The sequence below is a fragment of the Stenella coeruleoalba genome (genome assembly GCF_951394435.1).
Source record: "Stenella coeruleoalba genome assembly, chromosome: X".
NCBI classification, from domain to species: domain Eukaryota; kingdom Metazoa; phylum Chordata; class Mammalia; order Artiodactyla; family Delphinidae; genus Stenella; species Stenella coeruleoalba.
The window spans coordinates 35,071,672-35,215,850 of record NC_137152.1 but is presented as its reverse complement, the minus strand read 5'-3'; the positions used below and the strand labels follow the sequence as shown (position 1 = coordinate 35,215,850).

At 41.9% G+C, this 144,179-nt stretch overlaps 2 protein-coding genes across 5 annotated transcripts in view; one reads left to right on the top strand and one right to left on the bottom strand.

Moving 5' to 3' along the window:
• Positions 1-51,319: 51,319 nt before the first annotated feature.
• DIPK2B (divergent protein kinase domain 2B) lies at positions 51,320-100,744 on the top strand (the record flags this gene model as incomplete). The annotated part of the gene is made up of 5 exons (XM_079910579.1): positions 51,320-51,555; positions 59,624-59,888; positions 92,149-92,322; positions 95,370-95,658; positions 96,934-100,744. The coding sequence occupies 5 exons, from the start codon at positions 51,320-51,322 to the stop codon at positions 97,272-97,274; spliced, it is 1,305 nt and encodes a 434-aa protein (XP_079766705.1). The 3' UTR covers positions 97,275-100,744.
• Positions 100,745-138,676: 37,932 nt separating this feature from the next.
• KDM6A (lysine demethylase 6A) overlaps positions 138,677-144,179 on the bottom strand; it is a 209,086-nt gene continuing 203,583 nt past the window's right edge. For 3 of the 4 annotated variants that reach the window (XM_079911712.1, XM_079911713.1, XM_079911714.1), the window contains 3 exons: positions 144,126-144,179; positions 140,862-141,032; positions 138,677-139,731 (listed from right to left, as the gene is read on the bottom strand). The exon at positions 144,126-144,179 is cut by the window's right edge and continues 73 nt beyond it. In XM_079911712.1, the coding sequence (XP_079767838.1) occupies positions 139,702-139,731; positions 140,862-141,032; positions 144,126-144,179 (255 nt within the window). In that variant the 3' untranslated portion in view covers positions 138,677-139,701. The remainder of the gene's footprint in view (positions 139,732-140,861; positions 141,033-144,125) is intronic. The other variant, XM_079911715.1, reaches the window with a different exon arrangement.

Genomic DNA, 144,179 nt, shown 5'->3' with positions numbered 1-144,179 from the left:
TCAGGGATGTTAATATTTCATGTCAAATCAACAGGAAATTTAAATCTTTTCCCAATGTGTCCTTATAACTTCTCTCTCTTTGTTAACTGGATTATCATAATCCAAGAGCCTATTCGTTGCTTTTATTAGAAATTTATCTCTGCCTCTTAAGGAGGGACCCTGCATTTTTCTGTCACAACACCTGGTTGGTCATTGTTGTGGGTAGTAGGATTATTCCTAGAGGCCATTTTTATACTGGGATAGCTAGAAATAATCATTACATTCAGATTTCCCTGGTGGCGCAGTGGTTAAGAATCTGCCTGCCAATGCAGGGGACAAGGGTTTGAGCCCTGGTCCAGGAAGATCCCACATGCTGCGGGGTAACTAAGCCTATGTACCACAACTACTGAGCCTGCGTTCTAGAGCCCGAGAGCCACAACTATTGAGTCTGCATGCCACAACTACTGAAGCCCATGTGCCTAGAGCCCGTGCTCTGCATCAAGAGAAGCCACCACAATGAGAAGCCCACGCACTACAACCAAGAGTAGCCCCTGCTCGCCGCAACTAGAGAAAGCCCGCACACAGAAATGAAGACCCAACATAGCCAAAAATAAATAAAATAAATAAATTTATAAAAATAATAATAGTAATTACATTCAAAAGTGACAATGTTGAATTTTACTTGAGCCCTGTGTTCCTAGGAAAACAGTGATGGTTAGTAAATCTCACCACCCTTTTATGTTCTGGGAAATGGCTTACCACAAAGAACTCCCCTACCCCATATGACTTAACATAGGACTCATAGATGCCCCCTTGTTTATCTATGACAAGACCAGACACAGACCCTCCAAATTCCCGTTCTTTGTCTCATAAATGGGGCTGAACCACTTGTCCTCCCTGCTCAATCAAAACAAAATGCTTGCTAACTGAACTTTGGTTAAGCTTTTCTCCTTCCTCCAAGCTTCTGGACTTTGGCCCACATTCAGCCTGAGCCAGCATACTACTCCCCCTAAGAATAAGATGGCCTCCAGGTAGAATATCCTCTGATCTGCTATCTGTTCAAACCACCCATTCATCCCTCTTCCCCAGACCCAGTTCTTTCTAGCCTAGTTTACCCCTCTCTATAAAAGAAACCCTTTTTATGGCCAGTCCTTGAGAGGCCTTCATATCTACAGTCAGAGTATTCTCCCTATTGCAGTATCCCTTTCCCCCACCAGCAATAATCCTTTTGAGTAAAATTTCACCTTACCAAGTCTGGATTTGTTTTTTATTTGACAAAAGTGAATGAGGAACACATAATTATAGCCCACTATACCCAAATTAAATATGTCCCTAATTCAACTTCCCTTTGCTGAATTCCTAATATGACCTGTGACAAAGAGTCTCTCCTTGACCAAACTTTACTCAGGCTCCCCTGAACTTTTCAACTAGGTCTTGACTTTTGGACTTCCATGTTCATCTCTGCATTGTCCAGTTTTAGCAAGAATCCTGTTAAATTCAGTTTAGCCAGAATCCCCAACCCTTGATACCTGATCACCTTCAATATCTGATCATGTTCCTTAAACTCCACTATCCTCCAGGTGATGTTTGATCATGCTGGCCTACCTTCAGCAAGAATCCTGATAGGTTAGTTTAAGCAGAATCTCCTCTTCTACACTGATGTTTCTTCTTAGTAATTTTTTTATTCATCAACCCCCTCCCTGCTCCTTGGCTATAAATTCCCACTTGCCCATGCTATATTCTGAACTGAGCCTACTTCTACACTGAGGTCTCTTTTTCCCTATTGCAATAGTCTTGAATAACATCTGTTTTTATGGCTTTAGCTACTGTGAAGCTCTGGTTTTTCTTTGACACCTGTTGCTTGCAACTCCAAGGCTACTGGACACAAGGGGAAGTTGGACAGAGGAAATTTCAGAGTGGAAAGGGACAATGATCATAACCAATTCCAAATTTAAAAGCCTACATTTAAGAAAACAAAACACATGCCTTGGGTGGGGATGAGTATCCAAGTGTTGTAGAACCTAAAGCTTATACATTTAGAGGCCCTCTTTAAGAAATAGAACACATAACCTGTTTTTTTTTAATTCCATATATATGTGTTAGCATGTGGTATTTGTCTTTCTCTTTCTGACTTACTTCACTCTGTATGACAGACTCTAGGTCCATCCACCTCACTACAAACAACTCAATTTCATTTCTTTTTATGGCTGAGTAATATTCCATTATATATATGTGCCACATCTTCTTTATCCATTCATCTGTCGATGGACACTTAGGTTGCTTCCATGTCCTGGCTATTGTAAATAGAGCTGCAGTGAACATTGTGGTACATGACGCTTTTTGAATTATGGTTTTCTCACGGTATATGCCCAGTAGTGGGATTGCTGGGTCATATGGGATGAAGTGAGAGAGAGACATGGACATATATATACTACCAAATGTAAAATAGATAGCTAGTGGGAAGCAGCCGCATAGCACAGGGAGATCAGCCCGGTGCTTTTTGTCTACCTAGAGGGGTGGGATAGGGAGAGTGGGAGGGAGATGCAAGAGGGAAGAGATATGGGAACATATGTATATGTATAGCTGATTCACTTTGTTCTAAAGCAGCAACAAACACACCATTGTAAAGCAATTATACTCCAATAAAGATGTTAAAAAAAGAAGTTATTACAAAAATAAATAAGAAATAGAACACAATATTAGCAATGCAAGATTAGATTTAATAGTAAATAGCTATTTAGAATTAGGAAATATATCCCATCAAATTACAAATCTAAAAACATATGCTATATAAAGTTTAAAGCATGTAACACAAGCATCACAAACCTCCTCCCCAAAAACAGACAAATTTTATTAATTAACAACTTGATCCACTTCCAAAGCCCATTTATGGTTGTATTTGCTGCATCATTAAATACTTCCTAACAGGAAAAATCTGCTTTGACTAGGCATCCTGGAAAACCAAATCCCCCACTCAGAATGTTACACATCTGACTAGCTTCTAGGAGCCTTAGTACATTTCAAACTTTGTTTTTCCTCACTACCGTTAAAAGATAATACTCCAGAAAAGGTAAAAGCATAACTCTTATACTAATATAAAAAGGAATACATGTTAAAAATTTTACTTTAACTCAATCAATAAGGATCCAAGCAGATGTTATGAAGGTGAGGCCAAAAAGCATGAGTTTATATGGCGTAAAAGAATATTGAAATGAATCGGCAAATGGAGGCAGAATTGGTTTTATCCACAGTCAAGGAGGGAGATCAGTTGAACCTCTCCAGTACAGAACAGAATTTACACGTCTATGGCCAAGAGTTATTTTGTATCACTGTTACTGTATTTACAATTTATAGAGTTGTAAAATGGCTCCCAGAATCTGATAACCTGGTGGAATGTCCTTTAGACAAAGCATAGTTTTCCACTGAAGTACTTTTTCTGTTACAGTCTCCCCACTTGACATCAAAAGTAATCTCAAATAAAGATAATAAAGATTATTCATGATCATAAAATAAGGTTGTCTCATTAGGTGTGGCCTGATTACTTACATAGATGCAGCAAGAGGGTTAACCCACCACATATTAAGCCTTCTTTAAGTTTGCTGGAAATTTTCATAGGGAGTCTCAGATTTGACTTTTAAATGCCTCTTCTTATTTGCTGTGCTGAAGTTAGGAAGCCACGCCAAGAAACTCTTGCCACCAGGTTATGGGTTCTGGTCACCAGCCGAACCCATAAATTTGAGTAAATACCTTTTTTCTTGATGTTCCCTCAACTTATCCTAAGTTTCTGGAGACAGCCAGGAAATGGCTTCCTCACTGCTTCTAAGGCTGGGATCATGTGAGCCAGGTACTAGGCCAGTTTTTCCCAGAGGTCTTTGTCAGCACTGGCTCCATAAAGCCAACCTAATTCCTCATAATGGGCTGGTTGTACCTGATTAAATGAACATCATTCTCAAATATGACATTTCAAGGAAGGCCTTGGTTGCATGACCAATTTTTTTCCAATTATATTCTGGTTTAAAAAAAAAACAGGTACAATCTATGCAAATAATGATATTGCCATAAAAAGGAAGAAGACTCAATAAGAGTTTCTGAATTCTGAAGGGAGTCAAACAGAGAGGACAAAATATCTTTTACAAATGTTTCATTTCAGTTTTCAAAAGCAGAATCTGCCAAATCGTTATGGGTTACAGATATCTTAAGAAGAAAGAGAAAGGGCTTCCTTATAAATAGAAAATAGAACACTGCCTTAGTTGTTCAAGCTATTATAACAAAATATCATAGGCTGGGTAGCTTATAAACAACAGAAACTTCTCACAGTTCTGGAGGCTGGAAAGTCCAAGATCAAGACACCAGCAATTTGGAGTCTGATGAGGTCCCACGTGCTCATAGATGGGCTTCTTCTCACTGTGTCCTCACATGGTGGAAAGGGCAAACTACCTCTCTGGGGTCCCTTTTATGAAGGCACTGATTCCATTCTTGAGGCCTCCACCCTCATGAACTAATCACCTCCCAAAGGCCCCACCTCCTAATACCATCACATTGGGGGTTAAGTTTCAACACATGAATTTGGGGGGGAGGGGACATAAACATTCAGACTACAGCAAACATCACCTGAAACTAACACAACATTGTTAATCAACTATACTCCAATATAAGATAAAAATTTTTTTAAAAATAGCATCAGTAATAGTCCAAACAAAACTGTCATCTCTCTTCAGTGCATTTGGTTATGTGTAATTCTCGTTCCTCTGTATCTTGGGTTAGAGCCTACCTTGACTAATTCAGCCCACTGGTATGGTCTCAAAGTTTTCTAAGTGATGCCACTGGAAGCCTGTAGCCAAGAGTCTCTTCTCTGAAGTACCCAGTAGAGTCCTTGTCCATAAGACTCTGAGACATTCCTTCTTTGTTGAAGACAAGAAGTTTGGCCTGTGCTGATTGCAGTACCTTCTGAGAAACATCAGAATAAAATAACAACTGAAAAAAAATTATCTGTAGATGACAGAGACTCAAAATAGCTGCATTCAATTTACTACTGATAATTTTCAAAAGTGAAAGATCTGACAAGAGTTCATAGCAAGAATAATGCAACTGACAAGGAAATGTGTTTAGTTCTGTGGCATGAAAAACAGAATAATAAAGCCAATCCAAAAAATTCTAGACAAAATGTCTGTAAGTATTATGATTAAGACTATTTTCAAGGAAGACAATGAACATTGCATCTGATTTATAAAAATGGATAAACATTTTTACAGAGAAAAAATATTGAGGCATAATATATAATATAATACAATGTCGATATGGTGTAATATTATATCATATCATATAGTAATCCTAAAACAATATATCATGAATATACCAAGAATATATCAAGAATATCAAGTAAAGAGATTCCATGAGTCTGGAGTAGGTCCTAGACATCTGTATTAAACTCCATAGGTAAGTCCAATGGGCACCTTTAATTGAAAACCATTGGCCTAAATGTAAATGTAAAAAGAAGGACTGTAGCCAAAAAAGCATTTTAAATAACACCCAAAATTATGACTGGTGACACCATACTGTTATTGACTACTGTCATCTCGCAAAGCAACCTCAGGGCTCTAGGATACAGCATCGTATTCTAGAGAGTGAGGGCATTGACATATTTCTAGGAACTTCCCAAACAATGTCCAAATTCTAAAATACTTTTATTAAAAAATTTACCTATGCCAATTTAACCTAGAGAAAGCTAAGCATCTCTTCTGATTTGACAACTCTTCATGCAACTCATTAATAGTAACTTATCAAATAAACCTAATTATTTCCTTTTTTTTAAAACATCTTTACTGGAGTATAATTGCTTTACAATGGTGTGTTAGTTTCTGCTTTATAACAAAGTGAACCAGTTATACATATACATATAACCCCATATCTCTTCCCTCTTGCATCTCCCTCCCTCCCACCCCTAGGTGGTCACAAAGCACCGAGCTGATCTCCCTGTGCCATGCGGCTGCTTCCCACTAGCTATCGGTTTTACATTTGGTAGTGTATATATGTCCATGCCACTCTCTCACTTTGTCCCAGCTTACCCTTCCCCCTCCCCGTATCCTCAAGTCCATTCTCTAGTAGGTCTGCGTTTTTATTCCCATCTTGCCCCTAGGTTCTTCATGACCATTTTTTTTTTAGATTCCATATATATGTGTTAGCATACGTTAGTATCATTAGTTAGAACCCAGAAAAACAGCAACAACAAACAACCCCTTTGGTGTCCTCAACAAGGTTGAAGAGTATAAAGAGTTTTGCAGGACACCCCCCCCCCAAAAAAATACAAGCAAAACTCTGAGAACTGCTGTTTTTAAGGCAAAACTACTATTTTCCTTGAAATACAGAAGCATATCCACAAGTGTATTTCTCTGAAACTATTACTCCCAAGTGGAGTTTCAATCATCTATATTCATTATAACTATGGGGACCTATTAGGAAACCCAGAGTTGGTATAAAGATTATTTTAAGCTGAAGGCTTTTGAGATTCAACAGATGCAGGGGGAAAAAAACCACACTCTCTCAGAACTTCCCTTATTTGACTAAAAGCAGGAACTTCTATGAAATAAGGCTGTCATAAATTCCTCTTCGGGTTGGATCTACTCCCAGAAGGGCGAATGCTAATAAAACCTACCCCAAATTCCTTCTCCAGGAGAATTTTATGGCCCATGAAGGAGACCACTCATACCTGTATAGACAAATATCATCACAAACTTTATCTCCTGTTTGTTCTCCTGAAAATTGTTCTGAAAAGTGCCTTTTCTTGCTCTCCCCATCACTTACTAAGTTGGTATATAGCCTCAAATTCTAACCACCCGTTTGAGTTATTCATCAAGAGCTCTCCCACATGCGTGCATGTTGCACGCACAAATAAACTCTGTTTTTTCTTCTGTTAATCTGTCTTTTGTCAATTTAATTTACAGTCTCCAGTCAGATGATATAAGAGGGTAGAGGAACTTGTATGTGAGGATTTTAGAGCTCATGAATACACGTTAACGCAACTTTCTATAGTCACACACATTCTTCATACAAACTCTCAATGTGGCAAAAATCAACACATTACTTAACAGACCCAAAGATATAGCCTCTCTATAACACATAAAAATAAGAAACAAAGGGATATAAATTTAAAGTTATGCTTAATGACCACTGTTTCAGTATTCTAACTTATTTAGAAATGATCTAGGTATCCAATGAACATCTATTAATTATCAATGTAATAACAATCCAATTTTGGAGTATACTAAAAATCCTGGGAATTATCTCAAGTGGGCATACTACGAAGCATAATTTCTGTTGAAATAAAATTTATGAGAATAACAATTCAATTTAGTGAAACACAAATTTACATTTTTCATAACCTTAAACAATAATGCTAGTTTATCTGGTCACTAAATCTTCATAAGTCAAGAAGAACATACCTAAGTAGAATAAAATGTGTGCTTATATTATACTTTAACACTCATAGAGAAGATGTAACTGTTTTTATTTTACCAAAAACAGTAAATTAGTCTTATTTACCAAAGATTTACCTAGATTAAGAAATTGGATTCTTAAACATTTTTGAATTAGTTTCTGTAAGAATTTTTTTTCTTCTGGCACATTTAAAGTATCAGAAGTTCAATTTCCTTGTTTTTTGGTAATTTGGGGTCTATCCAATTTACATAAGTGCTTATTTGTCTTTGTAAGCTGATCAGAACAGAGGTTCTTCAAGAGACTTTATAATCTAATTTTTCTACAGGGGTTAGGGAAGTCAGTTGAATCTTTTACCAGATAGGACAGAATTTGCATGTCTTTAGAAAAGAATTATTTTTGCATTGCTGTAGTTTATTTTCAATTTATGCCATAGAATCAGAAACTGATAATTAAGAGCAGTGTCCCCTAGACAATGCATAGTTTTCCATCGGAACACAAATGTTTCTCTACGCTACCCATGTAATTCTGATGCTGGATACAAGCATATGTTCATATCATGACACAATCTCAGTGCCTGATCTTCCATATCACAATGCCAAGAGAATCTACACAGTGGATGGTAAAGGTACTCCTTGAAGCTATTCCTACACCAGGGTGGCTAGCAATAACTTAACTGTACACAGAAGTGACTTTATACAACTTGTCAATTTTTATCCCACTAAATCCAAACTAAATGTAACCCCATCTCAATTTCCTCTTAGTTAGATCCTCAGAATTAGACACCACTCCAATACTATCTGACACCACCTAACATGAGGGGAAGTGTCATGGAGTAAAAGTCAGAATGAAACAAGACAGAGGTTTGTGATGGTTAATTTTATGTGTCAATTTGACTGAGCTATGGAGTGCCCAAACATTTGGTCAAACATTATTTGGAGTGTGTCTGTGAGGGAGTTTTTGGTTGAGATTAACATTTGAATTGGTTAACATACACATACTACTATATATAAAATAGATAAGCAACAAGGACCTACTGTATAGCACAGGGAACTGTACTCAATATCTTGTAATAACCTATAATGGAAAAGAATCTGAAAAAAAAATATATATATACACATATATACATATATATATATCACTTTGCTGCACACCAAAAACTAACACAACATTGCAAATCAACTATACTTCAATAAAAATTTAAAAATTTTTTGAATTGGTAACTGAGTAAAGCAGATTGTCCTCCCTAATGTGTATGGGTCCTATCTAATCAGTTGAAGGTTTGTAGGACAAAAAGTTTGAGTAAGAGGAAACTATGTTTGCCTGACCTTTGAGCTGGGCCGGTGGTCTTCTCCTGCCCTTGGAGTGGAATTTATACCATTGGCTCTCCTGGCTCTCAGGCCTTTGGTCTCCGACTGAAACTATACTCCCAGTTCTCCTGGGTCTCCAGCTGGCAACTGCAGATCTTGGGACTTTTCAATCACATGAACCACTTCCTTATAACAAACAAAAATAAAACAAACAAATAAATAAATATTCTGTTTCTCTGGAGAACCTTAACTAATATAAGGTCTTCAGAAATTGCAGTTTAAAAATATCTTACTTTTTAAATTTTTGCAAAAATATAGAACTGTATGTGTATATTACTATGGCCCATCCTAGGGCCTTGGAAAGAGCCCATGCATGTAAGGGGCCCTATAGCTTAAAATTCATTAGCTTCACAGTAAATCTACCTCTACTTCTATTCATTCCTCAAAACTATGACCTTGAAGAAGCCTTCCCTGACTCCCTGGTATCCCTGTACCCTTCCCAGATAAAAATGATTTTTCATTTCCTATGCTACTTCTATATAATGTACATCTCGGATGATTGTGTCTGTTTCCCTAGTTTACCTTACTAGATTATAAGCTTCTTAAGGGAAGATACTGGATCTTGTGTCTCTCTCTATACTCAGTGTCTAGCAAAGTAGGGCCTCAATAAACTTGAGCAAATGAATGAATAACAAATATGGCTAATTTCACTGGCCAACTAGAGCTCTCCACCTGCAATGTCCTCAACCACTACAGCCCATCACACCTCCACTATCCCATTCATTTTCCTTCTCCTTCCACCTCCCCCCAAGTCACCATCCAAATACACTCTTCTGTTCCAGTTATCTGCTGCTGGATAACAAACTACCCCAAACTTAGTGGCGTACAATGACAACAATCATTTGTTATTTTCTCTCCCGGACTGGGGGTTGACTGAGTTCAGCTTGGTGGTTTCTCACTCAGGGTGTCTCATGTAGTTGCAGCCAGATGGTGGCCAGAGATGAGGGCATCTCAAAGGCCTCTTCACTCACAGTTCTGCATGGGCTGCAAGAACTCAAATGGCTAGAGCCTGGAACAGCTGGGGCTCCTTAAACATCTCTATCTCCACATGGTCTCTCCAACATGGTGACTTCAGTAGCCAGACTTCTTACATGATGGCTCAGAGATCCAAAGGTGTGTGTCCTGAGAGAGAGAGAACCACACAGAAGGGGTATTGAATTTTCTGACATAGACTGGGAAACAACACTGCATCCTGTTCCTTAGAAGCAAGTCACTAAAGCCGGCCTATGTTCAAGGGGGAGGCAGTTAAATTCCACCTCTTAATGGGAGGAGGCTTCATGAATTTGTGGACATGTTTTCAAACCACCACCCTAGCCCCTTGCCAGGTCTCATGAAGACCTTGCTCCCTGAGAGGTAGCAAAGTGCCAACCAAATCATCTGGTTCCTGACAGCACTTTATCTGACAACTTTCTCTCCCATTCTGCCAAATGAATGTACAACAGTCTTCAGAAAGCTTTTAAGGAAGGAAATGTCAGTGCTTTTTAAGATTTTGCAGTTTGGCATATAGCACAAGGAGACTCTCCCCGCTCACCTCAAATCACAGCCACTCCTGCGCACACACAACGGGGGTTCCGATATCCTGCAGGTAACACTCTTACTTTTTTCTTGCTTGTCATGTAAATGCACACTAATTTGCTTAAGCTAAGAAGAAGTAATTAATTGTACTAACATATCATTAATATGTATTCCAATAAGAATAAGTTTAAAGTGACCAGATAGGGTTTCCCTGGTGGTACAGTGGATGAGAGTCTGCCTGCCAATGCAGGGGACATGGGTTCGAGCCCTGGTCTGGGAAGATCCCACATGCCGCAGAGCAACTGGGCCCGTGAGCCACAATTACTGAGCCTGCGCGTCTGGAGCCTATGCTCCGCAACAAGAGAGGACGCCGCAGTGAGAGGCCCGCACACCGCGATGAAGAGTGGCCCCCACTCGCTGCAACTAGAGAAAGCCCTCACACAGAAACGAAGACCCAACACAGCCAAAAATAAATTAATTAATTTAAAAAAATAAAAAAATAAAGTGACCAGATAATAGTCTAAGACTTAATTGGCTTCTAAGAATACTTCATCTGATAATAATTCCGCTCAATTTTCGCTTCCTTCTGAGGACACCTGCTTCATCCTAAGCCTAATTGTGACAGGGCGGTGTCCCAAGCCGGTGGCCAGCTGGCTCTGTCCTTCAGCCCTACAGACATTTCAAAACATTATTTAATTTAATCTTCCCCAGAGCCCGGCAAGGACTATGTTATTCCCCTGCAAAGTAGAGATGAGAAAAAGGGAGTTCGGAGAGTTTCGATAATCTCCAGTTTCCCCAGCTCATATGTCTTCTCTTCTGTCTCTTATAAGGACACTTGTCATTGGATTTCAGGTGCACCCAAGATAATCTCCCCATTTAAAGTCCTTAACTTAATTACATCTGCAAAGACCCTTTTTCCAAATAAGGTCACACCACAGGTTCTGGGAGTTAGGGTGTGGACATGACTTTTTGAGGGCCACCATCCAGCCCACTACAGACTCTTTCCTACCTACAGGCCACATTGCCAGCCCACAGCCAAGCAGCGTGACAGCAAAGAGGATGTTGAACTTTTACCACGGTTGTTAAGACCTCGGTGCCAGTGCTGGACAGACTTAGGTGCCAGGCCTCATTCTACCTCATACTAGCAGCTGAGTGACTCTGGGCAAGCTTATTAAGCTTTCTGATTAAAACAGGCCTAGGGCTCTTTCAGTAGTGGGAGACACCAGCAATACTAAGTTTACAAATATTTGGTAAAAGAGGGAGTCTGGTATAAAAGAAAATGGGTGAGGAGACCATGCAGACAGAGGTGATATGATAGGCTTCTCCCCCTGGTCAAGTGACCTGTGGTTGAGAATAGACATCCAACTTTTTGATATCTCTTCATGCTTCAGATCATACACAACTGAGAGACTAAAACTTTGAGTTAATCATTCAAATATCCAAATATGGAGCAACTTCGTTGATTATTTTCCACATTGACATTCTGAGCAGATCACCCCTTACTTAATTTCTCTTCTGCTTCTAAGACTCAAACAGCCCTTCTGACTTGTCATATGACTTACATCTTGGAACCAAGAATGATAAAAAGAAACTAAAGCAAATAAATAAAATAAAATAAAACAAGCCTTGGTTTACTTGTTTGTAAAATGGGGATAATAAGTGCTTACCTCACTATGTTGCTGAGAGGGTAAATGAGCAGTTACTGTGCTGGGCTCTACCTTCCAAATATGCCTAAAATTCAGCCACTTGCCACCTTCCAGGCTACAACTCTGGTCCAAGTCAGTATCACCTCTCACCCAGGTTTTCACCACAGCCTCCTCTCTGGACAATCTGTTTCCCCCATCCCTTCCCTTTAGTCTATTCTCCACACATCAGCCTGAGGGATCTTTGAAAATCATAAGTCAGATCACATCCCTCCTCTGCTCACGACCCTTCGGTGGCTCCCATCTTTCTCAGGGTCAAAGCCAAAGTCCTCTCCATGCTGTGTATCAGACTCTACACAATCTAGCCCTCTGCTACCTTTCTGACCTTGTCTCCTACCACCTCGCTCCCTCCTTGCTCACTCTACTCTAGAAACACCGGCCTCTTTGATGCTCCTGGAGTCTACCAAGCCTGCTTCTGCCTCAGGGCCTTTTCATTTACTGTTCTTCTTAATAACAACATAGCTCACTCTGGCTGACCCTTTCACTCTATCCAGGTCTTTGCTCAAATGTCATCTTATCAGAGAGGACAAACGTATACAAAGATAGCACTGCGATGTGAGTTCAGTTGTGTCTTCCCAAAACATTTGGTGAAATCTTAACCCTCAGCATCTGTGAGTATGACCTTATTTGGAAGTAGGGTCTTGCAGATGTAATCAAATTACATCTATACAGATGAAGTGAGTCTTGTGCCCTGGGACAAGCCTCTGAAGGTCACGGGTTCCAGTCATGAGCAGCAAAGCCTGAAGATGCTGGGGGATGGGCACACAGCATTTGTAAAAGGAATGGAAGGGGTCTGGGTGGGGTGCCAGTGGTGCTCACTACACTGGCACTAATCTACTCTGCCTCAATATGGACTCACCCTGAGTTATTTCTTCCCCAAGGAAACAACCAGCCAAACAGCTAAGTCTCGATGTCAAGCCAGGGAGCACCTCCATCACTGAGTCTGCTGGCTGAACTTAGTGGTTAGGGGGACTGGATCAACTCTGCCCCCCTCCCCCATCTCAGTCCCTGATGCATTTATTCCAGGGCTTGGTGGCAAAGAGGAAGAAGAGGGCCTTTCTTCTGAAAGCCCGTGCATTCTCCTCTCCTTGGCCCCAGTCATGACTCAGTGTCTGATCTGGGGCTTTACAATGACAGTACCTTGTCACTGACAAAGAGGACAAATAGAAATCAAGGTGTTTTCCTTCCACGAAGAAGAGAACAAAGAACAATATACAACCATTGCAGCCATTGACTTACTGGCTGGTGACTAGCTCCATTTCCATGGAAACAGAGAGTAGAACAGGAAAGAGAAAGGCTTTTTAGAATAATAGAGGGCTTTTGTGTTGTGAGTTGCTTTTTTAAAATAAAGCCAGCAAGGTGTCTCCATTCTCTCAGCCCTGACCCCTGCACTGCACTTCTCTCCTGAGAAACCAGTAGGCAGCAGGACAGAATGGCAAGAGGGCACCTGCCAGTCTGCTAGCCCTCCTCATCAGCCAAGGCAGCCTGAGCTAGCAGGAGACCACACACAGTGTCAGCCCTGAAGAGAGAGACCCGTTCAGGAAAAAGCAAAAACAGTTTACCATCAAGAGAACAAAGCCTTATACGAAGAGCTAGCTGCTTTTCATAGGTCCTTTTGACTTAAAAATACATTACATAGGTACCAACATCCTTCACTGAAACATCAATTTGAAATTATGGTAAAGCTTCATATATTGAGGTGCTACAATTGCACCCCCCCGCCCTCAGCCACCCCCTTCCCTGGGTACTTCAGGGGAGAGTCTGGCAGAGTGGAGTGGCTATAGAACACTGGGCTGTTTTATGTCTTGACCTCACTCTGTGGACCAACCACATCTGTGGGTGCCCTGCACCCTGGCGTCTAGCTGGGGTCATGGCACTCTCAAGGGGCAACCAAGCAGTGGTCTCTCCAGTCACATGCCTGATCGTGCAAGTTTCATTAAAAGGAACCATTTTAAGAGAAGCAAAGAACCCTACAGCCCACACACAACTCCCATGGAGAGAAAAAGTAGAATTGAGGGGGAAAAAAATACCAAGATAAGCGACGAGTGCCGATCTCTCTTTTCAGAAAGTCGAGTTTCCCTTGGTAACCATGACTCACAGTTGCCATAGTGATGAATCTCGTTGCTAAGGAAACCTTACTTCATAGGCAGAACCTGAAAAAAACAAGAGTTCTACGGGCTCTTAAGTTTGGGCTCTTAAGTTTTACTGAGTGGTGGGATTCTTCCAGAAGCAGCCTCTGGGATGAGAACTCAGGCAGACGTGATTTATGCAGAAGGTGCTTCTGAGAGAAACTGGGAAGGGATCAGGCGACAGTGCCAAGCAAGGATGGGAGTTTAGGTGATGCTCCAGCCTCAGCTGCTACTGCACAGAGCTCCGAGGCAAAAACTGCTCTTCAGAGTTTAAGAGGGCCGGAGGCAAGCGAGCTGAGCTTTTGTACTTCTGTATCTGTCAGACATTGGCTAAAGGTCAACCCAAGGACAAAAATCTTCAGGCACTTCTGGCCTCAGCAGTCCAAGGATGGGCCTCTGCAGAAGGTCAAAAGCGCAGGCCATTAGGAGCAAAGCCCACAGAAGGTGGGAGAGAGGCGTACCACACCAGCAAAGGGGGTCTAAGACCTTCAAGAGGGTGGCCAACAGCTTCTGGCTACTGTTAGGAGGTGGGGTTTTCCAAATAAGGTGGGAGAACTGAAGCCGAATCTGGCCTCTGTACCCCAACACTGAATTAAATCTCGGAGACAGAGTTTTGGGTGAAGTAGAAAAAAAAATAGCATTATTGCTTTGCCAGGCAAAGGGGGCCACAGTGGGCTAATGCCCTCAAAAACTGTGTGTTCCAACCTGGAGGGGGTAGTGAGAAGTTTTATAATAATGCTTCAAAGAGGGCATGGTCAGCTGGTGGACATTCTTCTGATTGGTTGGTGGTGAGGTAAGTGGGAGTTGGCATCATCAACCTTCTGGTTCCAACCGGTACGGGGTCTACGTGCTTGTAGGCAGCATAGAGTTAACTTCTCCCACCTGGTGGGGGCTTCAGTGTCTGCAAAACAGCTCAAAGATATTGTTTGTGTATCCCTTGAGGGGGAACCAGGACCCTGCCCCAAGGCTGCACTATTTTTGACTGTTCCTCCTTGTCTCTGCATCCCCTTCCTTCCCTAATTAGCATCTGTTTGAACCTGCCCATTGGAACTCAGGGAATGTCATGGAGGCTGAATGAAGCCTATTTCCTATAATCAAGAAATGGGGAACACAGAAAGGCCTTTGTGCCCAGGAGTCCCACAGGGTCCTGCTTGGTATCAGAACTAGGGTGAAGCAAGTGAGGCTCTCACTAGAGCACAACATTTAGGGTAGTGCCAAAATCTCAGAAATTAAGATAAATAACAGCTTAATGAAATATTTTTTACACCCCCAAACATTCCCAAAGTCTATACTACCACAGGGGTAACCACTAGTCTTTTATTTATTATTATTATAAATTATTCAATTTATTTACACTAAAAAAAAAAAAAGGCAGTTCACCCATTTTTCCCACCCCCTACCCCTGCCTCTAGAAACCTCCACCAATCCATTCTCTGTATCTATGAGTTTGGTGGGGGTTTTTTAAATTTTATATTGGAGTATAATTGATTAACAATGTTGTATTAGTTTCAAGTGTACAGCAAAGTGATTCAGTTATACATATACATGTATCTATTCTTTTTCAAATTCTTTTCCCACTTAGGTTATTACAGAATATTGAGCAGAGTTCCTTGTGCTATACAGTAGGTTCTTGTTGGTTATCTATTTTAAATATAGCAGTGTGTACATGTCAATCCCAAACTCCTGGTCTATCCCTCCCTCCCATCCTTTCCCCCTGGTAACCATAAGTTCTTTCTCAAGTCTGTGAGTTTGCTTCTGTTTTGTAAGTAAGTTTATTTGTATCATTTTTTTAGATTCCACATATAAGCGGTATCATATATCTTTCCCTGTCTGACTTACTTCACTTAGTACAATAATCTCCAGGTCCATCCATGTTGCTGAAAATGGCATTATTTCATTCTTTTTAATGGCTGAGTAATATTCCATTCTATATATGTACCACATCTTCTTTATCCATTCATCTGTTGATGGTTGCTTCCATGTCTTGGCTATGAACACTGGGATGCATGCATCCTTTCAAACCATGTTTTTCTCCAGATATATGCCCAGGAGTGGGATTGCTGGATCATATGGTAGCTCTATTTATAGTTTTCTTAAGGAACCTCCATACTGTTCTCCATAGTGGCTTCACCAATTTACATTCCCACCAACAGTGCAGGAGGGTTCCCTTCTCTCCACATCCTCTCCAGCATTTATTGTTTGCAGATTTTTTGATGATGGCCATTCTGACTGGTGTGAGGTGATATCTCATTGTAACAAAACGAAAAGACAACCCACAGAATGGGAGAAAATATTTGCAAACAATGCAACCAACAAGGGATTAGTCTTCAAAATTTACAAAGAGCTCATGTGGCTCAATATCAAAAAAACAAACAACCCAGTAAAAAAAAGGGCAGGAGACCTAAATAGACATTTCTGCAAAGAAGACATACAGATGGCCAAGAGGCACATGAAAAGATGTTCAACATCGCTAAATGTTTTTTTAGATTCCCCACATAAGAGATATCATACAGTATTTTTCTTTCTCTGTATGACTTATCTCACTGAGCATAATGCCCTCAAGGGCCATCTACGTCGTCAAAAATGGCAAGATTTTATTCTTTTTATGTGGAATAATATTCCATTGTATAAATATACCACATCTTCTTTATCCTTTCATTCATCAGTGGACACTTAGGTTGCTTCCATAGCCTGGCTATTGTAAATAATGGTGTAATGAGCATAGGGGTGCATATTTCTTTTAGAGATAGTGTTTTTGTTTTCTTTGGATAAATGCCCAGAAGTGGAATTGCTGGGTGATATCGTAGTTCTGTTTTTAATTTTTTGAGGAGCCTTCATACTGTTTTCCATAGTGGCTGCACCAATTTACATTCCTACCAATGGTGCAGGAGGGTTCCCTTTTCTCCACATCCTTGTCAACACTTGTTATCTCTTTGTCATCTTGATGATAGCCATTCTAACAGGTGAGAGGTGATATCTCATTGTGGTTTTGATTTACATTCCCTGATGATTAATAATGCTGAGCATTTTTTCATGTACCTGTTGACCATCTGTATGTCTTCTGTGGAAAAATGTCCATGATGAAGAAAATAGCAATATTTTGCATAAAGACAGGATCCAATTCTGCCTCACTCTCTCACCCTAATACTGGCCTTGGTTCTTTATTTATCATAACAGGCGGCTGCCCTGTGGGCTATAGATTGCCAATTTGGTTTTTTAAAATATTGCATTAAAATACTATACATCTTGATTGCTGACTGTTTTGGCACCTTCTCGAATTCTGCACCTGAGGCAAGTACCTCACCTGCCTCACCATAGTCCCGCCCCTGCTCAGGCAAGTAACAGCTTCCTGAGAAGTGAGCAGCATGGAAGCTTTCCTCTCCTATGACAACTACCTTCCTCAACACACACACACACACACACACACACACACACACACACACAAATGCACCCTTAAATTCCTCCCTTTTCCCACTCTCCAACCCAGATTCTTAATCCCTAAGGGTTAAGAAGTTTTTATTTTTTTAATGTTTTCTATTAAGCAAATAAGGCTCCAAATGCTCTTTATGTGCATCTTTAAGTCCTCCAGGATGGGTGGAAATGAGGAGATGTCTGTTGGTCAAAGGGTACAAGCTTCCAGTTATAAAAGAAATAAGTTCCAGTGATATAATGTATAGCACAGTGATTATACTTAACAATATTGTATTGTATACTTGAAAGTTTCTATGAGAGTAGATTTTAAATTATCTCACCATAACAACAAAAAAAGTGGTAATTATGTGAGGTGAAACATGTGTTTACTAACCTTATTGTGCTAAACATTTTGCTATATATATGTGTATCACATCATCATGTTGTACACCTTAACCTTATACAAATATCTTAATAAAGCTGGAAAAAATCCTCCACCCCTGGAAAGACCCATCTCTTGCACTGATTATTCCTTCCTAGAGGGGCTTAACCCTCATTTAAGATAATCAGCTCACCCCAGTTTTCCCCAGGACCTCCTGGGATTTAGCACTGAAAGTCCTGCGTTCCAGAAAACTGCTCAGTCGCAGGCAACCAGGATAGGTGGTCACTTACTTGTTTGTTTTGTTTTGGTTTGGTTTGGTTTGGTTTTTGGTTTTTGGTTTTTATTGGGGTATAGTTGTTTTACAATGTAGTGTTACATTCTACTGTACAGCAAAGTGAAGTAGAGTTCCTGGTGCTATACAGCAGGTTCTCATTAGTTATCTATTTTATATATATTAATGTATATATGCCAATCCCAATCTCCCAATTCATCCCACCCCTCACCTTTCCCCACTTGGTGTCCATACATTTGTTCTTTATATCTGTGTCTCTATTTCTGCCTTGCAAACCAGTTCATCTGTAACATTTTTCTAGATTCCTCATATATGCGTTAATATATGATATTTGTTTTTCTCTTTCTGACTTACTTCACTCTGTATGACAGTCTCTAGGTCCATCCACATCTCTACAAATGACCCAATTTCATTCCTTTTTATGGCTGAGTAATATTCCATTGTATATATGTACCACACCTTCTTCATTTTTTTTCCTTAAATATATTTATTGCAGTATAATTGCTTTACAATGGAGTGCTGGTTTCTGCTTTATAACAAAGTGAATCAGTTATACATATACATATGTCCCCATATCTCTTCCCTCTTGCATCTCCCTCACTCCACCCCTGCCTAACCCACCCCTCTAGGTGGTCACAAAGAACCGAGCTGATCTCCCTGTGCTATGTGGTTGCTGCTCACTAGCTATCTATTTTACGTTTGGTAGTGTATAGATGTCCATGCCACTCTCTCACTTTGTCCCAGCTTACACTTCCCCGTCCCCATATCCTCAAGGCCATTCTCTAGTAGGCCTGTGTCTTTATTCCTGCCTTGCCACTAAGATGACCTTTTCTTTTTTTTAGATTCCATATATATGTGTTAGCATACAGTATTTGCTTTTCTCTTTCTGACTTACTTCACTCTGTATGACAGACTCTAGGTCTATCCACCTCACTACAAATAACTCAATTTCGTTTCTTTTTATGGCTGAGTAATATTCCATTGTATATATGTGCCACATCTTCTTTTACCATTCATCTGTTGATGGACACTTAGGTTGCTTCCATATCCTGGCTATTGTAAATAGAGCTGCAATGAACATTGTGGTACATGACGCTTTTTGAATTATGGTTTTCTCAGGGTATATGCCCAGTAGTGGGATTGCTGGGTCGTATGGTAGTTCTATTTTTAGTTTTTTAAGGGACCTTCATACTGTTCTCCATAGTGGCTGTATCAATTTACATTCCCAGCAACAGTGCAAGAGGGTTCCCTTTTCTCCACACCTTCTCCAGCATTTATTGTTTGTAGATCTTTTGATGATGGCCATTCTGACTGGTGTGAGATGATATCTCATTGTAGTTTTGATTTGCATTTCTCTAATGATTAATGAGTTGAGCATTCTTTCACTTGTTTGTTGGCAATCTGTATATCTTCTTTGGAGAAATGTCTATTTAGGTCTTCTGCCCATTTTTGGATTGGGTTGTTTGTTTTTTTGATACTGAGCTGCATGAGCTGCTTGTAAATTTTGGAGATTAATCCTTGGTCTGTTGCTTCATTTGCAAATATTTTCTCCTATTTGACGGTTGTCTTTTCACTTTGTTTATGGTTTCCTAAGCTGTGCAAAAGCTTTTAAGTTTCATTAGGCCTCATTTGTTTATTTTTGTTTTTATTTCCATTTCTCTAGGAGGTGGGTCAGAAAGGTTCTTGCTGTGATTTATCTCATAGAGGGTTCTGCCTATGTTTTCCACTAAGAGTTTTATACTGTCTAGCCTTACATTCAGGTCTTTAATCCATTTTGAGTTTATTTTTGTGTATGATGTTACAGAGTGTTCTAATTTCATTCTTTTACATGTAGCTGTCCAGTTTTCCCAGCACCACTTATTGAAGAGGCTCTCTTTTCTCCATTCTACATTCTTGCCTCCTTTATCGAGGATAATGTGATCATATACGTGTGGGTTTATCTCTGGGCTTTCTATCCTGTTCCATGGATCTATATTTCTGTTCTTCTGCCAGTACCATACTGCCTTGATTACAGTAGCTTTGTAGTATAGTCTGAAGACAGGGAGCCTGATTCCTCCAGCTCTGTTTTTCATTTCCAAGATTGCTTTGGCTATTCAGGGTCTTTTGTGTTTCCATACAAATTTTGAAATTTTTTGTTCTAGTTCAGTGAAAAATGCCAGTGGTAGTTTGATGGAGATTGCATTGAATCTGTAAACTGCTTTGGGTACTATAGTCATTTTCACAATGTTGATTCTTCCAATCCAAGAAGAACATGGTATATCTCTCCGTTTGTATCACCTTTAATTTCTTTCATAAGTGCCTTATAGTTTTCTGCATACAGGTCTTTTTTCTCCTTAGGTAGGTTTATTCTTAGATATTTTATTCTTTTTGTTGCAATGGTAAATGGCAGTGTTTTCTCAATTTCTCTTTTAGATTTTTCATCATTAGTCTATAGGAATGCAAAAGATTTCTGTGCATTCATTTTGTATCCTGCTACTTTACCAAATTCATTGGTTAGTTCTAGTAGTTTTCTGGTAGCATCTTTGGGATTCTCTAGGTATAGGATCATGTCATCTGCAAACAGTGACAGTTTTACGTCTTCTTTCACGATGTGGATTCCTCTTTTTTCTGTTTCTTCTCTGATTACTGTGGCTACAACTTCCAAAACTGTGTTGAATAATAGTGGTGAGAGTGGGCAACCTTGTCTTGTTCCTGATCTTAGTGGAAATGGTTTCAGTTTTTCACCATTGAGGACTATGTTGGCTGTGGGTTTGTCATATATGGCCTTTATTATGTTGAGGAAAGTTTCCTCTTTGCCTACTTTCTGCAGGGTTTTTATCATAAATGGGTGTTGAATTGTGTCAAAAGCTTTCTCTGCATCTATTTAGATTATCATATGGTTTTTCTCCTACAGTTTGTTAATATGGTGTATCACATTGATTGATTTGCCTATACTGAAGAATCCTTGCATTCCTGGAATAAACCCCACTTGATCATGGTGTATGATCCATTTAATGTGCTGTTGGATTCTGTTTGCTAGTATTTTGTTCAGGATTTTTGCATCTATGTTCACCAGTGATATTGGCCTGTAGTTTTCTTTCTTTGTGATATCTTTTCTGGTATTGGTATGAGGGTGATGGTGGCCTCATAGAATGAGTTTGGGAGTATTCCTCCCTCTGCTATATTTTGGAAGAGTTTGAGAATGATAGGTGTTATCTCTTCCCTAAACGTTTGATAGAATTCTCCTGTGAAGCCATCTGGTCCTGGGCTTTTGTTTGTTGGAAGATTTTTAATCATAGTTTCAATTTCAGTGCTTGGAATTGATCTGTTCATATTTTCTATTTCTTCCTGGCTCAGCCTCGAAAGGTTGTGCATTTCTAAGAATTTGTCCATTACTTCCAGGTTGTCCATTTTATTGGCATATCGTTGCCTGTAGTAATCTCTCATGATCCTTTGTATTTCTGCAGTGTCAGTTGTTACTTCTCCTTTTTCATTTCTACTTCTATTGATTTGAGTCTTCTCCCTTTCTTTCTTGAGGAGTCCGGCTAATGGTTTATCAGTTTCGTTTATCTTCTCAAAGAACCAGCTTTTAGTTTTATTGATCTTTGCTCTCATTTCCTTCATTTCTTTTTCATTTATTTCTGACCTGACCTTTATGATTTCTTTCCTTCTGCTAACTTTGGGGATTTTTTTGTCTTCTTTCTCTAATAGCTTTAGGTGTAAGGTTAGGTTGTTTATTTGAGATGTTTCTTGTTTCTTAAGGTAGGATTGTATTGTTATAAACTTCCCTCTTAGAACTGCTTTTGCTGCATCCCATAGGTTTTGGGTCATCGTGTTTTCATTGTCATTTGTTTCTAGGTATTTTTTGATTTCCTCTTTGACTTCTTCAATGATGTCTTGGTTTTTGAGTAGTGTATTGTTCAGCCTCCATGTGTTTGTATTTCTTACAGATTTTTTCCTGTAATTGATATCTCGTCTCATAACACTGTCAGAAAAGATACCTGATACGATTTCAATTTTCTTAAATTTACCAAGGCTTGATTTGTGACCCAAGATATGATCTATCCTGGAGAATATTCCATGAGCACTTGAGAAGAATGTATATTCTGTTGTTTTTGGATGGATTGTCCTATAAATATCAATTAAGTCCATCTTGTTTAATGTATCATTTAAAGCTTGTGTTTCCTTATTTATTTTCATTTTGGATGATCTGTCCATTGGTGAAAGTGGAGTGTTAAAGTTCCCTACTATGATTGTGTTACTGTCAATTTCCCTTTTTATGGCTGTTAGTATTTGCCTTATGTATTGGGGTGCTCCTGTGTTGGGTGCATAATCCCCTCTCCTCACTCACCAGGAAACAAAGAGGCAAGAAAAAGTCTCTTGCCTTTCTGGCAGGTCCAGACATTTTCCCGGACTCCCTCCCAGCTAGCTATGGTGCACTAACCCATTCAGGCTGTGTTCACACAGCCAACCCCAGTCCTCTCCCTGCGCTCTGACTAAAGCCCGAGCCTCAGCTCCCAGCCCCGGCGGGTGAGCAGACAAGCCTCTCGGGCTGGTGAGTGCTGGGCGGCACCGATCCTCTGGTGCGGGAATCTCTCCACTTTGCCCTCCGCACCCCTGTTGCTGTGCTCTCCTCCGCGACTCCAAAGCTTACCCCCTCCGCCACCTGCAGTCTCCGCCGCGAAGGGGCTTCCTAGTGTGTGGAAACCTTTTCTCCTTCACAGCTCCCTCCCACTGGTGCACGTCCCTTCCCTATCCTTTTGTCTCTGTTTATTCTTTTTTCTTTTGCCGTACGCAGGTACGTGGGGAGTTTCTTGCCTTTGGGGAGGTCTGAGGTCTTCTGACAGCGTTCAGTGGGTGTTCTGTAGGAGTTGTTCCACGTGTAGATGTATTTCTGATGTATCTGTGGGGAGGAAGGTGATCTCTGCGTCTTACTCTTCCGCCATCTTGAAGCTCCCCCACCACATCTTCTTTACCCATTTGTCTGTCGATGGGCATTTAGGTTGCTTCCATGACCTGGCTATTGTAAATAGTGCTGCAATGAATATTGGGGTGCATGTGTCTTTTTGAATTATGGTTTTCTCTGGGTATACACCCAGCAGTGTGATTTCTGGGTCATATGATAATTCTATTTTTAGTTTTCTAAGAAACCTCCATACTGTTCTCCATAGTGGCTGTATCAATTTACATTCCCACCAACAGTGTAAGAGGGTTCCCTTTTCTCCACACCCTCTCCAGCATTTATTGTTTGTAGATTTTTTGATGATGGCCATTCTACCCGATATGAGGTGATACCTCATTGTAGTTTTGATTTGCATTTTTCTAATTATTAGTGATGTGGAGCATCTTTTCATGTGCCTCTTGGCCATCTGTATGTCTTCTTTGTTGGTCACCCTACTTGTAATGCTGCTTCCCTAGGATAGGATTGTGCGTTTTCTTCTGATTGTGGATCCCAAGTAGGAATCCCTGGTCCAGTCACTATTTCAACATAACTAACCTCTCTAAACATGGTGATGTAAACCAAGAAACATTTTGTTCTGCTCATGGAGTCTATGGATCAGGAATTTGGGCAGAAGACAGTAGAGACAGCTTGGCTTACCTCTGCTCTTCAATTTCTGGAGGCTTCACTGGAAAGATTCAAAGGCTGGGGGTGACTTGGCTATCGGCTGGAACCTCAGCTTGGGTATCATCCAGAACTCTCCATGGCTCTCATGTGATTTCTCTGTATGGGCTCGCTTGAGTTTCCTAGGAACATGATGGCCAATTCCACAAATGAGCAAACCAAGAGACTAAGATGGAAGTGCAGAGCATTTTCATGATCACACCTCCAAAGTCACATAGATTTAGTCTTGTCATTTTGTTTATACATTGGAGAAAAAAGAATTCAGTTTATTAAATCTTTCATATAACTGCACCCAAGTTTTGCCAAGCTGGGAACTTGGACATCTTCTGTGTAGTGACTTTTGTGTGTGTGTGTGTGTGGTACGTGGGCCTCTCACTGTTGTGGCCTCTCCCGTTGTGGAGCACAGGCTCTGGACGCTCAGGCTCAGCAGCCATGGCTCACGGGCCCAGCTGCTCCGCGGCATGTGGAATCCTCCCAGACCGGGACACGAACCCGTGTCCCCTGCATCGGCAGGCAGACTCTCAACCACTGCACCACCAGGGAAGCCCTGTAGTGACTTTTTAATTCTAGTTTTCATAACCTGAATATCAGACTGTTGCTTTCGCATGTTGTACGTAGTGTCTCATGACTGGAGTTAGCTTTATTTTATAGTATCTATACTCCTCGTATTTTTCAAGAGTTATTTTGTAAACAGATGATATATTTCTCCATTGAAAACACAATAAAAAAAAAGCACAACCCCCCCCAAAAGTCACACAACATCACTTTCTTCACATTCTATTGGTTGAGGCAGTCAAAAAGTCCATCAGTTTCAAGTAGATGGGACAGAGACTCTACCTCTTAATATGGGAGTGGCACTGGTATAGAAGAGCACGTGGGATGGAAGATATTGTTTAAACCATCTTTAGAAAATGCAGTCTATTGGTGTTACATGAGTAACAGGGTATATCCAGAGGAAGTAAGAGGGAATATGGAGAGCTTCCTGTGCTCAGCGTGGCTTCCAGCCTTCCAGAGGGTCCTGGCTAGCTGCCCTGTGCTGCTGTGAAAGCTCAGCAATAGTAGTTCTGGGCAGGAGGAGGAGCCTGCAGTTCAAGAGCTCTTAGGCTGGCCCTGGGTACCTGCACTGGGAGGGGGGTACCAGAAGCAAATTATTGTTCTGTAGAGTGAGGTTTTCTAGCCCCCCAGGAGCTCTGATCCCTCCCTACCCCATCAACAGATCAATACTTCTGTTACAGACTGAATTTTGCCCCTCGCCCAAATTCCTATGTTGAAGCCTTAACCCCCAATTTGATGATATTTAGAGGTGGGACTTTTGGGACGTAATCAGATTATATGAGGTCATAAGGATGGAGCCCCCATGAGTGGAATTAGTGCCTTTATAAGAAGAGGAAGAGATATGAAAGAGATACAAAAATGCTCTCTCTCCACGTGCATGCATCAAGGAAAGGCAATGTTTGGACACAGTGAGAATGCACCCTCTGCAAGCCAGGAAGATGGCCCTCACCAGAACCCGACCATGTTGGCACCCTGCCCTAGGACTTTCAGCCTCCAGAACTGTGAAAAAACAAAAGTCTGTTATTTCAGCCACCCATTCTATGATATTTTGTTATGGCAGCCTGAGCAGACTAAAACAATTTCTTCTACAGGGCTCGTGCTCAAAGGAGTAAAGTAAAAGCATTTGTGAGTCCCCTCATAACGTGCCTACAGCAGTGTGTATACCAAGAGGTGGTGCCCTCCCTCTGACCTCCAACTCAACATGGGCACCAACCCCTGGGAATGACCCCAGTGCCACCAGCTACTGGCCACAGGAAATGCAGGCCTGGTTGTCCAGGCTCCTGGGTGAAGAGACGCCTCCTAGGGTACTTTCTGCCTTGGAGAGGGCAGAGGCTAGGGGTCTTCACTCCCCAGAGTGTTCTCCCTGGCCTTCTGTGCCAAAGCCTAGTCTGTGCCTGACTGCTAAACGTTTCTAAGAGCTAGCTCTCGTGCCTTTGAATACATATAATTTGCAGGAAGAAGGAAAAGCAATCAGAGGCTGTATTTGAATTAGAAGACATATTTTTAAAGTTTATTGACAGTAAAAGCATCAAAATCCCATTGTGTGAGTGTTGTCAAGTCCAAATTAAGATTCCTGAGGGCAATTTTAGAGATGTAAAGTTCTGCTTTTTTAAAAACTTAAATACTCAGGGGACAGCACACATTCTGTGTGACTTTAATTCTTCTGTTAAAGCTGTAAAAAAAAAAAAGAAGAAAGCTACTTTCTTGCTCTACATTTCAAGTCTGAGTAATGAGGAGAGAGAACAACCCACAGTATGGTATAATAATAGCAAACTAAAAGAAAAGAACACAAAACAGATAAACAGGCTTTATTAATGGCTTCTGGCTAGGCAGAAAGAGTTAAAAGAGAGTTCCAGTGTGTTCTGCTGATATGTCTATTAATTTTCAGACAGAGTTTATAGTTTTACGTTTTTTCCTATAATGAAAAGTAAATCAATGCTTGTGTGTGTGCATTTTGTTGTTGTTGTCAAACTGTTTCGGCCCCCTAAAAATGAGCTGTTTGCTCTTCTTTATATTTGATTCAGACTTCTTTAAAATGACTCAATTTTCATAAAAGAATAAATGAGCACCCAATCCTAGAGTGGTTTTGAATCCAATTTAAAGATTATACCAGTTGTAACTGATTTCTCTGTTTCCTAAAATAGGGTTCTAGTGAATCAATAGCATAGTGTGTAGATTAGAAAGAAGGCTATGAATTTTTCCACTCCCAGCATCCATGCCCCTGAAAGGCACATTATAGATTGCCGCATCAAAAGATGGAATCTATTTTTCCACCTGTTGCATCTGGGTTGGCCACATGACTTGCTTTGGCCAATGGGGTATTGGCATATGTGACACAAGGAGAGACTTCAAAAGAACTTGTGCATTGGAGCTTGTCATCGCCTGTTTCTCCTGAAAACCTACCTGCCTCTATGTAAACATGTCCTGGCCTGAGAGCCTCATGACCCAGTCAGCCCTGTTGCCACAGCTACTGCCATCCAAACTCTAGAAACACAGCCACTAGCTGATGGGGAGCCAACTGCAGAGGTACGAGGGAGCCCAGCTGAGACCAACAGAAGAACCTGCCCAGCTGAACCCAGACCAAGTTACAGACTTGTGAGCCATGTAAGTGGTTGGTGTGTTAAGTCACTCACTATGTTTTGGAGTGGTTTGTTATGCAGCAGTGGTTAACTAACACACATAGACTCTCAAGTTTTTATTCTCTTTAAATTCTAGAAGGTGCACTTCTTAGTCAGAGAAGTAACAAAGGGCACATGTATCAAGAAATAGTAGTGTCTGCTTAATCTCCTGATACAAGTAATTGCTATCACTTTTGATTTTTTTAATCATATTTTCCTCTTGTCTCTTCCCATGCTGACACTGCGTTCGTAGGGGTTAGGTTAAGCAGAGGGCGTGACTGGCAGTGGTAAAGAAAAAGTTATTCATGACATTTGTTAGAGAACAGTAAGGCAAACTTTATTCAGTACCATTGCTAGAGGTGTAGAGCCCACTGCTATGGGGTTTTGCAGTGGGGGAGGGAGATTGGGCTCAACTCTGAATACAGCAAAGAAGGTGGGAATTTATAGTCAAGGAGCAGGGACAGGTTAGTAGCAGGGTGGGGGGTGGGGGAAGAGGGGTAGTCAGAGGATGGAAAATTACTAAGAATCCTCACAGGTCAGGCCAGAGTGATCAGACATCACCTGGGGGATGGTGGGGTATGAGGAACCCTATCAGACATGGAGGGTAATCAGATATGAAGGATGGAGGATTCTGGCTAAACTGACTTAGGATTCTTGCTAAAATTAGACAATGCAGAGATGAACACAGAAGCCCAAAAGTCAAGGCTGAGTTGAGGAGAGGGTTCAGAAGAGCCTGCCTGACTAAAGTTTGGTCAAGGAGAGACTCTCTGTCAGTGGTTAAGGGACAGAACGTGAAAATGGGCACTTTCAGCCTCTGTTTTCCACCCTACACTAGAGGGCACAGAGCCAAATAGCCAAAACTCCCTGCCCTCACAGCCACTGACCCTGAAGTCTTCAAAGACTCCTCTCTGTGCCCACCATCTTCAGAGAGCAGCCTGCACTCCTCAATCTCCTGTGTCTTTTCCTGGGACAAGGGTTCCTTACAGCAGCAGAAGGAGAGCATCCAGGGCCAGCTTCTCTGTGGTTGCACAGGGCCCACATTCAGAAGGCTCCCTGTGCTGAAAAGAGTTAACACAGCAGGCCAACTGCTTATCCTTGGAAAGGGCTGCTAGCAAGTTTGGCTCTTGGCTGGAGTCCTGGAACTTGGATTTCGGAAGGATTCTCACCATTCCCAGAACTGATAAGGGCGGCTCACTGTGCCTAGACTGTTTGTGCAAACATTAAGGTTTATGCTGAACACCTGCTTGCCTTCTGGGAGTCTGGAATTCGGGGATGTGTGAAGCAAGGGGTGCCTATGTGACCAGCCCCCGGTAAAAACCCTGGGCACTGTATCTATAAGGACCACCTGTAGTTGGCAACATTTCACATGTGTTGTCACAAGTCGTTTGTGATTCCACTGGGAGCAAACTCCTGGAAAATTGCCCCTGGTCTCCCCTGGACTTCTCCCCATGCACCTTTTCCCTGGGCTGATTGTGCTTTGTCTCCTTTCGCTGTGATAAATCTTAGTTGTGAGTACAACCATATGCTGAGTGCTGTGCACCCTCCCTGTGAATCATCGAACCTGGGGATGAGCTTGGGGACCCCTGATCCAGCCTCACACTTGGAGATTAATGCTCTGTGGTCACCATCTTGACATTCTTAATAATTTTACCTTTGCATTGGTGTTTCCTAAGTGAAGTCAGATGGGACAATGGAGCATGCTCCAGAGGCTTAGGGCCTCCCATCTCCCTGGGATGGTTTCCACTGCCCCCCTGCCCCCGGCCACCCAGGATCACTGCTGCACCCTGCCCCCAGCAAGGACCTAGGCACAGGCATGCGAACCTGCACATGTGCCCTGTGGCGTCTCAATGTGGGGCAAGGTGGCTGGGGTCATTGCCAGGGCTAACAGCTCCTCAGCACGTTTAGTGGATGACTCAGGGGGTGTTGGGAAGCCAAGCCTCTCACCCACCACCAATCCAGATACTGAGCAGGTCTAGGCACAGAAGTTGCAGTCCTTTGGGAGTCATTCCTTTTCATCTGCTGTGGATTGTAGCAGTGAGCCCTTTGGAAGGGGAGCTGCCTGGAGAGACTTCACCGCCACACAGTATTGCTTGTCAATCTGGCAGCTGGAGGGGGGAGGGAACCCAGAAGCTGGAGAGCCACATGGACCCAGTCTCAGGGCAAAGCCCCAGGGTCCCTGTTCACAGACCCTTCAGGTCTGCATTTAACCCACAAGATGCATGCCCAAGGGAACAGGACTTTAAATAGCAAATAGGGACTTCCCTGATGGTCCAGTGGGTAAGACTCCACGCTCCCAATGCAGGGGGCCAGGGTTCAATCCCTGGTCAGAGAACTAGATCCCACATGCCTGCCACTACTAAAGATCCTACATGCCGCAATGAAAAGACCCGGTGCAGCGAAGGTAAATAAGTAAATTTTTAAAAATAGCAAATAAAAGGAACATGACAAGTGTAAAGAGAGACTATGGAAGAGAAGAAAAGGCCTTATATTTTGTACCTTTAATAGCACATTTTTCCTGCTTTTTGAAAAAGATGTCTCATATTTTCATTTTGCATTGGGCCACACAAATTCTGTAACCCATCCTGACAACAGCTGAATATGTTGAGCTCTTGGCACTTTGCCTGAATCATCTTCTTTCATCCTCACAAGTGTCCCCCATGCTTTTGGACTGATATCCTAGAACTGTGTTTTTCAATTTTTTCAACCATGACTCTGAGTAAGAAATATTTTACATCATGACCCATACATATAAATGAATCAAATGTTTCACTAAATAACACTTACTGTTGGGGGATTGATCAAGATGGTGGAGAAGGAGGACATGGAACTCACCTCCCCCCATGAACACATCAAAAATTCATCAACGTGTGGAAAAATTCTCACTGGAAACTAACTGGAAACTGGCAGAAAGAGTCCTGTACAACCAAGGCTTTAAGACATATGTAATCAAGCAGGAAGGGAATAAAAACGATTGAGTCAGGACCTGTGTCCCTGGGAGGAGACTCAGAAGAAAAGGGGGATTACACAGGTGGAGATTCCCCACCCTGGAGAGTGGGCGGTTGGAGTCACATATTGGGTATCCCAGTCCTGGGGTCCAACACAGGGGAGACAAGCCCCTTGGCTAGTTGGAGGGTCACTGAGACTAACAGGAAGGCTGTGGGAAGCCTGGACTCCACTTGTGAGGACCACACAAGTGCTGGCTTGCTCATGAGGCAGGGGAAGAGGGCGGATTGAGGACTGCTCCAGTGACTGCCCAGTTTCCTGTGACTACCCTGGGGCGTGCCCCAGCCTGAGGCAAGCAAACACTCCAGCCCACTTACATCACCTCCCAGCTCTGCACTGAAGCGAGGGCTGCCACAACCAGGGAGAGAGCTCAGCTATGGGACATTGAAGAGACTCTAACACAGGACAGTGTCTGAGTGGGGCAGGGGTGGCCAGTGCTGGTGCTTACACAGGCAGTGCATCAGGATTGTCCTTATCTCTAACAGTGGTGGACTGCCACAGCCCCTCCAGCTCTGTAGGGCAACAGGGCAACAGGGCAATGGAGGCTGGGGACAGTGATTGGCTGTGAGGGACAAATTCCTAGAAAAGTACAATCTCTCCTAAGACTGAACAAGGAAGAAATAGAAAATATGAACAGACAAATTACCACTAAATATCAGCAAAAACAAACAAACAATAAAACCTCCTGACAAACAAAAGTCCAGGACCAGATGGCTCCACAGGTGATTTCTACCAAACGTTTAGAGAAAAGTTAACACCTATCCTTCTCAAATCATTCCCAAAAAATTGCACAGGAGGGAACGTTTCTGAACTCATTCTAGGAGACCAGCAACACCCTGATACTAAAACTGGACAAAGATATCACAGAAAAAGAAAATTACAAGCCAACATCACTGATGAACATAGCTTCAAAAGTCCTCAACAAAATATTAGCAAACCAAATTCAACAATACATTAAAAGGGTCATACACCATGATCAAATGAAATTTATTCCAGGGATGCAATGATGGTTCAGTATCTGCAAGTCAAACAATGTGATACACACATTAACACACTGAAGAATAAAAATCATATGGTCATCTCAATAGATGTAAAAAAAACTTTTGACAGAATTCAACATACATTTAAGATCAAAACTCTCAACAAAGTGGGTATAGAGAAAACATACCTCAATGTAATAAAGGCCATATATGACAAGCCCACAGCTGACATCGTACTCAATGGTGAGAAGCTGAAAGCATTTCCTCTAAGATAAGGAACAAGACAAGGATGCCCACTCTCACCACTTTTATTCAGCATAGTATTGGAAGTCCTAGCCACAGCAATCAGATGAGAAAAAGAAATAAGACATTTGAATCGGAAAAGAAGAAGTAAACTGTCAGTATTTGCAGATGACGATACTATACATAGAAAATCCTAAAGACACAGCCAAAAAACTACTAGAACTCAATGAATTTAGTAATGTTGCAAGATACAAAATTAATATGTAGAAATCTATTGTGTTTCTATACACCAACAACAAACTATCAGAAATAGAAGTTAAAAATCAATCCCGTTCACAATCATCAAAAAGAAAAAAATACCTGGGAAAAAATCTAACTAAGGAGGTAAAAGACCTGTACTTGGAAAACTATAAGACACTGATGAAAGAAATTGAAGATGACACAAACAGATGGAAAGATATACCATGCTCATGGATTGGAAGAATTAATACTGTTACTATGACAATACTACCCAAGGCAATCTACAGATTCAATACAATCCCTATCAAAATACCACTGGCATTTTTCACAGGACTAGAACAAATAATTCTAAAATCTGTATGGAAACACAAAACACCCTGAATAGCCAAAGTAATCATGGGAAAAAATAACAAAGTTGGAGGTATCATGCTCCCTGGCTTCAAACTATACTACAAAGCTACAGTAATCAAAACAGTATAGTACTGGCACAAAAACAGACACATAGATCAATGGAACAGAATAGAGAGCCCAGAATTGAACCCAAACTTACATGGGCAATTAAACTACAACAAAAGAGGCAAAAATATACAATGGGGAAAAGACAGTCTTTTCAATAAATAGTAGAACAGCTGCATGAACCAAACTGGACTACTTTTTCACACAATATACAAAAATAAACTCAAAATGGATTAAATACTTAAATGTAACACCTGAAACCCTAGAAATTCTAGAAGGAAACATAGACATATGCTTTTTGACATTGGTCTTAGCAATATTTTTTTTTGAATATGTCTCCTCAGGCAACAGAAACAAAAGCAAAAATAAACAAATGGGACTACATCAAACTAAAAAGCTTTTACACAGTGAAGGAAACTATCAACAAAATGAAAATGCTGCCTACCAAATGGGAGAAGATATTTTCAAATGACATATCCAATAAGGGTTACTATCAAAAAATATACAAAGAACTCATACAACTCAACATCAAAAAAGCAACCTGATTTTTAAAAATGGACAGAGGGTCTGAATAGACAGTTTTCCAAAGAAGACGTAGAGATGGCCAACAGACACATGAACGATACTCAACATCACTAATTATCAGGAAAATGCAAATCAAAACCACAATGACATATCACCTCACACCTGTCAGAACAGCTTGTATCAAAAATACAAGAAATATGGGCTTCCCTGGTGGTGCAGTGGTTGAGAGTCCGCCTGCCGATACAGGGGACACGGGTTCATGCCCTGGTCCGGAAGGATCCCACATGCCGCAGAGCGGCTAGGCCCGTGAGCCATGGCCACTGAGCCTGCACGTCCAGAGCCTGTGCTCCGCAACGGGAGAGACCACAACAGTGAAAGGCCCGCGTATGGCAAAAAAAAAAAAAAAAAAAGAAGAAAAAATACGAGAAATAACAAGTGTTGGCAAGGATGTGGAGAAAAGAAAAGCCCTTGTTCACTGTTGGTGGGAATGTAAATTGGTGCAGCCACTATGGAAAACAGTATGGACATTTTTCAAAAAGTTAAAAGTAAAACTACCATATGATCCAACAATTCCACTTCTTGGTATTTCTCTGAAGAAAGGGAAAACATTATTTTGAAAAGATATATGCACCCCTATGTTCATTACAGCATTATTTACAATAGCCAAGATATGGAAGCAACCTAAATGTCCATCAATAGACGAATGGATAAAGAAGTTGTGTATATACACAACTGAATATTACTCAGCCATAAAAAATAATGAATCTTGTCATTTTTGACAACATGGATGGCCCTCAAGGGCATTGTGCTAAGTGAAATAAGTCAGACACAGAAAGACAAATACTGTCTGATTTCACTTATATATGGAATCTAGAAACAAAACAAATGAACAAACATAACCAAACAGAAACAGAATCATAGATATAGAGAACAAACAGGTGTTTGCCAGAGGACAGGAGTAAAATAAGTGAGGGAGATTAAGAGGTACAAACTCAGTTACAAAATAAATGTTCATTGAAATGAACAATGTGGGAAATATAGTCAATAATTATGTAATATCTTTGTGTGGTGACAGATGACAACTAGACTTATCATGGTGAACATTTTGAAATGTGTAGAAATATTGAATCAGTATATGTGTACCAGGAACTAACATAGTGTTGTAGGCCAATTATACTTCAAAAGCAAACTCATAGAAAAAGAAATTAGATTTGTGGCTATCAGAGGCAGAAGGCAGTAGGGAGAGGGAATTAGAGGGAGGTAGTCAAAAGGTACAAACTTTCAGTAATAAGACAAATAAGTACTAGGGATGTCATGTACAACATGATAAAGGTAATTAACAGTGTGGTATGTTATATAGGAAAGTTCTTAAGAGAGGAAATCCTAAGAGTTCTCATCACAAGGAAAAAAGGGGTTTTTTCTCTATTTCTTTAAACTTGTATGTATATGAGATGATGGATGTTCACTAAACCTATTGTGGTAACCATTTCATGACATATGTAAGTCAAATCATTATGTTGCACATCAAAAAAAAAACAAAAACAAAAACAAAGCTACCACATGAAATGCCACATCTCCCTTCTCTCATGTTGTAGAATCTTTTTGCCAATTTTAATGCCCGTGACTAACAGAAGTGCCGCAGGGTACAAAGATTTTTCCAGCTATAGTATTGGCTAAATCTATAGATGATAATAAGCCACTTTGGGAGCATGTACTTGTGATCATTAGCCAGGGGACCCCCACACAGTTTGTGTATCTGTTAGTTCAGGCCTATGAGGAGCTGGTTGGGGGAGCCCAATTCACCCCAACTCTTTCTCTTTCAATAAGCAGTCAAGGCACAGAACTCAGATTTGCTCCTCCACAACAAAAAGCTGCCTCTTTTGAGTGTTTCACAAGAAAGGAAAGGAAACTGCAGTTTGAAAATGGTTTGGGAATGAGAAGACTTCTGAAGAAAAGCACTGAGGGCCCATCCTAACCTGCTGGTCTGCTGTTAAGGATCATATTTCAACCATCCTTGGCAACTGTGCAAAGAGTTTGCCTGTTGGCTCTCATCTCTTTGCTGAGCAAAAGACCTTGCAAATAGAAGACACTAACTGATTGATCTCATGCAGACCACAGAAGCCTTTTCCAAGAGAAGACAGTAAGGAAACACAATTAAAAAGAAACCGGAAGGATTGTCCCCAGTCCCAGGTCCTCAGGGGCCATTGAAGTTTGTTCCACTGGTTGGAACATAACTGCTGTGGCTCATCTGATTTCACATTTTGTCTGGTGCAAGTCATCTGGTTTCGATCACAAGACAGGCAGAGTAAGCAACTACAGCTGGATTGACACAAACCCTCAACCACTCCTGGAAAACTAAGCACAAATATACTTTATGACAACATCAATAATACCATGTCCCGCTAGGAAAGAAAACATAGCCCAGGCCTCAATTCCCCATCCAGAGCTTTCCATACTATAAGAGGAATCAGGCAACCTAAGACTTTCACAGGAAGACTGGTTAGGTAGAGATCATCTTAGCATTTCTGAGGGGATGTGAGGAACACTAGCTTGTGAAAGTCTCTGCTAGAAAGTGTTCCTTGTTCAAAAACTTGTAGGAAACATTGAGTACTATTCCCTTCTCTTGGAATTTCATAGAACATTTTGACGTTTTAAGAGCTCTAAAAAGCCCTGCAGTTAAACACAACAGCAGCAAAACCACATTTATACAACCAGAGAAGCCTTTATTCTTGTAAAACCTATGAGCATTCTTAGATTTGTTTTCTCATGGAACACAATTCAAGAAACACCAAGGCTCATCCACATGTATCTTCCCACTCAGCAGCTCCATTCTTTTTTTTTATAATTTATTTTATTGAAGTATAGTTGATTTATAATGTTGTATTAATTTCTGCCACACAGCAAAGTGATTATATATACATTCTTTTTCATATTCTTTTTCATTATGTTTTATCATAGGATATTGAATATAGTTCCCTGTGCTGTACCGTAGTACCTTGTTGCTTATCCATTCTATATATAATAGTTTGCATCTGCTAATCCCAAACTCCCAGTCCATCCCTCCCCCACCCCCCTCCCCCTTGGCAACCACAAGTCTTTTCTCTATGTATCTGATTCTGTTTCTGTTTTGTAGATAAGTTCACTTGTGTCATATTTTAGATTCCACGTATCATATGGTATTTGTCTTTCTCTTTCTGACTTACTTCACTTAATATGATAATCTCTGGTCCATCCATGTTGCTGCAAATGGCATTATTTTGTTCTTTTTTTGTGGAACAGCTCAATTCTTGATGCTGAGTCAATCTGGAGGACAATACTCTCAGAAGATCAAGGTGGCCCCAGGCCCATTTGAGCCTGATGTTGACATCAACCCCAGGGCAGAGCAGTGAAAGTCCTTCCCTTGGGAGGAGCAGCCTGGTGTATGTAGGGCGGTGCTCACTAAACTGAACCCAGACCCCTGGGTTTAAGTCTAGATCAGGAACTTCAGAAGAAGCCCTAAAAATATTATATGCCCCACCCCGTATATACTATAATTCAAAATAAACTCAAATAGTAAAATAAATATAAGGAAGCATAACAGAATTCTGAATGCTTCCATAATAACAACTTCAATATTTGAAATAAATTCTTGCCAAAAAATTAATACTCCTGCTCTGCCATTGCCCTAAACACTAGTCCTGCCAGCATTCCTACCCCAGGATCTGCCATCGTTGACCCCAAGCTCATCAATTGAACTCTTTTGGCCCCAGTTAAAATGGCATAGGAGGTTAAACTAGTCTAGATAATTGTTACAATTACTTCCAGCTCTAAAGTTCTGTGATTCTTCCTGATGTATTAACTAGTCCCAACATTGGAGGATGAAAGTTTTTCCCGAAGTAATTCCCTAGGTGCCTATGGTAGGACACACTGCTGGCTTCTCACCTTGGTGGAAACTGTGGATGTTCAGCCCACCTGCCCTTGGTACTTCCTTCATTCCCATCCTGACTGATGGCTTCCAACTTCAAACAGTGCAACACTTTGACTGAGATCTTCCTCTGACTATTGACAGCCTATGTGGGGCAGGCTGGAACTACCATGGAATTAATATCCCCTAGAGCAGCCTTCAACCAATGGCGGATGAGAGTTGATCTGTAATACCCCAGCTCCCTGCCCCTCAGTTGGAATAACTCCAATGTGTGTGCTCTCCACTATCTCCCAGAATTCCCCAGTAGGACTGAATCCCAGTTGCCCACAGTGGCAGCTAGCTTGGCAATGTACTCTTTCTTGGCTTCTTTCATTTCCCTCTCTTAGCTCCCTCCTCCCCTACCAGTATTTCCTGAGATCACCTCTCAATCCTCAAATCCTTGTTTCAGAGTTCGTTTCTGGGGAACCCAAACCAAGACACTACTAGCCAGCATTCATTTCCCTACTTTTTTCCTCCCTAACCACACCTTGTTTTGGTTTAGCTGTCCACCCTGCAAGAAAATGTACTCCTACATGGTAATCTCAGTCCTCTTCACAGTGATGGGGTAGGATTTTATCCAATTCTAGCCAATGAGATCTGAAGAGAGACTTCTGGGAAACAGTTTCTTGCTCCAAGAAAAGAGATGTCTCCTATTCTTCTACTAGGAGTTGACATGTCTGAATGTGAGGCCCCAAAGTGCAGCCACCAATTTATGAACAGGGGAGCCAGCCTGGAGGGAAAACGGACTGACTTAACATGCAAAGTGGAGAGATGGCAAGATCCTGTCTCTTTTATTATTATTATTATTATTATTATTATTATTATTTTGGCCACATGGCACGGCTTGTGGATCTTAGTTCCCTGACCAGGGATTGAACCCGTGCCCTAGGCAGTGAAAGCACGGAGTCCTAACCACTGAAGATCCTGTCTCTTTGATGACGTATTTGAGCTGCTGGAGCCCACTAAATCTCTGGACTTCATACATGAGATAATAGATTTTGTAGTATTTAGACAAATATCAGTAGGAATATTCTGTTATTTGCAGTTACAGATATCCTATCTGATATACCTTCCAAGATTTCAGGAATAAAACCAAAATGTTTGTTTTGAAACTTTGCCACTTGAGAAATTAAATCCTGCATAATTTTTAGCAGATGTCTTAATAATAGGGACTGGTTCAATTAATTACGGCACATATTATACATCCATGAAAAATTCCGCTTTAGGAAAAATAATGACACAGAAAATTATTTCAGTGTATTTTTAAGTTAAAAAGCAAGTATGGGGCTTCCCTGGTGGCGCAGTGGTTGAGAGTCCGTCTGCTGATGCAGGGGACACAGGTTCGTGCCCCGGTCCGGGAAGATCCCCCATGCCATGGAGTGGCTGGGCCCGTGAGCCATGGCTGCTGAGCCTGCGTGTCCGGAGCCTGTGCTCCACAACAGGAGAGACCACAGCAGTGAGAGGCCCGCGTACCACAAAAAAAAAAAAAAAAAAAAAAAAAGCAAGTGTGGTGTAAATGCATTAAAAAAAATTACAGTTCACACCCAGAACCATTAATGTTCACTTTAATTTTTTTTCATCTACCAAGTTTTCTATTAAGAAGATGTACTGCTTTTATTATTTAAAAAATAAAAGGACACAATATTTGAAAAAGTAACATAGGCTCCTTCAAGTGTTCCTTCTCTTTCCTCTCTGTCAGGGGAGGAACCAAATGTCCAGCATCAAAGGACACACTGAGGGGCAGAAAGTGTCCAGAGTTCTGCAGCAGCCTAAGTTTCAAAAGGTCAGCTTCATGAGGTGTTCAGGGCAGAGCTTTCACAGAAGCCATAAAAGATAACCATTTCTTTTGCTACTCAAGGGTTATGGGCAATGTAAGAAGGCGTCCGATAGCCTGATGGACATATCTACATTTGCCTTCCTGCCTGAGCCACTGACCATTGGGATAACAGAAGATGCAAAAAAACTAGTCTCCTGGTTTCAGGAGAGGTGGCAGGGTTTGAGGACCATCTTCTAGGAGCTAAGTTACTGGAGAGGAGGTAGGGTTTTTTCTTCTGGTTTTGTTTGTTTGTTTGTTTGGGGTTTTTTTCTGGCAAGATGGAAGAAAAATATCCAAAAGCGAAGCCAGAATAAGAAAGCAGAGAGGAGGGACCTTCAAGACGGTGGAAGAGTAAGACATGGAGATCACCTTCCGCCCCACAAATACATCAGAAATACATCTACACGTGGAACAACTCCTACAGAACACCTACTGAACGCTGGCAGAAGACCTCAGACCTCCCAAAAGGCAAGAAACCCCCCACGTACCTGGGTAGGGCAAAAGAAAAAAGAATAAACAGAGACAAAAGAATAGGGACGGTACCTGCACCAGTGGGAGGGAGCCGTGAAGGAGGAAATGTTTCCACACACTAGGAAGCCCCTTCGCGGGCGGAGACTGCGCGTGGCGGAGGGGGGAGCTTCGGAGCCGCAGAGGAGAGCGCAGCCACAGGGGTGTGGAGGGCAAAGCGGAGAGATTCCCGCACAGAGGATCGGTGCCGACCAGCACTCACCAGCCCGAGAGACTTGTCTGCTCACCCGCTGGGGTGGGCGGGGCTGGGAGCTGAGGCTCGGGCTTCTGTCGGAGCCCCGGAAGAGGACTGGGGTTGGCGGCGTGAACACAGCCTGCAGGGGTTAGTGCACCACAGCTAGCCAGGAGGGAGTCCGGGGAAAAGTCTGGACCTGCCGAAGAGGCAAGAGACCATTGTTTCCGGGTGCCCGAGGACAGGGGATTCAAAGCACCACCTAAACGAGCTCCAGAGATGGGTGCGAGCCGCGGCTACCAGCGCAGACCCCAGAGACGGGCAGGAGACGCTAAGGCTGCTGCTGCCTCCACCAAGAAGCCTGTGTGCGAGCACAGGTCACTCTCCACACCTCCCTTCCAGGAGCCTGTGCCGCCCGCCACTGCCAGGTTCCCGGGATCCAGGGACAACTTCCCAGGGAGAAAGCTCGGTGCGCCTCAGGCTGGTGCAACATCACGCCAGCCTCTGCTGCCGCAGGCTTGCCCCGCATCCGTACCCCTCCCTCCCCACGGCCTGAGTGAGCCAGAGCCCCCGAATCAGCGGCTCCTTTAACCCCCGTCCTCTCTGAGCAAAGAACAGACGCTCTCCGGCGACCTACACGCAGAGGCGGGTCCAAATCCAAAGCTGAACCCCGGGAGCTGTGAGAACAAAGAAGAGAAAGGGAAATCTCTCCCAGCAGCCTCAGGAGCAACGGATTAAATCTCCACAATCAACTTGATGTACCCTGCATCTCTGGAATACCTGAATAGACAACAAATCATCCCAAAATTGAGGCGGTGGACTTTGGGAGCAATGATATATATGTATTTTTCCTTTTTCTCTTTTTGTGAGTGTGTATGTGTATGCTTCTTTTGTGATTTTGTCTGTATAGCTTTGCTTTTACCATTTGTCCCAGGATCCTCTCTGTCCGTTTTTTTTGTTTTGTTTTGTTTTGTTTTGGCCAGTTTTCTTTTGAATAGTTTTTAACACTTGTTTTCATTGGTGGATTTGTCTTTTGGGTTGGTTGCTCTCTTCTTTATTTCCTTTTTTTTTCCCTTTTCTTATTATTTTTTAATTTTTAATTTTTAATAATTATTTTTTATTTTAATAACTTTATTTTATTTTTTTCTTTCTTTCTTTGTTCCTCCCTTTTCTTCTGAGCCGTGTGGCTGACAGGGTCTTGGTGCTCCAGCCAGGTGTGAAGCCTGTGCCTCTGAGGTGGGACAGCTGAGATCAGGACATTGGTCCACCAGAGACCTCCCAGCTCCACATAATATCAAACAGTGAAAGCTGTCCCAGAGATCTCCATCTCAATGCTAAGATCCAGCTGCACTCAACAACCAGCAATCTACAGTGCTGGACACCCTATGCCAAACAACTAGCAAGACAGGAACACAACCCCACCCATTAGCAGAGAGGCTGCCTAAAATCATAATAAGGCCACAAATCCCCCCCAAAACACACCACCAGACATGGACCAGTCCACCAGAAAGCCAAGATCCAGACTTATACACCAGAACACAGGCACTAGTCCCCTCCACCAGGAAACCTACGCAACACACTGAACCAACCTTACCACTGGGGACACACACCAAAAACAATGGGAACTACGAGCCTGCAGCCTGCGAAAAGGAGACCGCAAACACAGTAACGTAAGCAAAATGAGAAGACAGAAAAACATACAACAAGTGAAGGAGCAAGGTAAAAACCCACCAGACCAAACAAATGAAGAGGAAATAGGCAGTCTACCTGAAAAAGAATTCAGAGTAATGATAGTAAAGATGATCCAAAATCCTGGAAATAGAATGGAGAAAATACAAGAAATCTTTAACAAGGACCTAGAAGAAATAAACAGCAAACAAACAATGATGAACAACACAATAAATGAAATTAAAAATTCATTAGAAGGAATCAATAGCAGAATAACTGAGGCAGAAGAACGGATAAGTGTCCTAGAAAAAAATATAGTGGAAATAACTACTGCAGAGCAGAATAAAGAAAAAAGAATGAGAACAATTGAGTACAGTCTCAGAGACCTCTGGGACAATATTAAACACATCAACATTCAAATTATAGGGATCCCAAAAGAAGAAGAGAAAAAGAAAGGGACTGAGAAAATATTTGAAGAGATTATAGTTGGAAAGTTCCCTAATATGGGAAAGGAAATAGTTAATCAAGTCCAGGAAGCGCAGAGAGTCCCATACAGGATAAATCCAAGGAGAAACATGCCAAGAAACATATTAATTAAACAAAATTAAAAACAAAGAAAAAATATTAAAAGCAGCAAGGGAAAAACAACAAATAACATACAAGGGACTCTCCATAAGGTTAACAGCTGATCTTTCAGCAGAAACTCTGCAAGCCAGAAGGGACTGGCAGGACATATTTAAAGTGATGAAAGGGAAAAACCTGCAACCAAGATGACTCTACCCAGCAAGGATCTCATTAAGATTTGACAGAGAAATTAAAACATTTACAGACAAGCAAAAGCTGAGAGAATTCAGCACCACCAATCCAGCTTTACAACAAATGCTAAAGGAACTTCTCTAGTCAGGAAACACAAGAGAAGGAAAAGACATAGAAAAACAAGCCCAAAACAATTAAGAAAATGGTAAAAGGAACATACATATTGGTAATTAATTTATATTTAAATGGATTAAATGCTCCATTCAAAAGGCATAGACTGGCTGAATGGATCCAAAAACAAGAGCCGTATATATGCTGTCTACAAGAGACCCACTTCAGACCTAGGGACACATACAGACTGAAAATAAGGGGATGGAAAAAGATATTCCATGCAAATGGAAATCAAAAGAAAGCTGGAGTAGCAATTCTCATACCAGACAAAATAGACTTTAAAACAAAGACTATTACAAGGGACAAAGAAGGACACTACATAATGATCAAGGGATCAATCCAAGAAGAAGATATAAAAATTATAAATATTTATGCACCCAACATAGGAGCGCCTCAATACATAAGGCAAATGCTAACAGCCATAAAAGGAGAAATCGACAGTAACAAAATCATAGTGGGGGACGTAACACCCCAGTTGCACCAATGGACAGATCATCCAAAATGAAAATAAATAAGGAAACACAAGCTGTAAATGATACATTAAACAAGATGGACTTAATTGATATTTATAGGACATTCCATCCAAAAACAATAGAATACTCTTTCTTCTCAAGTGCTCATGGAACATTCTTCAGGATAGATCATATCTTGGGTCACAAATCAAGCCTTGGAAAATTTAAGAAAATTGAAATTGCATCAAGTATCTTTTCCAATGACACCACTATGAGACTAGATATGAATTACAGGAAAAAGTCTGTAAAAAATACAAACACATGGAAGCTAAACATACACTACTTAATAGCCACGAGATCACTGAAGCAATCAAAGAGGAAATCAAAAAATACCTAGAAACAAATGACAATGAAAACACAACAACCCAAAACCTATGGGAAGCTACAAAAGCAGTTCTAAGAGGGAAGTTTATACCAATACAATCCTACCTCAAGAAAGAAGAAACATCTCAAATAAACATCCTAACCTTACACCGAAAGCAATTAGAGAAAGAGGAACAAGAAACCCCCAAAGTTAGAAGAGGAAAGAAATCATAAAATCAGAACAGAAATAAATGAAAAAGAAATGAAGGAAACAATAGCAAAGATCAATAAAACTAAAAGCTGGTTCTTTGAGAAGATAAACAATATTGATAAACCATTAGACAGACTCATCAAGAAAAAAAGGGAGAAGACTCAAATCAATAGAATTAGAAATGGAAAAGGAGACGTAGCAACTGACACTGCACAAATACAAAGGATCATGAGAGATTACTACAAGCAACTATATGCCAATAAAATGGACAACCTGGAAGTAATGGACAAATTCTTAGAAAAGCACAACCTTCGGAGACTGAACTAGGAAGAAATAGAAAATATAAACAGAACAATCCCAAACACTGAAATTGAAACTGTGATTAAAAATCTTCCAACAAAAAAAGCCCAGGACCAGATGGCTTCAAAGGCAAATTCTATGAAACATTTAGAGAAGAAGCTAATGTCTATCCTTCTCAAACTCTTCCAAAATATAGCAGAGGGAGGAACACTCCCAAACTCATTCTATGAGGCCACCATCACCCTCATACCAAAACCACACAAAGATGTCACAAAGAAAGGAAACTATAGGCCAATATCACTGATGAACATAGATGCAAAATCATCAAAAAAAATACTAGTGAACAGAATCCAACAACCCATTAAAAGGATCATACACCATGATCAAGTGGGGTTTACCCCAGGAATGCAAGGATTCTTCAATATACGCAAATCAATCAATGTGATAAACCATATTAAAAAATTGAAGGAGAAAAACTATATGATCATCTCAATAGATGTAGAAAAAGCTTTCAACAAAATTCAACACCCAATTATGATAAAAACCCTGCAGAAAGTAGGCATAGAGGGAACTTTCCTCAACATAATAAAGGCCATATATGACAAACCCACAGCCAACATAGTCCTCAATAGTGGAAAACTGACACCATTTCCACTAAGATCAGGAGCAAGACAAGGTTGCCAACTCTCACCACTATTATTCAACATAGTTTTGGAAGTTTTAGGCACAGCAATCAGAGAAGAAAAAGAAATAAGAGGAATCCAAATTGGAAAAGAAGACGCAAAACTGTCACTCTTTGCAGATGACATGATACTATCCCTAGAGAATCCTAAAGACACTAACAGAAAACTACTAGAACTAATCAATGAATTTGGTAAAATAGCAGGATACAAAATAATGCACAGCAATGTCTTGCATTCCTATACACTAATGATGAAAAATCTGAAAGAGAAATTATCAAAACACTGCCATTTACCATTGCAACAAAAAGAATAAAATACCTAGGAATAAACCTACCTAAGGAGACAAAAGACTTGTATGCAGAAAAGTATAAGACACTGATGAAAGAAATTAAAGATGACACCAACAGATGGAGAAATATACCATGTTCTTGGATTGGAAGAATCAACATTGTGAAAATGACTATACTACCCAAAGCAATCTACAGATTCCCTATCAAACTACCACTGGCATTTTTCACAGAACTAGAAAAAAAAGTTGCACAATTTGTATGGAGACACAAAAGACCCTGAATAGCCAAAGCAATCCTGAGAAAGAAAAACGGAGATGGAGGAATCAGGCTCCCAGACTTCAGACTATACTACAAAGCTACAGTAATCAAGACAGTATGGTACTGGCACAAAAACAGGAATATAGATCTATGGCACAGGATAGAAAGCCCAGCGATAAACCCACACACATATGATCACCTTATTTCTGATAAAGGAGGCAAGAATATACAATGGAGAAAAGAGAGCCTCTTCGATATGTGGTGCTGGGAAATCTGGACTGCTACATGTAAAAAGAATGATATTAGAACACTCCCTAACACCATACACAAAAATAAACTCAAAATGGATTAACGATCTAAATGTAAGTCAGACACTCTTAACCTCTTAGAGGAAAACATAGGCAGAACACTCTATGACATACATCACAGCAAGATCTTTTTTGACCCACCTCCTAGAGAAAGGGAAGTAAAAACAAAAATAAACAAATGGGACCTAATGAAACTTCAAAGCTTTTGCACAGCAAAGGAAACCATAAACAAGACGAACAGACAGCCCTCAGAATGGGAGAATATATTTGCAAATGAAGCAACGGACAAGGGATTAATCTCCAAAATTTACAAGCAGCTCATGCAGCTCAATAACAAAAAAACAAACAACCCAATCCAAAAATGGGCAGAAGACCTAAATAGACACTTCTCCAAAGAAGGTATACCGATTGCCAACAAACACATGAAAGGATGCTCGACATCACTAATCATTAGAGAAATGCAAATCAAAGCTACAATGAGGTATCACCTCACACCAGTCAGAATGGCCATCATCAAAAAATCTACAAACAATAAATGCTAGAGAGGGTGTGGAGAAAAGGGAACCCTCTTGCACTGCTGGTGGGAATGTAAATGGATTCAGCCACTATGGAGCACAATATGCAGGTTCCTTAAAAAACTAAAAATAAAGCTACCATACGACTCAGCAATCCCACTACTGGGCATATACCCTGAGAAAACCATAATTCAAAAAGAGTCATGTACCTCAATGTTCTTTGCAGCTCTATTTACAATAGCCAGGACATGGAAGCAACCTAAGTGTCCATCAACAGATGAATGGATAAAGAAGATGTGGCACATATACACAATGGAATATTATTCAGCCACAAAAAGAAATGAAATTGAGTTTTTTGTAGTGAGGTGGATGGATCTAGAGTCTGTCATACAGGGTGAAGTAAGTCAGAAAGTGAAAAACAAATATCGTATGATAACAGATATATGTGGAATCTAAAAAAAAAGAAAAAAAATGGTTCTGAGGAACCTAGGGGCAGGACAGGAATAAAGACTCAGACGTAGAGAATGGAGTTGAGGACACAGGGAGGGAAAAGTGTAAGCTGGGACGAAGTGAGAGAGTAGCATGGACATATATACACTACCAAATGTAAAATAGATAGCTAGTGGGAAGCAGCCGCATAGCACAGGGAGATCAGCTCGGTGCTTTGTGACCACCTAGGGGGGTGGGATAGCGAGGGTGGGAGGGAGGTGCAAAAGGGAGGAGATATGGGGATATAGGTATATATACAGCTGATTCACTTTGTTATATAGCAGAAACTAACACACCATTGTAAAGCAATTATACTCCTAAAGATGTTTAAAAAAAGAAAGAAAGAAAGAAAGCAGAGAAAAATCAAACCCAGCATCACAAGGGTGATGGTGAATAGAGAAAAATAACACAGGGTTATGGAGGAAGAGAAACAGTACCAAGAAGCCCAATGGCTGGCAACCTCTCCTAGGTGAGTCCTGGACATCTGAAGTTGCTGGCACTTCATGACAACATACAGATCTTCACAGGCACCAGCAATTCATGCATTGGTCCCTGATGAGCAGAGCAAAGAGGGCACAGGTTAGTCCCATGTGACTGATTCAGAAGGATGCCATGTTCCTTGGGTATGTTCCCAAAATATGTGGAAAGCCTTCTGAGAACCCAGAGCCACTTCTGCACATCTGGGGATGCAAATTAGACTCCCTGAAACCACCAGTACAAACTCACGCCACATCTCGAGAGGCATTGTGGTAGAGTAGATGGTGCCCTGTGTTATGCTTTCAGAGGAGCTGAGTTCAAGCCTCAGGTCTGGTACGTACTAGCTGTGTGACATTTGTTGTCCATTAAACATCTCTAAACCTCAGTTTCCTCATCTATAATAATAATTATTAGCTTTGCATCCTCCTCCTTCACAAGTTTCTTATAAGAATCTAGGGGAATAATAAATATGAAAGTGCTTTATAAAACTACAGAAGTCTCCACATTGTAAGGTATTATTAGAGATTTTAAAGTCCTGGTCAGGAAAATTGTAAAGTGAGGAACTAGGGATGGTAAACATGCTAAGGGCAAAATTTTTTAACCATGCTCATCTAAAGAAGAACCACAAAAGAATAGATCTACCCCCTTGAATAAGATGGTGCAGACAGAGAGAAAGCTGAACCCTATCAGGTTGCCACCTTTTACATCAAGGGGAACAATTTTTAAATATTAAAGAGTAGGGTTAATATTTTTTGAGAAAGAATCAAAGCCCAAGAGAGCTGAGGGAATTATGAGATCTCTTCCTTGGGACTTCATGTTAAACAAATTATTTCTCAGCCCCCCTCCAAAAATAAACTTAGACATTTGATCCTAGGACTAATGTCAGGAGAGCATAGAAGAATCATTTTTGTGTCATTTGGGCCCTCCAAGAATCAGACTCTTGAGATGCAGTTAGGAGTGCAAGAGGTTTAGAGATTTGCAGATGCCTGGGGAGAGGAAGCCGTTTGGGGCAGGGAGTACCTAAAACCACGATGCAGATCTGACAAAGCCTCAGCCAACCTAGCAGGGAGCTCTGGACCACAGATTCCTCATTAAAGGAATTCTGACCGGCAGAGATGGCCAGACCTTACTACTTCCACTATGCTCAGTCATTGGCTAGGGGCTGCCCAGGAAGAGTCTGGCCTCAGCTCAAAAGCTGAGCTGGATCCTGAAGGGCTAACAGTTGGGGAGCATCAGCTAACTGCACTCTTCACGGTTGATCCACACCTTCTTTCATGAAAGGAGATAGAGCAGCGCACCTCCACAGCTGCTACAATATTGAATAAGGGAGATGCCAGAAGACTGAAGATGTTCAGGGGTTTTTTTAAGGTGACCTCTAGAAAGTCTAGGCTGGATACTGAGCAAAACTACTGTTTGTGAGCACTTACAACGGGCAGTGGAGATCAGTAAGGGTCAGTAGGGGTTCACCAAGAAAATCCCGTGATAGCTCATCTCACTGTTTTTTACATTACTAGTCTGGCATACTCACGTCAGGAGAACGCTGGTGATATAGTACCAGATTTCAGTAAGATATTTATCAAAATCTAAGGCTATATCCTTATCATCAAGATGGAAATATGAGAACTGGGTAATAGTTTCGTTGGGCACATTCTGATATTCTAAAGCAATCATATCCATGGAGATCAATTAATAAGACCTATGTTAGCAGTTAATGTTTTAAATTCAAAGATCCAAAACCAGGATTTGTGTCTTCCTCCAACGCCAGCTCATCTTCCTCATTCTCGGCACCTATCAATGGTATTATATTTTCCTAGACAGCCAGATTTGAAAACTCTGAGTTTCCGTGAATTTTTGCTTCTCCCTTATTCTCTTCATTGACTCAGTTTCCAAGTCATGGAGACCATGCTTCTTATTACCCCTCACATTTATCCCTTTGCTTTCATTCCTACTGCCATGTCCTTGGTCTCGGGCACCATTTCTTCAAACCGACTCCATGTCATGCCCAGTGTCCTTCACACATTAATCCATCCCACATCATTCACATTGACCTTCCCTGCCACTCCAAACCACTGGCCTCCTAGCCAAGGCCCCTTCAGTGGGGTCCTTCATTTATGCCTCACCATTTGCCCATGTGTCCCACCCCTGGGATCAAACAAATCAAAATACTTCTTTTATTGTTTCTCCTCCTGGCAGTCGGCTGCCTTGCAGATTTCTTCAGTGCTGAGCCACAGATTTTTTTAATCTTCAGTGTTTCTGAAATTAGGAAGCCCCTTATACTCAAAGTCACAAGAAAACTGTCAGCCTCGGAATTAAAGAAGAAGTTATAAAAGGCTCCTTGCTGCCTGTGACTGAGAATTTTGCAATGTGTAGAAGGGATTAGTTCATCTAATTGTCATTGCAGCTGTATATTAACTTGGATCCCTAATTTTTACTTAAAATGAGGCAGCATATGCTATAAACTGCTCTGGAGGCTTGAGGCAAAAGAGATAAAAAATCTCTGCCCTGGTGGAGTATACATCATGAAGAATTGTTGCTAGGTTCTGAAAAATCTGTCCCAGGGGCTGGTTGACTCTTAAGGAAGCTCTTTAACTTCTAGTGACAAATAACTCAATTATGGGAAAAAGTGAAACTATGGTTCCAACCAAATAAGTCATGCAAGCAAAACCTGATATATTTTGTGTGGCAGAAAAGCATTTGAAGACAGTAACCTGTGTTTTTTTACCCTTGTATTTTCCTCTTTCTGCCCCTCCCATCCCCTACCAATTCAAGCAGACAGTCCCTTTCTCATTCCGTCAGGGGGAGAATGTGGCAAGTTAGAAAGTAAATATGGCCTCTTGGTGGACTAGGAATGCAAGAGTAAGGGAGTGGCAAACCCCAGAAAGGAAGTGACACTCAAGGTTCATCTAAAGGCGTGGTGGGCGGTCTTGCAGGCTGAAGCATGAGCCCCAAGTAGAGTTTGAAGGGATTAAGAAGCAACTTGGACTAATCATAACAGGCCCCATGGCGGGCAGTGGTACCAAACATCTCCACCCAGTGGCTGAATGTTGAGTAAATCTCACCGAACCACAATGAAATTCCAGAAGAGAAGGGAAGAACTCAAGAAATAACCATGCTAAGACTTCCCACCAATCCAGAATGGAAGGCTCAAAATAAAAATTAGGTTGAATTGTAAAATGTAACGTTGTAGGTCTTCACATCTGAACGTATAGACTGAAAATCTTACCTGCTATACTTGCCATATCACTAAAGGTACCAAAGAGACTAAGGATCATGAGAACATTATGAAAAGCAGCAAGTCCCCTGAAATGAGCAACTCAGTATACGTTCAGACTCTGAATGTGAAAAACACAACCAAAATTTGGTCATGATTCAAAAATGGGAAGTAGCATATATTTAAAGTTATAGGGATAATTTAGAGCACTTTTTAATGGATACTTGATATAGTGTTTCTTATATTTTTCCTCTAAAACGCTGCTATTTAAATTGATGGTAGATCTTACAATTCATGGCATTTTGGAAGTGAGGAAAAAAACCTGGTTTCCATCATTTTCAGGAGTTTCAGCTGTCAAAATCCTACCCGTCAGCAACCAAAGTGTCAAAAATAAGGGATTTGTTAAATAAATTGTATGACATCTATATAATGGAATGCAGTACTTATAAATGGTCTCATGGAAGAATATTTAATGACATGAGAAAAAGTTAAAGTTAACTAAGTTTTTAAAAAAACCTCGTGTGTGTGTGTGTGTGTGTGTGTGTGTGTGTGTGTGTGTGTGTGTGTGTGATCTACAGGTCTGCCTCCAAGGTGCCTCTCAAGCCCTCCAACCTTTAATGTTGTCCTTCAACCTAATAGCCAAATGGCACACCTGAGATCTCATCTCATACAACTCTTATGGGAGGTCTATCAGGTCCTCATATGGGCGACCAATCATTCGAGTTTTCCCAAGATTAAGGGGTTACCTGAGATTCCAGGACTAACACCAACAGCCCTGGGCAAACTGGAACAGTTAGTAACTTTAGTCAGTGCCCTTCCTACAACGTGTTGCTGTACTGTCCATGAGCAACTTGCCTGGGCTCTTAGCTCCCCTGCTGCTGAGATCACCTGCAGGACCTAAATTAAAACCTTGAGGTAACAGTAAGTACAATATATATTTTGTTAAATCACATTGAATCTGGAACACCATTTGCAGCACTTTCCCCAGGGATCTGTACTTAGCCCTGTACCTTTTTTTCAGTATTTCTGTACTTTTCATCAATGCAAAAGACCCCGTTAAGAAGACGAAAGACAAGTTACCACCTGGGAGAAAATATTTGCAAGCCACATAACCAACACAGAACTAGTATCTAGAATACATAAAGAATTCTCACAACTCCACGATAAAAAAAAAAAAAAGCATGACGTTTGACTGAGGAGCATATACAGCTAGCTAATAAGCACATGCTTAACCATCAGAGAACTGCCCGTACCCTGCTCTTCCCATCAATCTTTAGCAAAACTCCCCAATTCTCCTGAGGCCATGCCCAGTTTTTTTTCCTTCTCCCAACCCAAGCCTGCCTTCCCTGATTTGGTCCTCTCTACATATTCCTAAATTAACACTGCCATCTGCTCCATGCTATGGACCTTTTCTTGGTGTCATGAGGAAGGCCATCCTGGGGCAGTCATATCCCACCAAGTCAGGCCGGCCACTGAGAAGGGAGGTCAGGCAGTAAAGGAAGAGGGACTTTCAGGCAAGGAGGAGAGGGACAGACACAGCTGGGTGCAGGCAGAAGGATCTTTCTGGTCCTCCCCTTATCATGCCAGAGGCCACCGGGTCCTTTCCCCTCCTTTCTTCTCAGATTGCGTTTGTCTGTTCCCTAAGGAGTAAAAAGCCTTCACCTTTCAAATCAGTATCAAATGTGTCCCTTAATGGCCGGCAAAATGACTTCTAGTTATTTCACAGCCAAATATGGCTGGTTAAGGGACAGGCCAAATTATCTACTGCAGGGGGCCGGGGAGGGGTTGGTGTGCGTGTGTTTGTGTGTGTGTGTGTGTGATCCATAGGGACAGATACACCCAGAATTAAAACAGTGGAGGGCGGAGACCTTCAAGATCCTTTGACACTCCCAGGTGGAAACCAGGTCGGACATACATCCTGCATGGACCTTTCCTGCCCAGCCAGGATATCCTGTGTTTGTCAAAAAGACTGCACAGGGAGGCCCTGGCCATTGTCCTTCCCGAAATCTGCTAGTCAGCCCCTCCCCAGGCTGCAGCAGCCGCCCCAGGGCAGAGGAAGAGTAACTCTGGAAACGGTGTTATCAGCATCCTCCATGGACTTCCTCACCTCCTCCCCAGCCTCGTTAGCCCCAAGCTCCTTAGCATCCTCAAACAGAAACCTGGGAAGCTGGGATGGGGTCAGCGCCCTGAAGCCAGCCCTCTCTCTTTTGCCAAGACCTGCCTCTGCACAGCCCTAAGTGGGCAGCCGAGGGCTGCAGCTGGAGTCCTGAGCCCATGATGGAGCCGCGGCTGGGGCCTGAAGCTGCAGCCCTCCACCCGGGCTGGCCAGCCCTGCTGCTGTGGGTCTCAGGCCTGAGCTACTCTGTCTCCTCGCCGGCTTCTCCCTCTCCTACTCTGGTGCCCCAAGTCAGAACCAGCTACAATTTTGGAAGGACTTTCCTCGGTCTTGATAAATGTAATGCCTGCATCGGGACATCTATTTGCAAGAAGTTCTTTAAAGAAGAAATAAGGTCAGAATCTCAATCAGATAACTCTGAGGGGCAAAATTCTGTTCCCTTCATGTGATGATGTCCAGGAGTTTCTTGAAATCAAGTCAGGATGTAATTTATGAATTTATGGGTGGGAGCTGAAGCAAAGCCATTTAATCATAGTGGGAATGAGTTAAAGTTGGGATGGGAAGGGGGTAAGGCGTAAAGCCAAATTCCAGCTCTAAATGCTAAATCCAAAGTTTCCTTTGGAAATGGGAGCTTAAAGTTTTAAAGTTTTCTATGAATGGAGTAGCCTGGGACTATTGAGTTTACCAAGTTCATTTCTCATAGTGGGAAGGAAATAAAATTTATAGACAGCTTACTATGTGACAGACAATTTAAAGCTGTTTTTATTTTCTCCTCACAACAATCCTGGCAGTTAGTGTTTTGCACTCATGATTCAGATAGTGAACTGAGACCTAGCAAGGTTCAGTGACTTGCCCAAGGTCACCACCTCATAAGTGGCAGATCTGGAATTCAAACCGAGGCAGTTTGCTCCAAAGTTTCTGAACAAGTTTTCTGCTATGAGATGTTGCCTTGATCAGAGGAAAACCTAAGTTCAGTAAATCTCAATGCACCTGGCTCTCACCAAAGAATAGTACCACACTCTGGAATTCAGGCCTGCCAACACACAGTCGATGTGTTGGCCTTTACTTGGCCTTTACTATGGCCAAGACCCAGCACGTGCTGTAATGGAATTGCTATAACTCTGGTCATTGCCCTCCGGGATATCAGGGAAGGGGAACGGTGTTACAAATAACAATAAGGCTTGATCTGATGCAGGCCAGAAGTGAAGTGTAAGGGACCTCGGGGAGGTCCAGGGAGAGGATATTAATTCCAAATGGGGACTGGAGAAAGGCTTCTCCAGGGGAAGGTGTTCTGAGCAAGACCTTGAAGGATGAGCTGAAATTTAGTGGGAGGAGAGGGGCTTAAGTTAGAAGGATCAGCTTGAGCAAAGGCCCAGCGGTGTGGGAAGAGGTGAGAAGTCTTAGTGGCTGGAGCATGGGGCACATGTGGAGGCATGGCAGCAGGAGGAGGTTGGAAGGGTCAGATGGGGCCAGGGGCCTTGAATGCCATACCAAGGAATTGGGACTTAACCTGTGAGCCAGTGGTCTCCAGCCTTTTCAATAGACCCTTTGTAATAGGCCTCTTCTCTTATGCCTTCCCCCAAGGCCCTGCCTCTGGCTTGTAAGATTTGATGACTAAGCAGAAGGCATTCATTTACGATAATTTTATTTCCAATCTGTATTAACCAAAGACATATTTGAGTATTCTACTAAGTTACTAAACAGAAATAACAAATAGAAAATACCAACAAAAAGAACTTCTTTTGTGAGATGGTAGATGTTATAGGGAGTGGATGTGAACTTTTCCTATTAGACATTTTTAAAAAATTTTTATTGGAGTATAGTTGATTTACAATGTTGTGTTAGTTTCAGGTGTACAGCAAAGTGAATCAGTTATACATATACATATATCCACTCTTTTTTAGATTCTTTTCCCATATAGGTCATTACAGAGTATTGAGTTCCCTGTGGTATACAATAGGTCCTTATTAGTTATCTATTTTATATATAGTAGTGTGTACATGTCCTATTAGACCATTTTTTAAGGCATTTTGAATGTTAAAAAGTTGAAAGACCTCCAACTGAGGAAGCTGTACAGCAGGCAATGGTGAGGATGTTAAGTAGGGTGGGGACAAGATGAGGCCTGTATTTTGGAAAGATCTTCTGGAAAGCAGTGTGCAGAACAGCCTGGTGATGCTGGCAGGGGCTGTCAGACCAGTTCTCCTAGTCCAAGAGAAAGATCATTGGGAACAAAGCAGGGCAGGAAGGATGCAAGTCAGTTCAGCTAGAGAATCATTTTGTTGATCAACTCGATGTGACAGGAAATGAAGATGTTGGAAATGAACTCAAGATTTCCCACCTAAGAAATGGGATGGAGAGGACCAAAAACACAGGGGAAGTGGCACTGATTCCTTGGAGAAAGAAGGCAGTAAGAATATGGACATATTTTAAGATAAGAGGGAGGGAAATTAAGGGATTCAACTGAGGAAGAGCTCCAGATTCATATCCTCCTCCAGATAAGTAAGCAAGAGTGTATGAATATTACAGTCGGCTCTTCAAGTGGAAAGAAATGAGGTTTTTCTCATCAGTCAGGTAATGACCATATTCAGGAAGCATTTCCCCAAACAGGTTTGTGTTCCAGTTGAGTTCAGGATATTACTTCAGCTCCCTCAGAATTCATTTTCCACGTGCGCCCGCCTGAAAGGGAAGTGTGCAGATCCAAGCAGGGAAACACCAGGCGGGGCAGGTTGAGGTTTGGAATGCTTCACGTTGAGAAATCACATCCTCAGTGCAAGGAAGCAGCGAGAGGTAGTAAGTGGCTCTGGGAACGTGGACTTGTTATAGCCTTTTCTCTACATTGTAAATAGTATTTTCCTTATTTTAAAAGTGATATCTCTTTATTTTAGAATTTTCAGGAAATATTGATTAAAGCAAGCACAAAATAAAAATCACAGACAATTCCTCAAAATGTTTAGTTAACATTTTGGTATATGATCCTTACCACCTTTTTTCTAAGTATGGATTAAAATTTTTTCAACAAAAATGTGATCATACTGTGCATACCCTTTTGGAAACTTTTATTTAACCATGTATCGGAACGCCTTTCCACATTAACTATTCTTCTCCACAATTTGATTTTTAGTGGTTTCGTGGTATTCGATTGCATCAATCAACCATAATTAATTTAACTAATCAACTATTGTGGGGTAACAAGGGTTTTTTTTTCACTTTTCATTATTATAAACAGTGCTATGTTGAAGATCCCTGTGGCTAGACTTTTATGCACATCAGTGATTAATTCCTGTAACAAATTCCTAAAGGTGAAATTTCTGGGTCAAAAAATACAGTGAATTTTTAGGATTATGAGATATATACATATATATATCTCCAAATGGAGACTTCTACCTATAGAGTTTACTTTTTGCACACTCACAAGTGTTTACTATTACTATTATTTTTATTATGGATTTCTTCTCAGTTGAGCCCTTTTTGCAGGCTTCTTGCCCGTTTGTATTTCTTCTTTGCTAAATTGTCTACAAGTTCACATCCTTTGCCTCTCTTTCCAATGGTGTGTTTGCTCATCGTTTTTGTTCATCTCCAAACATTTCTCCACTTTTTTTTTTCCACTTTTAAAACTGGTCATAATGCTACCTTAGGAGAAAGCCCATCCAAAACTTTCAGATGTTAGACTGAAATGCTATAGCCAGGCAAGCATTAGAACTCCAGTCCTGGTCCTCAATAAGGATTGGACAATGCTTGTTGTTCAGCAACAAACAGAGGGTGAGGTCCCCGGGCTGGCTGGGTAGGCTGAAGACACGTGACTGGTGGAAGGATGTCACCTTTCCTTCTTTCCCTATCTTTTCTTTGGCAAGAATGGTAATCATGAATCTGATGCTTCCCATACACAACCAATGATCTTTGACCATTAGAATGTTTTCAGTACCAGTCTTCCATGCATTACATGTTGACTTTCAAATCATGAATGAAAAAGTTAAGGGAAGCTAGAAAAATGAGTCAACCTGATTTACATATTCTTCCTACTGAATATATCCTTATATATAAAATTCTAAGTGACCACCCCAACTGGCAAGTTCTACCAGGATCTGATTGATCAGTATTTGCATATGTGCGAGTAACAGGTAAGGTGAAAGTGTGGGGTATGGGGTACTTAATGGCAGTATTTCTGATCAGAATCACTCCTAAGGATTCCTCAGCTCTTACGAGGATGGACGTCTTACCTTGCCTTCCTTACTGTACCCAAATGGCCTTACATCCTCACCCCCCATTCCCAAAGTCTTAAAGAATGTTTAAATACTTCTGAGTGGTAGATGACTCACAGCAAAATAAGTAAATCATTAAGCTTTTTTTTGCCTTCCCTTCTCCCTTGCCCTTGTCTTTCTCCTTCACCTCAGAAGGTGATAGTAATTACTGCTTTAACTCACTTCCTCAAATGAATTCAGAGATCTTGAGAGCTTCAGGGCCCCAGAGCTTAAGGCAAAAATATCCATCTACACATTCAATCCTCCATACATGCACCCATCCATCCATCCATTCACCCATTCATCCAAGCATCCCTCTAGGCATTCTTCCACCCAACCTTCACTCTGTGCATCCCATTCGTCCATCCCTCCATGTATTCCTCTACTCACTTAACCATCTGTTCATTCAAATACCCATCCAACCATCCATCCATCCAACTAAAATCATTGGGTACTAACTTGGAACAAAGCACTCTGCTAGGCACTTAGTTACAAAGTTGAAGGAGGCCCAGTCCTGGCCCTGAAGGAAGACAGAGACATGAACCAATGATTAAAGCAGAGTATGAGGACTATACAAAATGTCCTACACAGGATGTCATGGGAGCATGTGGGAGGGAACCTATCTCAGACTGGGGGGATGAGGGAGTGAGAATCAGAAGAGATGATACCTGTCTGGGGTTTAATGTGTCGGGTAGGGATTATCCAGGGAGGAAAGAGAAAGTGTCTCAGATAAAGGGATCAGCATATAACAAGATGAGTGGAGGCTCAGAGGCCCAAAACAATACAGCTTAGCCAAGGATAGTCAGTGGTTTGGTGAGACCAACGCAAGCTTGTGAGGGGAGCAGCAGGAGATGGGCTTAGGAAGAGCCTTGTGAAGTATGAACTGTATTCTGAGAGCTTTGGAAAGATGCTGGATGTTTTAAGTGTCCTGAGGGGTAGAGAAGAGGGAAGAGAGGCACGAAATATTTAGGGAGGCGTGGCTACAAACTTAGTGTTTGACGGGATGCAAACACAAGAAATATACATTCTCGTTCCAATGTTATCACTCTCCCCTACACCCCCAGCCTGCTCTCCATGTTGAGGAGCTTGCAGGGATGGGACCACATGACATTTATTCTTCCTTCCAGCTCTGGGAAACTATGATCTTGCTTGTCCATCTTTTAACCCAGTGAGGAACTCAGCCAGGGTCACTACAAACATGCCCATGATGTCAGTTCAGAAGGAAGATTAGAACTCTGCCTCTATTTTGTGGTTTTCCAAATTCTAGGATATTAACATTTTAGTGAATAAACAGCAGGGCCCATTTTCTCACTGACATTCTTCAGTTTAATAAAGTAGGTAATCAAAGTTGTAAGAATATTCATTTGTTTCCCATTCAGCATCCTAAAGTTATTACCATTTGGAAAGGGGGAGAAGTGTGGCCTGTAAACCTGTTTATTTGTCCTCAGTTGGTCCTCATGGGACACCTAAAGCCATGGCTGGACATGCACCGGGATCCATTACAGTCACCTGCCAAGTCAGTGCTGTCCTTTCAGTAGAGCCTCCTCAGAAGGTGGGGACAGAAAAAGAGGACAATGAGGTTATCCCACAGGGTAGGGCATCCGTCTCCATGCCATCCCCACAAACTGGGAGACAGAGACCCCTGAGATCTGTCCTCCCCTGCCACTAATTTTCTATGATTATTCAGACAAGTCATCTTCAATTTTCTCATCCTCAAAATATAATGGACAAAGTGAGAGGGTGGCATGGGCATATATACACTACCAAGTGTAAAATAGATAGCTAGTGGGAAGCAGCCGCATAGCACAGGGAGATCAGCTCGGTGCTTTGTGACCACCTAGAGGGGTGGGATAGGGAGGGTGGGAGGGAGGGAGACGCAAGAGGGAAGAGATATGGGAACATATGTATATGTATAACTGATTCACTTTGTTATAAAGCAGAAACTAACACACCATTGCAAAGCAATTATACTCCAATAAAGATGTTTAAAAAAATAGATAACCAACAAAGACCTACTGTATAGCACGGAGAATTAATAACCTATAAGGAAAAAGAATCTGGAAAAGAATTAAATATATATATATACATATATATATATATATATATATATACATATATATATGTGTATATATATATATATATATATATATATATATATATATATATATATATATATAATGGAAGGGGGACAGGGACAAAATCATCTTTAAGGACCCTGCTAGCTATAACTCCTAATAATGTTACCCGTCTGTTACCAAGCACAAATTCATAAAATAGATGATAGAGGACTAAGTAGCAGCAAAGTGGTTTAGAGTACAAGCTCTGGAGCCCTGAAGGTTACTTCCTCCAGTTCCTGGCTGTGTGACTTGGAGCAAATCACTGAACTTCTCTGTGCCTCAGTTTCCTCATCTGCATGGTAATAGCAGTGTTGACCTCATAGGTTTGTTGAAAGGTTTAACTGACTTAATGCACATACAGAGTTCAGCAAAGTGACTGCTAAAGTGATTCATAATGTGTATCGCTGTTATTGTTATCAAAGAGAGCCACCTAGTTGTAAATCCTTAGTCACAGTGCCCTTGGGGAGGGGTGGTTTGAACCCCCATGAACAAGAGTAGCTACAGGAAACAGGCCTGCCTCGGAGGCCTAGGCCCTTCCTTATTCTCCCAGTGGGGAGGATCATTTCCTATGGTTGTCCTAAAAATTCCAATAGAGTTGATTCCTTGCAAGTTTTCGGTGTCTGGTCTTTCTAAACAGATCTGTGGCAATGTCCTTGAATGGAATTCTTTGTGCCTACTTCCACTGCAGTTTGAATGGTCCTGCATTGCAGAAGGTACTTACTGACAGTTTCTTAGAGCACCTTCTTTGAAAAGCTTTCAGTCTAAGAGTCTTAGTTACCCTAAGAGGGTAACTGTATCATATAAGTGAGAAAACAATACAGTGTAGGGTTTGGAGCTAGTTCCTCCAAAACTCATTATCATGAGGTCGCCCAGTAATGCCCAATAATAAGAATTTAAAGATTCTTATTGAAATTAAATTAAAAGCAACAAGGTCCTACTGTATAGCACAGGGAACTATATTCAATATCCTGTGATGAACCATAATAGAAAAGAATATGGAAAAGAATGTATATACACGTATAACTGAATCACTTTGCTGTACAACAGAAATTAACACAACATTGTAAACCAACTATACTACAATAAAATAAATTAAAAAAATAAATTAAATGTATAACATATAAGCCTAATTTTCATTTGCAGTATAACCCTCAATTATTAATAATAATGAAGAGACACATTTTCTTAGTACTTTTTCATACATTAATCAGAAGGAGATTGAACATTCTTCCCTGATGGAACTGTCGGCACACAGATGGAGGAATGACTGGAGAAAAGGGTCAAGGTGGTGCCTAGAAAATCAGCAAATGGTAATAGGCCAGTGCCTCTCCCCTGGGGAGGATTCCATTGTGTGGAATCACACCTCCTGGATCCCACATAGCTTTGAATTTGGTGACCCTTTAGCAGCCACTGTTCCCTGACACTTGGTTGGTACTGATAACTTATCTGTGGACTGAAAGCAAAATTGATGGGGCTTTTTGGGGTTGGATATGAAGAGGCAGTGCCCTCCCCAGTTCAGGACCAGAAGCCTCTTCATGAACTGTGGTTTCAAGACCCAGCCGTTGTTCACAGAGTGGGCCTTTGCTAGAACCAGTGCAGCGAAGCAGGAAGATCATGGGTTTTTCTAACAGGCAGCCCTGAGTTTGCATCCCTGCTTAGCAACATATTATCTGAACTTGCAAGGCACTTAAGCTCCGCAAGCCTCAGTTTCCACATCTGTAAAGTGGGGATGGGTTATTAGGAGAATCAAAGGTACCAGCATATGTAAAGCTGCTGCCTTCATGTGGAGTAGAAGTTCAGAAAGCCATGGCTAGCCCTTCTGTGCCATTTGGATGAAAAAGATAAAAGTTTGGTTTCGGTATGCAGATCCCTCACCTTTTCTGACATCACATATACACTTCCCTAAGTTTGAGGAAACACAAATAGTCCTCTCACAGGAGAGCTTGGAGCTTCCCAGTCTAAGGAGAAGAAATGGATCAGAGCAGATGTTCTCCCCCATCTCCCTGTCCCCGGGCTCTGCTGGCTCTGGCAGTGTGGCTCGTCCCTGCTTAGTCCCTGCTCCCTCTCTCCAGCTCCCAGGCTGATCCCCAAAGGGCTATTCTTCCAGGTTTGACAACTGGCTGGCCTCACGCCTTGGACTGATTCCCGACGACTTGCCTTCTTACCCTGTAAATTACTCGGATGATTTCAAATCCTGGCGCCCCGTGGAGATCTCAAGGCTGGTCAGCAAACACCAAAACGAGATCTCGGACAGGAGAATCTGTGCCTCCGCAGCTGCCCCAAAGACCTGCAGCATTGAGCGCGTTCTGCGGAAAACAGGGAGGTTCCAGAAATGGCTGCAGGCCAAGCGCCTCACACCGGACCTGGTGCAGGTGAGAGTACTGGCCCCGGGGGTGGGGAGAGGGTGCAGAATCCGTTCCCAGCTCACATCTCAGTCTGGGCAAAAGGAATTGTAGTCTGTCTAAAGTGGGACAAAACAATGTCATGTAACAGCATGGCTTGTGACAAGACAGGAACTAAACAGGTTTAGTTATAGGGACCCTTCCCATTGTCATTCTCCATTCTCTCTGATATGACTCTCAGCGACTCTTTGGAAAACAGTTCCCAGCTCCCACTTCTGGTCTGAAGGACGGATGACCCTCACCAGCCTTACTCCACCCCACCACAATGTTTGCCAACCCCTAAACGGTGACCGTTCTTAGAAGCTCCCATATGCATCCCGTTTCATGATCCAGAGACCCCACTTTGAAAATCAGCTTCCTCTTTGATCTCCCACCATGAAGAAGAACCAAACCTGAGTCACTGCAAAAGCAGACTCTGATAACACAGCTCCCTCCTCCCATCTGAGAGCTCCTACCCACTCCCACGAGTAGGCTGCCTTCAGAACTTCAGCACGTTGCCAGTGCCATCTTATCCTGCATTTGTCCCCTCCTGCACTATCACCACTGGTATCGTGTTTTTCATCCGGACCAGCACAGTCATGTAACTCCACACACATCCAGCTGGCCCCTTGGGGCAGAAGATGCTGCCTCAAAGGATTGAGGAGCCACTCACCTTCAGCAAAGATGAGAGAGGAGAGGCTCACCTCAGTCTCCCTGTCATGATGAGGCTGGAGGATTTAGCATCCCTCAGGGGCATGCCAAGTCTGTTTCTTGGACTCTCCAGGCCATTAGCCCCTTCATATGGGCACATAAGGCTGCCTGGGTAACTTCTGAGCACTAACAGACCTTCCTTTTGGTCTCTTTGAGATGAGCAACCCAGAACAAAGCAGAATCACTGGTCCCTGCATATCTCGACCACGTGGCAAGACCATGTGGCTTTACTCTAAAGTCGTGTGGAAACTGCCTTGAAATCAAGAGGCATCGAGCTGCTGGTGACATGGCCATCATCTGATATTGAGCTTTCCAATGTGGTCCTTTTGTACTCTGCACTTTATGAATCTCACTGGCATGGAGTGGGGAGAAAATAAGCCAGAGGAAGTCAAACTATTGCCAGGTTGGGGAGGTGGTGGCAGGACCCAACCTAAGGGTCTTGGAGTTGGTGTGGGAAACTGGAAGTGGAGGCTCAGGTGGGAAGAACCTTATGGGAGCTTCTCAACACTGGGCAGAACCAGAGGACAGAGGACAGATATCAAAGCCCACACCATGGTACACACCCTAGGTGCAATGCCCCTGTGCCTCTCTTTCTGCAGACAGAGCCTCCATGCACTGGCCTGGGTACCCACCATCTGCCATTCTCAGGCTGACCACAGCTAATACTGAGGCATGGGAAGGACTAATATGAGACCTCCTCTGCTTTGCCTCAAATACGTGCTCAGGAGCAAATAGAAGGCCCCAGGAAGAGCAAAACAAGATATACAAGGGTTTGTTTCAGAACCCCTTGAAAATCCCATCACTTCTCCCTGCCCCCATTGCTGTCTGGTCCCACGCTAACAGGCACATTTCCCCCAAGGCACCGGCCCTGGATACCTCCACCTGGGACCTAGCAAATGTACCAAAGGACAGAACATCCTGGTGCACAAGATACACTTGAGATTCCGCAGAAAGTGGCTAAACTGGCCTTGGGCTTTGAACTAAGGAAGACTCCCTCTTTCCTTCATTTTCTAGACACTTCCATAATACAGTGGGGATTATCCCAGGAGGCCTAGGAAGTCCAAAGCAACCTGCCCAGTACATTTAATGCCATCTACCTTGATGAGTATAGACATTGTGGTAGGGGCAAAGGATCCCTGGGGTCTGGAAACTGTGGTTGAGTCCTGACTCTGCCACTAACAGCTGCGGCAGAACATGAAGGAGCTCAGAGACCCAGGAAGAGCAGAGAGCTTCTGGTTCCTGTTCATCCATGTGACAAAGATGAATCAGACACAAGCTCTGCCCCCCAGGATCATGTGGCCCAATGGTGAGGACAGACAAGAACACAAACCACCACAAAGTGCTGTAGTGGATGTTATGATAACAGCCTATATGGGGACAAAGGACAGACTATTGACTTGGATCCTTCACTCACTGACCAGTTGACATTGCATTTAAGTCTAGGACTTCCCCACTCTGCCCTGACATTCGTCCTCCAAAACTGTGCTGGGGGGAGGTGTCTGGATCATCTCAAAGGCCCTCCCAGTTCTGACATTCTTTGATTTCACATGACTCTACTTCACTTAGTTAAGAAATCCTAATTGCATGCCTACTATCACCAGACACTGTGCTGGGTGCCTTGATTCCCTGTTTCTCAAAAGGCAGCAAATAGTACCTGCTTTACCAGATTCATTCATATTAGTGAGCTTATAGATATGAAGATGTTTTAGAAAAAGTCCATCACCATAGATACGTATGGCAGTGTTGTTGTAATAAGTGGGTCCCTTTCTTCAATTTCTTGTGCTAAAACTTGCTCTACCAATTTTGTCATCGTGCATTAACATACAGCTAAACAAGCTTTCCTTCTTTCCTTTTCTTTTTTTAACATCTTTATTAGAGTATAATTGCTTTACAATGTTGTGTTAGTTTCTGCTGTATAACAAAGTGAATCTGCTATATGTATACATATATCCCCATATCCCCTCCCACTTGCGTCTCCCTCCCACCCTTCGTATCCCAGCCTTCTAGGTGGTCACAAAGCACCGAGCTGATCTCCCTGTGCTATGCAGTTGCTTCCCACTAGCTATCTATTTTACATTTGGTAGCGTATATATGCCCACGCCACTCTCTCACTTTGTCCTGGCTTACCCGTCCCCCTCCCCGTATCCTCAAGTCCATTCTCTATGTCTACCTCTTTAATCCTGTCCTGCCCCTAGATTCTTCAAAACCTTTTCTTTTTTTTTAGATTCCATATATATATGTTAGCATATGGTATTTGTTTTCCTCTTTCTGACTTACTTCACTCTGTATGACAGTCTCTAGGTTCATCCACCTCACTACAAATAACTCAATTTCGTTTCTTTTTATGGCTGAGTAATATTCCATTGTATATATGTGCCACATCTTCTTTATCCTTTCATCTGTCGATGGACACTTAGGTTGCTTCCATGTCCTGGCGATTGTAAATAGAGCTGCAATGAACATTGTGGTACATGACTCTTTGAATTATGGTTTTCTCAGGGTATATGCCCAGTAGTGGGATTGCTGGGTCCTATGGTAGTTCTATTTTTAGATTTTTAAGGAACCTCCATACTGTTCTCCGTAGTGGCTGTACCAATTTATATTCCCACCAACAGTGCAAGAGGGTTCCCCTTTCTCCACACCCTCTCCAACATTTACTGTTTGTAGATTTTTTGATGATGACCATTCTGACCGGTGTGAGGTGATACCACATTGTGGTTTTGATTTGCATTTCTCTAATGATTAGTGATGTTGAGCATCCCTTCATGTGTTTGTTGGCAATCTGTATATTTTCTTTGGAGAAATGTTTGTTTAGGTCTTCTGCCCATTTTTCAATTGGTTTGTTTGTTTTTTTGATATTGAGCTGCATGACCTACTTGTATATTTGGAGGTTAGGTAGGTTTATTCCTAGGTATTTTATTCTTTTTGTTGCAATGGTAAATGGGAGTGTTTCCCTAATTTCTCTTTTAGATTTTTCATCATTAGTGTATAGGAATGCAAGAGATTTCTGTGCATTAATTTTGTATCCTGCTATTTTACCAAATTCACTGATTAGCTCTAGTAGTTTTCTGGTAGCATCTTTAGGATTCTCTATGTATAGTATCACGTCATCTGCAAACAGTGACAGTTTTACTTCTTCTTTGCTGATTTAGATTCCTTTTATTTCTTTTTCTTCTCCAACTGCTGTGGCTAAAACTTCCAAAACTATGTTGAATAATAGTGGTGAGAGTGGGCAACCTTGTCTTGGACCTGATCTTAGTGGAAATGGTTTCAATTTTTTCACCATTGAGAACGAGGTTGGCTGTGGGTTTCTCATATATGGCCTTTATTATGCTGAGGTAAGTTCCCTCTATGCCTACTTCCTGCAGGGTTTTTATCATAATTCGGTGTTGAATTTTGTTGAAAGCTTTTTCTGCATCTATTGAGATGATCATATGGTTTTTCTCCTTCAGTTTGTTAATATGGTGTATCACATTGATTTATTTGCGTATATTGAAGGATCCTTGCATTCCTGGGATAAACCCCACTTGGTCATGGTGTATGATCCTTTTAATGTGCTGTTGGATTCTGTTTGCTAGTATTTTGTTGAGGACTTTTGCACCTATGTTCATCAGTGATATTGACCTGTAGTTTTCTTTTTTTGTGACATCTTTGTCTGGTTTTGGTATCAGGGTAATGTTGGCCTCATAGAATGAGTTTGAGAGTGTTCCTCCCTCTGCTATATTCTGGAAGAGTTTGAGAAGGATAGGTGTTAGCTCTTCTCTAAATGTTTGGTAGAAGTCACCTGTGAAGCCATCTGGTCCTGGGCTTTTGTTTGTCGGAAGATTTTTAATCACAGTTTCAATTTCAGTGCTTGGGATTGTTCTGTTTATATTTTCTATTTCTTCCTGGTTCAGTCTCAGAAGGTTGTGCTTTTCTAAGAATTTGTCCATTTCGTCCAGGTTGTCCATTTTATTGGCATATAGTTGCTTGTAGTAGTCTCTCATGATCTTTTGTATTTCTGCAGTGTTGTTGTTACTTCTCCTTTTTCAATTCTAATTCTATTGATTTGAGTCTTCTCCCTTTTTTTCTTGCTGAGTCTGGCTAATGGTTTATCAATTTTGTTTATCTTCTCAAAGAGCCAGCTTTTAGTTTTATTGATCTTTGCTATTGTTTCCTTCATTTCTTTTTCATTTATTTCTGATCTGATCTTTATGATTTCTTTCCTTCTGCTAACCTTGGGTTTTTTTGTTCTTCTTTCTCTAATTGCTTTAGGTGTAAAATTAGGTTGTTTATTTGAGATGTTTCTTGTTTCTTGAGGTAGGATTGTATTGCTATAAACTTCCCTCTTAGAACTGCTTTTGTAGCTTCCCATAGGTTTTGGGTCGTCATGTTTTCTTTGTCATTCGTTTCTACGTATTTTTTGATTTCCTCTTTGATTTCTTCAGTGATCTCTTGGTTATTAAGTAGTGTATGTTTAGCCTTCATGTGTTTGTATTTCTTACAGACTTTTTTCCTGTAATTGATATCTAGTCTCATAGCGTTCTTGTCAGGAAAGAAACTTGATATGATTTCAATTTCCTTAAATTTCCCAAGGCTTGATTTGTGACCCAAGATATGATCTATCCTGAAGAATGTTCCATGGGCACTTGAGAAGAAAGCATATTCTGTTGTTTTTGAATGGAATGTCCTATAAATATCAATTAAGTCCATCTTGTTTAATGTATCATTTACAGCTTGTGTTTCCTTATTTATTTTCATTTTGGATGATCTGTCCATTGGTGAAAGTGGGATGTTAAAGTCTCCTATTATGACTGTGTTACTGTCGATTTCTCCTTTTATGGCTGTTAGCATTTGCCTTTATGTGTTGAGGTGCTCCTATGTTGGGTGCATAAATATTTACAATTGTTATATCTTCTTCTTGGATTGATCCCTTGATCATTATGTAGTGTCTTTTGTCTCTTGTAATAGTGTCTATTTTAACGTCTATTCTGTGTGATATGAGAATTGTTACTCCAGCTTTCTTTGATTTCCATTTTGCATGGAGTATCTTTTTCCATCCCCTCCCTTTCAGTCTGTATGTGTCCCTAGGTCTGAAGTGGGTCTCTTGTAGGCAGCATATATACAGGTCTTGTTTTTGTATCCGTTCACCCAGTCTATGTCTTTTGGTTGAAGCATTTAATCCATTTACATTTAAGCTAATTATCAATATGTATGTTCCCATTACCATTTTCCTAATTGTTTGGGGTTTGTTTTTCTACGTCTTTTCCTTCTCTTGTGTTTCCTGACTAGAGAAGTTCCTTTAGCATTTGGTTTGGTGGTGCTAAAGCTGGTTTGGTGGTGCTGAGCTCTCTCAGCTTTTGCTTGTCTGTAAAGGTTTTAATTTCTTCATCGAATCTGAATGAGATCCTTGCTGTAGAGTAGTCTTGGTTGTAGGTTTTTCCCTTTCATCACTTTAAGTATGTCGTGCCAGTCCCTTCTGGCTTGCAGAGTTTCTGCTGAAAGATCAGCTGTTAACCTTATGGAGATTCCCTTGTATGTTATTTGTTGTTTTTCCCTTGCTGCTTTTAATATTTTTTCTTTGTATTTAATTCTTGATAGTTTGATTAATATGTGTCTTGGCATGTTTCTCCTTGGATTTATCCTGTATGGGACTCTCTAGGCTTCCTGGACTTGATTGACTATTTCCTTTCTCGTGTTTGGGAAATTTTCAACTATAATCTCTTCAAATATTTTCTCAGACCATTTCTTTCTCTCTTCTTCTTCTGGGACCCTTATAATTCGAATGTTGGTGCATTTAATATTGTCCCAGAGGTCTCTGAGACTGTCCTCAATTCTTTTCATTCTTTTTTCTTTATTTTGCTCTGTAGTAGTTATTTCCACTATTTTATCTTCCAGGTCACTTATCCATTCTTCTGCCTCAGTTATTCTGCTATTGATCCATTCTAGTGAATTTTAAATTTCATTTATTGTGTTGTTCATCATTCTATGTTTGCTCTTTAGTTCTTCTAGGTCCTTGTTAAATGTTTCCTGTATTTTCTCCATTCTGTTTCCAAGATTTTGGATCATCTTTACTATCATTACTCTGAATTCTTTTTCAGGTAGACTGCCTAGTTCCTCTTCATTTGTTTGGTCTGGTGGGTTTTTACCTTGCTCCTTCATCTGCTGTGTTTTCTCTGTGTTCTCATTTTGCTTAACTTACTGTGTTTGGTGTCTGCTTTTCGCAGGCTGCAGTTTTGTAGTTCCCATTGTTTTTGGTGTCTGCCCGCAGTGGGTGAGGTTGGTTCGGTGGCTTGTGTAGGCTTCCTGGTGGAGGGGACTGGTGCCTGTGTTCTGGTGGGTGGCACTGGAACTTGTCTTTCTGGTGGGCAGGGCCATGTCCAGTGGTGTGTTTTGGGGTGTCTGTGAACTTAGTATTATTTTAGGCAGCCTCTCTGCTAATGGGTGGGGTTGTGTTCCTGTCTTGCCAGTTGTTTGGCATGGGGCATCCAGCACTGGAGCTTACTGGCTGTTGGGTGGAGCTGGGTCTTAGCGTTGAGATGGAGAGCTCTGGGAGAGCTCTTGGCGATTGATATTACATGGGGCCGGGAGGTCTTTGGTGGTCCAATGTCCTGAACTCGGTTCTCTCACCTCAGAGGCTCATGCCTGACATGAGGCCGGAGTGCCAAGACCTTGTCAGCCACATGGCTCAGAAGAAAAGCGAGAGAAAAAGAAAGAAAAAATATAATAATAATAAATTAAAAAATTTTTAATTAAAAAATTATTTCAATATAAAATAATAATAATAAAGAAGAGAGCAACCAAACCAATAAACAAATCCACCAATGATAACAAGTGCTAAACACTAAACTAAGATAAATATAAAAATCAGAAACAAATCAGTCATAGACAGCAAACCCCAAGTCTACAGTTGCTCCCAAAGTCCACAGCCTCAATTTTGGGATGATTCGTTGTCTATTCAGGTATTCCACAGATGCAGGGTACATCAGGTTGATAGTGGGAATTTAATATGCTGCTCCTGAGGTTGCATGGAGAAGTTTCCCTTTCTCTTCCTTCTTTGCCCAGCTCCTGGGGTTCAGCTTTGGTTTTGGCCCCACCTCTGCGTGTAGGTTGCCCTCAGGCATCTGTTCCCACCCAGACAGGACGGGGTTAAAGCAGCAGCTGATTAGGGGGCTCTTGCTCATTCAGGTGGCGGGGGAGGGAGGGGTATTGTAGTTATAATTGGAATGCAGGGTGAGCCTGCTGTGGCAGAGGCCAGCATGATGTTGCAACAGCCTGAGGCACACCGTGTTCTCTCCCGGGGAATTTGTCCCTGGATCATGGGACCCTGGCAATGGCGGGCTGCACAGGCTCCTAGGGATGGTGGGGGGGTGTGGCCAGTGCTCGCACTCAGGATTCTTGGTGGCTGCAGCAGCAGCGTTAGCGTTTCATGCCCATCTCTGGTGTCCAAGTTGATAGCCGTGACTCATGCCCATTACTGGAGCTTGTTTAGGTGGTGCTCTGAATCCCCTCTCCTTGCACACCCCGAAACAATGTTCTCTTGCTTCTTCAGCAGCTCCAGACTTTTCCCCGGACTCCCTCCCGGCTAGCCGTGGTGCACTGGCCCCTTCAGGCTGTGTTCACGCAGCCAACCCCAGTCCTCTCCCTGCGATCAGACCTCCGAAGCCCGAGCCTCAACTCCCAGCCCCACCCGCCCCGGCGGGTGAGCAGACAAGCCTCGCAGGCTGGTGAGTGCCGGTCGGCACCGATCCTCTGTGCGGGAATCCCTCCGCTTTGCCCTCTGCACCCCGGTTGCTGTGCTCTCCCCCGAGGCACGGAAGCTCCCCCCCTTCACCATCCGCAGTCTCCGCCCGCGAAGGGGCTTCCTAGTGTGTGGAAACCTTTCCTCCTTCACGGCTCCCTCCCGCTGGTGCAGGTCCCGTCCCTATTCTTTTGTCTCTGTTTATTCTTTTTTCTTTTGCCCTACCCAGGTACGTGGGGGGTTTCTTGCCTTTTTGAAAGTCTGAGGTCTTCTGCCAGCGTTCAGTAGGTGTTCTATAGGAGTTGTTCCACGTGTAGATGTATTTCTGGTGTATCTGTGAGGCAGAAGGTGATCTCCACGTCTTACTCCTCCGCCGTCTTGAAGGTACTCCTTTTCCTTTTTTCTACTAAAAAGGCATCTATTAACAGCACCTTGTTTAGACACAGCTAAAATCATAACCATTTTCTTTCTTTTTGTTTTTTTGAGGGGGGGATCTCCTAGTCCATCTTTTCATCCCCACCAGAGAGTTTTCCTTTCCTTATAAAAACCAGAAAAATATCAGTAGCCATTTTATAAACTCTGGGCAAACCCATGCTTCTTTCATCCACCAAGCTCAAGGTCATTGCCATCCAATTATGGCACTGTCTCTTCACCCTCCTGTCCTTTCCAGAGACCCTTTGCCCTTAGGATCCCACAGCAAGCACAAGGTGCTCTGTATCCTTTCCCTCCCAGACCTTATCCAGGCAGTACCCGAATTCCTGCTCTTTTCTTCTTAGCAAAACTCACCTATCAAGTGCTTTCAAATAGACCCAGCATCACCAAAGGTGGGGAGAAAAGAAAGTCACCCATCCAATCAAGAGAGATGAAAACAAGTGCTCAAACAAAAACTTGTATACATTGACTGTCAGTCCTGCTTATGAATAAAGAAAGTCAACTTGGATGAGAAGCCCCAGTGATTACCATCAGAATCTGAGCCAGCCAGTTCATGGCTTCCCCTCCTGCACGGCCAAGTGCAACTTTGTATTAAGGACACTCTCTTGAGCCACAGGTAATACACTGTAGCAAGGGGCTGCCAGGAAGTGGGACAGGACCAGGAATCAGCAAGAGGGTGAAACAATGCAGTGTGTGTGCGTGTGTGTGTGTGTGTGTGTGTGTGTGTGTAACACGCTAATAAAACCGTGACTTTTCTCCTCTAAAAGCTGTGTCGTTCTAATGGGAATATCTCACAGCCTAAATTACTAGCCCACAAATAGAACCACAGCCAAGAACAGCACCCAGGGTTTGTCATGATGTGCTTGTTCGCAAAACCACAAAGAAGGCTTCCTCTGCTATTACGCCAGGCACAAAGAGGCAACCCCCCTCAGAAGCACGTGGCTAATCAGAGGAAAACACATCTCCTCCATCGTGTCCCCCTCCCATCCCCTCAACTGCCAGCTGCTATTGACATTGTTCTATACACAGATCCCGTTTCTTCCTCAATTGGGAACCGGCTTGATGACCATGGAGATTTTCCTCCCACTAGATGGTGGTATAGAGTGTTCAGGGAGCTTTGTTTAAACCAGGATGCCTGGCAATTTTACTTCCTTGGTCTCATTCACATAAATACAATAAGGGAAATAAACAAAGTAACCAAAATGCATGCTAACCATTTAATCAGAATATAGTTTTAGAGGTAACTGCTAAACGAATAATAAAATTCCCCTTTGGTTTGAATTTAATTCAAAAATATTTAAGGGGTGTTTGCAGGACATATGCTATGCCCTAGGAGGGTATAAGGCTGTCAAGACAAGGTCCCTGCACTCTGAGAGATGACACCCCAATGGGGGAGACAGACCAGATTTGATTAGTTCTGATACAAGACAGGTTATGATAAAGTGTTTGAATGAAGATGGAAATTTTATATTGTAGTCACAGCTAGTTTTCAGACTATAAATATTTTAATCCTTCACAAACTACCAGGTCAAAGACCCTTCCAAAAAGTTGCATTCATTTTTTTACAAAAATGACATGGCTATATTGATGCCGAAAGGAGAACAGCTGATGGGTAGATGTACCATTTTCATACTTATCTAAATGACATGGAAATCAAAGCTGAAATGGAAGAGGAAATTTAAGCAACTAAAAGCGCCATCACACAGAGCAATATTCGCAGGACATCAGCGCACACTCTCTGGCTGAACGGTCTTCGGAAAGCAGGGCCCCTTTGTGACTATGAGATCGCGAGACTTGGCTCTCCGCGACTGTGGGGATGTAGTAGTGCTTCTTTTTTGTTGCCCATGCGAGTTTCTGGAGGCAACCCACCAACCCAGAGTCCACTTTCTCCTTTCCATCATATAATTGTTGAGAGTTGAAACAAATAAGACTTTGAATCACGGGATATGTTTAGAGTTAAAACCACCGAGACTTCGTCACCTCAGCATTTGTGGCAAAGGGATCCTTTGGAAGAAGACAGTGGCTAAATTATGAATCTACAGGTCTCCATTGTATCCTAGGCTCATAGAAAAATGACTCATAGATCACCCAGCCTGTCCTCGAAAATGACTCCTAAATTATTCTTGATGGATCTCACGAGTGAAAAGGAGACAATGAAAGGTTTCCCCAGCCTTGACACAGACAAGTTGGAAAAGAAAAAGGAGGCAAGAGAAGACTCAGGGAAGGTATACATGAGATGAGTTGCCAGTGGTTCCTTCTCAATGAGTCTCAAATGCAGAACAGAGGCAGCTCCCAGCCAAAGCATTACTGAAGCCTGGGCAGTCACCAGGATGGACCATCTAGAGCAGACTTAGCCTTCACAGGGCTCTCCACTTTCCCTGAACTTAGATGTTAGCCAACCAAGCACCTTCTTAAATAAATCAAGCCACCCTTTGTTCTTTGATTTCTTTCCTTGCTATCTCGCTATCCCTATCGTGATGTACTCTGGGACAAATGCTTTTGCTATAGCGTGACTTGGCTCAGAGTCCTGGGGTTTGGCTATGCCTCTACGTGTGTCCACATAATATGCAGTAAGCAGAGGTTAAGCTATATGGTATATATATCTATAAAGATATTCACTTGAAAAAATTAATGATAGAAATAATTGATATATTGGTCACATTCTAAAAACTGTTTATTAGGCCACAAAAACATTCAATACATTTTATTTATTTATTTTTGGCTGCGTTGCGTCTTCGTTTCTGTGCGAGGGCTTTCTCTAGTTGCGGGGAGCGGGGACCACTCTTCATCGCGGTGCGCGGGCCTCTCACTATCGCGGTCTCTCTTGTTACGGAGCACAAGCTCCAGACGCGCAGGCTCAGTAGTTGTGGCTCACGGGCCTAGTTGCTCCGCGGCATGTGGGATCCTCCCAGACCAGAACTCGAACCCGTGTCCCCTGCATTGGCAGGCTGATTCTCAACCACTGCGCCACCAGGGAAGCCCCTCAATACATTTTAAAAAGTAGAGATACCGAAGGCTTTTTTCTCTGATTAAAAGGCAATAAAATCAGACATAAACAATAATGAAACGGGGAAGCCCCAAAACCTACCAAACCTGGCATTTAAAAACATTATCTTTTGAACCACAGAGCAAAAAACTGAAATAGTAATCATATCAAGAAAATAACAATGATTTAAAACTCTACATATCCCTAATCTATGATTTGCTTTGCCAAATCACTGCTCAGAGGATAACTGGAAGCCAATCCAGTGTTGTGTCAGGCAGCTCTCAATACAAATTTGGTCATTAATGGGGAGGAATAAGACAAAAAGACATAAAACTGGGGATCTATATGTCAATTTGGTCCTAACATGAGACAGCAGACCACAGAGCAATAGGCCAATTTGTTAAAGATCAAAATAGATTACTACCCACTGAACCACACATATGTCATAGATTCTTGGAGTTCACAGACCCTCGAAAGCCCACCAGTTCAAATTCTCACACTATTTCCATTCTTTGTCCTACCATACAGTGACAGGAAACTCACTACCTTCAGAAACAACCTGTTCCTTCTTTGAACCAAACGGATCATTAGGAAGTGCATCTCAAATCTGTCTTCTTGTAGCTTTCACTAATTTTAACTATTAAGTTATTTCTACTCCTTGGTGTTAAACGTAACATTTCCCCCTCCCATACATTCACCTCCTAAATCCTGGTTTTGCAATCTAAACATTCCCAATTCTCTTTGCTATCTTGGTCATTCCCTTCCTACTGGTACATGTGAAAAGTTGTGTCAGCCAAAACCCCTTGTGCAGCTAGATTTTAGTTTTCAAGAACAGAACCTTTTATTTATCCCATTAAGTATGATCTTCTCAGATTAAATCCATTACTCCAGCCTGTCACCTTGATTGTGTTACTTATAGTCACTATCAACCCAACTACATATCACGTTCAATTTTGATGAACACGACTTTTATCTAGGTCCTAGTCATTAATAAAAATATTAAATAGAACAGGGCCAAAGAGAAAGCCTTCTTACTCTATGTGGATGAATCCGTTCACTGTTAGGTAAACTCAGTTAACCAATTACTAATCATCTTAATTTTCTATGCCATCAAAATCTTAATTCACAGTCTCCTTTAAGAGTTATCATGAGGAACTTCCCTGATAACCACTTCCCAGTGGTTAAGAATCTGCCTGCCAATGAAGGGGACACGGGTTCGATCCCTGGGCCAGGAAGATCCCACATGCCGCGGAGCAACTAAGGCCATGTGCCACAACTACTGAGCCTGCGGTCTAGAGCCCACGAGCCACAACTACAGAGCCCACGAGCCACAACTACTGAAACCCATGCGCTTAGAACCCATGCTCCGCTACAAGAGAAGCCACCGCAATGAGAAGCCCACGCGCACCGCAACGAAGAGTAGCCCCCACTCACTGAAACTAGAGGAAAGCCTGCACACAGCAATGAAGACCCAATCCAGACAAAAAAAAAAGAGTTATCCTAAGACTTACCATTGAATTCCTCACTAAAGTCTATATATTCTAAGTCTATTGCATTTCTATGGTTAAAAATCAAATAACCATGTCAAAGAAAAAATAGTCTAGAATGATTCAGTTAAATGAATCCTCAGTAACTACTTAAGATCATCACTTCCTCTTCTAGAGGTGCACAAATCATCCTATTAATACCCTGTCTTAGAATATTTCCTATGATCCAGTAATTTGTAAAATCTACCCTTTTGCTCCTTTGAATATCAGAAATGGATTTTCATGCCTTTTCTGTTCTCTGCATTCACTGCCCAAGATTCAGTGATATTGTTTGCAAGGTCTCTGTGAATCTTCCAGGTGGGACAACTCATTCCAAACAATGGAAGCTTCCTTTACGCATTTTGGCTTCCCATACCTGTTCACCACCGTTTTGCTCCACCCTTTTCAGATCAAACTCCCAATACCTGTCAAAGAAGACAAGCAAACATTAAGAATGAAAATTCGGGGCTTCCCTGGTGGCACAGTGGTTGAGAATCTGCCTGCCAATGCAGGGGACACAGGTTCGAGCCCTGGTCTGGGAAGATCCCACATGCCGCGTAGCAACTGGGCCCGTGAGCCACAACTACTGAGCCTACGTGTCTGGAGCCTGTGCTCCGCAACAAGAGAGGCCGCGACAGTGAGAGGCCCACACACCGCAATGAAGAGTGGCCCCTGCTTGCCGCAACTAGAGAAAGCCCTCACGCAGAAACGAAGACCCAACACAGCCATAAATAAATAAATTTTAAAATTCACGACATATGTCAATATTTAAAAAGAAAAAAAGAATGAAAATTGGGCCTTTACTTTGTTACCCACCAAGATTCTCCCCATGGCCCTACTCAAAACGTCTTTAGTTTCTTTTCACTCTATTCTTTGTAAAATAGAGTTCTTTTCAAAGTTTTTCAAAGTGTAAGTTACATATTTAAATGCACAAATCTAACATGCAGAGCTAGATAAATTTTTATACATGTATTCATTCATGTAACCACCATCCACATCAATATACTGAACACTTCCAGCCCCTCAGAAGGCTCTTTCATGTGCCCTCCCTAAAAAGACTGCCTCTAGGGTGACCAACCATCTGAATTTCTTGAGACTATCCCTGTTTTAGCACTGAAAGTCCCACATCCTGGGAAACCCCTCAGTCCCAGGCAAACTGGAGCAGTTGATCTCCTCACCCCCTCCCAATGGTAATCACTATTTCGACCTAAATCACCATAAATTACTTTTATTTGGTTTTGAACTGCATTTAAATGGAATCACACAGTATGTCCTCAACATATTATGCTACTTAACCATGTTGTTGCATGACCAGTAGTTTGTTTTTTCATTGCAGTAGAATATTCCACGATGTGTGTGATGATGTCACAATTTATTCATCCTACCATTGATGAACAAACATCCTTATTTATGTCAGTTGGTGAACGTAAGCATACAGAAGTGAAGTTTCTGGGTTATAACTGTACCTATGGACAGATTTAGTCAATACTGCCAAACAGTTTTCCAAAGTAGTTGTACTGATTTCCTCCTATAAGCAACGGAAGAGTTCTGTTGTTCCACATTTTTATCAACACTTGATACTGTTAGTCTTTCATTTTAATCATCTTGGTGGGTGTCTAGCAATATCTCATTGTGTGGTTTGAATTTGTATTTTTCTCATAACTTACAATATAAGGGCCCTTTTCATATATTTATTGGCTGTTTTGATTCCATCTTTTGTAAAGTCCTGGCATAACCTGTTTGTTCATTTTTTATTGGGTTGTCTGTCTCACTGATTTGTAAAAGTTACACTTATATTCTGGATATGAGTTCTTTGTTGGATATATGTATTACAAATATCTTCTCCCAGCCCATGGCTTGCCCTTTCACTGTCTTAATGGTATCTCTTGATAAACTGACATTCTTAATTTCAATGAAGTCCAGTTTATCAATTATTTTCTTTTAAATATCTCTATTATCCCATGGTCACAAAGGTATCCCCCTGTTTACTTCTAGAAGCTTTCATGTATTCTCTCTCATACATAGCTCACTAATCTTATGTTCTGCTGTGCCCAGTTTGGTGTTAAATCCAGTAGTAACTTCTTAATTTCAGATATTGCATTTTGTATTCCTAAATGTCAACTTAATTTTTTTTGTGGATTCCAATTCTCTGTTGAAATTCTCTCCTTTTCATTAATTTTGCCTGTCTTTTCTTCTATTCTCTTGAAATCTTAATCACAGTTACTTTGAATTCTATACTTGCTAATTCTAAAATCTAGATTATCTCTGATTCTACTTCTGCTTTTGTTGGTTGTTTTCTTTTTTCTTGATTATCAATTAGTTTTTCTTGCTTCTGCACATTTTTTGGTAATTTTTAACTGTATGCTGGATTTTAAGGATAACGCATGGTAGAGGTTCGAAATTACATTGTCTTCTCCTAAAGATGGTTGAGTCTTGCTCTAGCAGCCAATGAAATTGCTCACCTGAATCCAGGGTTTCTCAGTCTTGTGACTATTGACATCTGGGGCTGGATCATTCTTTGTTAGGGGATTGGGATGGGGGCTGTCCTGTGCATTTGTTAAGATGCTTAGCGCATCCCCCAGCCTTCACCCCCTAGATGCCAGTAGCATCACAACCCCCAACTGTGACAACCCAAACTGTTTCCAGATGTTGTCCAAAATGTCCTCTGTGGGGCAAAATTGCCCCCAATCTAGAACCACTGCCTTAATCCTGTTGAGGCTGGGATTAAGACTTTGTTAGTGCAGGTCTCTTTCAGTTTTGCCCTTACTCCCAGGACATGGTCCTTGCTGGTAGGACCTGAGCCTTACCACTGGAATGTGGACTTTCTGAGGTCCAATCAAAAGCCCAGGGTGCTCACTAAGATGTCTAGCCCAGACCCCCATCTCTCCAGTGCTGTGTGGCCTCTGAAATCTCTGCTCAGGGATATAGCCTTCTAATGTGGTTCTCTGCTAGGGCTCTAGAGTCCCACCCTGTTCTTATGCAGCTTAGAAGTTGGCCAAAGATCTGAGGGAAACTTTCACATATATTTTGGGCGCTCCTTCTCTGTGGCTTTTCCTTTATAGGACCCTGCCCCCCAAATCCCAGCTACTCAGGCATCCCCAAGTCCTAATTGCTGTTTCCTTTACCCAGCAAGACCCTGCACTGCAGCTTGGAAAATGTCCTTGGGGGAAAAGACAGTGTGAATGTGGGGCTCAGCTCATGTGCATCCTTTCTCTCAAGGGTTGTTGCCCTATGTGGGTGGTGGTCCAACTCCCACAAACAGTTGTTTTATATGTTTTGTGTGGGTTTATAGCTATTTGCATCAGAAGGGTAAGACTGATACCAGTTACTCTGTTATGGCCAGCACTAGAAATCTCAAAATGATCTACTGTCCAGGAGAGAAAAAAACTGGTGCTATTGCATTCATATATGCAAATCCTAAATATAGCTATGAAAGCCATCTTTCTTGCTCTTGAAACTCTCACCTTATTCTAAAAGGCTTTGGCATTTTGGATGCTATTTCAACGCTGAAGAAAGTGTGGGGAATACCTGTGGCTTTCAGCCCAGCACATATGAAAGGAATCAAGCCTGCAATGAGAGCCAGAGGAGAATCTGACTTAATAACACACTTACAGCAGACCAGAAAAACACTTTCTATAGAGTACATGGCATTGTTTTCTTTCTTTCTTTCCTTCTTTTCTTTCTTTTTCTTTCTTTCCTTCTCTCCTTCCTTCCCTCCTCCCTCCCTTCCTCCTTCCTTCCTCCTTCCTTCCTTCCTCCTTCCTTCCTTCCTCCTTCCTTCCTTCCTTCCTTCCTTCCTTCCTTCCTTCCTTCCTCTCTCTCTCCCTCTCTCTCTTTCTTTTTTTGACTCTCCAACCAGACAGGGAACTACTTGAGGGGAGGCACTGCATCTTATTCATCAATGTCTTCCCACACACATGTCTGACATTGTGTAGACACTTCATAAATCTTTGGGAAACAGAGGAGTGATTGAATGAGTGAATGAATAGGACATGATTCACCACTCACTATTCATGGCTTCAGGGTGACTCTTGATCCACACCTGTGCTAACTCCCTGGTCATCTCTAGAGGCTGTCAGATTTCAGAGTCTCTGAAAGTCCCGTCTTTCCCCAAGAGAGCATCTTTACTGGCATGACTCAGGTGTTAACAAGCTTGAAAGTCCCATGGTTTCTACTCCTTGGAATATGACTCTTGATACCAGAAATGTCTACCTAATTTGGGTGAGAGGGATGGTGACACAGTTATCCATTAGCTTCTCCAGGGCTTGATCTCTCCATAGTTATCTTGGAAGAGAGATGGCTGAGGCATTTTGACCCAGGGCAGGGGAGGAAGAAATAGATGGGGGGCCTCTTGCTCAGGAGGAGGAGGGGTGATTCCCCCAAGGGCTTGCCTGGTAAGCTGGCCCAAGCACTTCTGAGCACAGCACCTCAAAGGGAAGATGAGACACCAAAAGGAAAGGTGAAAAGCAAGAACCAATTGCCCTTCCTCCACTTTCTCTAGGTAAGCACTGCCTCCTACCAAGAGGCTTCTGGGAAGGTCAGTGATTCAGGCTAACCTGGCATCTAGGGCCTCCCAAATGGCATTGGCTGTGGTGGAGACTTTCTGTACAACATCATGTATTCAGATTCAGTAGGTGGTTATTTACCTGTGACACTTTCCAGTTCTGGGGACAAGACAGTGGACAGCATATATGCCATTTTTTGGGGGGGGGGGCGTCTCTAGAATATAAATGACTTTTTTCTTCTGTTTTTCTTTTTCTTTTTTTGGGGGGGGGGCCACTCCGCATGGCTTGTGGGATATTACTTCCCCGACTAGGGATCGAACCCGGGCTCCAGCAGTGAAAGCATGGAGTCCTAACCACTGGACCGCCACGGAATTCCCTACAAATGACTTTTTAATTAACCAACCAATCTAACTGCCTTCTAGCATCTTGAGATTGGCACCTTCTTTTCACCCTAAAATTATAGTCCTTTCCTCACAGTTCTGGGTCTAAAGAACCCTAGATGTGAAGCTATCTGATTTTTATAGGATCAGATGGCTACAGTCATGGGGCTTACCTAATTCTTGATATTCATCATCCTTGGGTCCATCTGATCTCTCTGTCCTCCTTGAAGTCCTGCCCATTACCCAATGGTGAACAATCTAGGGCTTCCCCTTTTAGCTGACTGTTTCACCTTAATACCTCAAGCCCTCACAGCTCAGGAGGCCATCATATTGTCTGAGCACGTTTTCCTGCAAGAGCTCCCCCATGACAGACCTCCTTCCCTTGACACAGACCTCCTGGCTGTGCACAGAGAACACCTTCAGCCAAGTCCTTCTCCTATGCAGCACCCTCAACTCTTCCCATCAATTGTCTCCTTGCCTCTCACCTTTCCTTTCTCAGACACATCCTCAACCTGGCTACCTGCGACACTCTCAAAATAACATATCTTTCCCTTCCCAGTTCAATGTTTAACTTTTTTTTGGGGGGGGGGCATGCCTCACGGCTTGCGGGATCTTAGTTCTCCAACCAGGGATTGAACCCGGGACCTGACAGTGAAAGCGCCAATTCCTAACCACTGGACCACCAGGGAATTCCCTTCTTTTTATTATTAAATAACATATACTTATTATAAAAATTTATAAAGTATATTTTTTTAAAACGCATAAGGGGCTTCCCTGGTGGCGCAGTGGTTGAGCGTCTGCCTGCCGATGCAGGGGACACGGGTTCATGCCCCGGTCCGGGAGGATCCCACGTGCCGCAGAGCGGCTGGGCCCGTGAGCCATGGCTGCTGAGCCTGTGCATCCGGAGCCTGTGCTCTGCAACGGGAGAGGCCACAACAGTGAGAGGCCCGTGTACCGCAAAAAAAAAAAAAAAAAAAAACTCATAAGGAAGTAGGGGGAAAAATTGCTTTCTAAGCCACCACCCGGAGGCAATCACCGTTAACACACTGGTGTTTTTACTTCTAGTCTTTTTTCTAGTCAGATTTAACTTAAGAAAAAATAAGTTATATGTTTCATGTTGCATATTTCTCTATGGCTTAATGTTATATCACATACTATTCCCCATATCATTAAAATTCTTTCTAAGCCCCATTTCATCACGTGGGTGTACCATAATGTTATTCACTAGTGTTTATATCATTTGATGTCATTATTATAAATAATACTTTGATGACCATCTTTCTGCAACATCTTTGCCTGAACTTTATATTATATTCTTTTTTTTAACATCTTTATTGTAGTATAATTACTTTACAATGGTGTGTTAGTTTCTGCTTTATAACAAAGTGAATCAGTTATACATATACATATGTTCCCATATCTCTTCCCTCTTGTATCTCCCTCCTTCCCACCCTCCCTATCCCACCCCTCTAGGTGGTCACAAAGCACCGAGCTGATCTCCCTGTGCTATGTTCTTGAGACAAATTTCCTTTTCAAAACTACCACGTACTGACTACTTTCTATGGGCCAGGGGCATTTCATACACATTTGTCACAGTTAATCTTCACAACCTATGAGATATCCTTGTTCTCATTTTACAGATGGGGAATCTGAGGCTTAGGGAGATTTATTTACCTGGCCCAAGATCACCTGGCTAGAAAAGTTTGGAACTGGGATTTGAACAAAGGTCTATCTCCTGATTCCAGAAGTCATACCCTTAAGTACTATGCTTTGCTGCTTCCTTACTTTCTGTGGTGGAATTACTGGGTCTAAGGGTATGAACATTTTTAAATCTTTTTAATTTAATCTTTTTAAATCTTTTAAATTACCAAACTGAATTGAACTCCCATCAGCAGTTTTTGAGGGTGTTCGTGGCATCTTCAGGGCCAATAAGCTTTGCCTCTAAGATTATGTATGATATCTGTAGAATAAAACCTAAATTCCTAAATATGCTTTTCAAGAGCCTCACAGTTTGGTCCCAACTTTCTTTCCTGATGATTCCATTGGCCAGATATGGCCTTTAAGTCTGTTCCTTGCTTTTGCTCAATTCTGATCCTTCAGCTTGAAATGCATTGACGTTAGAGGTCCACCTGACAAAATCCTACTCATTCTTCAGGACCATGTTCATGCCACCTCGTCTGTGAAGCCTTCCTGGATTCCCCTACTGCTCTCTCCTCTGTATTCTCACAGCACTTTGTTTACACCTCTTGTAGCATTTGTGTCATCTTGCCCTGTACTGAACTTTGTAGTATAAATGTCACTCTGCCCCACCAGAGTACCAGTTCTTTGGAGGTCAGGACCCTCTCTTATTTAAATGTGTGACTCCTGTGCTTAGCACAATGCCTTCTATAAAGTAGGGGCTTGATAAATTTTTGTTTAATAAATGATTTGCAACAGCCTCGGGGGAGTTTTGACAAGTTTCCTAACCCACATGAGTGGTTAGGACAGTATATTTGAGTTGTGGGAAGACTCCCCAAATTCCTTTTGGTTCTCCCTGCAATGCAGTCCAAAGACCCATTGAGTCTAGTGACCGACCTTAGTCTGGATGGCTAGCACTTCCTTGTCAGGATAAACACTCAGCTCTGGCCATTCTGGGCTTTGCAGCCTCTCTCTCCAGGGCCTCTTGTTCTACTTTCTCATACCCATTCTCTAGGAAGTGGCTGCTTTTCTCTCTCTCCTAACCCTACCCTCCATCCCAGAAAGGACCTGGTAGACGGTACCCTGTGAAGATACCCAGGGTGCAGGGGAGTGAGGGCACCAAAGGTGGGGGAAATAGGGGTTGGGGTTGGCAACAGAAAGGAGGCTCAGCCAACCAGGACCTAACCAGACAGTCCATCACTGGCTCCCATCTGACAGAGAGCTCCTCACCCACAACCCTGGCCCAGAGCGGCCTATTCGAGCCTGTGTCTCTATCCAGGCTTTCCTCAGAACGACAAACCGCCACTCCTCAAATTCATACTTAGGGTGGTTGAGGTCCAGTGAGATACTTCAGTAAGGTCGCAGAAAAGTCACCAAGAGAGAAGCAAAGGAGCCAAAGGTGATGAGGTAGGTTTGGAATGTGTCAACATGACCAGGCTGAACTACATTTCCCAGACTTCCCTTCCCTTACGTTTCCAGTTAGAGAGATTCTGTTGGGAGTTTGGGAGGGCGGAAGGGCAACAGTGGCCATTTTGTGGCTCACACACGGTATTGCATGTCTGCTCTGCCTTCCCCTGGGCTCCTGCTTCATCTTCTCTGGCTCCCAGGCTAGGGTTAGCTTCATGCCAAAGGGCCCCAGCTTCTTCAGGTCTCCACACCATCAAGCTCAGAGGCAATAAGAACTGACATGGGCTTCAGTCCATTGTCATGAGCTCCATCTTGTGCTTGTGGGTTCCATGTTGTCCTTGATCTTCCCCCATTTTGCGTCTGTCTTCCCTTCTCAACTGCCTGCCTATGGACTTCAAGCTCCAGCATCATATGGGAGATCAACAGCCTTACAGAGACTACTTAACCTGCTTGTACAATTGTATAAGTTCAAATCCTGTTTTTTAAAAAAATCTAGTGATTCTGCTTCTCTGATTGAACCCTGGCTGATACAGGTGGTACAACCTCAACAGAGGGGGTGGGGATAAAAAGAAGCCTGGTAGTCCCTCCCCCCAGGCAAACTCGAGGCTGGTTTGAAGGTTTTCCCGACAATCAGAATTCGTTCTGAGCCTCCTGGACCACAGGACCTTTGCAGAAGCTATCGAGTTTCATTGGGAGTTTCCGCAACTTTGCATGCACAAATGAGTTGTCACAAGCACTTGGCTTCCTGTCTTTTGATTTAAAAAGAAAGAAAGAGAGAAAGAAAAAAAAACAGCAGCCTATAAAATGAAATGGCCCAGTGGAGAATTATGACCAACCTTGGCATACCTGAATCAAAATGACAGACCATGAAATAACGTGTTTTACTCTGTGTCAGCTGCCCTGCCTGTCCCAACTATCAGCTGAATTGCCTGCCACAATGATTATTTCATCTGCCGCAGTGAAAATCTTGGAGCAGCCCACAAATGCTTCAATGGCAAAGCCTCTGGGGACCCTGAATGGAGGAAGATGGATGACGGACGAGGTGGGAAGAAAGAGATAGACTCCAATAGGAGGAGAAAGCTAGTCACCACTTCCACTAGCAGGGTCACCCAAGATGTTGACTACCCCATAGAAGAAGGGTCCAGGATCACCACCAAGTGAGCCTCTGACTGCTAAACGTTTGACAGTAAGGGGCACAGGTATGCAAGGGGAGGTAGCCCTGACCAGGGCATATCTTCCAGGGAATAAAAGAAGAGTGTGCTGGGCAAAGCCATGAAAATGAGAATAAGATGTAATTGTGGGAAGTGGCAAGTGTCATGCCCCCTGATTACAGTACGGGTCAAGAGCAGTGGGTAGACGTTGCAATGGTAGGGCTGGGGCAGGGGGGTGAGGGGCTAAATTTTATTCTATAAGACAGTGGTTCTCACACTTGAGCGGACATCAGAATCCCCTGGAGGGCTGGTTAACACTGGCACTGCTGAGTCACAGCCCCAGAGCTTCTGACTGTGCAGGTCTGAGGCAGAATCTGAGAATTTACATTTCTAAAGAAAAGTGATTTGAAGACTGTGGATCTTTCCACAAATGGGACCTAAAAGTGGTATGCGGGGTGGATGGGCAGGGGAGTGAGGTCAGTGAGGCTGTGTAGCGAAAGTAGGACAAGGCCCCCAAAACACAGCTTCTGGTGAAGAAAGTAGGGAGGAGAGGCTGAGTTTCAATGCAAGAAAGCAGCACAGTCTGGCCTGGGATTCAGGCCTGGGTTCAAATCCTGGCTCCACCACTAAGGAGGGTTCCTCAGTGGAAGATAAGTCGTAGTCAGAAACCTGTTGGGTGAGCACTGATCCGAGAGGGAAGTCAACCAAGTGATCCTCAGTGGCCTGGCCACCTGCCCACAGGCTGCTGGAGACCACGGGCTGGGTGCCCTTTTCCCCAGACCCCAAAGCCAACTCCTGACCCTCGGATTTTCCTGTCTGGGTGCCCAATCTTACCAACCACTATGTCTATTTGCCCACTCCAAATAGGGGACAAGATGATAACACTCATTCCCCAACCCTTCTCTCTGAAGTTACTGAGCTCCCTGACTAGGGTTTCCTGGGGTTCCCAACTGTTTTTTTCCAAATTTAAAGACAGTCCTGGGTCAACATAGTCACGATGTGGAGAACATTTGTTTGACCCTCCAAAGGCAACCTTATTTCCTACTCAGAGATCCATTTTATTGTGAAATTTGGGGACGGGGCATTTTACCATTGACCCCCATTGACCCTTAGAACTGACAACACTACCTTGTGTTCACAAAGCCCTCCACAGTGTGTAAAGCACAGTGAGATGTTTATCACGCATCCAGGAAAGTAGTATCAGGTACCTACAATGTCCAGAGGGCCAGCTAGAGCCAGGCAACCGAGTGACGTACCTGGTGTAAACCAACCATCTACCATAATGCCCACGTGAGAGATGAGGAAACGGCCTCAGAAAGGGAAAGGGACTTGCCTAAAGGCACACCTCCAGGCCAGCTAAGCCCCGGGGGAGCACAAGCTGGGGGAGAGGTGACTGATGACACAAATGGACACAACACAATGCTAGAGATCACAATGATGACAGCACAACTTGACATAGGGAATCAAAGCCGAGAGAGACCAGCCGTTAAGATAAGGAAGTTGAAAATAGCTCCAGATATTCTAACCTGGAAGACTGGGAGAATGGTAAGGTCACTTACAGAAGTGGGAAAATTGGGAAAGGTGCTATCTTTGGGGCAAATAATAGCAAATACTCATAGAGCCCTTCCCATGTATGTTTTGCCGAAAGCCTTACTTTAGGTTTCAAGGTTCTTAGGATTCGCTGGCAAAATAATCACTCTACACTCAGTTAAACAAGAATTTAGAGAGAGTTTATTGAATTAACAAAGATTACAGTATACTAATTAAGAAAAGAATAGTATAACTAACTAAGAAGGAATAGTAAAGACAGAGGTTTATACATCACCGAATTGGGGAAGCACCTACATCCAGGTCCAAGAAGCGCTGGGAGGTGCCTTGAACAGCAATCTGGAGTCCCAGTTGGGAAGGTCCCCGGTGGTGCTTCCACCCCACGGGTGACGTTTGTCACTGAAGGAGCCCAGCTTTTAGCACCAGGCCGCAGGCTGATAACAGTCAGCCTACGTGCAAGTTTGTAGCTCTGGTTGTTGTCATAGATGCCTTGGTCTTAACTCGTAAGTCTTGGAATGTTCTTTTTTTCCCCCCCTTTTTTTTTTTTACATCTTTATTAGAGTATAATTGCTTTACAATGGTGCGTTAGTTTCTGCTGTATAACAAAGTGAATCAGTTATACATACACATATGTTCCCATATCTCTTCCCTCTTGCGTCTCCCTCCCTCCCACCCTCCCTATCCCAACCCTCTAGGCGGTCACAAAGCACCGAGCTGATCTCCCTGTGCCATGCAGCTGCTTCCCACCAGCTATCTACCTTACGTTTGGTAGTGTATATATGTCCATGCCTCTCTCTCGCTTTGTCACAGCTCACCCTTCCCCCTCCCCGTGTCCTCAAGTCCATTCTCTAGTAGGTCTCTGTCTTTATTCCCATCTTACCCCTAGGTTCTTCATGACATTTTTTTCCTTAGATTCCATATATATGTGTTAGCATACAGTATTTGGAATGTTCTTGATCCCTGGGGGCTGGCCAGGCCCTCAAGGTGCAAGAAGTCCCGTGACTTACTCCTTGTCTTATCTAGTGGTTTACAGTGTGTGCCGGCGCCACCCCTGCTGGCCTGGGTGTAGCTCAGCAGTTTGGCATGCAGCCTGCTTTAGCGTCATTGTCCCGTCAGAGAGAGGCCTAGCGCCACCTCTGAAGCCTGAATAAGACTACTTTACTAGCTACCCCAACAACGTACCAGACACTTTCCCCGTAGATTTGACCGTCCCAACATCCTGATGAGGTGGGTACCACAATTATTAGGGTAACCATACATTCAGGTTTGCTTGAGACAGTTCCAACATACGCCAGCTGTCCCGATTTAATTATTAATATCATCCCTTTCACTCTCAAAACTATCCAGGTTTAGAAGATAAGTCACAGAGTCCCCTTATTATTATTATATTATCCCTCAGTTACACACGAGGAAACTAAGGCACAGATCAATTCAAGAGCTTGCCCCAGGTCAGGCTGTTGTTAAGAGACAGAGCTGGGATTTGAAGCCAGCTAGCTTGCCTCTAAAGGACAGGCTTGTAACTACTTTGTCATACTGCCTCTCGAAGTTGGTATTGAATCCAGTTTTTCACCTTTGCAGCTGGGGGGTGAAGGCTGCCCACCTATCCAGGCAAAGACCCCACCCCAAGCCAATGAATTCCAAGATGGAATGGAGGCAGGCAGTGGCCTGGAGAGGTTAGACGTGAAGGAGATCCACCAGGAGGCGCTGGTAGAGGTAGGAGAAAGGGTAAACCACATAACTCTACCCGTTCAGGGGGGAATCTTCATTACTTCTCAACTGGGAGACCTCCCCATCGATTTAAACAGAACTTCTCAAACATTCTATCAGGGCTCAACCCAGAAACTCTGCGGAGTATCAAGAATCTAAACAAACAGAAACCCCGCCCAAAGAAAGGATGTCACAGAGCTAGAGGCTCTGTTTCATGTGGCAATGGAAGCTCTGTCAGAGACAGGCCTTCCGGTGCGAGGGAAACATTTTATATCCCTCACCCCGCCCAACCAAGTCTGTTTAGTTTTTGATTTAATGTTGTTTTAACATCTAGTCAACGCTGCAGGGTATGTTATCCACTCTGAGATGATCCAAGGCAAACTCCAAATTCTGGCCCCACTCTTGGCTGACTTCCTGTCCCTGCTTCTACCCTTTGTGACTAACTTTCCATCAGTGACTAAGTTGCAGGGAACCTAAATTGCTCAGCCGAGGCGAACGGTACCAGAGAGAAACTTCCCAGTGGGGCAAGGGGCCTTTCATAAGGCTACAATATCTTATGGTACCTCGTAACAGCGGCTGAGATGAGCTGCATCATAAAGTAACATAAAAGACTGAGATTTATGAGGACATTTTTGGATGTCTGAACTTTGAAAATTACCCAGAGGGTTTCTCCAAAATAATCACTGTGGTGGCCAGCATTTGTAGAATGAAAAGTTAACAAACCACATTGAGTCTGGGTTTCAGATTAAAAAAAAAAAATCAGAAAGAACTTTAATAAAAGAGGGGGAAAAATCCATCTACTGAAGTTGGAAAAGAACCGTGAGCTGTTTCTCTTAATAACATAAACCAAACAGGGATTTTCATGGTTTTGAATACAATGCAGCTTGAAGACATATTTGGGAACTTTGCGGTTAATTATCCACAACTGATACAGTTATTGAATCGTCATTGTTCTAATTAGGACACACTGATTAACTAGGATACATAATTAACCTAAACCCTGCTTCACAAGCGTATTTAACAACTAAATCATGTGAAAAGTGTTGAGGTGTGCAACCAGAAAGACAACTCGCAGGTTTATTAGCACTAGAACTTTCTCTTCTCCCTGGGTGCTAGGAGAGCTTGATAAAAGTAAATTCACTCAAAGTAAAAACTCATTTGTTCAAGATTTCCCTCAGCTTTCCAAATTGAGCTGGCCAGGGCAACCTTCTCAGCGGAAAAGCTAACTTCCAATCTTTTTTTTTCTTCTGGCATCACTACGTGTGTGTATTCGTACATCCCCACATAGAACAATGGTGGCCTCTGTGGGCAGCAACATGAACTTTTTTTTTTTACTTTCACACTGTACAGTTCCATGGTATTTGAATATCTCACAATGAACACGCCCATGATGGCCAACTTTGGAAACGTCTATCCTCTTGGTGCACGGAAAAAAGTACACGGGCTAACCATTCTCTACAGTCAGTGTGGGCACCGCCTGTGTCCTGATCCATTGATGGGGAAGATGGTGGTAGCCCTTGGAAAGGGTAAGGAGGGGAATAAAGTGACTGGAGTTAGCACATCTGCTATCTTTAGAGGTGTGCCGTAATTTGCAAACATAATTTTTATTTGCCTAATTTTTATGTTCTTTAAAGCCTTAGAACAAAAGAACAGATTCTATCTGAGAAGTGAAAATTAATTCTCATTTCAGCATGAAGCTCTTCATTAGTTGGATATGTCCTTGGAAGGAAGGTCAGATTCCTGAATCAAACCGTGCCTTGTTAGCACTGTGACCTCAGCTTGCTGACTTCCAATCTTAAAGGAAAGCCGACTTCTTAGATTTCTCTTTCTAAGAGCAGCTAGTGTTCTTTCTTCTACATATTTTTTTTCATCAGAAAAAGTGTATTCAGTGATGGTAAATCTTTGCTTTGATTTTCTTAAATAATATAGGCTATATTCTCTGTGGTGTGCAATGTACCCTTGTAGCTTATTTTATACCTAATAGTTTGTACCTTTTAATCCCCTACCCTTATATTGCCCTTCCCTCCTTCCCTCTCCCCACTGGTAACTGCTAGTTTGTTCTCTATATCTGTGAGTCTCCTTCTTTTTTGTTATATTCACTAGTTGTGTTTTTTTAATTCCACATATAAGTGATAAATCATATAATATTTGTCTTTCTCTGTTTGACTTCTTTCACGTAGCATAATGCCCTCCAGGTTCATCCATGTTGCTGCAAATGGCAAAATTTCTTTCTTTTTTATGGCTGAGTAGTAATCCAGTGTGTGTGTGTGTGTGTGTGTGTGTGTGTGTGTGTGTGTGTGTGTGTGTGTGTATATACTACTTCTTTATCCATTCATCTGTTGATGGACATTTAGGTTGCTTCATAAATGTTGGCCTTTCGAGTAGCATTTGCTTTGTGGAAACAGCTGAAAGTCATCCAGAACCAAGTGGGATCATTAATATGGGAAATGAACTTGAGGATAATGTGCACCAATAAGCAGCATGATCTTTAACAAGTCACCTCCCTTTCCTGGTCCCTTAGTATTCTCATCTGGAAAATGGGAGCATTTTACTAGATCACTTGATAATGCAGTCTACCATTTGCATTGGCCAGCACGAGCTGCGAAATTTAATGTCACTGCATTTTCCACAAACTGTTTAAGCTTTTTTAAAATCAATCACTTTAAATTTCCAGGAGAGTCACAGGGCAAGAGAAAACTGAAAGCTAAAAGTCCCTGTGTATGCCGGGATAATGTCTGTGAAAGGCTTGCCATATGGCCTGACACTTAGAACTTCCAGAAAATGTTACCCTCCTTTCCCCAACTGTGTCCTGCCAACCATGGTTTCAAACAGTGATCACCACAGAGGCTTCTGCGTCAGCCCTCCACATGCAGCTCCCTTGCCACCCTCCGGAATTCACCAACACACAGGACCACTGGGAATGGGCTGCGTGTGCCCCACGTTCTGTGATGGCAGGCGGTCAAACCCCAACCGAGATGCTGTCTCCCTGCTGCCATCTTCCACTTCCAACGGGACCCTCAAGCTGGGTAGATTTCACCCATGGCATGGAACTTGAGAAGGACTAGGGCAATTCCGGGTAGGTTACTGAAGATCCGCATGACTTCTAAGTTGTGGTCTGCTCTGAGGAAAGCCCCCTCCTGCTCTCTTGAACTCTCTTATCTCTCTCTGGCTTCTAGGGAGGAACAACAAGCACAGCTCTCTCCATCAGAGTCACAGAATCATATGTCTAGACAATTTAACTTTCACGCTTCTGTTCCGGTAAGAACCCTTTAAATGGGGACACTGCTGATTGCTGGTGATTTTTTTGAGAAAACACATGACAGGATGTGGATAAAAGCCAACCGAAGGTCAAACAGCTCATTGGGGAAGTTACTTCTCGTGTACTCAGATTTCACTAGAAGCTTCAAAAGTGAAAGCAAAGCTAGATTTCCATCTCAGTTGCTGTTGTTTCCGCACAGAACAAGTGCTTTTCCCTTGGCACCAGTGTATGTGTGTGTATATATTATATATATGTAATGTACATATGGTATTATGATAATATATTACACAAAATACAATATTAATAATTTATTAACCAATATTAATAAATATAGTATAAATGTTAATATAATAAATTTTATATAAAATAATAATATGCAATATAATTATATATAACATATAATATTATATGATATATATGTATGTGTGTATATATGTATGTATATATGTGTATATATATATATATATATATATATATATATATATATAAAAAACAGATTTATTTCAAGGAATTGGCTTATGAGATTGGGGGACTGGCAAGTCCAAAATCCATAGGACAGGCCAGCAGGCTGGAGAACCTTGTGCAGGACCTGATGTTATAGTCCACAGGTGGAATTTCTTCCTCCTCAGGGAAACCTTAGTTTTGCTCTTAAGGCCTTTCAACTTCTTGGATCGCGCCCATCCACATTATCAAAGATAATCTCCTTTACTAAGTCAACTGACTGTAGATGTTAACCATCTCTACAAAATACCTTCACAGCAACACCTAGATTAGTGTTTGATTGAACAACTGGGCACCATAGCCTAGCCAAGTTGACACATAAAACTGACCATCACAATGATGTACCCATTAAATTTCATTGACTGTTTTATAAACTATTAGAGATTGAGGTGGAGAAGCGTGACAATCTCTCTCAGTACCACCGTGCACTGAAGACCCCTGTGAGGTGACAGTGCAGCAGAGCAAAAGCCCGGTCACTTGCACCACACCGTGAAGACCTTGACCCACTGGCTGGTTCCCTAGGGATGTCACCAGACAGGAAATGCAAGGATGAGGAAACCGGGCATGAGAGGGGGAGGGACAACAGAAGGCCAGTGTTTGGTTTTCCTTTTGTCTTTCATTGGAAGATGGTGAGTTAGCCCTGTTGCCCATGTATAGAGAAGGGAGTAGTGATTTGGAAACTCCAGAGCAATGGGCAATCCCCAGAAAGTGTGTATTTCCAATAAAATAATGAATCATTATTTTATTGGAAATGTTTGGTTTCCTAATTCTGTTTGCCATTGGCCAATATCACTGTGGGCTTGCACTTGGCCAGCACAAACCAAACAGGAGTAGATGCAGCCCCACTCTGTGAGTGGGACCTTGGGAAGCAGCTGCCTCCACCATAAAGGGAGATTGGGGTACCAGATGGGTTTAGAGCCTCTTCCAGTTATAGTTCTAGAGACGGCCCAGAACCTTCTCAGCAAATATACCAGTTATTTATTGCTGAGTAACAAACCACTTCAAAACCAGGGGCTTAAAACAACAGGAATCATCAGTTTTGCTCACAAATATTCAATCTGGGCAGGGCTTGGTAGGAAGGCTCACGAGGCTCCACATGGCATCAGCTGGGGTGGTTCAGTACAGCACTGGAGGACCCATTCCCGAAATGGCCAAGTCACGTGTCTGGCAATTTGGAGGTTGACTGTCAACTAGGCACTCATCTGGGTGAGAGCTAAGGGTCTTGCTTTCTCTCCACGTAGCCTGGGTTTCTTTACAGCATGCTGGCTGGGTACAAGAGAGAGCCAAGTAGAAGCTGTATCTCCTTTCATGGCCAAGGCTCAGAAGTCATACAGCATCACTCCCATAAGCATTCCAGTCACTAGAGTCACCAAAGCCAGTCCATACTCTAGGGGAAGGGAATTAGACTCCACCCTCGATGGGAGGAGTGTCAAAGAGTTTGTGAACATGTTTTAAAATCACCTCCACAAATGATACCTCTGGTGTCCACCCTCATGTTGGGTACGAGCTCTGACACCTCCTTTTTCCTTGGTCTCCTCCCCCATTCAGCCGATCACCAAGACTTGTAGATTCTACTACCCTCAAATCTTTTCATTCTCTCATCTCACACCTGGACCATTGCATCTTCTTAACTGATCTTCCTGCCTCCATTCTTTTCTTCTGTGACATTTAGGATTAGACTCAGCTGCATGTGACAAAAAATCCAAGTAACAGTGGCTTAAACAAGATCAAAATATACTTTTCTTTTACATAAAAAAAACTGATACATAGCTGTCCAGGGCTGATATAGTGGCTCTGGGATTGTCAGAGATCCAGGCTACTTTCATTTTTCTGCTCCACAACACTTAGCATGCCCTGGTCCAAGATGGCTGCCCAAGCACCAGCCATCACCTCCACATTCCAGTCAGGAAGGAAGAAGGAGTAAAGAAGGATACACCCGCTCCCTTTAAGGACCTTTCTCAGAAATTTCTACTTATATCTCATTGACCAGCACCTAGTCACGTTACCACACCTAGCTGCAAAGGAAGCTGAGAATGGAATCTTTATTCTGGGCAGTCATATGCGTCACTAAGGTTTTTGTACAGCTTGTTGCCTCTGCACAGATACCCTCCCACCCTCTTTGCATGCTAACTCTACCCTTGCTTCAGGCCTCCACTTAGACTTCACTGTCTTCCAAGAAGCCTTTGAGGGGCCCACAAATATATTTTGATTTCTTTTAAAATCATAAGAAAAACTCAATCTTTTAGATCCAAGAACATGTTTGAATATATAATATTAAGGCATTTGTACCAATGCAGTTGTAAAATATCATTTTTAATATTTTTTATGGAGGAAGGGGCCCATGAAGGCAAAGGATTTTGGAGGTGCCAGTGCCTCCAAAAGTTCTGGTGTGGCCCTGCTCCTGTGGGCTCCCATATCTCCCTGACCTCACACCAGTCATAGCTCCCTCTGCACCACGTGGTAACTGCTGGGCATTTGATGGTCTCCCCTGCCCGACAGGCCTGGGAGGGCAGTGTCTTCTCAACTCCCGCCCTCCCTCACATAGCCTGCCCAGGGCCCTCCCACCACGCCCCCCAGGGGTACTGTGCTCCATAACCCCCCCAGACCCCCTCAGGGCCTACTTGGTCCCCCACAACCCCGCGATCTCCCCCAATAGCAGGGCCTACCCGTGCCGGTCCTGCCGGCGCCCACGAGCACTCAGCAGACTTTCCTCCTCCCGGGATCTCTCCCACCTGCTGCAGGGCCTGCCCAGCCCCCTCTTGCGCTGCCCGTCACAGCGACTCCTGGATCGCGTGGTCCGGCGCTATGCGGAGGTGGCCGACGCTGGCAGCATCTTCATGGACCACTTCACGGACCGCGACAAGCTGCGTCTCCTCTACACGCTAGCTGTCAACGCCCATCCCATCCTCCTACAGGTATGCAGGGACCCCCGGCCCCGGAAAGCCCGTCCAGGGATCGGGTTCACTTCCGGCTCCGAGGGAGCAGGCCCTGGGTTGAGCTGTCTCTGCCATCACTGCACACCTTGGGGCCACCAGCCCACATTAGTACTTTTGTGGCATTTAGTAAATATGTGTTGGCTTCTGCAGTGGGGAAGTGCTGTGGTTGCTGCAGAGGAAAGAGGTGTGGGAGCTGGGGTGGAGGGGTGGCGGGGAATGGCCACTTTCACGGCCAGAGGCAGCCCAGAAGGGCTTTGTGGAGGAGGGCAACTTTGACCAGGTGTCTCAAAGATCAGTACGAGGGGCTTCCCTGGTGGCGCAGTGGTTGAGAGTCCGCCTGCCGATGCAGGGGACACGGGTTCGTGCCCTGGTCCGGGAAGATCCCACATGCCGTGGAGCGGCTAGGCCCGTGAGCCATGGCCGCTGAGCCTGTGCGTCTGGAGCCTGTGCTCCGCAACAGGAGAGACCACAACAGTGAGAGGCCCACGTACAGCAAAAAAAAAAAAAAAAGAGGGGGCAGGAGACGAAGAGAGGGAGGAGAAAGAGGCAAAGAAGAAGGTGCAGGAAGGGGAGGGGGTGGAGGAGGAGGAAGCCCCACAACAGTTAATAATAATTAGTATTGTTATTAATTATATTATATTATAATTATTTATAATATTATATCGACTTTAATAACTATAATAATTATATCGAGATTATATTTTAATTATCTGTAGTATTGTGTTAATATTAATCATTCTAATTAATAATTATATTGGTTATTATGATTATTTATAAATAAATATAATTATTTATAATATAATTATTATTTTATATTATTTATACTATATTATTTTGTTCTAATTATTTATAATATATTTAATTCTAATTGTTTATATTATTAAAATTATTTATGAGATATTATATAATATATAATTACTTTTTTTTTTTTTTTTTTTTTGCGTTACACGGGCCTCTCACTGTTGTGGCCTCTCCCGTCGCGGAGCACAGGCTCCGGACGCACAGGCTCAGCGGCCATGGCTCACGGGCCCAGCCACTCCACGGCATGTGAGATCTTCCCGGACCGGGGCACGAACCTGTGTCCCCTGCATCAGCAGGCGGACTCTCAACCACTGCGCCACCAGGGAAGCCCCATATTATTTTTATATATAATATATTAACTATATATTATTGGCCAAAGGCATGATGGCTAAGTACATAATAACAACTCATTTCTTGAGCACTAGCTATGTGCCAGGCACTGTGTTAAATGTTTTACATCATTATCTCATTTAATGCTCACAACTCGACAACCCCACAGGAATATTATAATTGTCCCCTCTTCCAGATGAGGTAAGTGGAGCCCAGAGCTGTGAAGTGACTTGGCCACAGTCCCTTAGCCAGTGCCAGCAATGGAACCCAAACCCAGAGCTGTCTGACTTCAGGGTCCACGCTCTTCCTGCTAAAAGCTGCCTACTAACGTTGGCATTTGAAATCCTAGAGGAGAAGAAGGAATTGCTGGTTTTCCTTCACGCTCAGAGGCCTTCTTCTCCAATTGTCCTACACTTAGTGGCCAAGGCAGGTGACCTGGCTGCTTCCAGCCCTGGCTCCTGAGAGGTCTGGGCTGGGAGTCTCCATCCACCCTGAGCTCCGCCCAGGAAGGGCATGGCGTCGATCTGCCCCCAAGCCCGGGATGACTCGTGGCCGCACATTTAGACATCGCCAGGGGGCCGGGGGCCTCTCTGCATGGCACACAGTGGAGAGGCCCCAGTGGGCGGGGCGGGGGGACAAGAAAAGGTTCTTCACAACATGGTGAGCGGGTTAAAATGGCAGAAGACCACAGAAAATCATCAGAAAGGGGGATGACTTTGTTTTTTTAAGAAGGAAAATGAGGGAAAAAAGTGTTAATATTTATAGTTTCTGTCATTTCTCCCATAAAGAAACACCATTCTAGATATAGCTGCCTCAGTAAATAGTCAAAAAAAAAAAAAAGCTAGGATATTCCCTCCACTCTTTTTTTTAAATTGAGATATAGTTAATTTACAATATTGTGTTAGTTTCAAGTATACAGCAAAGTGATTCAGTTTTATATATATATATATATATATATATATATATATTCTTTTCAGATCCTTTTCCCTTATAGGTTATTACAAAATATTCAGTAGAGTTCCCTGTGCTATACCGTAGGTCCTTGTTGTTTATCTATTTTATATATAGTAGTGTGTATATGTTAATCCAAAACTCCTGGAGCTCTTACAAGGAGACAGAGGAAACTGGGTAGAGCTGTGTGCTTCCCTAGACCAGTGTTAGGCTGTCAGAACGTTCCAGTCAGTTGGGGAGTCTCTGTGAGTGTGTAATTACCCCAACCAGGCAGATTTGCCCAGGACCACGCCCAGGGCCAGTGCAGCAGTTCCCAAAACTTGAGTCACCCAAGGGTCACCTTCATAATTTTTGCCCTATCCCAGAATCTACTGCCTGCACTGTTATTTTTTTAAATATTTTCTTTAAATCAGCCTTAAGTTGACCCTCTTTTTTTCCCCCCCATAACCTCTTCCTAAGCCGTGATGTCTGTGAAATCTGAAATGCTAGTCATATTTCTTCAACTATACAACTCTTCAAATAAACACATTTCCCTGAAGCCTGAATACCCTCTAAAATTGTAGCAAGGGCATCGGCATTCTCTTACCTCGCTTGGGGCAACTTTGTTGAAATGCAATCTACAATATGGAAAGAAGAGCTGCCTTTTCTGAATCCCTCCATCAACAATGGAATAAAAAAGTGGTGGGGGGAGGGATGGGGGGAGCAAGGTATCGCCATGTTCCAAGAGGTATAAACAAGGTTAAGGGATGCTTTGCTGACGTGTCTTGAGACGTTGGGTACATGAGTAAGGCTGATATTTCTGTCTGCTCTTGGAGAGAGAGAGAGAGAGAGAATGAGAGAGAGGGAGGCAGGGAGGGAGGGAGGGGGAGAGAGAGAGAGGGAGGGAACTGTCTCAGGAGGTTTTTCTCTCTAATCCTCTAATGCCTCCTCCTCTCGCTTGGCAGATCTTCCCGGGTGCCGAGGGATGGCCACTGCCCAGGTACCTGGGCTCCTGCGGCAGATTTCTGGTCAGCACTAGCACCAGCCCGCTGCAGGAATTCTATGGTGCACCCGCAGACCAGGCGGCCGACCTGGCCTACCAGCTCCTGGGTGTCCTGGAGTCCCTGAGAAGCAACGATTTGAACTACTTCTTCTACTTCACCCACGTGGATGTGGACATGTTTGGCATCTTCAACAACGGGCATCTGTTCATCCGGGATGCCAGCGCACTGGGCGTCATCGACAGGCAGGAAGGTACCCAGCATGGGCCTGGCTGAGCAGCTGTCAGAGGGGAAGCCAGGGTGACAGGCGCTAGGGAGGGGTGACAACGGGGCCTGGGGGTGGGGTGTGGCTCACACCACTGGGCCTCGCCAGTCTCCCTGTGTCATAGTGAGAGCAGCCCAAGTTTGGGACAGGAGAGTCCCTCTCCCCGTTTTAAGTCTCTGCTCCAGCTCCAAAGGGGAACCGGACTTGACCTTGTCAGTACAGGAGGAGGAGATTTGCACTGTGCTATGGCCCCAGCTTCACCCTCTGAGGGCACTGCTGTTGTCCGATTGGGTCTGTGTGGCGCGGGGACATACATCTCCCCCTCAGAGCCTTTCTCATCAGATGCTTTATCTGAACTATCTGGCTGATTCAGTGGTACATTTCGCAATCCATCTGGGCACCTTTGCTTTTTATAAAGTTTTCAAATTGAAAAACATGGCACCGAATGAGGTGTATGAGTGAATCGTGTTTTTGATGATGTGCACAGGCTCATCCAGGGTTCTAGAACCCTTTGAACATCTCAGTCTGTAATGGTGACTAGATATTCTGAGCCCAATAGTAGGACAGAGGATTTTAATTTCCAATTTCTGATTTTGTTTATATGAGAAGGCCTACAAAGATAGACCAATTAAACCATGCTTACTCATGTCCTGATTTGCCTTTATCAAGAAGAATCAAATGAGAAGTGGGGCTGATACCAGAATATTCGGGAATGTGAACCGCTGAATAGCAGTCCCCCTACAACCCACGGAAGGCATATTCTGGATTACCTGTTCTTTCTCCCAACTTTGTGTTTAAAGAGGGCACATGAAACCGGCCCTAGGAATTTCCTGAGCTCCCTAATTCAGTCATAATAATGGGAGAATCACGATATGCATGAGAGCCTTGCAATTAGAAGCCCAAGTTCTGGTAGGAAGAAGTGCGTTTTCCATCCCCAGGCCTCATCTTTTTTTTTTTTTAATTTTTTGGGTGGCATGCAGGCTCTTACTTCCCCGACGAGGGATCAAATCCGTGCCCCCCTGCAGTGGAAGCACAGAGTCTTAACCACTGGACCGCCAGGGAAGTCCCAGGCCTCACCTTATTATAGCCAAGAGAGTTCCCCCCAGGGTCTCATCAGGTGCCATTGTGTCCCTGAGCCCTAAATCTCCTGGTGACAGGAGATGCTAGGAGTCTGAACCACTTTGCCCAGCAATTCTCATTAGTGACGCCTTCCCGCAAGGAGAACAGGTTGTAGGGTGTGTGATGTCTTCCATTCTCTTGTAGGCAGCCAAGTGGCCTCCAGGGCGGGAGAGAATAAAGACATCTTCAGCTGCCTGGTCTCTGGCTGCCAGACCGAGCTGCCCTCCTGCGACACCATCCCTGAGAAGCAGAGCCTGGTGCTGGTGTGTGGCCAGGTGCTGCCCCCACTTCTCCAGGCCAAGTTCCCGTCCCCGGTGCAGGAGGAGATAGACGCCGAGCTCGCTCGCTGTGGGGAGGGAACCCGGCCAGACCCCGAGGTCCTCCAAGCCGCCAGCCGGCTGAAGGACATCTTGAGGCCCCTAAGAACCTGTGACCCCAGATTTGCCTACCGCTACCCAGACTGCAAGTATAATGATAAGTTCTGAGGGGCTGGAGCCTTGCTGGCCTCCGGGGACCACTTCCTTGGAACTTCCGCTGCCCGCTCGCTTGCTGCATGGTTGAAAGAAGCTGCTCCCTTTTAGACACTGGGAGAAAGGTACCTTTGTTTCCCAGGGAGAAAGGAACATGCCAAACATCAGAGGGCAGTCGTGCCATCGGGTGGCATGATTACCCCCACTGGCTGGGTCACCGTGGAAGAGCCCAAGGGTGGGCATCGGAAGAACCAGGTGTGGACGCTCACTCGGCCTCTTTGAGCCTCATTTTTCTCTCTTCTCCACCAGACTCTTGAGTTAGTGCAAAAACACAGAGATATGAAGGGCCAGGGACACGTGCTCCCTCCCCCCAGCCCAGGTGGTTACAAAGAATGTTCCAGAAGCATGCACGGCCAGGGCAAATGTGACAGAGCCGTGGAGGTCAAAAGGCTGGCACGGAGGGAAGACTGTACCCCTGCCCTAGCCCTCCTGCTACGCTCCCCGCGCTGCCACAGGGTGAGGAGACTGCAGGACAAGGGGACACGTGGACGGAAGGCCCTTCTGTCCCAGAAGTGTCCAGAGAGGCACTTCATGGTGTGGGAAGGAGCCAGGGGTAAGACGAGAAGAGGGCTGGGCTGGGGGCCAATGTGTTTGTCCAGGTCCTCTGAGAACCAGGTGTCAAGACAGGATTAAATGGGCAAGGATTGTATCAACATTAAGGAAGATGCCTGGCGGGGGGGAGGAAAGGAGGAGGGAGCCGGAGAAGGCTGGGAGAGCCATCAGGCCGGGCTGTAAGGTTGACCCCTCCCTCCCCCAAGCAAGGGCAAGAAGGTCAGGTTGGGGCATCCCAGACTGCCATCTGCACAACCGAAAGAAGCTTCGGCGAGACCGTCAGGCTGTCCTCGAGGCAAAGCCAGCCATCAGAGGAGCTTCGCAAGAATGGAGAGCCCTCATATTCCTGTGGCAGGGAACAGCCCGTGGGAAGCGTGGCCTCAGCCCAACCGCAAAGACGGATTTCAAAGCACAGCGCAGGGCGCTCAGCCAGTTCTGCTCCCTGGAGCAGAAGGTCTGTGAGTTCGAAGATTCTCATTGTAGCCACAGCCGGGAACCAGGGCCAGCTCTCTCCACACCGTGGCCTCCAGGGCAGGACTCTTAAGTAGTCTGAGAATTTTCATTCAAACTTGGCCTTACAGGTCATTCTAAAAATAGTTTTTCAAGGTCAGCCAACGGAATATATTTTATTCAGCAGTTTGCTTTGTGTCTTTAAAATGTTTAGCCACGTGGTATGTGGGTCTCTGTGCATACTCCTGCCCGGGCCCCTCAAACATTAGTGGGGCTTCCTTGGACCTTTGCCCAGCCTCCCTGCCAGCCCTCCACCCCCCAGGCACCTCTCAGTCGGCTTCCTCTTTTCTACCTCTGAATCACCACCTTTAAGGTCAGAGTGCCTGGCTTAATAGGCTTCACGCTGCAGACGGGGAAACTGAGGCTCAGGGAGGAAGAGTGACTTGCTGGGATAGTTCCAGAACTCCTGCTACCCGTCCAGGCTCCTCTTGCCTTCCCCTTCAGCCTCTGTCCTGCCCAATTCTGGTCCCTCCACTCACATTTAAAGAGTAGCCAAGGAAAGTCCTGTTCGGTGGTACACCGCGGTGCGGTTGGGAGTTCCCTTTTGACTGCTCCGGGCACTACCTCTGGGGCAACCGTAACAGTGAGGATGCCAGGCCAAGCTTCTGGGAGGGCAGGCTTGGGCTGCCTGAGAGTCTTTGAGACAGTTGCTTCCTGGCTTGGTCTGGAGAGCGAGGATTGACCATCCTTCCCAACACCTTGCTTTTTGAGCCCAGTGAAATTGATCTTAGACTTCTGGCCTTCCGAACTCGGAGAGGACAAATTTCTATCGTTTTAAGCCCTCACTGTGGAGTCATTTGTTATAACAGCCACAGGAAACAAACACATACCCCGAACTCTTAGTGTCTGCTTCCAGAGAACCCAACTTGCAATGCTCCCCAGCTCCAGTCTATTGTGATGGATTCAAAAGCCAGACCCACCAGGAAGGAGTGTGTTATGCGTCCATAACCAGGGCTGGGGCTTGGACGGTTCCGTTCCTCCACTGACTAAGTCCTGGGCATCATTGAAGACCCTGAGTCCTACCTTGACCCAAAGCTTTTCCTGACAGCCCAGCTCCCAGCAAGCCTTTTCTGAATCCTACCTCTGTACCCCTGAACCCCAGGCCCGCACCCATTTGAGGCTAACCTCAAGGGTATTCCAGAGAGATCTGTGCTCCGCCTTCCCATCCAGCTGGGAGCTCCCTGAAGATGCTAGTGGCACAGAGCTCTTTGTATTCCCCGTAGCAACCAGCACAGGGCTAGGCACAGAGCACGTGCTCAGAAAATATTCTTGCTGAGAATAATGACTGTGTTCTTCAATCCTTTTTCTTTTGTGCTCTTCATACACCATGTGCTCTAGACTGATTTATTGTGTCCCCCGCAAAAATTCATAGGCTGAGATCCTAACCCCCAACGTGATGGTATTTGGAGGTCATGGGGGTGGAGCCCTCATGAATGCCCTCATAAAAGAGACCCCAGACAGCTCCCTCACTCCTTCCGCCATGTGAGGACACAGCAAGAAGGTCCTGGCTATGAACCAAGAAGCTTGCTCTCTCCAGACACTGAGTCTGCCAGCCCCATGATTTTGGACTTCCTGACCACCGGAACTGTGAGAAATAATTGCTGCTTATAAGCTACCCAGTCTGTGGTATTGTTACAGCAGCCCAAACGGACAAAGACACCATGTTGAACATATACAAGCCGCAGCCACATCCTCGAGAACAGCTCTTTCCCCTCAACAGCCAGGAGACAAGTGAGTCAACCCTCAAGAGACCTAGCCATCGTACTATGTTCTCATCCCCCTGGAATCTGATTGGAGGCATTATTTTTTCTGCGTTTCGCCAGCCACTGTCTTTCTGCCTGCAGGACCGGCTGCATAATTTGTGGGACCCCCTGCAAAATGAACACGTGGGGCCTCCTGTCACTGAGAACTGCAAGATGGGGCCAGCAGAGTGTTAACCTAAGTGCAGGCCCCGTACGACTGTACGTTGATGCCCACGAAGCCAGCCCTGGCTGCCTGCGAATACTAATTAACCTCTGTGTAGAGGGTTCTTGGGGTTTACTGGGGTCTCACTTGATCTCCACAACCAAGGGGAGTAGCTGTGGAGCCAGAGGTGATATAAAATATTTAATAACCATCATGGCAAAGGAACTGACATAGGAGAACAGACTCCATTGGCTTCAGCTGTCAGCTCAGCGTCCCCACAGCCCTGCGGGCAAGTCCTACTTTTCAAACAAGGAAACTGATTCAAGCGATTTGCTCAAAGTGACAATTTTTAGGTCTCCTGCTTTCCTAGTCCTCCCCTGTAGCATCTAACTTCTGCCTATAAGTGATTGCATGAGCCTGAATGTTTCCTCTAGAGCTAAAATAAATACTTTGTTGGATTTGTATTCATTTTGAAAAGGTCTAGAGCCCTGGAATCAGACAGACCTGGCTTCAAATCGTGACTCTGCTGGTTACTGTGTAACCTTGGGCAAGCTGCTTAACCTCTCTGAGTCTCTCTTTCCTCACTCATAAAAAGATGAGAAAAAGATTTACCCTTGCAGGGTTATTATCCTATTTAAATAATACACTGTTTCTCAAGAGCCTGGCACATACGGGCGTTCTATATTTAATGGTAAATGTAGGGCAAGAGCAGAGGGCTTCCTGGCAGAAAGGGCTCCTCACACGGCCAAGGTGAGTGCTGCAGCCTCTCTGGAGGGACGCTGATCTCTGTCCCAAAGCTCTGCTCCAGACCAAAGGAACCACCAGGCTGCCGCAGGCTGCCGGACAGTCTGACTGGGGCCATTTTTCTTCCCTCCCGCTCTCCAGACTCTGGGATGATCATGAATGGCAGCCGGGCAGCCACTACACCCGCCTCCACAGCCTAGGTCTCCACCAGGCTCAGGAGGGAATCCTCCTTGAGCAGGTAACGTTGGGATCCTTGGGAAGTCCACCCGCGCTTAGTATCTGAGAGGTTCAAGTATCCCTCTTGGCCCATTGAAAGCTCACAGCTCACTGCCTGTGTGTGGTGATGTGGCTTTCCTGCCCACTTCAGGCCTGTTGCTCACATATATTGACACAGCTGAGCTCACGTGCACACAAGTATAGTCAGATCGGTCTGCAGCTCTTCACGTCATTTTTAAAAAATGGTTGCATCTGCGGACTGTGCGGGATGGTCAACACCCAGGCTGAGGGCCCTGATTTGCAGATGTAATGACCCTCTAAGAAGGCAACTTAGAGGAATAGGCCAGCAAAGGGGAGCTGAGCAACCAGTGGCCCGCCCATTGGAGCTCTTTGTAGAAGCAGACAAGGAGAGAGAGCACCCCCAGCCCACTAGGGTGAGCAGGGCATCGTCTCAGGTCTGAGCTGCCTGTGGCAGTGCAGAGGGATCAGCGGCTCTGGAAGCAGACTCGTCTGCTTTCAGATCTTGTGCCAGCCTCTCTCACCAAAATTAGTACGTCGAAGTTATTGATTGCAGCGTTGTTTGTCATTGCAAATACAGAAAACAACTTCAGTGCCCGTACATGGGAGAGTGGTTGAATAAACTGCAGTACATCCACACAAAGGAGTGCTATGCAGTTCTACAAATGAATAGGGAAGGTCTCTAGGAACTGACATGGGATGATTTGCAAGATATAGTATGACGTGAGGGAAAAAAAGCTCACAAGGTTATTTATAGGATGCTACCTTTCATGTAAGAAAGAAGAAGATATAAGAAAACACTTATGTATCCGTTCACCTGTGATGCAAAAAAAGATATACACACATACACACATATGTATGTGTGTGTGTATATGCATGTGTGGGTGTATAGATACATAGATCTAAAGAATAAACCAGGGGGCTTCCCTGGTGGCGCAGTGGTTGAGAGTCCGCCTGCCGATGCAGGGGACGCGGGTTCGTGCCCCGGTCCGGGAAGATCCCACATGCCGCGGAGCGGCTGGGCCCGTGAGCCATGGCCGCTGAGCCTGCGCGTCCAGAGCCTGTGCTCCGCAATGGCAGAGGCCGCAACAGTGAGAGGCCCGCGTACAACAAAAAAAAAATTTAAAAATAAATAAAGAATAAACCAGAAGCTAATGAGATTGGTTCCCTGCAGGGGGTGGGTGTCAATGCGGTGGAAAGAAGAGAGGAATGGGAGTGGGGCAGCAGGGATGAGGGGGGAGTGAAACTTTTCTGAGCATGCCTTTTTGTATAACTCTGACTCTTAGAACCATGGGAATACCTCACACAACCCACAAATAAATAGTTAAGATCAACCAGGAGGTGGGTTGAACTAAAATGAAATACAAAGAATAACAGATGGACCCAACTGTATTACAAATGAATAAAATAACTACACAGAGGAACTAACTTAAGTAACTTGGAAACTAAGCCTTTTGACTACATAGTATAAGACGAAAAACATCAAGAAGTGTACACACACTTTAAAACGGTTAATTTTATGGTATGTGAATTTTACCTCAATTTAAAAAGAGAGAGGAAAGAAAGAACCATCCACAAAATCTGTGCTCTAGTCAGTAAATATTTTTCTCATGAAGATCTGGATTAGCAATTCCGAAACTAAGTTTTGAGCAAGTAGGTAAATATGTTGTGGATGGTGAGAGACGGGCTTCTCATGGCTCGAGAAAGGAGTTACAAGTCAAGAAAGAGGGAATTTTGTGTTCCTTCCAATTTTGAAGTCTGATGTTAGACTGGAACTGGAGGTATCACTATGAACTCAGGCTTTCTTTTTTTTTAAATTTTTATTAGAGTATAGCTGCTTTACAACACTGTGTTAGTTTCTACTGTACAGCAAACTGATTCAGCTATACACATACAGATATCCCCTCCCTTTTGGACTTCCCTCCCATTTAGGTTATCACAGGGCACTAGGTGAGTTCCCTGTGCTATACAGCATGTTCCGCTCAGTTGTCTATTTTATACATGGTACCAATAGTGTATATGTTTCAATCCCAGTCTCCCAATTCCTCCCACCCCACCCCTTTCCCCCTTGGTATCCATACATTTGTTCTCTACGTCTGTGTCTCTATTTCTGCTTTGCAACTAAGATCATCTATACCATTTTTCTAGATTCCACATATATGTGTTATTATACGATATTTGCTTTTCTCTTTCTGACTTACTTCACTCTGTATGACACTCTCTAAGGATTTCTCATATGTATGCACAATGCCCAAATAGCAGTCAGTGCTCACAAACGGTCCTCAATGGCAGACAGACATCAGAACCAATTGGCAAAATGCCCAAATAGCACTTCGTGCTCAAAAGAGGAGTTTGTCCGGGTGCACACTGGTGGACTTGGTCAGTCTTGGAGCTCATCAACTCATCCAGATGTATGTTTCCATCCCACCGCTCACATCACTAAGATGTGAGTGTACAGAAATATATTTCTTAGCTCTGTCTCTGAGAGGGTCTATAAGCAGTGACACCCCAGTACCTAGTGCCTGGGTCTTGGTTTCTTCAGTAAAAGAAAGCAGAGCTCTTTGGAGAAATGGCTGATTCCAAGACTAGACAGGGAAAGTACAAGATGAGCCTGGAATACTCTTGTGTTGCCAGAAAGGAAGGGGCTCCCAGGAGGCAAATTTGGGACAATTTGTATATCAAATAAATAATGGTAGTAATAACACATAGAATAAAATCAATTCTTATGAGACCATACTGATATAAATAAATAAACAGATAAGTAAAGAAATGGAGGAGGCAAGAGCTCTTCCTTATGGTAGAATTCTAATTAGTAAATGTAGAAGAAATGATGGGAATGGAAAATCACCACTTGGCAAACACCAGAGTAATAATTCTTGCAGGCAGGTATCACCAGTGAGGCTAAAACTAGTAGATCATAGTATGAGAAGCAGGATGTTTGCATCGTCTCAAAGTTATCTCGCCACAACACACTCATAATTACAAAGGGAAAAATAGTAAATTTATGCTGAAGACACCTGGCAGACACAACTTCTACCAAGTGATCAAGGTCAACGTCACTAGTCATAAGTCACACAGACATCAGGTATCCTCTGATATGATGCACTGAGAGGGGCACCGCATCACTTTGGTGGTATTCTTGCCCCAAAGGCCAAACCTCAATTGAATCATGAGATAACATCAGACATATTGAGGGACAACCTACCACTAGCCATGAGAGACCAAGAGAGACTAAGGAATTGTCACAGATTGGAGGAGACTAAGGAGACATGAGAACTACATACAATGTGGGGTCTTCAGTTGGATCCTGGAGCAGAAAAAGGATATCAGTGGTGTCGATACCCACCAGCCCGAACTCACCAGCAACACTGCTGTAGTTGCACAAGATGGAGTTATTGCTCATCAAAACAAGGGAGAGCGCACATCACGGAGCAACGTGAGGTGTCTCAGTAAGAGGGGGTTAGAAAGGACTTTGTAGAAGATTTGGGCTCTTTAGGTGATTTGGGGGAGGGTTCAAGGAAGCAGGGCTTTGCTCTAGATTGAATGCTATCAGGAAGAGGGGTAAATCCATGATTGCACATCTCAATAGATCTTATCTATAAAGCAGGAGGAATGAAGCAAGGTAATGCCATAGTTAGGAAAGCAGCAGTCACTCACAGTAGCCAGGATAGGGGGATGTTTGGTCATTTTTGTTTAAACAATGTTCATGTCGTTGTTTGTGTTCCGACCTTAGTAGACTTCTTTTGTCTTGGTTCATCGTGGTCACAGAGTGGTCTTGTTTAATGTTAGTGATCTGAGAAATTGTTTAGGTTCAAGGAGAACACAAAGGCCCAGCTGCGAGGCCCAGGCCAGCTCTGAGCAACACCAAGAGGAAGGCCTGATGATGCCAGGCCGGTTCCCAGCTACAATGGTCCACGTTTCTCTTTCTCAGTGGGACAACTGTTGAAATTCCAATAAGATCTATTAGATCAGTACACAGTATTTTATGGAAGCTCCCACATGCCGCGGAGCAACTAAAAACCCGTGCACCACAGCTACTGAGCCTGTGCTCTAGAGCCCGCGAGCCACAACTACTGAGCCTGCGTGCTGCAGTCACTGAGCCCACGCACCCTAGAGCCCGTGCTCCGCATCGAAGAGTAGCCCCTGCTCGCCACAACTAGAGGAAGCCCGCGTGCAGCAACGAAGACCCAACACAGCCAAAAATAAATTAATTTTTAAAAATAAATAAATTAATTAATTAAATAAAATTATTCCAAAATAAAAAGTCAAAAAAGCAACTCAGTGCATGAAGCAGAAATTGTTCAGCACCAGGTAAAGAAGCTGGCTTGCATATTGGGGCTGTGCTATATAAAACAAAAGACATAAAACAAAACACAAAAGCATTATATGTGTGACAAGATGGCCCTGACTAAGAAAAACACATGGAAACTGAGTTGGATTAAAAGGAAGATTCAGATGTGTATAACTCAGTCACTTTGCTGTATGGCAGTGATTGGCACAGCATTGTAAATCAACTCGACTTCAACTTTAAAAAATAAATAAAAATAAATAAATAAATAAAATTAAGATTCAGGTCTGCCATCTAGGGCTCACTCCAGGGTGATGCTCATTGAGTAGAAGAACCACTGCACCATTTCCTTTGTTCAATTTGCCCGAGTGAATATGCCTGTACTAGAACCAGGGTTACCCCTACCACACTGGAAGGCAGTAGAGACTTGGGGCTCACACACTCACTTCTGATTCCTTCCTTTCTACCTACAAACCATGGTGCCTCATGTAGAGAGTTGAAATCCCCCTTCACACACCCTCACCCAAACCCCGCCCCTGACCTGCCCCCAGCCATTTAGCTGAATCCAGCTTACCACCTCATGCCCCTACCTGGAGCTTCTCTCTGAAAAAATCATTCTTTAGGGCGAATTGTGCCAAATGTGAGTTAATATTTCCTTCGTCAAAATAACACATTTGTGTGTGTGTGTGTGTGTTTTTAAAATAATCCTACCCAAGGCAGGCAAAATTTCAGGAAAAGAGGCAAGTCATGGAAACTTGGTGAAAATATAATCCTATCGAAAAGCAATCTGGCAATGTTCATCAAGAGCCTCAAAAAGAATTGCACACTCTACCCAATAATTTCACTTCTGGGACGCTATTCAAAGGAAGTAATCAAGAATGCAGAGCGAGTTATGCACAGACTGACTGTTAAAAATCATGGATTGAACACTTGTAACCCCTACTAAAATGAGAGTAAGTGGAATTTTTAATAGGTATAAACTACCACATGGGGAAATGAGAGAGGAGAAAATAGAAACAAAATTTTGAAAGCTGGAAAGCAAATAACTTAGCAGGACCAAAAGAACTGAATCCTAAGCTGGCAACAAAGGACGCTGAGAACCATCCCAATTCACATCACAGAATCTCTCAAAACGTTGAAGAATTTATGGCTCTAGATCCCTCAAGAAATTAGGGAGAAGGCTGAAATAAGGGTGACGCTATTTTAAGAAGGAATTGGATGCCAGTTTTCCCCCATCCTCCAACCCTTCACAGCCGGGTAATGGCCAGGTGATGGCCCTCCAAGATCCAACAGATCGGAAGCTCCTTCCCTGGAGGGAGTCAATCCAAGGGTTTTCAGGGACAGCACAGAGACTAGGGCAGCAGGTCACCCTGAAAACTGGGGGATTAAGCGCATGTATGCACAGTGGCTGTGCACTTCCCCCCAAGGCAGGAGAACTGACAAGTGAGCCTCCTGGGAAAAGGCTAAAAAATCCCAACATCAGAAGTCCCTCAACCACCCCCCACCCCCGCCACATAAGGTCACAGCTGGCAGACCCCACTGACTGTCTAGAGCATCCAGTCATCTTTTTAGTTCCTCACTCCTTTCTATTTTTTTCTAACACTATTTTAAAATCATTTAAGGCTTTCAGAAAAGTTGAAAGAAAAGTACAAATAACTCCCATATATCCTGTATTCACATTCCCGTGTTAAATTTTTTCCTGTGTTTGCTTTATCATTTTCTCCCTCTCCATCTCTCTCTCTCTCTCTCCCCCACCACCCCTCTCCTCCATTTTTTTCTGAACCCTTTTAGAGTAAATTGCAGATGTGCCCCTAAATGCTTCAGAGTTTATATCCTAAAAATAAAATAAAGGCTTACATAATAACCACAGCACAATTCTGAAAATCAGGGGATTAACACTGATACAACACTGTTATCTACCTACAGGCCTTATTCAAATTTTGCCAATTTCTCCAATATTGTCCTTCATAGAAAAACTTTTTTCTGGCCCAGGATCAATTCTGGATCATATATTGCATTTAGTTGGCATGTGTCTCTAGTCTCCTTTAATCTGGAACAGTTTCTCAGCCTGTGTGTTTCATCACTTTGACATCTTTAAAGAGGAAAGGCTGGTTATTTTGTAGAATTTCCATCAATCTGGATTTGTCTGTTGTTCCCTCATGACTCAGTTTAGTTTTTTTTATTTTGGGCAGGAATGCCTCAGAAGTGATGCTGTGCTCTCTTCATTGCAGTCTATCAGAAAATACATGAGGTCAGTTTGTCCCATTTTTGGTGACATTCACTTGGTTAAGGTGAGGTCTGCCAGATTTCTCCACTGTACATTTACTCTGTAATTGGAGAGGAAATACTTTGAGACTATGTAAATGTCCTGTATTCATCAAACTCACACTCACTAATTTTAGCATCCACTGATGATTCTTGCCTGAATCAATTATTACTGTGATGGTTGCCAAATGGTGATTTTTAAATGTTTATTATTCCTTTTACATTTATTAGCTGGCATTCTAGTGTAAAAAAACCTTTTCTTCCCTCCTACTTACTTATTAATACATTTATATAAATACATATGGACTCGGAGATTCTTATTTTATTCAACGGTTATAATTTATTATTATCATTTCTTTGGGTGATCCAAATTTTCCCAGGTTTGGCCAGTGGAAAAATTCCCAGGAAGTCAAACAAAAAGTCAGACTAAAAATGAGAGAAAAAATTTAATTACAGAATTAGTTCAGGAGGTCTTATCGAATAATAAGACTTCCAAAGAGGATACACACACACATAGACAGACACACAGACACCACACAGTGACATAGGCACACACACAAAGGCATATATAGAGACACAGACACATACACCCAAACACAGATACAGACACAAACATGGACACACACACACAGATACACAAATAGAAACATACACAGACAGACAGACACACACACACAGGAGGAAATCATCAACAACAAAATTAAATTTCCCAGAATGAAAGGACATTAGTGTTTACATTGGAAGAACTTTTGGAGTGCCCATTACAAAGGATGACTGTTCAGAGCTCTAGGGACAAAGGAAAGACCCTACAAGTTTCCGGAGGCTGGGGAGCGGGACGGATGATCACATATGAAGGGTCAAGAGTCAGAACAGCCTTGTATTTCTTAACAACATTAGAAGCCAGTAGAGAATGACTTCCAACTTCTGAAAGAAAACTATTTCCCACCTTCAATTCTCTATCCAAACAATCAGTCAGTTCTATATCTATTCAAACTACCAATCTTAGACACCCAAATTTTCAGAAGTTTTCATTTTCAAGCACTCTGTCTTAGGACACTATTGGAGGATATGTTCTACCAAAAGGGGACCGCAGACCAAGATAAAGGAGACCTGAGATATAGGAAACAAGGGATCCAGTATGGGAGAAAGGTGAAGAGGTCCCTGGATGATGATGGCAAAGGGTGGTCCCAGGAGACAGCTGTGCACCAGGCATAGGGCCGTGTAGTCCACAGGGGAGCAGGTCGGAAGGCTTCAAGAGCCATACCTTTGGGAAGATGCAACTCATACAAACCTGATACATCTGAATGTTTTGAGAGAAGATTTAGACCATCGGATTTGAATTAACAATGAATACATAGAAAACCAAGCAAAGGACTTAACAACACAATTAAGAACTTCTGAGAAAATAAAAAGTTATGCAGGAAAGGAAAAGTGAGCATTGTATACTACATGGCTCAGCTTTGAATGGCATTTATATAGACATAGGAATCAAAACTGTTAAAGTAACCAGATTAGGCCCAAGATGGAGTCACTCATGCTAAGCCACATGCCAGCAAGCCAAAATTTAAAGAAGTTTCTATGCTCGGCTCTCCTGGAAAAGGAAGGCCTAGGTCAGCCAATCAGCGCTTGCCTGCTCTGCACAAGATACCTCACCTGGTCCAACACTTCCCTTTTCACCATATAACCCATCAGCAAATGCCCAGTGTGACTTCCTTGTTCTGCTCACTTTGGTCCATAAAAATCTCTCACCTTGTACAGCTCTGCAGAGTTCCTTCCTATCTGCTAGATTGGATGCTGCCATAATTCATGAATCGCTGAATAAAAGCCTACTAGATCAGCACATTGTCTGTGGAAATTTTTCTTTTAACAATACTACATATTAACTTAGCCAGAATGATGATATATTCATATTGGGAGTATGGGAAGAGTGTGCATGGGAGGGGAGGGCTAGGAAGAGCAAAAATAAAGCAAAACAAGTCTGTATCTTCCATAGCAGAGATTCAACAGATAATGCCTACAACAGAAAAATCAAGAAGTCTCCATTCAAACCTGTTATTTACAGAAGTGGTAGTAAGTAGACAAAAGAATTAGCTAAAAGATATTGTTAGCCGTTTGACAAGGCAAATGAGGGGAAAAGGTGGGGGGAAGCTGGTTTTTTTAACAATCCCTGCAGCACTATATGACTCTCCAAACTATACACGTCTATAACTTTGCCAAAAATTTTTTTTCTAAAGCAACACTAGAAGACTTTAAATAGAAGAAACAGAAGACTTATGCATTGAAATTATAATCACACCATTATTTTAAATAGCAGAGAGCTGTATATAATTTAAATTCCCGAGAGTGGAGAAATGCCTATGTATTTAGGGTTGCACCCACACAATTATATACGCAAGTACATTAAAATACCATTTACAGAGAAGTTATAATGCCGTGACCCCAATGCTAAGTGAAACTAACAGATAAAAAAAATGTTCTATATGTGTTGAGTTTTTCTGTTCCTGTTTTTTGTTTTTGTTTCTTTTCTTTCTTTTTCTTTTTCAGTAAATAAAGTTTTGCACAGAAATAAGACTGCAAGTAAAGGTAACAAAATATTAACGGTGGTTGGATTCAGATAAAGGGCTTTGGATTCTTTAGAAAATGATTTCTATTTTTCTGTATTTAATAAATATTCTTTTTGAACTTTAAAAATATTTTAATAACAATATTAAGTATGTGTTCACTATACAAAAATTGAAAGCATTAACATGGACCAAGAATAAAAGAAAAGGCATCCAGATGTTTTGTTTTGTTTTGTTTTGTTTTGCTGTACGCGGGCCTCTCACTGTTGTGGCCTCTCCCGTTGCGGAGCACAGGCTCCAGACGCACAGGCTCAGTGGCCATGGCTCACGGGCCCAGCCGCTCCGCGGCATGTGGGATCTTCCCGGACTGGGGCACGAACCCGTGTCCCCTGCATCGGCAGGCGGACTCTCAACCACTGCGCCACCAGGGAAGCCCCAGATGTATTTTTTTATTATGAAAAAATGCAGACATTTTTAAAGAGCGGAGATTTCTCCCTCATGCATGCCCAGTGGCCTGGGACCAGCCATGCCCAAGACAGTCTGGCCAACTAGGACCTGACCAAGGCCTCTGAGTCTTGGTCTTGACTTTGAGACAGACTTCATTTGCAGCGCCAAGATTGCTTTTAAAAAAAAAAAAAACCGAGATAAAACCTTATTGAAAAAAAATCTGAAGCTGTTTTGATGTTTATTTTCCAGTTAAGTCCCAGGAACTAAAAAGAAACCCACACAAAGTTTCAGAAGAATTTCAGAAACTGGGTGACTAACAATGAAAGTTGGAAAAACTCATTTTCACATTGACCATCCCTTTTGTTTTATATGCTTCAGTGCTAAATCCGCAGCCTGCTTTCTCTCAGTTTCCATTTGAGTTGTGCGTTGCTCCTTAGAGCTGTGAGTTGTGCGGGGAATCATAGTTTATATTGCCCTCATGTACTCATAGAAAATGGGGAGTAATATTTTTACATTAAAAAATTTTTGTTAAGGTTGCACGTGCATAATTTCGGGCTACTGTTACACCAAAGAGTAATCCACAATAGAGCTTTTCGTGGATAGATGCATGAAAATTACATGTTGAAGACGGAGGGAGAGAGAGAGAAATCCAACTTGTCGTCCCACTGTTGGGACCCATGGGAGGAAAGAAAGGGAAGCAGGGGCCACTCTAGGCTGAGTGAAAGGGGACAAGCGACTCTGCTCATGAAGAAAGCGGCTCAGCGTAGACAGAACAAGCAAGTGAGGCCACGGTGTTGGTGGGAGAGGCCCTCTGAGAACAGGAGGAAACTCCAGCACAGAACTGGGCAGCAGCTTTGGGAGGCACTCTGGCCCTTCAGTAAAGCAGTCTTAGTCTCCGACCACTATTCCTTTGCCATTTTCTTTCTCCCCCCCCACCCCCGGCTGTGTTAGGTCTTTGTTGCTGCACGTGGGCTTTCTCTAGTTGCGGTGAGCGGGGGCTACTCTTCGTTGCAGTGCGCGGTCTTCTCACTGCGGTGGCTTCTCTTGTTGCGGAGCACGGGCTCTAGGCACGTGGGCTTCAGTAGTTGCGGCACGCGGGCTCAGTAGTTGTGGCACATGGGCTTAGTTGCTCCACGGCATGTGGGATCTTCCCAGACCAGGGCTCAAACCCGTGTCTCCTGCACTGGCAGGCGAATTCTTAACCACTGTGCCACCAGGGAAGTCCTTGCCTTTTTTTTTTTTAAGTTGCCATTTTTCTTCCTGTTTGGCAGCAAATCTGTGGGATTAACGCCCACTCTGTCACACTCTGGAAACTGTCTCAACTGGCTCTGTGACGTTCCTGAAGCAGCTGCCAAAAGGTTAAGAGGCTGTGAATAGGGTTGGCAAAAGCTCGTGCAATTTTTAGCAAATTATCTGTCTTCCCAGAAAGACAATGCCATAATTTGTTTCTGGAGGCTGAGGAATCCCTGGCCCAGTAGAGCCAGCCCCTGCACCCAGACCAAGTCAGGCCTCCCCTCTTGGGCCGACTCCACACAGACACCCCTACGAAGCAGCCCGGAACACTGGCTCCATTCACGGGGCCACGCTGCAGCTGCCTGCTCCCTTCCGCAGAGGACGTGCCTACGTGGCTCTTCCAACTAGCCGCCTTTCGTGTTCTGCTGGTTTGATGATTCCGTTCCTCACTTCCCACCCTTTCTTTCTTATTATTTTAATTGAGGTATGACTTAGACATCTAAGAGGCGTACCTCTTCAGTGTACCGTTTGATGAATTTTCATATCTCTACACCCACATGAGCACCATCATTACCCAAGAAACGTTCTCCGTGTAACTTCCCATTCACTACTGTGCCCCTTCCCACCTGCAACAAAGGTCATCATAATTCCAGATGGTCCCACCATAGATTCGTTTGGCCTGTTCTTGAAGTTCACCTAAATTGCACAGTGTGTACTCTTTTGCATCCGGTTCCTTTCACTCAACATGTTTTTGAGGTTTATCCATGTCGTGTATCTGTTCTTCATTCCTTTTTATTGCTGAGTAGAACTCCATCGTGTGGAGATATCATCTATCGTTGATCCATTCATCCACTGAGGGACATTTGAGTTGTTGCCAGTTTGGAGCTATTAGAAATAAAGCCGTTGTGAATGTTCTTGTACGTGTCTTCGTGGGACATATGTACACTCCCCATTTTACTGAAGAATCCATTTCTCCTAGAGAAGACCAAGGCAGTTTGGTCTGGGTCCAAAGCCCTCATCGAGACCAACTAGACATTGGAGGGATGGCCAGAGGCCCGGCTCACAGATAGATTTAGAGCATCAAAGAACTGCCCCAATCTTTCCCAATCAAGGAAGCCATCCAATGCTTCTAACTGTCCAAAGGCAGGTGTGTCTGATGGCAATGAAATGCAATAGCAATGGGAGCCGTGACTGGGCTCAAGTTTTTATTTTTAATTAAAATTTTGTGCTTGGCTGAATTTCTTCAGATTCTGGCAAGTCTAACGTAAATGACGTGGACACCATCTGTGGGGTTTGAGCCCACCTCTTCATAGATGGCCCTGTCTTATCCATTCATCCCTTAGCTGTACTATGGCACTCAGGAGAGGGTATTAGCGATGGGTCTGGAATAAAGACTACTGATTCCACCCCATACCATGGAGACCAAGGAAACTGATCTGGTCTCCTTTGCAGAATCTATGATGCTAAAGAGGGTTCCCCAAAGTTGCGATGATATCTGACTGTTTGCCCTACCCCCATTTCCACTCCTTAAGGGTAACTTCACAGATTTGTTGAATGTTTACTGTGTGCCAGGAACAAATCATTTTGTCATTTGCATGTTTGTTTCTTGCTTGCATTTACTTTTCATATAAACCCTGAGAGGTAAATATTATATTATTCTTTTCATGGGTGAGGAAACCATGACTTAGAGAAGATAAGTGTCTTAGGTTGGTGCCGCCATAACAAACTACCACAGATTGGGTGGCTTAAATAACAGAAATTTATGGTCTCACAGTTCTGGAGGCTGGAAGCCCAAGATCAGAGTGCCAGCATGAATAGGTTCTGGAGAGAACTCTCTTCGTGGTTGTAGACAGTGTCTTTTTGCCATGTCCCCACACGGCAGGGATAGGGAGCAAGTTCTCTGGTGACTTTTCTTATAAGGACACTAATTCCATCACGGAAGGCCCCACCCTCATGATGTCATCCAAACTTAATTACCTACCAAGGCCCCATCTCCAAATGCCATCACATTGGGAGTTAGGGTTTCAACATATGAATTAGGGAGGGGGACACATTACAGCGCATAGTAGTAAATTGCCCATGGGCACACACTAGTAAGCAGTGGACCTGGATTTGAGCCTAGGTCTGACTCTAGAGTCCACATACTTAACCATCATGCTATAATGCTTTGATGGTGTCAGGACCTTTGCTCACATTCACGTCCCACCTCCAACCCTCGGAATGGGATCCAGCTAGGCAGATCCTGTGTGCCAGGCCACAGGGTCAGATCACAGTGGCAGTGACTACCAACCAGAATGTACCACCAGACTCCAAGCCGAAGCCCACCCCTGCATTTGCTCTTTCTCCTGCTTGGGATTTCCTAGGACTAATCGTCCTCCAAAACCCAGCTGAAGCCTACCTCCTCCTGGAGGGGCCTTTCCTGCCGATACTGACTCTCAGTAGTTTCCCTCTTACTAAGCACTTCTTGTCTTCATTATCCATTATACAATCAGCCCCATGTTCACTATCTTGTTCACTGTCTCTACGAAACATTTTGCCATATGAGAGAAAGGGAAGATCTGAACTATGTCAGTTTAATGAGAATTCAGGAGGGGGGAGAAGTGCTAGAGAGTGTTCAGTTGAGGTCCTTGATTAGAACGAGGGGGAGATAATAAAAGATTACTACTCATGTGAGGATATTTGGCAGATTGAAAGAGGCTAAAAACCTGGATCCCTACTTCACACCTTACATAAACATTCTGATAGATTATAAAACTAAATGTAGACAAAACTTTGAAGCTATTGAATAGAATATGGGAGAATATCTTCATGACATGAGACCAAGGAAAGTTTTCTTAAATGAGACACAAAAAGCACTAATCATAAAACAAAAGATTGATACATCTGACTACACTAAAATTACAAATTTTTATTCATCAGACGACTCCATAAAGAAGCCACAAAGTGGAAGAAGATATTTGCAACTCATTCATTAACGAAGGACTCACATTCAGAATATATAAAGAATACTTACACCCAAATGAAAGGGGAAAAGACAACTCAGTATAACAATGAGCAAAATGCTGAAATAGCTGTTTCAAAGAAGTAAATCTAAATAGCTGATAAACATATGAAAAACTGTTCAACTTCATTGTTAAAGAGGGAATACAAATTAATACCATGATGATACAACACAATACGCGTATCATATTGGCAAACATTTAAAAGTCTGATAATACCAAATGTTGGGGAGGATGTGCAGCAAAGGTAACTCAGAATGGCTGATGGGTATGCAAACTGGTACCATCTCATTAGAAAATGGTTAAGCATATTCTGATAAAGGTGAAGATACACATATCCTTATGACCTAGCAGTTCTGCTCTTGGGTGTACACTAAAGAAATTCATGCATACATTCACCCCAATTTATGACAAGTTCCTCAAGTTTTCCATCTTTGTGTTTTGCTCTGTGCTTTGAGTATTTCTTCACTTGAGTTTACAAGCCACCATGTTGTGTCCTAACAATGACCATCCTTTTTTTCTAATCAGTTCCTGAATTGAGCAGTTGGGAAGTTATGCTGACTCAGAAAATATTTTGCACTGAAAGTGACTCCTCCCATGTTCATTTTTTTTTATTCAAGTGGTTATCTTGAACAAGTTTTGGTGAACATGTGTTAACCGTGATCTGAATTACCTCCTTTGTCTAGCTTCTGGGACTCCTTTGATGAGTTAGTTTTACTTGGGGCTGAAGTCCAGTTACTAAAGAACAGGGGCAATAGACCCCAATGTGGTAGAAGACTAAGTGGTCTCATCTCTCAGGGGCTAACCGTAGCAACAGGCAGGCTACCAGTTCCCTGCTGAAGCCCTAGAAGAAAACCCTCCTGCTCCAAGGTCACTTCACATCTCCCTAGACTCAGACATGGAAAGGACACAGTTCACCCTTTTAGCTACCTTTGGTCTCTTGGAAGTCCAGATAATCAAACCCACCTGAGGGAATCCAATGCCAGCCCCCAACCCCCACCTTGAGATCCATGCCCTGGTGAGCTGAGTGTTTTCCAGTTGCCACCTCATTCTAATCCCCTCCCTGGAGCTCTCCTACTCTGGTTCCAAAGCTTGACCAGTCCATCCAGAACAAAGCTCCACTCAAGTTTTCCCTGCTAGGACTCCCATGAGGCTCACAGTCTCACTTGCCCCCAGTTATCAGCTCCAAAAGTAGACCAGATCTGGGTCGCTATCCATATCCAGTGTGTCATCCTTACACGTATTTTTTAAAAGGAGCAAAATCCTGATACCAAAACCTGCCCAAACATAGCAAAGGGGAAAAAAAAATACCGTAAACCCATCTCGCTAATAACTAGAGATGCAAAAATACCAAATGAAATATTTTCAATTGAATACAGTGGCGCATAAGAAAAATGTTATACCTACTTCACTGTCAATTGCAAGGTGTCTATTCAAAAACATAGGTCTCCTCTCTGGCCTCTCACAGTGCTGCTTAAAGATTAGGTCATGAGGTCATGTTCTTAATATTGAGAGACGTTTTTTCCCCACCAGTCTGGGTAAGTAGACTTTTCGACTTTATGGTTTTCCAGAAGGAAGACATATATAATCACAACCACTTACTACTTGTGTGAAATACAGTATCTGAGAAAGACAAAGGTCCAACTGATGGTTACAGACCTTTTCTGTTCCTTCTGGAAGTTGATGCAGGCTTCTCATCCAGCCTCTAGAGGGCAGCCAGAAGGAAGAAATCACATTCTTGTGTTCTGTTGCACCCCAGTTGTCTCATCTCGATAGTTTCAGTGAGTCAGTGTTAGGGTTTCTGCAGACTTGGAAACCAACCCTTCAAAAAGGCCCTGGCCCTGGGTGGGGGTGTGAGGAGCTGGGAAAGGACACAAAGGCAAATTTTTAGGGTGATTGAACTCTTCTGGGGGTGGTGGATACATGACTCTATGCATATAGAGTGAACTTTCCTGTATATAAATTTTAAAAACTCAACAAAGTTGTCAGGGGAGACCAGGATGGATGGAATGCAGACTACGACAAATGAATCTAACTGTATTACAGATGTATGACATAACTTCATCGATGTGGGTGGGTATAATAAAAGGAGCTGACCAAAGTAACTTTGGAAAATGGTATTTTAATTAGCTACTCAAAGACTAAAGACAAAAAGAACTATATAAAAATACTGTACTCTACTTTGTAAAGTTTTTTCTTCACAGGGATTCAGGATAGTAATTCTGAAACTACTTTACGTGTATTTTAGGGCTGAACAAATAAGTAAATTGTATATAATAGGAGCCATGGTACCAGAGTAAGTAGTTACAAATAAACAAAGAGGGAAGACAGAAGGCTAGACTGAACACTGTAATGCTGGATTCAAGTCACCAATACCAATATAAACCCATGTTTATGTGTGTATGTATGTAATTACATCACCTTTTTTTTGTTGTTATAGATGAAACAGTTATGGAAGATTGGGAAGGCAAGGAATGATTTTAATTTTTTGCATTAATTTCCATGTACTTTTTAATGTCAGTGAACTCATGTGTATTTTAAAATATATGCAGATAGAAATAGAATTGTGGATATATGTGTATACATGAATTAGTACACATACATCTATTTCCTAGTTTTGTCATTGTAGAGGGTCCAAAAGCAGTGACAGCCCAGTAGCAATGAGCACACCTATCACCCAGACCTAGGTTTCTAACACCATTCATCAATAAAAGGAACCAGGGCTCCTAAGAGAAATGACTAAGTCTAGGGCTGGGGCACAGAAAATACAAGATGAGATTGGAGCATTTTGTGGTACCAGAAAATTAGGAAATGCTTTTTAAAAATGCAAGGAGGGGGCTTCCCTGGTGGCGCAGTGGTTGAGAGTCTGCCTGCTGATGCAGGGGACACGGGTTCATGCCCTGGTCCAGGAAGATCCCACGTGCGCAGAGCGGCTGGGCCCGTGAGCCATGGCCACTGAGCCTGCGCGTCCGGAGCCTGTGCTCCGCAATGGGAGAGGTCACAACAGTGAGAGGCCCACATACCGCAAAAAAACAGAAACAAAAACAAAAAAAAACATAAAAATGCAAGGAGGCTTGTCAAAAGAACACAAGAACCAACTTGAAAGAGCTCTCATTGGCCAAAGCTGGAATAATTTGAGCAACAAAATAAATAACAGTAGTACTTGATTATAACTCCAAAAATAAGATAAATATCCATGAGTCAATACTGATATAAATAATTGATTAAATGAATGAATAAATAAATGGGGGAGATGGTACAACTATTCCTTACAGAATAAATTTCCTTACAGAAGAATTCCACGTAACATACATATAGATTCTACCCCCTCTAGGAGGTAAAGCTTAATTTCCTCCTCATGAGCATGGTCTGAACTTAGTGACTCACCTTGAAAGAGTAGAGTATGGAGAGGGAAAATAGTAACTTTAAACTAAAAATACATGTGGACAGTACCTTAACCAAATGATCAAGGTCAAAATCACCAGTGACAAAGTTATGTGATACCATGAACCCACTGATATGATATGGTGAGAAAGGCACTTTAGCTCTGTAGTGTTCATCCTCAAAACCCATAACTCAAATCTAATCATGAAAAAAAATCAGACAAACCAAAACTGAGAGATATTCTACAAAATACCTGACCAGTACTCTTCAAATGTCTTTTTTAAACAAATAATTTTAAAACAAGCAGTTTGATGGTTAATTTTATGTGTCAAATTGGCTGGGCCACGGTGCCCAGATATTTGGTCAAACATAATTATGGATGTTTTCTGTGAAGCTGTTTTCTAGATGAGATTAACATTTAAATTGATGGACTTTGAGTAGATTACCCTCCATTATGTGAGTGGACCTTATCCAATCAGTTGAAGGCTTTATTAGAACAAAGACTAACTAACCTCTCTGAGCAAGAATGAATTATGCCAGCAGATGGCCTTTGATGAGCTGTAACTCTTCCCTGGATCTCCAGCCTGCTGGCCTACCCAGCAGATTTTGGACTTGCCAAACCTCCACATTTGCATGAGCCATTATAAGTCAGTCTCTCTCTCTCTCTCTCTCTCTCTCTCTCTCTCTCTCTCTCTCTCTCTCTCTCTCTCTCTCTCTCTCTATATATATATATATATATATATATACACACACACACACACATACACATATATACACACACACATATACACACACACATACATATACATACATACGTGTGTGTATAGACACACACATACATTCTGTTGATTTTGTTTCTCTGGAGAACTCTGGCTAATAAAAGCAGTATCTTAATGGTTACTGAGAATACAAAATTCAAAAGGCACACAACTAAAGGGTAGACAGAGAAAAGTCTTACTCTCACCCCTGGCCCCAAGTGACCTAGTTTGCTATCCCTGGAAGTCCCCCCATGTAGCCAGTTTCTTATCTTTTTAGAGCTTTTCAGTGGTTTCAAAAATTTTAAGGTCATAAAAAACAAGGAAAGACTCAGGAAATTGTCACAAATTGGAAGAAACTAAGGTGATATGATGACTAAATATAATGTAGTATCCTGGATTAGATCCTGGAACAGCAAGAGGACATTAGTGGAAAAACTGGTGAAATCCGAATAGTCTGGAGTTTAGTTAACAGAATTGTACCAATGTTAATTTCATAGTTTTGATCAAGATAACATGGTTATATAAGATGTTAACATTAGGGGAAACTGGGTGAAGAGTATAGGTGAATTCTCCGTACTACCTTTGCAACTTTTCTGAAAATCTAAAATTATTCCAAAATAAACATTTTAATAATAAATATTCCAGACCTCTGGTTATGGACCAAGATGGAATGGACATGCTTCATTCTATCCTTTCCACTAAGGTAGAAAACCTGAATATTATATTTTAAAAAAACAAGTATTAAAATGACTTTGAAAGGTGGAGAGAAGACATGGCAGCTGATCGGCTAGGAGCCCAGGGTCCTGAAGAATGACATGCATGAGTTCCCTGGGTTTCTTTTTGCCTCCATATATCCTGGACTAGGTATTGTAGAAGCTGGAAACCCAGAAATGCCAATGGGAGATGACAAAAAAAAAAAAAAAAACCACACCTCCCCCCTCAAAAAGTCTGCTGGGTGCCTTTTATTTCTTTTTCTTGCCTAGTGAAATGACCAAAACCTCCAGTACAATGATGGAATAAAAATGAGAGTGGACATCTTTGTCTTTTTTTCTGATCTTGCAAAGCATTCAATCTCTCATCATTAAGTGTGATGATAGCTGTGGAGTTTTCATAGAAACCCTTTATCAGGTTGAGAAGTTTTCCTCCTATCTGAGTTTGCTGAGATTATTTTTTCTTGAATAAGTATTCAGTTTTTCAGATTTTTTTGTGTGGCAAATATTGAGATGATTGTGTAGTTTTGGACTTCTGTTAATAAGTTATATTAGATTAATTGATTTTTGGATGTTAAACTAAACTTGCATTCTTGAGATAAATCCCAGTTGGTCATGATGCATACTTCTTTTGTGTATGTTGGTGGATCCAGTTTGATAATATTTTCTGAAGAATTTTTGTATCTATGTTCATGGGATATTGGTCTGTGATCTTTCTTTCTTGTGGTATTTTTGTCTGGCTTTAGTATCAGGGTAATTTTATTTTCATAGAATTCATAGGGAAGTGTCCCCTTCTCTTCTATTTTATGGAAGAGCTTGTAAAGGAATGACATTACTTCTTCTTAAATATTTAAGAGAAATCACCAATGAAGCCATCTGGGCCTATGCATTTCTTTGTGGGAAGTATTTTAATTACCAGCTTAATCTCTTTACTTGTTATTGTTACCATTCAGCTTTTTCTAATTTTTCTTTGGTAACAACTTTATTAAGATATAATTCACAAACCTTAAAATTTACCCATTTAAAGTGTAGAGTTTAGTATATCTACAAAGTTGTACGATCATTGCCACAATCAATTTTAGAATATTTGCTTCACCCCAAAAAGAAGCTGCAAGCTCTTTAGCCTTTATCTCTCCTCCCGCAATTTCTCCATTCTCTCTCTCTGCCTGAGGCAACCACTAATCTACTTTCTGTCTCTATAGGTTTGCCTATTTGGCATTTTATATAAATGGAATCATACACTATGAGGTCTTGTATGACTGGTTTCTTTCACTTGCATAATGTTTTCAAGGTTCATCCATGCTGTAAGATTCACCAATACCTCATTCCTTTTTATGGCTGAATACTGTTCCATTGTACAGATAGACCACTTTTATTTATGTATTCATTAGTTGATGGACATTTGGTTCTTTCTACTTTTTGGCTATTATGAATAATGCTGTCATGAATATTTGTGCACAAGTCTTCATGTAGACATGCTTTCATTTCTCTTGAGTATATTCCTAAGTTTGGATTCTACTTCTTGAGTCAGTTTTGGTAATGTGTGCCTAAGACACCTAAATTGTTTAGTTTGTTGGCCTAAAGTTGTTCATAACATTTGCTTATGATGCTTTTAATTTTTGTAAGGTCAGTAGAATGCCCTCCCTTTTCATTCCTGGGTTTGATAATTTGTGTCTTCTTTTTGCTTGGTTGGTCTAGTAAAAGTTTATCAATTTTGTTGATCTTTCCAAAGAACTAATATTTTATTTTATTGATTTACTCTATTTTTGTTTTTTGTTTAGTTTCAGATGATTTAGGAAAGACACGTGCAACATAGAAAGAATGACAAAGCAAATGTGGCTAATTGTAAGCAACTGGTGAATCTGAATAAAGATCTTTGTTCTAATCTTACAATTTTTCGATAAGTTAGAAAAATATCAAAATATTATATATTATTAAAATAAAAACTTATAAAAATGAATATTTCTTCTACCCCAGATCAAACTGCATTGTGGCAGCTCCAAAGAAATGGAGGGGGAAGGGAGGGGGGCGGATGTGGGGTACTCAAGGAAGAAATGCCCAAGGCAGCCTTCCAGAGTCTTCTCACATGCCAATACAGCACAAAGAGACCCAGAAAGTATTTTCATGAAGCTGAGAGCAGTGTGGATGGGGCCCTAAGAGCTGGCAACAATGGAGAGAGGCCTGATGTCCAGGATGAAGAACAAGTCTGTGTGACCCGATAACAGGAGACAATGGGGAATGAGGTATATTGGCAGATGTTTGCATTGACAGAGTGACTCCCCCTCCTCAAGCCTTGGTGTCACTTAAGTCCCCTGCAGAACTGAGATTCAACACTGGAGAGGGTCTTGAACCCTGAGTTGACTGTGGTTGTCTCTCAGTCAGTTAATGGGAACTCTAAATATAAATTATACAAAAAAGTTATATCTCTTGTTCATACCTTTCCTGTCCTGAGAAATGCATACCCATTAAATACATACACACAATGATAAAACTAAACAAAAAAAGCTGGAGTATCTATAATATTGTCAGGCAGAGTAGATTTCAGAACAGGGAAAATTGTCAGCAATAAAAGGTCAATTCTCCAAGAAGACATAGCCACCCTAAACATTTATGCACCTAACTATAGAGACCCAAAATACATGAAGCAAAACCAGACAGAATTTAAAGAGAAAATGGACAACACAGTTATACTTGGAGACATCAAAATTTCTCTCTATATAATCAGTGGAGCAAGTAGCACAGTCTGCAAAGATATAGAAAATCTGAATACTACCAACCAACTAGACCTAATTGATGTTTATAGAACACTCTATCCAATAGCAGCAGAAAAGGCAACAGAAAGGTCTTCAATGGGAAACTAAAAGGCTTAGAACACAGTGGATCAGAACATTCATTTACCCATACATGTTGTTGAGCATAATAACCACTTGAATGTTCACAATACATTGTTAGACATTCTGGGGACCATCCACTATTGGATCCTGGATTCCCTCAATTTAACCCCACTTTGAAAAGAGACTTTCTTCACTGGTCACCAGACTGTTCCCTAACTTAACATCAGTCTGAGGCTTTAAAAATAAACCTAGCTGATACAAGTTGAGGTTAGTTGTCAATATTAGGTTTGAAATAGAAGAGTGTGAATATTTAGCATTGTACGGAGATATTAACCAGTACAACCAAACAAAACAGTTAGAGGCATAAAAATAGGAAGGGAAGTGGTAGAACTATATTTATAGTTAAAATAATATATCTGTAAAACCCAAGATAATTAACGCTGAAACTAATACAAATAATAAGAAAAGTTTAGGAAGGCAACAATATAAAAGTAACACAGAAAAATTAATAGTCTTTATATATCAAACAATTATTATTTCTAAGATATAGTGGAAGAGAAAATTCTATTTGCAACAGCAATGAAAAAGGAATAATATTCAACAATCATAAAAAAGTAAAGGAGAATAGTTCTATAACAAAAAGCAGAGAATTCTGCTTCCAGCAAGGTGGAGTATCAGAACTTACTCTCTTGCCTTAAAAAATAATTGGACAAATTATATGAAGCAATAGTTTTTAGACACTGGAAACAGGCATCACAAGACAGTAATCACTGCCCCAGTTTATTGCTTGGAGAGAGTTTCCAGACTGCAAGCAAGAGATAGGGAACCCAGAACTCAGTACTTTCCCTGAGTTGAAGATACAGAATTGAGAATTCAAGGTGGCCAAGACAGCTAAAAATCCAGAGCGCCAGAGTAGGTGGAAATGCACAAAACAATATCTCTGGAGATTTGCCTATGATTCCTTTCAAGTCTTCCAACTGAAAGGATCAACATGGGTGTGAAGAAACTACTTGAGACCAGAAGGTGTAAGGGAGAGGGGAACCACACAAAAAGATTAGAGAAAGAGTCCTTTGGAGCTAACTTAGCCAATTATAGTTCCTGTTCCTGTTCCCACCAACTGGATTAGAAAAACCTCATAAATCACATGGCATCAGGTAGAATGCTCTGAATGCTTTTGCCTCAGTAGTGGGACAAAATTAGAACTAGATTGAACACTGTTCTAGTCTCACCTAATATAGTTTAAAAGCAAGACCTGAAAGTTTCAAACTGTTTCCAAGTAACTTAACTACATCCCAAAACAAGCCCAAGAATACTTATAGAAGTAAGACAGAACCTAACAAGGTAGAATTCACACTGTCTGGCATTAAATATAAATCATCAGGCATGCAAAGAAACAAGAAAATATGACCCATAATTTCAAGAAAAATCAATCAAAATAAACCTAGAAGTGATATAGATGATAGAATGAGTAAACAAGGACATTAAAGTTATTAAACTACATTATATATGTTCAAGAAAGGAAAGGAAAGCAGAAGACATGGAAGATATTAAGAATATCCAAATCAAACTTCTTAGAGATAAAAATAACAATGTCTAAGATGTAAAATATATACTAGTTAGGATCAAGAGCAAATTAGACACAGTGGAAGTAAAATTTAGTGAAATGAAAGACAGTGATAGAAACAATCCAATATGAAACCCAGAAACTAAAAAGGCAAAAAACAAAAAAAAAGGGAACAGATGATCAGTGAGCTATGGGAAAATTTTAAGTAGCCTAACATATGAATCCTTAGAATACTTAAAGGAAGACTCAAAATCTAATATTTGAAGGAATAATGGCTGAAATTTTTCAAATTTGATGAAAACTATAATTCCACAGATTCAGGCAACCCAAAGAATGTCAAGCCAAAGATACACGAAGAAAGTTACACCAAGACACTCATAATCAAATTGCTTAAAACTAGGGAAAAAAGATGAAATCTTTAAAGCAGCCAGAGAAAAATTCTAACAACAATGTGTGTAGGGTTTATAATCTATGTGATGTAAAATGTATGACAGAAATAGAAGTATAATGTTTTAAGGTTATTAAACTATATTTAAAGTGATATAATATGTGAAGGTAGACTGTGATAATTTAAAGATGTATAATATAAACCCTAAAACAACTACTAAAATAATACAACAAAGAGACATAGCTCATAAGCCAACAAAAGAGAGGAAATAGAAGCATAAAAAATCAATACAAAAGAAGACAGAAGAAGAGGAAAAAGAGAACAAAACACAAATGGGAGCAATGAAAAACAAAGAGCAAAGTAGTAGATTTAAATCAAAGTATATCAATAAGCACACTAAATACAAATGGCATATACAACCTGTGGTAGGCTGAATAATGCCCCCCATCCCCTCTCCAAAGATATCCACACCCGACCCTTGAACGTATTATCTTACATGGCAAAAATGACTTCACAGATGTGATTAAGGGTATGGACCTTGAGATGGGATATTATCCTGGAATACGCAGGTGGGTCCAACCTAATCACAGGAGTCCTTAAAAGCAAAGGAGCTTTCCTGGCTGGGTCCAAGAGATGTGACAAAATAAGGGAGAGAAATGTGACATAAGAAGGACTCAACCAACCATTGCTAGCTTTGAAGATGGAGGAAGAGGTCCACAAGGCAAAGAATGCAGCAGCCTCTAGAAGCTGGAAATTGCTTTCAGTTTTTAGTAAGAAAATGGGAACCTCTGTCCTACAAGAACAAGAAACTGAATTTTGTCAACAACCCAAATGAGCAGGAAAGAGATTTTCCCCCTAGAGACTCCAGAAAGGAATGCAATCTGCTGACACCTTGACTTAATCTAGTGAGATGGATACTGGACTCGTAACCTACAGAACTATAAGATAATGAATGTGTGTTGCTTTAAGCCACTAAGTTTGTGGTAATTTGTTATAGCAACAAAATTTAAAAAAATTTTTTTAATTTAAAGGTTATTTGGGTTACCTTATTTAGGTTATTTAAACCTTATTTAAAGGTTAAAAGCAAACGCATAAAAAAAGTACAACATGCTAATGCTAATCAAAAAAAGCTGGAGTAGGGAATTCCCTGGCAGTCCAATGGTTAGGACTCTGTGCTTTCACTGTCAAACTAAGATCCCGCAAGCCACGTGGCATGGCCAAGAATAAAAAAGAAAAGCTGGAGTTTTTTGATCTTTGCTCAAAGATCAAAACAGAACTTGGAGCAAAGAATATTACCAGGAATAAAAAAGGTCATCTCATAATGATAAAGGGGTCAGTTCATCAAGTGAACATAACAATCCTAAATGCTTTTGCAATGAATAACACGGCTTCAAAATACATGAAGTAAAATCTGAAAGAAGTGCAAGGAAAAATAGACAATCCACAATTTTGGTTGTAGAGATCAACACTACTCTCTCAATAACTGATAGAAAAAATAGACAGAAAATCAGTATAGAAATAGACTTGAATAATACTATCAAGAAACTTGCCCTGTCAATTATAGAAAATTCTATCCAACAGCAGAATATACATTCTTTTCAATCACACATGGAACATTTACCAAGGGCCATATTCCAGGCCATAAAACAGTCTCAATTAATCTAACAGAATTCAAGACATACAAAATATATTCTCTGACTGTAGTGGAATTAAATTAGAAATAAAGAAAAATATCTTGAAAAGCCCCGAACAGTTGGAAGCTAAAGTAACACAGTGTTAAATAATCCATGTTTGAAAGAAGAAATCAAAGGGGAAACCAGAAAGTATCTTGAAATGAATGAAAATGAAAATACATTACATCCAAGTTTGTGGAAGGCAGCTTGTAAAGAAAAAGGCTAACTCAGTAGGACTGGATTGCTCAAATTCTGCACATTCCCAGGAAAAACTCTTGGCCATCTCCTGGGAACTAAACATTGAGCTCTTGGAATGTTCTGTTAAGAGTATTGTGGGTTTTGTTTTTTTTTTTTAATGTCTGTCTTGGCCATGCTGTACCAGTTTGACCAGATAGTTTATGCTGCTAATGTGATTTATAGTGAATACGTGCATTTTATCTGTGAGTCTTGGTCTGGAGTCTGAGTAGCTGAGGTCATGCAGGTGCTGACCCCCAATAAAAATCCTGGAGTTTTCCTGGTTGGCAACACTTTGTACATTTGTCACACACTGTTGCTGGCGGAATTAAGCACATCCCGGGCAACTCCACTGGGAGGGGACACCTGGAACCTTGAGCCTGGTCTCTCCCATACTTCTCCCCATGTGTGTGTTCCCTTTGCTGAATTTAATCTGTATCCCCACCGTAATAAACTATAACTGCATAAAACAGCTTCTTAGTCCTGTGATTCTTTCTAGCAAATCAGCAAGCCTGAGCCTGGTCTTGGGGGACCCCTGACACACAGATAAAGCATTAATTAGATGGAAATTTATAGAACCAAATGACTATACCTGAAAATGTCTCAAATCAATGATCTCAGTTTCCACCTAAAGAAACTAGAATAAGAGCAGCTAAAGAAACCTGAAGTAAACAGAAGGAAGGAAAATAATATAGATGAGAGAGAAAATCAAGGAAAAAAGAAAACAGAAATACAATAGGGGAAAATCAATGAAAAACAAAATTAGTTTTTTGAGCAGATCAAGAAAATTTGTAAACCACTTGCCAAACTGATGGGGAAAAAAAAAAGGCACAATTTGCTAATATCAGGAGTGACACAGAACTATAGATTCCACAGAGGTTAAAAGGATAAATTACCTGAAAGCCACAAACTACCAAAGCTCACTTCAGAAGAAATATATAAACTAAAGAAATTAATTTTGTAATTAAAATATTCTATCAAATATTTTATTTAGAAATACCAATTCTACGTAAACTCAAGAGAACTGGAGAAAATACTTCCCAACTCATTCTCTGAGGCCAACATTACCCTGATAACAAAACCAGACAAAAACATTATCAGAAAATAAAATTGTTGACCAATATCCCTCATGAACACAGATGTAAAAATTCAATTCAGTTCAAAAAATTGGCAAAAATATATAATCCAACAATATATAAAATAATAAAACATCATGAGCAAGTGGGTTTATCCCAAGAGTATAAGATTAGTTTAACATTTAAAAATCAATCAGGGCTTCCTTGGTGGCACAGTGGTTGAGAGTCCGCCTGCCGATGCAGGGGACACGGGTTCGTGCCCTGGTCTGGGAAGATCCCACATGCCGCGGAGCGGCTGGGCCCGTGAGCCATGGCCGCTGAGCCTGCACGTCCGGAGCCTGTGCTCCGCAGCGGGAGAGACCACAACAATGAGAGGCCTACGTACCACAAAAAAAAAAAAAAAAAAAAAAAATCAATCAATGTAATTCACCATATTAGCAAACTAAAAAAGAAAAACCATATAATCATCTCAATCAATGCAGAAAAATCATTTTATAAAATTCGACATACATTTCTGATTTTTAAAATCTCAGCAAACCAGCAATAGAAGGGGCCATCCTCAATCTTCAAGGGACATCCTGAAGATGAAAAACAAGATGAAAAACACTGAAAAACATTCAATTAACATCATACTTACTTTCCCCTAAAACTGGGAACAGACAATGATGTCTTCTCTGACCACTTCAACATTGTACTGGAGGTTCCAGCCAGTGCAAAAAGCAAGAAAAAGAAATAAAAGGCAATAATACAAGGGAAGGAAGCAGTTAAACTATCTTGATTCACAGATGGCATAATTCTTTATGCAGAAAACCCTAAAAATCTACAGAAAATCTACTAGAACTAATAAATGAGCTTAGCAAGTTTGCAGGATACAAGGTCAATATTCAGTAATCATTTATAGTTCTATAAAATAGCAATAAACAATTGGAAATTATAATTTTAAAAACACAATTCATAGTAGCATCAAAAATATAAAAGACTTAGGGATATGAAGATCTGTTTACTGAAAACTACAAAATACTGCTGAGAGAAATTACAGAAGATCTAAATCAATGGAAAAATATGATTTTTTTTTTTTGCGGTACACGGGCCTCTCACTGCTGCGGCCTCTCCCATTGCGGAGCACAGGCTCCGGACGCGCAGGCCCAGCGGCCATGGCTCACGGGCCCAGCCGCCCCGCGGCATGTGGGATCCTCCCGGACCAGGGCAAGAACCCACGTCCCCTGCATCGGCAGGCGGACTCTCAACCACTGCGCCACCAGGGAAGCCCGAAAAATATGATTTTAATGCGTTTGAAAACTCAATATTGTCAAGATGTCAATTCTCCACAGATTGAGCTATAGATTCAGTGCAGTCTCAGTCAAAATTCCAAAAGAATTTTTTTTAAATTGGCAAGCTAAAATTCATCTAGAAATACAAAAGACCTAGAAAGCTAAAACAACTTTGAAAAAGAAAAGCAAAGTTGGAAAACTTACACTAGCTGATTGAAACACTTCATAGAACACAAAAACTAAATTGATATGACTTATACACCTAACTGTAAAAACTAAAACTATAAGGCTCCTAGTAGAAAACATAGGAGAATACATCGACTAGAATGGCTAAACTTTTGAAATCTAACAACACCAAATCTCTGTAAGGATGCAGAGCAACTAGAGCTCTCACATATTGCTGGAGAAGTATAAACTGGTACAACCACTTCGGAAAAATGTCTAACAATTTCTCACAAAGTTAAATATATACCCAACTTATGATCCAGCCATGTTTCTTCTCGGAAAAAAAAAAAATCAGAAGCAAAAATTGGAAACAACCCAATACAATTAGCAGGAGAATTGATAAAAACATTGTATTCTATTCATACAATGAAATCATACTCAGCAATAAAAAAAGAAGGAACTACTGATAGATACACCCATGAACATAGATGAATTTCAAAAACGTTATGCTTAGTGAGAGAAGTCAAACACACAAAAAAGTACATTTTGCATGCTTTCATTTCTATGAAGTTTAAAAATAGAAAAATTAATATATGGGGACAGAAATCAGAAAAGTGGTTGCCTGGGAGAATGGCAAGGGAGGAGGTGATAGAATAGAAAAGGACTCAAGGGAACTTTCTAGGGCAATGGCAGTACTTTTTCTTTTTTTAAAAAAAAATCTTTATTGGAGTGTAATTGCTTTACAGTGGTGTGTTAGTTTCTGCTTTATGACAAAGTGAATCAGCTATACATAAACATATATCCCCATATCTCTTCCCGCTTGCGTCTCCATCCCTCCGACCCTCCGTATCCCACCCCCCTAGGTGGTCACAAAGCACTGAGCTGATCTCCCTGTGCTATGTGGCTGCTTCCCACTAGCTATCTATTTTACGTTTGGTAGTGTATATATGTCCATGCCACTCTCTCACTTTGTCCCAGCTTACCCTTCCCCCTCCCCGTATCCTCAAGTCCATTCTCTAGTAGGTCTGCGTCTTTATTCCCGTCTTGCCCCTAGGTTCCTCATGACTTTTTTTTTTTTTTTTTAGATTCCATATATATGTGTTAGCATACGGTATTTGTTTTTCTCTTTCTGACTTACTTCACCCTGTAGGACAGACTCTAAGTCCATCCAACTCACTACAAATAACTCAATTTCGTTTCTTTTTATGGCTGAGTAATATTCCATTGTATATATGTGCCACATCGTTATCCATTCATTTGTCGATGGACACTTAGGTTGCTTCCATGTCCTGGCTATTGTAAATAGAGCTGCAATGAACACTGTGGTACATGACTCTTTTTGAATTATGGTTTTCTCAGAGTATATGCCCAGTAGTGGGATTGCTGGGTCGTATGGTAGTTAGTTCTATTTTTAGTTTTTTAAGGAACCTCCATACTGTTCTCCACAGTGGCTGTATCCATTTACATTCCCACCAACAGTGCAAGAGGGTTCGCTTTTCTCCACACCCTCTCCAGCATTTATTGTTTGTAGATTTTTGATGATGGCCATTCTGACTGGTGTGAGATGATATCTCATTGTAGTTTTGATTTGCATTTCTCTAATGATTAATGATGTTGAGCATTCTTTCATGTGTTTGTTGGCAATCTGTATATCTTCTTTGGAGAAATGTCTACTTAGGTCTTCTGCCCATTTTTGGATTGGGTTGTTTGTTTTTTTGATATTGAGCTGCATGAGCTGCTTGTAAATTTTGGAGATTAATCCTTTGTCCGTTGCTTCATTTGCAAATATTTTCTCCCATTCTGAGGGTTGTCTTTTGGTCTTGTTTATGGTTTCCGTTGCTGTGCAAAAGCTTTGAAGTTTCATTAGGTCCCATTTGTTTATTTTTGTTTTTATTTCCATTTCTGTAGGAGATGGGTCAAAAAGGATCTTGCAGTGATGTATGTCATAGAGTGTTCTGCCTATGTTTTCCTCTAAGAGTTTGATAGTGTCTGGCCTTATATTTAGATCTTTAATCCATTTTGAGTTAATTTTTGTATGGTGTTAGGGACTGTTCTAATTTCATTCTGTTACATGTAGCTGTCCAGTTTTCCCAGCACCACTTATTGAAGAGGCTGTCTTTGCTCCATTGTATATTTGGCAATACATTCTTGATTGAGGTATGGTGTACGCATTTGTCAAAACTCATCAAACTGTACACTTAGGATCTGTTCAGCTTACTGTATGCAACCATATCTCAAAAGATAAAAAAGCAAGTTTAAAACACAGGCAAATAGTCTCTATATGAAAAATCTGTCAACCTAAAATTAAAATTAAATTTATCTTAAGATTCCATTTTCACCAATCATATTTGCAAAATTCCAAAAGGCTCCGCAATACAGTCTGTTGGCGAGACTGTAGGAAAAATAGCCAAGTTCATATATTGTTGGGGTGAGTGCAACACAGTATAGCTATGAAGGGTATTATCAAGCAAAACTATATATGCACTTACCTTTTGGCCCAGCAATCAAACCTCTAGGACTCTACCCTGAAGATATATACCTCCATAAACACAAAACAACATATGCATAAGTGCATTGAGACACTATTTGAAATATCAAAAGACTGAAAACACCCTCAAATGTCCATCATTTGGATATAGTACATGCAAACAACAGTGGAGTCCCATGAATTGATAATAATTTTTAGGATATATTCAGTGGAAAAAAGAAAAACAAACCAAGGTGCCAGATATAGAGAACAAACTAGTGGTTAGTAGTGCGGGGAGGGCTGGGGAGCAGGGGGAGAGACAATATAGGGGTAGGGGATTTTTTTTAAAGGGTTATGGGATTATATGAAATCATGTGTGTGAAACTTTTGAAAACTGTAAAGCACTATAGAATTTAAAAATCTTTCATTCAATAATTTTTTTTTTTTTTTTTGCAGTACGCGGGCCCCTCACCGCTGCAGCCTCTCCCATTGCGGAGCACAGGCTCCAGTCGCGCAGGCCCAGCGGCCACGGCTCACGGGCCCAGCCGCTCTGCGGCACGCAGGATCCTCCTAGACCAGGGCACGAACCCACGTCCCCTGCACCAGCAGGCAGACCCCCAACCACTGTGCCACCAGGGAAGCCCAATAAAATTTTTTTAATTGCTCAGTAGTATTCCTTTGTATGGCTAATATACAACTTGTTTATTAATCTGTTGATGAACATTTGGGTTGTTTCCTTTCATTTTTGCTATGACAAAGCTGCTATGAAAAAAAAAAACACCAAACAGAAAAACCAAGATGCCAAATAATGTATACAACATGCTACATCTTGTGTAAAAAAGAAGGGAAATAAGACTATATAACAAATTTACTTACTTTTAGAAAGAGAAACACAGGAAATATGAGTTAATAAATTGAAAATGGTTACTTATCAGTGGTGGGTGGAGAAATCTGAAGGTGAAAGGGATGGGAGCAAGACTTCCCAGAAAACACCTTTTAATATAGTTTTGCATTTTGAACCATGTAAATGTTATATATTTTGAAAATAAAGTTAAATCAAAAGAAAGGGTGGGGGTGGGGAGCTAGATGGATACTGAAGCAAGCCTAAAATTCAGGTTTCAGAGTGCTAGCATGAACTTCAATGTCAACTAGCAAATTACCTAATGTTCACACACGGCTCTTCAGTGGGCTTTTATTCATGAAATTTTTGTGCAGACCTTATCTGGAGGAGCAGATGGAGATAATCTTACAAAGCAATTCCAATTCATGAACTATGAGCCCCATCTAATACAGAAAAATTTATGACAGGATAATTTGTAGGCTGATCAATATTTTCAAACTATCCAGGTTTTGTATACAGCAGTTGTATTTTCAAACCTTTGGTACTTAGTTTTTCTTAAATGAAATTTTTTTTTTTTTTTCCGGTACGTGGGCCTCTCACTGTTATGGCCTCTCCCGTTGCGGAGCACAGGCTCCGGACGCGCAGGCTCAGCGGCCATGGCTCACGGGTCCAGCCGCTCCGCGGCATGTGGGATCTTCCCGGACTGGGGCACGAACCCGTGTCCCCTGCATCGGCAGGCGGACTCTCAACCACTGCGCCACCAGGGAAGTTCCTTAAATGAAATTTTTGATGTATCAATAACTCATATCGTTTTGAGCTTGTCCCCACCCCTCCCAAATGTTTTCAGTACTGTAACCCAGAAAATCTTGTTGATTGTAGATTTGGGTACTGATTTCCATTTATTAGACATAGAATCCTTTCCATGTGCAGACATTTCAAAATTTGCATCTGAGTACGTTTAATGAAAGATGACACTTAAATCACATATATCAAGTTCTCTAAAGATAACATTCTCATCTAGTTTCACCCTGCCAAGTGTATTATTCTATCATAAAGTGGAGAGCTAAAGTTAATGCTTAGGTACAATTAACTATACATGCCTACAAAATCAGTGAATTTGCTCTCTCTTTTCTTCCCCTTACTCTCTTTAACAAATGTTGTAACTGGGCATTTGGAAGTAGGTGTAATTCAGAGTATTGCTTGGTGTTAATCATACCTTTAATCTATTTGAAGCCATCCTACACTTTCACACACATGATTATAATACCTTAAGACAGTCCCTATGTTCATGAGGAATTTTTCTGTTGTTCACATTAAGACATGTTTAATCACTTCGAAGTGATTACATGGCACTGAACTACATGGCACTGAAGTTTTAAAACCCTGAGAAAACTGATTCTACATCTTTTTCAGGTTGGTACACTTATAATTCATACTTTGAATATGTTAAATCAGATTCCCACCTTAAACTAGATTGGTAAGTGGTAGTCAGACCAAGAGTTTAGAAAAATGCATATTAATCTTTACATTGAGAATATTACTCGCTTTCTTGTTAGTTTGTTGAAGCGCCATTATTTGGTTTTAGGATGGGTACAACTCAGTAGACATCACTAAGACTTAACAGGAATTTCCTTTTCCTTTCTCATTTCCACTTTAATTCATTGCTTGCATTTTCACCGTCTTTTTCAACCACAATTGAGGGTCCTAATGCAACCTAAACCCATGCTTCCTTCCCATTCTAAGAGCGCAAAAATCTAGGAATATGATGTTAGGAGGAGGTAAATACTACTACTCCCCAAATGCTTTGTTTGTGATAGTTCTTTATTACCCTTTCACTGTCTGTAGGATCTGTAGCAGTGTTCCCTTTTTTTTAATTAGTTATCTATTTCATACATATTAGTGTATATATGTCAACCCCATCTCCCAATCCATCCCCCCGCCTCTTTCCCCCTTGGTGTCCATACGTTTGACCTCTACATCTGTGTCTCTGCCCTGCAAACCGGCTCATTTGTACCATTTTTCTAGGTTCCACATATATGCGTTAATATACGATATTTGCTTTTCTCTTTCTGACTTACTTCACTCTGTATGACAGTCTCTAGATCCATCCACGTCTCTACAAATGACTGAATTTCGTTCCTTTTTATGGCTGAGTAATATTCCATTGTATATATGTACCACATCTTTATCCATTCATCTGTCTATGGACACTTAGGTTGCTTCCATGACCTGGCTATTGTAAATAGAGCTGCAATGAACATTGGGGTGCATGTGTCTTTTTGAATTATGGTTTTCTCTGGGTATATGCCCAGTAGTGGGATTGCTGGGTCATATGGTAATTCTATTTTTAGTTTTTTAAGGAAGCTCCATACTGTTCTCCATAGTGGCTGTACCAATTTACATTCCCACCAACAGTGCAAGAGGGTTCCTTTTTCTCCACACCCTCTCCAGCACCCAAATGCTTCTTCTTAACACAAACTTAACCACTATGACGTACATCCCAACTTGCCCAGGATAGCCCCATTTCTTGGCTGTTGTCCTGCCCAACTAATAGCATTGTCCCTTTTCGATCTCAAAGGGGTTCTGGTTTGGACTATAAAAATGTCAGCCTAATTATACGTTATACATTTTAAAACATTTTTCTCTTGTTAAAGAAATATTCAAAATGAAGTTTCTTTCAAACGTGACTACAGAGTAAGCACTCAGCAATTCCTATTTCTCTGCAGTAGGAGGTAGAATAGCACTTGCTCTGGAGTCGGATCAACATAGTTGGAATCTTACCTTCAATACTTAATAACCACAAACCTTGGGCAAGTTACATGATCCTCTCTTTGCCTCAATTTACGTATGTGTAAGATGAGGCTAAAACAGTACATCAGAGGGTCATTGTGAGGACTAAAGAGAATATATTTAAAGTACTTAGCACTATGCTTTGCAACAGTATTCAGTAAAGGGTAGGTATCTTTAGGCCATACTAAAAAAATACCATCCTCATTTCCCTGTTCAACTGAAAAGTATTTCTTCCTTTCAAAACCAAAATACCACATGGGTTGCTTCATGGTATATATACAAAACTATTAATTACTGTGTAAAGCACTCAAGACAATGATACAAAATGTTTAAAATTGATGACTGTTTGCTGTTTCACAAAGACCAATGTAATTGCATCCCTGGTGCTCTTGGAAGACCGAAGTGACTCCACCACCCCCTCAAATTCAGCACCTCTTCCCGTCCACTGCAATCCATCCGGTTGTTGCTCCACTGAAGGTGCTCTGGCAAATGTCACCAACCATCTTGTGCCAAATCCAAAGAAATCCATTTAATCCTCATCTTTGCAACATGGAATTGTTACTTTTGAAAAACTTTAGCGTGTCTAAGATCACCCTGGCTGGTTTCTTTTAGCTTTCTGCTCCTTTGCAATCTCCTCTCCCCTTACAGGCTGACGTTCCTAGGTGGGTATTTGATCGACCTCTCCTCACCATACAGTTCCTGTATGATCTTACCTCCTCTGGCTCTAAGCACCACCTCGATGATGGACAGCAAGATACATGGTTCCGGTTCAGGCCTCTCCTAATTTCAACTACTTAGGTGCGTTACAAGCAGTTCTACTCTGATTTTCCATTCTAGTTAGAAGGGCCTCCACCCACGGGTAGACATCTAATGGGTCCTGTGGACTTTACTTTTGTCTTCCAAATCTGCGCTCCTATTTCCATCCTCACAACATCCAAAGTCCAAGTCCAAATCACCTCTTCCTTGAATTTCTGTGTTTTAGAAATGCCCCTCTAGCAGCAATGTGGAAGATAAAGCAGGCACGAAGACTACTGCAAATTCAATGTTGTTCTTTTGCTTAATTCTGTGCATGGTTCCACATTAACTACAGGGTAAAGTGTAAACATCTCTCACGGCAGAGGAGGCTTTTCAACATCGGGGGCTTCCACTCTCCAGTACACTCCTCTAATCCCTTAGTCAAAGTTCCCAAATCCTCTTGCTCTAGGTGTGATACAAACCCTGCTGAAATGCAAGTCCCAATCAATACTATTCACCTTTCTTATCTCTTCTAGGTTCTGCTTGACATATTACATGAATCTCCCATATGAGGTGCATGTATGAAGAGTAAAAGGCAGGGATCACATCTTATTCAGATTCTTTTTTAGGAGATACTAAATAAATATATTGACTAAATGAAAATACACATGATAATTTAAAGATTTAAGTTCTGAGAAGCAGACACTTCATTTAATGTAATTTCATAATATTACGTGATCTTTTATTTCAGTTGCCTATTACTAGTAATTTGAGAGTCCCAACTGTCAAATACTACTTTGGAAAAGTGACTTAGATTTTAGTTCAAAATACAGAAGCCAAAATTTAATTGATTTAACTTAAATGGGTTAAACAAGTTAAATTGCTATACTGATGGTGTAAGAGTTCCTGTTTAGCTGGTGACAATAAGAAAAGAATATGATTTAGTTCTCACTTTCTGGATCAACACCTTTTTTTAATATGTCATATAATTAGTTTCTTTCTCTAAACAATGTGTGTGCAAATGATGCAAACTCATTTCATTATTAAGGCACCCAGATAGTGTGTGCTTAGCTGGATTTACCTATATAAGCAGTAAAAAGAAAAGAGAGGAAAAAAGCATGCTATTTCTTCTGCAACCTGAAAAATGTAAGTTATTAAAGCAGTTAAATTGAAGAAAAGAAAGCAGTTTACATAAGACTCTGTTCATCTAGTTACACCTCAGACTAATGTTGATAGGTTTGACTTGTCTCTTATCCTCTACCCATTCAAACACTAAGTGAGCAAGTATTACTCTGAACCTTTAACTTCCAAATATTGTATTAGTGAAACACCACTAAATTACTCTTAAATGTCAGACAACTTATGTTAATCTTGGCAATAAACCATCTTAATAAAACCATAGAAAAAATGAGACACTGTGTTAGTAAGATAAACTAGGAATGGTTAAGGAACATTTAGGCATAGCTTTAGCATTCTTATAATCTTTGCTTCTGGATAGTTGACGTACTTTTTTTTTTTAATTAAAGTATAGTTGATTTACAACGTTGTGTTAATTTCTTTGACTTGCAATTTTTATTTGCAAAAATGTTTTGTCTTGTTTTTTTTTTTTTTTTCCTCATTGGCGATACGTGGGCCTCTCTCACTGTTGTGGCCTCTCCCGTTGCAGAGCACAGGCTCCGGGACGCGCAGGCTCAGCGGCCATGGCTCACGGGCCCAGCCGCTCCGCGGCATGTGAGATCTTCCCGGACCGGGGCACGAATCCATGTCCCCTGCATCGGCAGGCGGGCTCTCAGCCACTGCCCACCAGGGAAGCCCGTCTTGAGTTCTTTTAAAAAATCAGTGGTTAAACATCTTAAGCAGCACTTAGACAACCACTCTTGCTTCTTAACTAAAATTTGTAATTATTTCCTTCTGAAATTTTAAGAGATGATTGCTGCTAGTAGATATTCAAATTCAATTATTTACCAAATTATTAACTAATTGGATAAAATATCTCTGTGCTTTAAAGCCTTCAAACGGTTTCTAGGAGGACAACATACTCCACAACTATCTGAAAAAGAGCACTTGTTAATGCAGTCAGCACAGCATTTCACCAGTTAGGATTATAAATTCTCTTTAGTTATATATAACTTCCTTTACAGCATTCTCTATGCGCCTTCATTGAATATTCCTGGAAAAACCTTAGAGAGAACAGCATGATAAAATGAGAATATGTGCCAAATACAAGGTACCATTATTACAAAATGAAATACTATTGGTAATTAGAAGTGACGTGTTAATGCTAATATAGCTTACTATATTTTATTAGTGATGTGGAATTGGAAGACTCCCTCCCCTGCCCAAATCATGTCATGCAAGCAGGAAAGCATGAAATGTCAAAACTGCCTAACATTAAAAAATAAGTCTCTTAATTTATTTGCATTCTAAAATAGAGCCCTTCATCTGAATCTTTTTTCCATATAAAACACTACTAAGTGATGTACAGGATTTGTCAAGCCCATAGAACATTCCCTTTGAAATCTTAAGTTCAATCACTATTTGTTTTCTACTATTATACTACATTTTGGCAGCAACTGTTTATTGGTCTGTCATTGCAGTAATTGCAATTTAACAATAAACCAGTCTGACATTTTAGGTCTTGAAGATACATACCATATATATTTCTTTAAAAATAATCATACTTTTGTAAGCAATACTTTACAGTAGACACCTCAAAAATCTACCATAGATGTGAAACTTAAAACGAGAAAAATTTAAGCTCTAAATCTTTATACATATATATCCAGATTTCTATATATATTATATATACATATACAAGTATATATAAAATATATATAATCAGATTTGAAAAATGAACAAAAACTGGGCACTGTACATAAAGTCTTTTTAAAACTCAAACAATAGAAACCTCTTTAAACATTAAACAATTTTAATAAAAGTTTCTGTACAATGCTAAGCAGTTTTATTTACACATAGAAAATGTAGTAGGAGTAGTGTTTGAAATTACAGAACTCCTTAAAATTTCAATGGCAGGTAAATCTGGAAAAAATAACAGCATTCCATTCACAAATATTTTCAAGCAATAAATATGTATTTATAAATAGTGTAAATTTACATCAAGATTAGAAACAAAAATCACAAATCTGGTTTATTCCTTAGTCTATGTGCAATCCATTATCTTTGTGACTTGGCTGTTAATTTTTTAAACTTTTTATTTAGGAACCAAAAGTGTAATAACCGTCATGGTTTCAAAACAAGACAGAAAAACATAAAAGCAGTAAAAAAGTTCCTTACCTAACTTTTCACATTAAAAAAAAGTTGACCAAAGAAAGACTTAAAATTGCTAACTACCTTACAAAGAAATGACCAGCTAGGCTAGTATTTTTTTCCAAGGAAAATTCTGAAGGGGGAAAAGATAGATGAAAACCAATTCATCAGCCCAGAAATAGAGAAATATAAAAGAGGTTGTCTTCAAGTCAGTAGTCTGTATGATGTTGCCAGTTTTGTCAGATATATACAAAACATGGAAATTATTATTTTTTTTTCTGAAGTACAGCTGATCAGCTTTGTGAGAGTCCTGGAGTAGGAGCAATGCTCTCCCCTGTCCAGTTGGTTGACACTCCGCACTTGGAAGGTTGCATAGACACAGTTTTCAGCCAGCAGCCTTACGAGATAGCTACAAAAACCAGTGGTGCAGAACTGGGTTAGTTCCTGAATAGCAGAAAAGTTCTCATTTAATGTCCATGGAACAATATCAAGATGAGGAGGATGGTAATGGAGGAGCCTGAAAATAAAAGTAAAGTATGTTACTTTGGTATACAAATTGTTAATAGTGTTCCCTAGCTCCAGGTTACAAACACAGCCTGTGTATGAAAGTAAAGGAAATAACAATTCTCAAGAAAGTTCAACGGCCTGCCACACTCTGTCAAGCAAAACCAACCTCCCTTACTGTCTCCCACCTGGTCAATTTTCCTAAGAGTCTGAGACCATTACCCAACTCAGCACATCCACATTTTTTGGTACTTGTTCACCAATTAGTCAAAAACTCTTAGAATGTTATTAGGTTGACCATTTTTTGAGATTGCTTAAAAATATAAAGAAGGCTTGTGGAAAATAATATAACAAATCAATTATGATTTCATTAGTGACTTGCTTCAGAAGCTAACTCAACTAGATAATAAATTTTGTTTAACATATTCCAGATAATTTTCTTCTTCTTCAAGCAATCCTGAAGACCATTCAAGTGAAAGTATGAGGAGCTAAATTTCAAAAGTTCAGTTTCTGATCACATATGTAAGAGAAAAAGTACTGAGGGAATTCAACAATTCTCTTCTATTCATAAAACTACTGATGTGCTAGAGTAAAATGCTTCCCCCTAAGCATCTGCTGTTTAAAATTAAAAACTGTATGCAATTTATAAAGATACTTGAATTTCATAAGGTTATATAACATTGCAGGAAGTTAAGCTCCATCAAATATCCCCATAAAGTTAATACTTCTGGCAAGGACAAGATTTTAAATAAATACAATTAGCTCTAAAAGCAGAAGTATATTTAAAAGCATACATACTGATTCATATTGTGGACACTAATAACCTATAAACACAAACATTTTATCAAATGACATAAAGGATGTGACAGTGTTCTAAAAGCACACAGATTTTTAAATGTAATTACTGTGACATTATTTAGGGCTGGTCTCACCCAGGAAGAAAAGTGAAAATGAAATATGCCAACTTCATAGGAATAAATACCTGGAAGTGGAAGAGGGGGAGTGATATGTTTACTCATGCAATATCTGACGAGCCAAAGGAAATTTTAAATATTTCATTACCTCCTCCTTATCAGGTGGCAGAACAAACACTGCTGCTTCCCTATCCAGCTAACTATATACTCACATGTTGATTTCACTTACTAATGTAAATTGGTCATAGACTTGCATCAGGTCCTCCATTTTGTACTGTTCTAGCACCACAAAATTTTCCAGGTTTCCACTTGTTTTTCGTGCACAATCTTGGCAATGCACTATGTAGGTCTTTTGAGAATTGCTCTCATTAGTGACAAAAAGCAGATCAAAAACCTCCACCTATTTATACAAGAGAAAAAGCATTCAATAGAGACAGTAGTATTTATTTATTGTACTACTTTAGTATAATCATAGAGTTCTACTTCACATGGAGTTGTGGACAGTGATCACTGGTTAAGAGTGGGTACTAAGAGTTAGGAGTGTTTAAGAATCTTTAATAGATCAGGTTTATTTTGCACCGGACCCAAAGACATGGGTGGTAATGTCTATTTAGGGGAGTGACCTTGGGGAATGACATATTCATTACAACCACTGGCAAAAGCCTAATTCAAAAGTTTGATAAAAGTCAGCCTATTTATTTGTTTTAAATTCAAAACATTAGTATACAATCAGATGAAAGTGATCATTATTTTCCTTTTACTTCTCAATGATAGTACTTATCACAGGGCACTGTATATGGATATTTGTCTTCCCCAATAGACTGAGCTCCTCAAAGATGAAGACTATGTTTTACTCATCTTTGTAACTCCAGAGCATATCATTTCACAGTGCTTAGTGCTTAGCCAAACCTCAAAACAAACTTGTTGAATGAATATAATCTGATTATTTTACAGATGAGGAAACTGACAGGTAAGTGACAGTAAGTGAATGTTCAGCTATAAGCCTCATGTTAAGGAGTATGAGTACAATCAAAAAGTATAGTCATGAGTATAGCATGATTTTAGAAATAATACCTCTGTGTTAGAGAGACTGATGAGGTGCTAAGGCTCAAGCAGGATAAGGAATAACAGTACAGAATAAAAGTCATTCTCAAATACTGGAAAGCTTATACATTCATTTTTCTGAGGTATAACACACCTAACTAGAATCTATCTGGTCTCCCAGATAGATTAGCCAGGTTATACAGCATTAAAATAGCTGATAGATAGACTGAATCATCTCAAATAAAAGTCAACATCAGAATTACAGAATTTCAAGGTCTGGAGTAGATCATTAATATCCCTGGCTTTGGCATATCCTTGAATGTATTCAATGAAAGAAAATTCTCATGACTTCATGTCTTCTTTGAAGTTATGTTAATTAAAATCCCAGAGTTACCCATGTTTTCCATTACTATCAATGAGCAACAACATGAACCTCATAATCTGAGCTACAACATTTGTGAACATCCTTCAACCTGTCCCTCACTTCTGCCATTTAATGAGTTGTCTGATGAATTTTACCTTCGAAATATTTTTGTACTCCTCTCCTTCTTTAATATTCCCACTGCCAGGTTCTAGTCTAGGCCTTAGGATAACAACTCTTAACACCACTGCAAGAGCTTCTTATCTCCATCCTCTCCAATCACTTTTCCAACTTGGGTGCCTGCCCAAAAACTTTTGATGGCTCTATGACCTCCGAATAGATATCAAATTCCTTAAAATTATTCAAGATGCTCTGCAAACTTCCTACCAACTAGGCTTATATGTAGAATTTACATAGTCTGTGTTCCAGCCACATTGGACTATTTACCGTTTTCTGAAGAAACCATTCCATTTCCCATGTTGTTCCTATAGCTCATAACAACATTCATTCTACTTCCAACTGTCATCATTTTTTAGTCCGCTAAAGTCATACTCATCCTTCAAGGATGGACTCAAATGTTAATACTTTGGTGAACTCTTAGGCCAATACTAGAAGGAAAAAATTAGGTCATTTTCTCCCTTAGTGTTATCCTAACAGTAAGACCAAGACCAACTTTGCATTCACCACAGTCTCATATAACATTACAACTATTTGTAATTTGTCTTCCCCAAGTAGGATGTAAGCTCCTTCAGAGCAGGTACCATATCTTTGTTTCTGCATCTCTTGCAAGCCTTGGCCACAGGAGAAGATTGACCCATGTACTGTGAATTGTACCAGAGAGGATTGAACAATGATCTGCCTGGAGCTATACTGAACTATATCCACTTTACTGGCATCTGTATACATCTGGACTGTTCCCAGTTTAAAATCTCAAGACTAAACTTGACGCTTATCATCTGTATCAGTATCCATGGGGAACTGGTTCCAGGACCCTCCATGGATACCAAAATCCAAGGATGCTCCAGTCCCTTACAAAAAGTGGTGTAGCAACTGCATATAACCTATGCACATCCTCCCCTATAATTTAAATCATCTCTAGATAACCTATTAATACCTAAAACAATGGAAATAATTGCTGGTGCATGGCAAATTTAAGTTTTGCTTTTTGAAACTTTCTGGAATACTCCCCACCCCACCCCCTGAATATTTTCGATCTGTGGTTGGTTGAATCCACAGATAGGAACCTGTGGATAGAGAGAGAGGGCCAACTGTTACCTACCAGATAAATGACACTAGTAGATACTTTTAGAGTTAATTCACAGTTAGTGAAATGGCGTATCACCAGATTAAATTTTAATATAGTAGTTACGTAACAAGACTGAACACAACAATTTCAGTAAAATGCATTACATAAAAGTACATTTTAAAAAATAACTATGGTGCTTCCCTGGTGGCGCAGTGGTTGACAGTCCGCCTGCCGATGCAGAGGACACGGGTTCGTGCCCCGGTCCGGGAAGATCCCACATGCCGCAGAGCGGCTGGGCCCGTGAGCCATGGCTGCTGAGCCTGCGCGTCCGGAGCCTGTGCTCCGCAACGGGAGAGGCCACAACAGTGAGAGGCCCGCGTACCGCAAAAATAAATAAATAAAATAAAATAAAATAAAATAAAATAAAATAAAATAAAATAAAATAAAATAAAACAAAATAAAAAATAACTAAAGAGGGCTTCCCTGGTGGCGCAACGGTTAAGAATCCACCTGCCAGTGCAGGGGACACGGGTTTGAGCCCTAGTCTGGGAAGATCCCACATGTCGCAGAGCAACTAAGCCCGTGAGCCACAACTACTGAAGCCTGCACACCTAGAGCCTGTGCTCCGCAGCCACCGCAATGAGAAGCCTGCGAACCGGAATGAAGAGTAGCCCCCGCTCACCACAACTAGAGAAAGCCCACACACAGCAACAAAGACCCAACACAGCCAAAAATAAATAAATTAAATAAATAAATAAAAACAAAACAAAAAACTAAAGAGAAACCAAAACTGGAGAGGTAAGAGGTTTATAAAATAACTGTGGATAAGAACAGTTACTTACCTCACAAATGCTACAGTAATGCGCTGGCTCTTCTTTTGTTCGCCCATGCCAGAT